Source organism: Gobio gobio (genome assembly GCF_949357685.1).
Source record: "Gobio gobio genome assembly, chromosome: 1".
NCBI lineage: Eukaryota > Metazoa > Chordata > Actinopteri > Cypriniformes > Gobionidae > Gobio > Gobio gobio.
In genome coordinates this window covers 1,821,710-1,965,888 of record NC_137097.1, presented here as the reverse complement: position 1 = coordinate 1,965,888, position 144,179 = coordinate 1,821,710, and the positions used below count along the sequence as shown (strand labels likewise).

General features: G+C 40.6%; 1 protein-coding gene across 1 annotated transcript; it reads left to right on the top strand.

Annotated features, from left to right (window-relative positions):
- The first annotated feature begins 38,237 nt into the window (after positions 1-38,237).
- On the top strand, positions 38,238-115,746 carry LOC307127968 (NACHT, LRR and PYD domains-containing protein 12-like). Its single transcript, XM_079819464.1, has 12 exons — positions 38,238-38,401; positions 57,863-58,135; positions 58,461-58,496; positions 59,117-59,248; positions 65,546-65,593; positions 66,184-67,981; positions 68,135-68,308; positions 71,856-72,023; positions 72,130-72,300; positions 78,658-78,819; positions 106,456-106,502; positions 113,374-115,746. The coding sequence occupies exons 2-12, from the start codon at positions 57,883-57,885 to the stop codon at positions 113,922-113,924; spliced, it is 3,540 nt and encodes a 1,179-aa protein (XP_079675590.1). The 5' UTR covers positions 38,238-38,401; positions 57,863-57,882; the 3' UTR covers positions 113,925-115,746.
- The last annotated feature ends 28,433 nt before the right edge of the window (positions 115,747-144,179 follow it).

Genomic DNA, 144,179 nt, shown 5'->3' with positions numbered 1-144,179 from the left:
ATCATTTTATTTCAATATTATGATTTTGGGACGTAAAATGTATTTGGTGTTGTTCATATTTCAAGGTGAATAGCAAAATGTCCTGCGGTGTGACTGTAACATTGATGACTCATCAAATGTAAATATTAGTAAAATAAAGCAGATATGTTTGGAGCAGCTAATAAATGCCTTGGCATTATTTTGTATGTATTTACTTAATTAACTTAAGTTTTCAAAATGCTAAAAAGTACTAAAATAATATTTAAAGTACATTTAGTTTTGAAACACAAATGCTGTCCTGCAGTGTGACATAGGATATTAGATTTTTGTACTGGCAGTTACATGACCATCCATAAGGGTCTTTTACTCAAGCCCCCTACCAGGAAATCCCCCAGATGTTTGGATGTGCTAAAGAGGTTGAAAGGAGAGTGTTAATCTCTTATTAATTTGATAAATTTCATCATTTCTGTCAGACCATGAACGTGTCCATTTTTGATAGTCCTGTGGTGTGACTGATCTAGTTCGAGAAAAAAGAAAAATATTTAAAAAAAATAATCATATTCAGGTTTAAAACAATGAACTTATTCAGTTACTGAAAGGCCCAAGGTCAGTCTTGTATAGCAAGGACTCAAAATGGCGGCAAAGGTGAAAGAGTCCTGTGGTGTGACAGCCCGTCCTGTAGTGTGACATAATTAAGTCAGATGTCTAGCTAGATTCTAGTCTGTTATGTTTGCAATATTAAACATACATATAAATATATATCTGTCTCTATATATATATTAAACAAATATTGTAAATATTATATATATTATACATATATTATACATATATTAAACATAAATATATATCTGTCTTCATTATACATAATATACCTATATTATACATTAAACATAAATATATATCTGTTTTCATTTGTTTGTTGTATGTGTATGTTAACAGTCACTGATCATTGTTTTTAAAGTGATTTTTGACAGTTTTTAGGCATAAGCAAAGAAAGGACAAGGAGGTACCGGGAAAGGTTAGCACAGGATGAAGCCAGGCATGAGGAGATCCTTAGGGAGAGAAGGAGAAAGTAAATAAGTTTATAATAGGGAAATTGAGTTGGTGAAACATTCTCTAAGACGTACACTTGTATAGAAAACATGTAACAGCTGTCTCTGTTACATCAACAGATATCAAGAAAAGAAAGCTAAAGGAGAAATTCAACCACGAAATATAGCCAGCCTCCCAAAACATAAGAGAGCAAAGCTTCGTGAGGAATGGAAGAAGACAAAGGCACAGAACAGAAAGAAGAAGGAGGATCTGGCAGCCATTTTGGATATTACTCCCCCATCACCCGAAGAAATTGATGTGTCCTTTAGTCCAGTTCATCTTTCTCCTGCTCATGGTTCTATTTCCCCAATTCCAAGTCCCCACCAAAAGGTTTGTCCACCCAAGTTGACAGCAAAAATTAAGAGGCTGGAAAGAGAAAACAAGGAGCTAAAAGCAATGCTCAATGGCATGAAAAAAGCCAATAGTAAAATGAGGGTTCAAAAGCATCGCTGGAATAAAGCTAAGAAAGCACGTCAACCTACCCTCAGATCTTCTACGAAAAGAGCTGCGACACAAAAAAAACAGCAAGTCACCAACTTTCTTTCCAGGGATGAAAACAGCAGGCTCTTGGCAGGGAAAAGGGATACTGTGGGCCGGAAAAACAACAAAATACAGCGGCGGGTTTTGACCAAAACCATGAGTGAGCTACACTCTGAATACAACCAAGAATCTAGCTTCACAATGCAAATGTCGTACCGGCAGTTTGCTCGCTACAGGCCCAAGCACATAACAGAGACCAGGCCAACAGATAGAAATACCTGTGCATGCTTCCAGCATGAAAACATGCGCCTACTGATTGACTCTTTGGTTTTTAAAGGCATGATTTCAACCAAAAGCCTGTCTAATCTACTTTCCTCCATTACTTGTAACACAGAGGAACAAAAATGTATGTACAGGCAGTGCACCAACTGCTGTTTTGATGAGGTGCGTCTCAACTCACACAATCCTGATGAATTCGCTAGGTGGGAGCAGTGGGAGCGGGTGAAGGTGACTGTAGGGGAAAAGGTGTTCACAAACTGGGTTAAAAAAGGGGTTGAGGAAACACTGGGAAAGATGGCAGAGACCTTCCAGCGTGACCTGGAGTCAATTGCATCCCATCAATTCAATTGGATGCACCAATCAGCCAAAATGAGGGAGTTAAAGGAGAACTTGCAAGAAAATGATTTGGTGTTGCACGTTGATTTCTCAGAAAATTATGGATGCAAACTGAACACAGAAATTCAATCTTTCCACTTTGGTGGAAATCGAAACCAAGTAACCATACATACAGTGGTTGCCTACACCAAAATGGCCATTCAGAGCTTTGCAACCATCTCAAAATCTCTGAGGCATGATGAGCGTGCTGTATGGGCTCACTTACAGCCAGTCATTGAAGACCTCCAAATGCAGCATGACACACAGTTTGAGTCACTCCACCTCATCAGTGATGGTCCTGTGACACAGTATCGCAACAAGGCAAATTGTTTCCTAATGAGTACGCTGCCATTTACCTGGGGGTTCCAGTGTCTCACATGGAATTACAGTGAACGGGGCCACGGAAAAGGAGCTCCTGATGGGGTTGGAGCTTGTGTGAAGCGGATGGCAGATCAGGCTGTCCAAAGGGGAGCTGATCTGCAAACTGCAGAGGCCCTCTTTGACTTCTTGTCCGGCAAAGAGGAGATGAAAATCCAAATGAAATGGATAGAGGAAAAGGACATAGAAGAATTTGACAAACTGCTCCCTCCTGTGCTCCCTGCTGTGAAAGGCATACTAGGTACACACCAGATTTTCTCTACAACACCAGGGGAGGTGTTTCATAGGGTAGTAAGTTGCTTCTGCAGCTACCCAAAAGTGTGTGGCTGCTTCAAGGTTACAAAAGTCACAATGGCTGGTGACAGTCCAGCTCAAGAGATTACCCCTATCCCTACCTTGTCCTTCTTGGATGAAGATGTTGAAAGCGACCAAGACCAAGTGTTTGAAGTGGGAAAGTTCATCATAGTAAAATATGATGAGAAGCGGTATGTGGGCCAAGTGTTGAATATTCAGGGAGAGGAAATACAGGTGAACTGTATGGTTCAACATGGAAACAAGAATGCCTTCCAGTGGCCTGGCAAAGAAGATACCATTTACTACTCGCGGAGTGACATAATTGGTAAGATTTCAGAGCCTGAGCCCCATGGTCGAGTTGCGAAGTTAACGAACATGGACTGGCTCATGTTCAACACATAAGTTTGCCATTTCTCCTATGAAATAATTTTGAATGCATCTTTTTTTGTTTAAAATATTGGTTCTAACAGCTTGTCATGGTTATGGTCTGATCTTTTGTTAGTGACAACTCCAGAATGTCAAATTTCTCTTGTTCACTGGAATCTTTGTTTAAAGAGCTGAATTGATGATTTTAACACGCTTTTAATTGTTTTAGCATGACTTTAATGACTTTCTCCTGAGAAACAAGATATTTGTTTAGTCTTTTAAGTTAAAATAGAAATGAATGGTCTTTATGACTGGGTCTGATTTGACGCCTCCAAAATGTTAAAAATTCAGTATGTCTTGTTCACTATGTTTTTAGTTCAAATTAATACACTAAGTAATAAGATTGTACTGATATGTTGTATTTTCATTCATGTTCAAATAGAGATGCAAATTAATTTGTTTGTTACAAAAGTATTCAATAAATTTCACCATAAATGTTCATACAGTGTCTCATTTCGTCCTGTGGTGTGACGGGATGTCCTGTGGTGTGACATCACTTCAAACACAATTAAACGACTTTTACAATGTTAACTAGCTTACATAATTATATGCATTTGAAAACATTGCATAATATAACTATATAAAAAAATAATAAACATTTTCAAATATTTTTTCTAATTTTACACAATATTTCCACTGGAGTGAGTGGTAAAAGATGGCACAAGCAAAGAATATAATCGAAAAACAGCTGTGAAAAAAAATATATGCAGAATTTTAATGATCATTCTTTAAGAATACTTGTTAAACTTAAAACATACCTGATTTGTATTTGAAATTAATAATATTTCAATATTTGAATTTTATAGTAATGTCATGTCACACCGCAGGACATATTTTGCCTGGAGCTGTGAGAAAAGCTTAATAAATGACATAATGAGAAAAAAAATCTGCTAACCTCTAACAGTTTCAAAAACAACAGTATTTGAACTTTATAAATTCATACAATTCTCAAGCAATTTAGAACTTTGTTTAAAAAAATGCTGTTTCACCCTTATTTGTCATCTACCCACTCCCTTGTCTATGTCTCTCTGCTCACCCATTCCTTTTGGTAACGAACCTGTGCGCCCCCTGTTCTGGGGCTGGTAGTTCCCGGTATCGACCGGGTGGCGTAGTCGAACGTTAGTATAAATTGTTGGTGCTTTATATAGTTCCCTCCAGTACCTGACGCCGCTCGCTACACAAGGTACACTGATTTTACATTTTGTCAGTTCTTGTTTACCCTGGGAATCGAACCCCTGACCTTGGTGTTGCTAGCACAATGCTCTGCAGTTTGAGCTACAGGAAAGCCTGTTCACTAACAGAGCATTCACACCAGGGTTTGTTTTAATCAAACCAAACATGCCAAGTGTGAACACCCTCAGTTGATAAACTTGCAAAAACTGCATCACATCTTTTTTTTTTGGCTTGTTACATACTAAGCTCATTTTCCATTTCAGTAGATGATGCTGAAGAAGTGGCCATACTTGTTAAGGAAACGAAAAGACACTGGAATCACATCTGCAGAACTGTCAAAGATGTCAACGATCAGACTGATGCCTTGTCAGATGGCCTAGCTACTGTTTTTGTCTTCTCTGAAGTCACTGATTATCACATTTGAACAATTGTGCTTCTCATTGGGGTTTAATAAAGAACTTTGTCAGGCTTGTATTATTTATTATAATGATATACATTGCTAGGTTGCCTTTTAAATCATGTTATTTATAACGTCTCACAATTTAACTGCCGGAGAATGCGTATTGTGGCTTCTTCGAAGGCAGCTGCATGAACTTAAGGAGGAAAAAGAAAGGGAGAAAGAAGCATATCACCGAATAGTAACTGGATGGGATAGTTTGGCTGTCCTTGAAGAGGATGACTGTGGTGACTATAATGAAAGCATGTCTACAGATTCATACGATTCAGCTGACGAAGACATGTAAATGTTTGCATTTCTGATTTTCTAGAGGTCTCTAGTTTAAAGGATTTTGACTTTATCTGTCACAATTTACAACACTGTATATTGCACTTCTGAAATAAACAATGGTAAAACAAACACTACTTGAAAGGATTGATTCACTCTTTTTGTGCAATTTTTTTTTGTGTGAGGCTTAAACACTCAAATGTACAGTTTTGGGGGATATGCTCCCTAATTGAGATTTATTTGTTTGCTTTTTATTTTATTTATTTTGTCAAAATGGTATTTTGTAGTATCATCCACATGCAACGTTGGTTGATGCATAACTACAATAAAGTAACAGCCTAGTTAACATTTACTTGTTTACATGGTAACACTTTATTTTGAGTTCATCAGTTATTATCATTATTCATCAGTTGACATTCAACAACATTATTTCAACAGACAAGTAACATACATTCAACTAACTGCCTATAGACTATAAGGTACGTTTCAACTGTTAATCTACAGATTTTACAAGGAATTTTTCCAGAAAGTGCATAATTCTCTCATCTCAGGGGGATATGAGGGGGAAAGTACCATAATTTGAATATACTACCAGGTTTCTACTGATATAAAGCCTAATGCTAAACCACTGAAGTGACCCTTTAACTTATCTAGTTAACATTTTCTTGCCCATATTCAGTCTTTTTTGACAGAAAAGGGGATGAGCTGTTTGTTGTTTTTCATTTCAATGATCTTTTCTGCCAGTTCACCAACAATTTTTTTCTGACAGAGTTGTGCTAGTTGCAAAATTGTGCATTTACCCTTGAACTGTCCTAGGACACTTTTGTCTACCATGTAAATCTCTGCAATTGCTGCAGTTGTCTTTCACAGCATTTCTAGAAACAGAAGCTTTCTTGAAAGCTGCGGTCATCCTGAAGCCTCTTTGCACAAGTTTGAGGACACGCCGATATCTTTTCACCACATCTGCGTTTGAGGCAATAATGTGAATAAATCCTCAAGGACTGTTGTGTTGTGTCTTGTGTGGTTTCTTTGGCACAGGGTGAGCCATAATGTTTCCTACATGTTTTCTCTTTAAAAGGGAGGCTACAACTTGGATAAAAGTGTGTGGCTTATTCTTTGATTTAGAACATTTAATAGTTGGTTGTGTGAAGGCAGTGTGCCAATAAAGACTATTTGATGATTCCCAGCAAACATTGGTCCGACAACAACGTCGTGTCCCTAGCCAAAAATAGTCGTGGTAGGACGGGATAAATCGGTAAAAGTATGTAACACAGAACATTTCTTAAAAATGCACTCAGATACATTTGTACATGTCTACAGTTCTCTCCGGTTGCATGTAAAATAGTTACTTTGACTTTTAGCAACGCGTAGTTCAATATATACCCTGTTGTGAATCCGTTGTGAGAGGACGTCACTATGGTGCAATAATTAATTTAAGTGCCCCAAGTAGTTTTTAAGAGGTTGTGCATAGACGTCCACTGACGTCCTTTACACGTCTAGTCAAGGTTGTGTGAATAGACGTCCACTGACGTCCCGTACACGTCTAGTCAAGACGCATTGTAAAAAATAAAAAAAAATCTTTGTGAAATACAAGATTTATATTTACTTTATCTTGTTTAAATAAATTCTAATCACAAAGTGCCCTGTGTGGTTAAGTGATTGTGAATCCACTGCATTTGAGTCATTATTTAAACCTGTTTTATATTCGTTGCTATTGTTTTTATGGAATGTATGCATATACATGTAAAACAGATATATATATCCGGTCACCATTTATGTCTGATTTGGATGTAGATTGCCAAAACTGTGCTACCAAAAGAGAGTAATACATCTCGCGATATTACAAAATCCCGCGATAGGATAGATTCTCGCGATATGGTGTTAACGCGTTCTCCCCACTCCGGCACATTGAACGACCACGAGTTGAGGAGGGGTTCTATCGAAATTTTGTATTAAAAAAATCTACTGTTGGGTAAGTACATTTTGTATTATTAGATTAACATGATTGAGTTTTACTTGTTTGACACGAAGTAACCGAAAAAAAATGATGCCCACATTGTCAACTGAAATTGTTTGGCCAATATTAGCTAGTAGGCTAAAAGTTACTTTGAACTTATACAACGGTATACCATAGTATAACGTATGTTTAATGATAAAGTTAAAGTTATTACTGAAACTTATTAATGTAGACTTTTGAGAGTTTCTTTCAGAAAGTAAATTATATGAAAGAGACTGAAATGTTTAGCTGGATTTGGACATGTATGTTTTCAGTAACTGCTTTAAAAATATTTTGTAATTTTAGAATTGCTAAACATGTCCTCTGAGTACCAAAAGAAGTGGAGACGACGAAGGGCAAGGGTTGATGCCTTAGTGGAACATGGTAGCAGCTCTGAATCTGAGGGGTCAGTGGAGCCAGTTTTGGCTGGGGAGGGCAGTCCACTCGCGGAGGGATCAACATTTGATGAATTACATCCTATGGAGGGCTGTAGTTCTTCCATCAGCACAGTTGCAGTGTCCATTAGGGATGATACTGATGAAGAACACAATTATGATGCAGATTCTACTGAAGCAGACACAGATTCTACTGAAACAGAGTCTGAGCAGTTGGATGAGACTTCACATTCAACAGATGAAACGCCTTCTCTCCTTGTAGACTTGGCTAGTTGGGCTACTGCTACAAACCAGACCCACAAGGCACTAAATGAGCTTCTTTGTGTGCTCAGACGCCATGGCCATAGACTTCCCAAAGATGCAAGAAGCCTTCTTGATACTCCACAAGGAGTGCCAGTGCAAAACAAATGCAATGGACAGAATATTTATTCCGGTATTGAGCGTTACATTCTTGAACACATTTCAAAAGAGACACTGCCAGGGCAAGTTGAACTGTGCTTTAATGTGGATGGCGTGCCATTGTTTAAATCAAGTAGAATGTGTTTCTGGCCCATTCTTGGTCAAATTGCTGTCAGCCATTTATTGTGGCTCTGTATTATGGGTCCAGCAAGCCTGACCCTGTTGAGGAGTTTTTACAAGACTTCTTAGAGGAGTTGCAACAGCTGGTTCACACCGTTACAGTGAAGGCGGTCCTCTGTGATGCACAAGCCAGGTCATTTCTAAAATGTATAAAAAGTCATAATAGTCTGCATGGATGTGAGCGTCGAGCGATGTGTTGCAGTAGCACAAATGATCGAAAGGAGGGTAGTTTACTTGACAAAGGGTCCTTCTGAATACCTTGATCATCAAAAACAAATATCACCTCTTGTTAGAGCTGGTATTTTGTGTGTGAAACAGTTCCCCCTCGACTACATGCACCTAGTATGTCTTGGAGCCACGAAAAGGCTGCTGACATACTTGTGGCGTGGGCCAGTTATCTGTCGACTGAGTAAGGCTCAGAGAGAGCAAGTACAAATGAACATTACTCAGTTGAAACGAGCTTTCCCCACAGAGTTTTCAAGGCAGCCAAGAAGCATGGAAGACTTGGATAGGTGGAAAGCTACTGAGCTACGTCAGTTCATGCTCTACACAGGACCATTAATCTTGAAGGATGTGCTTCCTAATGACCAGTACCACCACTTTCTTTGTCTGAGTGTTGGTATGAGCATTCTTTTGGATGAATCAGATGAGAAGAGAGAGTCCTATCTAGGATATGCACACAACATTCTGGAGCATTTTATGGATACCTCTGTGGATTTTTATGGACCCACCTTTCCAACATACAACATTCATTCCATCAAACACTTGTCAGATGATGCTGCAAACTTCCATTGCTCTTTGAACGATATTTCCTGTTTTCCGTTTGAGAACCACTTGCAGGTTATCAAAAAAATGGTGAGAAGTGGCAAACAACCGCTAGTGCAAGTCACAAAGAGACTTGCTGAAAGACAATGTCTTGATAGACATGCCAGACGATCCAAAAGTACAACCGAGCTAACAGCAAAGATACCTGACAACTGTGTGTTCCTAATGGATAATGCAGTGGGATTTATTCAGGAGAAACGAAGCGATGGAACACTAAGGATGGATGTGTTTAGGGAAACTGACTATGACTGTCTCTTCGAAAAAACATGCAACTCAAAGCTCTTCAACATTATGTTTGTCAGCGGTGACTTGACAATGGCAAAGCGAATACTGACAAACACAGAAAGCGTCTACAAAAAGGCTGTGTGTCTTCCTTACAAACAGGGTTTCGCTATATTCCCTCTGCTGCACAAACCAGAATGACTAGACTTGGTAATAATTAATTTTTTTAAAAATAATACTTTCACTGTTACTTCAATAAGGTTTGAAAAGGCACCTAACACTAATTAGCGATAACATTAAATCCACTTGATGGTTTTAATCTTGTTAACGGTGGTCAGCATGATCTGACTTGGGTGTAATTCATGCAACAATTAACATTCTTTTGTATACCATTACTAGCATGTATGATGCAAAATTATATCCAATTGTTAATATCATTAATTACAATTTCATTTCATTTACAGCTGAAGGTCATTCTTCAACCAATAAAAAAAAAAGAAGGTATGGTAAACTGTAGATATGACTTGTGTAGATATAGCTTAAATAGTATACACATTTGTTAATGTTCTAATTTGTCATATGTTCTTGTTTGTGCTAAAGATCAAGTTGTGTGTCCAACACACTTGGATGAGACGTGCCCGACCCCTGACTTTGTCTACCCTACGTTAAGTTGTAAGTTTTTGACTTCTTTGCTTAATACTATGAAAAAGAATCATGCTTTCAAATGGACTGTTATATTTTTTTATATGAAACTCCAAAATGTATATAAATTGTTCTGGTGTATTTTGTTTACACAGGTGATAGCAGACTTCATGACAGTGAACATAGTGTCAGGGTTCTGTCACTTCTGTCTAGTTTATTCATGGTTTTGTGACAGAGCCCTGACACTCCTGTATTGTTTGTCTTGTCCTGTGTGAGCGCGCAGCTTTGAGCATGCTCGAGCAGCGTGCTCTTCTCTCCTTGTGTTTTGTGTGCGGGGCGTGGTGTTCGGATCCCAGCACTTCGGTTTAGTTTGGGTTTCAGTTTTGTGTTGGGATTCGGACATTCATGCTACACGTGTTTGTGTTTTGTCACGAGCGCACGGAATGAGCATTCGCTCGTTCTCGTGCGCTCTGTCTTGTCATGTGAGCATGTGCTCTTCTGTCTGTGTGTTGTGTTCTGTGTAGCACACGGTTCATGTTTACATCGGCCGTGTGCTTTCATGTTATGTTTTGTCTTATGTTGTGTAGCACGTGGTTGGTGTTTTTCACTGGCTGCGTGCTTTTATGTTGTCGTGTTTTGTGTGAACATGCAGCTGATGAGTTCTCATTAGCTGCATGTTCATGTTATGTTTGGTGTGATCACATGTCTTGTCAAGTGTTTCTTTGTGCAATGTGCTCATGTCTATTGTCTAACCCCGCCCACCTTGTTTCCTGATTATTGGTTCATTTGCCCCACCTGTCTTCCCTCGTTACCCTCTTTTGTTTGTTCCCTATTTAATCTCCTTGTGTTTGTAGTCCAATGCGGAATCGTCGTCGAATGTACCTCATGTTTCCCCTGCTCAAGCCAAGCCAAGCCAAGCCAAGCCAAGCCAAGCCAAGCCAAGCCAAGCCAAGCCAAGCCAAGCCAAGCCAAGCCAAGCCAAGCCAAGCCAAGCCAAGCCAAGCCAAGCCAAGCCAAGCCAAGCCAAGCCAAGCCAAGCCAAGCCAAGCCAAGCCAAGCCAAGCCAAGCCACTCAACTCAACACAACTCAACAACTCAACAACTCAACTCAACTTCGGGGTAGTTTGTTTTGTCTTGTTTTATTTTGTTATCATTAAAAAGCTCATTATCCTCTGCTTCTCTGAGTCCTCGCTCCTTTCCCTACAACAACCCTGACACATAGTGTGATTGATCCATACTCTAGATTATGCAACAACACTATGAGACGTACGTGCTACTGATCCTTTTTGTTATTTTTTTTGGTGCATCCCCTGAATGCATTCCCACACTTTATTATGTCATTCTCATTTGGAGGTAAACATGTTTTCCATGAGTCAGGTATTTTGCCTGAATGTCAACATAATATACCAAAACTTTGATTTTAAAAAGCGATTTATTTTAATATTTTAACCTACTATAACAGTTCAATATGAATTATATTAAATTATGTACTATGTTTTTAAAATAAATTGCATGTGTATGTTTATTGTACTGAATGAATTAAATTACATCTAAGGTGGAATTTGTCTCCCAGGGTCACATAACGAACAGACATCTTCCAGAGAGAGAGTTCATGAATCGTTCTCTAGGCCATCTGGGAGAACCGAAAGAGGCATAGTATTGTTTTCTTGTTTAATGTTTTTGGTAATCGTACAGTTATGGTGTTCATTCTTTAATGTGTCCTTTCTTACCTTAAGTAACATATTATTTTTCACACCTTTTGTTTTTAATGCCTGTATAGTATTGTCTCCAGTCCCAAATTATGGATTGACGCCCCAGCAGCAGTACCAGAGGACGCCCCAGCACCAGTACCAGAGGACGCCCCAGCACCAGTACCAGAGGACGCCCCAGCACCAGTACCAGAGGACGCCCCAGCACCAGTACCAGAGGACGCCCCAGTACCAGAGGACGCCCCAGCAGCAGTATCAGAGGACGCCCCAGCACCAGTACCAGAGGACGCCCCAGTACCAGAGGACGCCCCAGCAGCAGTATCAGAGGACGCCCCAGCACCAGTACCAGAGGACTCCCCAGCAGCAGTATCAGAGGACGCCCCAGCACCAGTACCAGAGGACGCCCCAGCACCAGTACCAGAGGACGCCCCAGCACCAGTACCAGAGGACTCCCCAGCAGCAGTATCAGAGGACGCCCCAGCACCAGTACCAGAGGACGCCCCAGCACCAGTACCAGAGGACGCCCCAGCACCAGTACCAGAGGACGCACCAGTACCAGAGGACGCCCCAGCAGCAGTATCAGAGGACGCCCCAGCACCAGAACCAGAGGACGCCCCAGCACCAGTACCAGAGGACGCCCCAGCACCAGTACCAGAGGACGCCCCAGCACCAGAACCAGAGGACGCCCCAGCACCAGAACCAGAGGACGCCCCAGCACCAGTACCAGAGGACGCCCCAGCACCAGAACCAGAGGACGCCCCAGCACCAGTACCAGAGGACGCCCCAGCACCAGTACCAGAGGACGCCCCAGCACCAGAACCAGAGGACGCCCCAGCACCAGAACCAGAGGACGCCCCAGCACCAGTACCAGAGGACGCCCCAGCACCAGTACCAGAGGACGCCCCAGCACCAGTCGCCGAGGACGCCACAGCACCAGTACCAAAGGACGCCCCAGAACCAGAGGACGCCCCAGCAGCAGTACCAGAGGACGCCCCAGCACCAGAGGACGCCCCAGCACCAGTACCAGAGGACGCCCCAGCACCAGAACCAGAGGACGCCCCAGCACCAGTACCAGAGGACACCCCAGCACCAGAACCAGAGGACGCCCCAGCACCAGTACCAGAGGACGCCCCAGCACCAGAACCAGAGGACGCCCCAGCACCAGTACCAGAGGACACCCCAGCACCAGAACCAGAGGACGCCCCAGCACCAATACCAGAGGACGCCCCACTGTATGTGAGAACTTTAGTCGCATCTTATTTTAAACAGATTCTACCTTAGTGACAACACAGCTTAATATACACTACCAGTCAAAAGTTTGGAAAATGTACTAATTAGATTTTTGAAAGAAGTCTCTTCTGCTCACCAAGGCAGAATGTATTAAAAATAAAAAAGCTGTAATATTGTTAAATATTATTTTACAATTTAATAACTGTTTTATATTTTAATATATTTTTAAAATGTTGTCATTTATTCCTGTGATCAAAGCTGAATTTATCATCATTACTCCAGTCTTCAGTGTCACATGATCCTTCACAAATCATTCTCATATGATTTGATGCTCAACAAACATTTATGATTATTATCAATTTTGAAAGCAGTTGTGTAAAACATAAATTTTTCATTTCTTTGATGAATAGAAAGTTCAAAAGAGCAGTATTTATCTGAAATGGAAAGCTTTTGTAACATTCAAAACGTTCAGAAGTTTTGGATCGGTAAGAATTTTTTTTTGGGTGAGAGCTTAAAGAAATGTAATACATTTATTCAGCAAGGATGCATTAAATTGATCAAGTTGTAGCAATTATGGCCGCAGACATAGTTAATGAATCTTCCAATGATTCGATCAAATGAACATCACAAAGCCCAATTCACACAAAGCACAATTCAGCTCTAGACTCCAGGAAATCGACCATCGATCACGAGGGAGATGGGGGCTCGATTCTGCCCGGAACTACTAGTTGTGGACAACTGACTTCCTATGGACTCGAAACTCAATTATCGAGGAAGGACAGAGGACCCATTGTGGTCACACGACAAAGAAACAACCAGACCTCTGTCTTTTGCAGTGACCGGTAAAAGAACTCCACGTGACAGCTAAAACTCAGAGCAAGCTCACAGAAACTGTTAGCTTATGGAGTGCACCAAATAACTGATTATTGGACTTTCATTCAAATAGCCTTCGACATAGCTTGTTAGTGTGTTTACAACTGATACACGTGACTATTATGCATGTATATAACTCCCAATTCATGCAATTATGTAACTATTGAATGAGTGGATGAAAAAGCATCATGTTTGGTACCGGTGCGTTCGTATGGGTATAATCCAACAGATGAGCTGAATGAAATCTTTATAGAATTGATCATGTCCTTATAGTAAGAAATTAGGTCTAAATGTACTCTCTGCTTAAGAGCAGGAAACTAAATTCTATAGTTAACCCAATTTTGTGAGAGGGGTGGAGACACAGTCACCCCTAAAGCCTAATTGGCCAGAACCCATCCAGGGGATGGGCAAATATTTGAGTTTAATCTCAGAACACGAACGAAGAGTTCAGTTCTGTACAGTTCAGACCAGTTCAGTGCAGAGTTCAGTTTTCACGTCACAACCAGTTCGGGTCGAGCTGGTTCGCGGCCTGTTCGCAGTTCAGAGATGAGCTGAGTCCTAGCAGTTTGACCAGAGTGAGTTCTGAACGGAGAGCTCCCAGGAGACGGTCTGACGATCGTGACAGACCAACATCAGAGAAAATGGGTTAAACAACTATTTCATTCAGGCCATCTGTCTTTCTCTCACTTTCCTTTCTTTTACTTAAAGTTTATTTTATTTCCGCTAAGTCTCGGGTTCTGTTAAGTTTCGCCGCAAAAGTCTCTCAACAACGAGTTTCTAACAGCGCGCTCCAACTTCAAACAACGCCCACAAGACTTTCATCCACGCCACGTGATTGGCTTCCCAAGACGTCGACCAGACCTTCAGCGAATCAAAGACCCGGGAAAACTCTATTGAAGAAAAAAATATATGGGAGTGGTACAGGAGCGGGAGTCAGTTTAAACAGAAGCGGGATGGGAGTGGGAGTCAATTTACCAGGAGCGGGATGGGATGGGATTATTTTTTAAACTTTGGTCTGGGATTGGGACGGGACAAGATTTCTTTCTATGGGAGTGGGACAGGACAGGAGTGAAAATCCACTCCCGTGTCATCCTCTACTGCCAACACACTGGAAAGTGCATCTGATTCTGATAACACCATAAGCCAATGAAATGAAAGTGCGCCAATTTTTGGGTTGTATTAGGTTGACAAATTACTTTAGTAGCTCTAGCTCGATCTGCTGACTGATGGATTCACTGGAGAGAAAACTTTTGAACAAAGTTTATGTTGGAGAAAACAAAAAAAAAACGTCTTTAAAGTTAATAAAATGGTTGCAAATGATTGGCTTGTTGAAACACAAAATTAAATGCAAGAACTGCGGGCATAGAATGAACATGGTTGCCTCCCAGTCCAAGGACCATTACATCTGGAAAGAATAAATGCTTTGTTTTTATGATTTAAGATAGTAAACTCTTAAATATCTTAAATGTTAGCCTATAAAATAGTGTTAGCTGTTATTTTAAGAGGTGTTTAAGTAAAAGAAAGAATGACTTGTGTTTAATAAACTTCAAAAGGCTATTATAACATGGAAAAAAATGGTTAGATTTTCTTTCTTTTTTTAAATGAAAAGGATTTCTATATTTTAGCCACTCAATAGTCTACAATATAATAGCCACATAAAACGTAACGTTCACTATTACTGTGGGTCATTGAATACATCTATCATTGTCAAATATTAAATGTTTAGCGCACCCCAAAAATGAGTAGGTTTTTTTTTCTAAACATAAATAAATAAATAAATAAAAACATTAAGTCATATAGTGGCTGTAGGTAAAAAAATTTGTTATTTTAATTAGGGGCCAAGCACCGAAGGTGCTTAGGCACCTATTGTATCCGTTCCCGTATTTTCTTCTTCCGCCCTTGAAGTCTATAGAACCGTTTGCAGGAAAGTTGGAACACCAAAGCTACCTGCTCTCTGGAAGTGTTCCCAAATTACTCCAATTTATAAAGGAAATGCTTTTTCATCCAAAACCTTAATTTCTTTTCGACTGCAGAAAGAAAGACATGGACATCTTGGATGACATGGGGGTGAGTAAATTATCAGCAAAAGTTTATTTAAAAGTGAACTAATCCTTTAAGTATTATTGTTTAAGTATTCATTTTCCGCCATATTTTGTGGTCTCAGTTTTCATTTTAGGTTGACATAGGGTTGACAAAACTCGGTATGGGTCATCAGCACGATGCCCTGAGGTAGCCTGAGTAGTTTTGAAACAGCGCCACCTAGTGGAGAATTTCCCCCCCAAATGCTTATAACTTTGGGTGTGGTTGACTTGTTTTCATAGGAGTAACTTTTTTTTTGTCTCGTGAATCCTTGCCAAGTCCAACGATACCAGACTTGCCAGGTTTCGTGCATGGTTTGCGCAGCATGGTAACTTAACTTAATCCGCTAAAAAAACGTTAGCGGATATCTTCGAAACTGCTAGTCGTTATGTGTCTTCTGCACCATGCCCTGAAGGTACTCAAAAAGTTTCAGGGCAGTGCCACCTTGTGGTCAAAATGTATAACAAGATATACAAAAGGCTAATAACTTTTGAATAAATTTGTCTATAATAATGAAACTGGTCATAATACATTCCTTGGCTACTGCTGAGAACATATTTATCAATTTTATCAATAATCTTCTTAAACTGTTTAATTGTTCATTGTTGCAGTTGGTCTGACACTCTCAGACTACAATGCATTTTTCAGCCTTTTGCCTAAAATCATCTTAAAATGTGATTAATTGCTCATTGCTGCAGTTGATCTGACACTGCCAGCCATTTTGGCATGTCTTGTCTTCTTCTTTGCGCTTGGCCCCGGTATTGCTGCTTGCAGCTATATTTTTAAAAGGGTTTGTTTCCAGTAGATGGCAGCAATCCTCCACTCAACCAAAGCACGTGTTCACCTTATCATCATGAATACAAATGAGAAATGTAGATCTTTTTATAAAGTGGATTTTACATAAAATGTTGCCATTTTATATAAATGCATTTATTTAAATCATTACAAATTGAGGCAAATAAATAATTAAAAAAATATCATAAATCCCCCTTAAACTGCACAACTTTACAGTACTACATACTATATTATATTTGTTTAAAAATAGTGACATTACATATTGGGGCGGTACTTGTCCCCCTCAATGTGTGTGGAAGTTAAGGCCCTGCTTTGTCTTGTATTTTTAGAAGGCTTAGCTAATCAGGCCAATTAGAAAGAATTACTAATAATAATTTTTATTTATAACAAGGGGTTATCAATGATGCGTAGGCTATATTACTAACTAACCCGAGACAAACTGTAGAATTCAGAAAATAATGTAAAAAAAATCGAATTCTTTCAAAATAATATACTGTAACAAAGCCTTGTTTGTGTAACCTTTTCCCACACAAGTTTGAAATTTTCCAAATCACCCCCAGACATTTATTATAATGAGTTTGTGTGAAGATTGTTTCAAGTTCACTTTGAATTGATATAGCTTTTATTTATACTATAATGTTGAATGTTTATCATTAATGTTTAAAAAGAAAAAATATACTGTATTTAAGCTATTTCTACATTAATTTGGAGAATAACTGTGAAATTATTACAACATAAAAATATTAAAAACAGAGATGTTGAATGTGGGATTAATTGGTAAACTTTTTTTAATTGAGACCACTGATTATGACATACTGATTATGTATACTGTTTATATTGTAATTTAATGTAGATCATTGTAAGAGAGCCAATTTATCATGATTGTATTTGTATTTTATGTAATCAGTTTGAATAAGCAGCTGGAAGTAGTAAAAACAGATATTTCAAGTAAATATATTTTACTAGTATCAGCACAATAATAAGTCAATTTATTTAAAAAAAAATCAAATATTGCTCAACGTGTGTGTGTGTGTGTCCAAGACATGTTTAAAATTTCAATTTATCATACAATCTTATGTAGTGAAACTTCCAGGGAGTGTCGACGTAAAAGATGTGGACGGCCGAGAAGAAGCGTTCGGACAAACTCACTTTTCTCACAATCACACTGCAGTCTGTTCACATGGATGAAGTATATACATAGGTAAGCAATACATAACTACAGTATTTGACATATTAAACTATTTGTATGGTTTATTTTGAGTCCACGGAGCACAATTGCATTACAGCACGTTATCATAATTTATGGTGGCATAAAAAAAATATGATGGTCAATCTAATAGCATAGCACATCCTATCGCAAAAGCATTTCCTGTTATATATCCCACCATACTTTGCCAGATATCTTACAGTAATCCAAAAACTCAAAAACAAACTATTGTTACAATTGTATTAAGTTGACTAATGTTCTTATTGAATGATAATAATTTGTGTTAATCTTTGTAGATTTGCTCAGGGTTTACATTTACGGCAAGTAGACATGCTTCAAGATGGCATTGCAAAGAGCACAGCAACAGCTTTGAGTTCTGTCCACGTAAGTCCGGAGAGCACGGACGGGACAGTGAAAAGCTAGGGCTGGGTCTGCTTGCAGGCTCACCACTTGGTCCCGGAAGGGAGTAGTGGGAACCTTGGGCACATATCCAGGTCGGGGTCTCATGATCACATGAGAGTTACCAGGCCCGAACTCCAGGCACGATTCGTCGACCGAAAATGCCTGCAGGTCCCCTACCCTCTTGATGGAGGCCAATGCAGTCAGGAGTACTGTCTTTAACGACAAGATTTTCAACTCAGCTGACTGCAAAGGCTCAAAGGGCGCTCTCTGTAGTGCAGTCAGCACCAGAGACAAGTCCCAAGAGGGTATAGAGGGAGGGCGAGGCGGATTTAGTCTCCTCGCCCCCCTCAGGAACCTGGCGATCAGATCGTGCTTACCTAAGGACTTTCCATCTACTAGATCATGATTAGCTGCGATAGTGGTAACATAGACTTTGAGGGTGGAGGGAGAAAGCCTTCGCTCCAACCCATCTTGTAGGAAGGAAAGCACGGAACTGATCGGACACTTTCGGGGGTCTTCTCGGCGAGAAGAGCACCAATTGACGAACAGATTCCACTTCAACGCATGAGGCGCCTCGTAGAGGGGGCGGAAGTGATGGTGTCAACTACAGCTTGTGGTAGGTCACCTAGAACCTCCCCGTCCCGTCCAGGGACCAGACATGGAGTTTCCAGAGGTCTGGACGTGGGTGCCAAAGGGTGCCCCGTCTCTGAGTCAGGAGGTCCTTCCTCGGTCAGGGAATAGAACCACTGGCAATGGGTCATGTCTGGGGCGGCAAACAGGTCTACCTGTGCGGACTCGAAGCGACTCCAAATCAGCTGGACCGCCTGGGGATGGAGTCACCACTCTCCCGGAAGCACCGGCTGTCGTGAGAGCTCGTCGGCTACATGGTTGAGCAGGCCCGGAATATGAATGGCATGAAGCGACCTCAGATGCTTCTGACTCCATAAGAGACCGCAGTGTTGTCCGTCCGGACCAGAACGTGCTTGCCTCTGAGCGGCACTTTGAAGCGGCTGAGTGCAAGACGAACTGCTAACAACTCGAGGCAATTGATATGCCATTGCAGTTGAGGCCCCGTCCACAGACCCGAAACTGCAAGCCCGTTGTACGTGGCATCCCAGCTGGTGGATGAGGCATCCATGGAGACAACAGAATGCCTGGACACTTGTTCTAGGGGAATTCCCGCCCGCAGAAACGAAGGGTCCGACCACGGGCTGAAGGTTTGGCGGCACCTCGGAGTCACTTGGAAGCGGAGGGTTCCGCTGTGCCACGCCCATCTCGGGACTTGGACGTGTAGCCAGCATTGAAGCGGTCTCATATGAAGCAATCCCAACGGCGTTACTGCGGCTGCGGATGCCATATGCCCCAGGAGCCTCGGTGAGGCGCGCTGTCATGGCGACTGAGTCTATCTCCATACCGAGAAAAGAGATCCTCTGTGTGGGACAGAGTTTGCTCTTCTCCCAGTTGACCCAAAGCCCCAACTGGCTGAGGTGACTGAGCACCATATCCCTGTGTTGTGGCCAGCGGTGGAACAGAAATTAAATGAGAACAAAAGATTTTCCCCCGGCCCTCTGTAGATCAGAAATTTGTTATTTTAATATTATTTATATGTATAATTAAATCTATAATGTATTTGTGAAGTTTAAGTGCATGAGAAAGTTATATATACTGCATGAGCTAAAGTTTGCATGACATATTACTGTCATATGGATGGAGAAGGACAGGGAGATATTTTGGTCATACAAGAATGTGTGTCATGAACTGTATGAAGGACCTCACTGTATATGTAGCACCTGTTTCCGATGATGTAACAGTAGCTTATATTATCAACTGATGTAAGCATGAAGTATACATTCTATTTTAAATAGACCAACATGTTTCTTTACCTTGTAAGGAATTGCAAATCCTGTGGTCAGTGGTATATAATGCTCACTGTTAATGTACAACCTCAGAGAAACATACAGCTGGCACGATAACAACACGTTTCTCTCCTATGTCGAGACATATGACAATAAAGAGCTTTTTGACAAGGCAACTGGTGTTCCGGTCCTGTGATTCAATCATAACGGGGACAAAAGCTGAATTTTCAGATCTACAACTTGGCGTCACACGAACAGGATCTGCATTTCAGACATTGGTCTCAATCAATTCATCAGGTAAGACATTTTCTTTTTCTTAAAGATTCTAAGTCTGCCTGATGATCTATATTGTTGAGACAGTGACTGAAACTGCTAAAAAGATCTGTGTTATTTTGAAATACCAGTTGTGTTGCCAATGAATATGTGTCAGACATAGTTACATTTTAAGTAATTTAATTGGATGTGATTTACTTGAGTTGTTCTGATCAGTGTACCTCCAAAATATTGAATGAAGCTGGGTTAAAAGTGGATTCTTTTGTGCAAAAGACCATTTAGTCAAAGTTTCGGGAGATTAATCCGTAATGCGATTTAGCAATTAGTTCGTTGTGACTGTAAGGTGGTCGGAACACGGCGAGACTGCAGTTTTGTTTTATTTTTAAATTTTGTTATTTTTGGAGCAGAGAAAAATCTCTAATGTGTCCTTCGGGCCTTAGAACCGTGCTTAGAAGAAGTACGGGGAAGTGCAACGAACTGTGAGATTAAAGCGGTTTAAAGTGGCGGGTCTGCGCTAAAGGGTGCGCAGCTTTAGAAAACCCTAAAACGTTTAAACACGCTAAAGGTATAAAGGCGCCTTGATGAATAAAAGTGGCTAGAATCGTTGGCCTTCTGATTTTGACTGTAAAGCTGTTCAATATTTGGGGAAGAAACTGAGTTCAACTGTAAATTTGTAAGAATTATAAGAATATTTAGGATTTAACTTTTGTTTTCTTTCTCTTCTTTCTTTGTTTTCTGAGTTGTCAGCTAGGGAGAAAGAGGGAGAGGGAGAGAGTGGAGGGCAGGACCCCCAGCAGTCACACACACAGTCACGCACACACATAGACACACACTCATACACGCACACACAAAGCTATACATAGCCCTGCTGCTGAGAAGCACAGAGACACAGACCATCTGCAAAATGGCAGAGGGTGTTTATAATAGCAGAACAATATCTGCTTGGTACTTAGAAAAGAAGAACAAAAAACAAGCCAAGTTTTCAAAGAAAGGACTGGACATTGATGCCTCTTTGGATGAACAGTTTAGATGGTTCATGATCCAAAAAGACTTTTTAAACTGAAAGCCTTTCCGATCCTTGCAGCTAACTGGATTGTGAAACAAGGAGGGATTTGTTGCAGTGCGGATGGGAGTCCAGTTCCACTTGTTGAAGCAATGAAGCCACAGATTGAAGCATATAACAAGTTGAATAAAATCATGTCTATTACATGTTCAGAAAAAGATACAACAATCATTAATGATTCATTTGATCCAGATTGGACAAATATAATAGCTGAGGCTGAAAGTAAATTTTTGCAAGCACCAGTAAACTCAGCAAAAACTGTAATGCCTCCTCCATACAATCCAATTTATCCAACTTTGCCTGAACAATGTAAAACTTCTTGTAAGCCAAATGGAGGGCCAGTTGACAAAATATTTATTGCATCTGCACAGGCCGCTCCAGTAATAACCAGATCCAAATCAACCCAGCCAAACAGAGACATGCTGCGAGGTATACCAGCACCTGCCTCTGATTGGGGCAATGAGACAAGAGAGGACGACATGATAACAATTGATAAGGTTGGTCCTGAATTTTCTTCACCTGCTATTAAAAGGGAAGAAGTACAATCTGAAATGATGATGGAGGAAAGACCATTCACACCAGGAGAACGTCAAGCCATTCTCACAGCCTTGCCTCCTCTGAAGAGACAAGATCCAAACACAGAGTTTTGGCGAGAATTAGATTCCTTGGTTGAAGCACATCAAATGACACTGAGAGACATACACACCATTGTGAAAGCTAAAATCCCAAGAGACAGATGGGAACGCTTGCCAGCGTCAATAACAACAGCCCAATGGATAGACTTGTGGGTTGATGGCCAGGGACGACCCCTGGGTCTTTGGCAAGCCTTAGATGTGTTCCGAAAAGAAATCCAAGAGATCCTGGGCAGTGGTAAGATTCCTTTCACATCAGTAACATTGATTAAGCAAAAAGATGATGAATCTCCAGATGAATATGCCTTGCGTAAATGGAATGCTTATGAAAGATGGGCCCTCTGTGCTAAAAAAGAACCAGACAGAGATGATGTTCAGTTTACTGACACACTTGTGGATGGTTTTAGCACAAAATACCAACAAGCCTTATCACTTGGAGTCAATCCAGGAGAAACGTTTGACCAAATTATGCAATGGGCTGGTCGTCTAGAGATGGCTATTAGATCAAACAAGGATGAAGGAAACAAACCAAATCGAAGAGGAGTTGCATTCGCTCAATCCAACATCGACGCAGATAGGATGTTGAAGTTCTGCCACAATTGTGGAAAGACTGGCCACATCGTAAAAGACTGCTGGGCTAAAGGAGGTGGAGCAGAAGGTAAAGGCCCATCATTTAAACAGGTAAATGCCAAAAACAATGATAAAACCTCTCAAGGAAAGACGTGGACTGAAGCACAAGTTCGTCAGCTCATTGAGGGAATTATGCGTCCGCAATAGGAATTAGCGGCCCCCTGTAAGAGTAACAAAAGAGACAATCGACTTTTCATCCCTGCTTTGATAGGGGGCCATCAATGTGACTGTCTAATCGATACAGGAGCCTCACTCTCCATAACTGATTTGAACCTACCTACAACACATGAAACCATAGAAGTTGAAGGAGTTGGAGGAGATATCATGATATTTCACAAAAGTATACCAGTTCCTCTGCAAATACATGAAGATGAAGTTCTATGGACACCTTTCTGGGTGGGGCCGAATTCACAAGGAAGCCTTATAGGTATGGACATTTTACCATTGTTAAACATGATCATATTTACCGACAGTCGTCAAATTACTACAACAGCTGGAATAATACCACATGAAGATCGCACATGTAACATAAGTTCTGTTGGTATAGCAAAACCAATTACCAGAGACTGGGGAAAAGACGGTGTGTGGGGTCTTCTGTGTAGCGTATATCCAGATGTTTGGGCTAAACACAAATTGGATTGTGGTAAAGCCAACATTGACCCTGTTATTATTGAGGGACCAATACATACCCCTCATAAACAATACCCCATTCGACCAGAAGCAAGACAAGCTGTTTTTGAGATTGTGGCAGACTTGGAAGCTGAGGGAATTGTTCGACGAACTTCTTCTACTACCAATAGCCCTGTCTGGCCTGTCAAAAAGTCAGACAATTCATGGAGATTAACCATAGATTACACACGACTTAACAGTGTAACGCCGAAACCACACCCTATTTTGGCTAACCCTGCTACCATTTTGAATGATATTCCAGGGAATGCAAAAATCTTCACGGTCTTGGATGTGCTGTCAGCTTTCTGGTCTATACCTATTGATGAAAAATCTCAAGAGAAATTGGCCTTCACTGTGGGCGCAAACCAGTATGTTTGGAACAGACTTCCGCAAGGTCTTAATCTTTCTCCAGTTGTATTTCATAGAGCCCTGGACCAATTCTTAACTGAGCGAAAAGCTGAAATTGAGAGTTCAGGAAGTGTTTGCCTCCAATATGTTGATGACTTGTTGATTGCAAGCCCAGATGAAAAAAGCCATCTATCTGCTCTAAATATTACTCTGCAAGCTCTAAGAAAAGGTGGATTTAAAGTTAACCCCGACAAAGCACAGCTGGCCAAAGCTAAAGTTATTTATTTAGGCCAAGAAATATCTGCTGAGGGAAGAAGAATGACAACAGAGCGTGTAGAGGCCTTGCAGCAACTTCCAAAACCTCTGACAGTTACAGGGATGCGGAAGGTGATGGGACTTTTTAACTATTGTCGTCAATATATCCCTGATTTTGCCAGTATCACTATTCCTCTCATTGATCTGTATAAAGGGGGAAAGCCTGGAGTGGAACAGCTGGAATGGACACCAGAAGCTGAGGAAGCGTTTACTGCTATGAAAAAGAAACTGATTTCAGCCCCAGCCTTGGGTCTTCCTGATGGTCGTTTGCCATTTCATTTGTGGACCAGGGTGGGAGATGAGACCTACTCAGCAGTACTGTGTCAAAAACCAGGTGATCGATACAAACCAGTTGGATACTTTTCCACAAAGATTCCTGTCACCATGATAGGTCAACCACGATGTATACAAGCCCTTGATGGTGCCACGTGGGCAGTGAATGCTGTGGAAAATCTGATTGGTGCACAAACTGTCACACTGCACACTCCACACAGTATAGTAACGCTGTTGAACAACACAAACATCAAGACTATCACTGATGCGAGGAGAGCAAAATGGGAAGCAACCTTGCTGAACAAGGACTTGAGAGTGGAAATCATCAGAGACACTTCACTTAACCCAGCAACAATGATGCTGGAACCGCATGAGGGAATACCACATGAGTGTGAAAAACAGGTAGAAGAAGAAAGCCTTGGTCCAGTTAATCCAATCCCTCTTGAAAATCCAGATAATGAGTTATGGGTCGACGGATCCAGTTACTACATTGATGGAAAACGACATACTGGATGGGCTGTAGTAAAGGCTGATGGAACTGTTGTGAAGCAAGGAGCTCTTCCTGGGCAATTTTCAGCACAAGTAGCTGAGCTCATGGCGCTTACGGAAGCTCTTGAGCTATCGGAGGGAGGTCGAGTCAACATCTATACAGATAGTCGTTATGCTTTCGGAGTGGTCCATGACTACCTTGCCCTATGGAAAAGACGTGGACTCATCACCAGCAGTGGGAGCATAATACAACATGCTTCCATAATTCGTCGCTTAATTGCAGCATGTCAATTACCACGAGAAGCAGCTGTGGTCAAAGTAAAAGCACATCAATCTGACAAGTCCAAGGAAAGCAAAGGAAATTCTGCAGCTGATGCGGCAGCCAGAGAAGCGGCTTTACTTTCCCCTACTCCTGTTACCTTGGTTCAAGAAAACAGAAAAGATAATCCTGAGCTGCATCTTCTGTCATATCACACAGAGACAGAAGAAGAGAAAGAACAATGGAAAAAAGCAGGAGCAAAAGAAGATGATCAAGGTATCTGGAGAATTCCAACAGGACAAGTGGTAATGCCTATCGGAACAAGGAAAGAACTAATGCAGCTGTATCATGGAAAAGTGCATGCTGGAGCAAAAGCAATGAAAGCTCAGATCAGCGAGACTTGGTGGTGGCCGCGAATGATGAGAGACATTGATGACTATTGTAGGAGATGTTTGATCTGCATAAAAGCAAATGTGGGAAAATCTGTTAAGGTGAGAATGTCACATGCACCCAGACCCACAGGTCCATGGACAAATCTTCAAATTGATTTCACAGGACCATTGTCACCCAGTGGAGGATACCGATACATTCTAGTAATCATAGATCGATTTACTAGATGGGTGGAAGCATTTCCGACAAAAACTTGCACTGCTGAAGCTGCAGCGCGAGTAATGGTGGAGGAAGTTTTTCCACGCTGGGGCCTTCCATATGAAATTGATTCTGACAATGGAACTCACTTCACTGGGAAATTGATGAAGGAAGCAATGAAACTGATTGGGATCAAACAGAAGTTCCATATCCCCTACAGGCCAGAAAGTTCGGGTTTCGTAGAACGCATGAACCGCTCGTTAAAAACGGCACTTACCAAGGCTATTCTGCAGACTGGCCAAGGTTGGCACAAGTTATTGCCTGCTATTCTATGGAACTTAAGAGCAACTCCAAACAGAGTAACAGGACTAACCCCTTTTGAACTGATGACTGGAAGAGCAATGGTTCTACCTCCTGATGCTCCGCCCCCTGCGGGAACAGGAGGAGATTCCACTCTGTTCCAAGAAAAGTTAAAACGTTATCTCACTATGCTGGACAAAGCTACCAAAGGAAACAACCAGAGAGTGCGAGAAGCTCAGCAGCAGTGGGATGAAAAACACACCACTACTGATATTCCACACATTCCCGAGTTAGGCAGTTTTGTTATGGTCAAACGAATTGCTAGGAAAGGTTTAGAGGCTAGATGGGAAGGACCATATGAGATAATCTTAACTACAGATACGAGTGTTTGCCTTAAAGGGAAGGGTGTAGGGACAGATAGATGGTATCATTGGTCACAAGTTAAACCTTGTTTAGTGAATGAACAAAATGATAGCGATAGCTTATGGCCTGAAAATGAGCAATGTTCATCAGTTACTTTTAAAGACTGGGTAACAAGGAGTGGTGTTAATGATTTCTCTGCTTCCATTTCAGGAATCAATTCCATTGACATTGATTAGAGATGGTTGCAAGTTATTCTCGATACACAACGACGACGGTATGCTTGGTTTTAATTTTATTTGGTATTTACCAAGGAAGCGAAGCTTTATGGACTCCTCGAGTTCAAGGAATCACTCGGAATGCAACTCTGAAATCTGGTCAACATTTTACTCTACCCTTTATTTCCAAATGGGGATTATGGGATTGGGTGCCAAGTAATGACAAAGACCTGGCTAAATATCGAGAAGGCATCTATGGTGGATGTAACTATCACCATGAATGTTACAAAAGCAGAGTAATCTGGCCAGTTAAAGATGGGGGATATTCTAGTAGTGGTCAAAGACGAGAAATTTGTTCAAGAGAACAATGCGAAATTGTGGGATTGGACCTCATAACTTCTACTAATGTGGAAATTAACCTTATTTTGAATCGTACTCACATGCTTACAATATGGGATTCATTGACCCTAGGGTGTATTTATCCTATAGTGTTGCCATGTGAGGGATTCCTAAGGGATACTGCCTCAAGAACGACAAGATTCAAGGGAAATTATGTAAGAGTATGGCATTCAGAAGATGAAAATGAATATTGTGAAACTGAACTAGAAACTGGGGAAATTGGACGGTGTTTCTATCTTTCTGCCGAAAAGACAAACAAAGCTAAAACATGCCCGACTACAACTATTGCGCCAGTTCATGGTATTTTGTTAGCAAAAGAAACCAAAACCTTGATAAACGAAGCCCACATGGTGCGACAACGTATCAATTATAACTTGATGTCTCTGCTTACTGTTTTTGATCAGTCCTATTGTGGAAATTTCACACAAATAAGGAGTTGGTTGGAAAAGGAAGTAAAATATTATACCTCTAAAGATCCCCTGAGTAGTCGAAGTCGTAAACCTCGAAGTATATGGGGAGATATAGCGGGGGTATTTGGTTCTGTCAATTCAATTAGTAATACTGCTCAAATGAGTCAATTAAGTGAATACACTCAGTGGGTAGGGAAAATGACCGGGAAAGGACTTACTGAGGCTCTTCAAGGTTCTATACATATTATAGCAGCGGGTCAACATCTTAATAATGCTGCGAAGGAATTGGCAGACGCATTAGTAAAATCATCTAATTTTGAGACACACCGTGCGGCATGTTTATTTTTAGCTCAAAACTTAAAGGATCAATTGGTGGAGGATGTTCAAGTTATTCGGATGGGTCAAGTTCCTGAACGAATAGCTGAATCCTTGTTAGTGGTTTTTAGTAATCAACTTAATTTGACTTCTGCTAAACATATTCCATTAGTCAAAATCGCAATAGATGAGAAATCTTTGTCAGGTTCTGGAACATTACCTTTGATTATGGTATGGCCTCAGTATGGACAGCGCAATATAATGACAGTTAGGCAATTCCAATCAATGGGTATTAGACAAGGAAATTCAGTAATTAGATTAGGGAGAAATGGATATTGGGCTGAAGGGGAAACACCGATGATTTCTACCACAGACTGTTGTGTCGAGGAACATGAGTGGGTAATTTGCTCGTGTTCTACAATGTTTAGTCTATCCCTTAATGGATCTGCAGTTTGGGAGGTAGTTCCTTTAGATCAAGCCACAGGTGCATGGCAGGTGTCAGAAGCACAGTGGTGTATATTACATGATGGAATAAGTGAGAATATGATATATGGAGGGAAGTTGTGTTCAATTCCTCCTGATCCATTTTGCGTTGAAATTCTCTATCCTCTTCATTTAGGTGGAATCCATGTTCCACATGTGCAATTGCTGCAATTAGAACCACAGTGGTGGAATAATGATTTAGTGGAGGAAAGAAATTATGAACTCTTTGAGATGGTTAAAAGAGTTAAAGAAAGCGTAAAAGCAGCTCAAGAGGAGGGAATTCAAGCAATGGGACATGTTGTCGTTGCAAATGGAGTAGCCAAATTAATGTCTGAAAGGAAATTAACACAAATTCCAGGAAATTTATCATGGTCAGACTGGATAGTTCTAACTATGGTAGGAGTTCTTGTGTTTATGGTAGTAGTACACATCATCATATGTGTTACTAGAAAGAAAAGTACTAAACCTGTTAAATTGGTTATTTCTAACTATATGGATAAAGCCGAAAATGGAAAATACAGAGTAAAATAGGATATCTTATACATTGCACCACTTACAAAACACAACCCCACAAACAATCAACACCCGCTTACTGATTTACAACCCCAAGGGATAGGATTCTTTAATATCAACGTTTGTTTTAGTTTGTTATTTTGAACCAGGAACTGAAGGAATTCAGGTATTTTTACCGAAGGAGTTCAGGAACTGGCGAAGACTCATTAATGTTTCCTTTCTTAGATGTATGGGGTACATTTTAAATGCGTACACATAGACGTAAGTTACACACATAGTATGCGGGAACATATCATGGGTTGGGGTCATTTTATTTTTTATTTTTTTTGTTTTGTTTGTTCTATTCCCGATTCCTCATGTTTCTACTTTTCTGTCTTTCGTATGTCTTTTGTTTCTTGGTTTGCTTTTCTCTCCTTACTATCACTCCATTAGGTGGCGATGATGGTGTGGAACTGACGGCCGGTAGTTCCAATGGAGGGAGCTGTAGATCAGAAATTTGTTATTTTAATATTATTTATATGTATAATTAAATCTATAATGTATTTGTGAAGTTTAAGTGCATGAGAAAGTTATATATACTGCATGAGCTAAAGTTTGCATGACATATTACTGTCATATGGATGGAGAAGGACAGGGAGATATTTTGGTCATACAAGAATGTGTGTCATGAACTGTATGAAGGACCTCACTGTATATGTAGCACCTGTTTCCGATGATGTAACAGTAGCTTATATTATCAACTGATGTAAGCATGAAGTATACATTCTATTTTAAATAGACCAACATGTTTCTTTACCTTGTAAGGAATTGCAAATCCTGTGGTCAGTGGTATATAATGCTCACTGTTAATGTACAACCTCAGAGAAACATACAGCTGGCACGATAACAACACGTTTCTCTCCTATGTCGAGACATATGACAATAAAGAGCTTTTTGACAAGGCAACTGGTGTTCCGGTCCTGTGATTCAATCATAACGGGGACAAAAGCTGAATTTTCAGATCTACACCCTCCTCTGGGGGAAGGAGTGGTGCTGCAGCCAACTCTGGGAGAGCAGTTTCCTCCATCTCTGGGCGGCCCATCTCAGGGTCTCTTCCAACGGCGCTTGCCACCTGGCTTGGCAGTGGCCTGAGCGGGCTGGACGTCCTTCCCACGGCCGGCCCCATGCCATCGGCTGGGTGTAGGCTGCTGCGGTGCCTTGGCAGGGGCGGTGGCGGGCGGACGTCCTCAGCGACGAGCAGGCGGAGGTTGAGCCGTCGGCGGCGGGGTGGAGGCAGCAGCGGACCGCTGGGGCAAGATGTGCTTGATGGCCTCCATCTGCTTCTGGGCGGCCGAGAACTGCTGGGCAAAGCTCTCGACCGCGTCGCCGAACAACTTGTCGGTCTCCCTCATGTCGGCCAGGTTGAGCCAGAGATGGCGCTCCTGGACCATAAGCGTGGACACCGCCTGACCGATGGAATGGGCGGTGACTTTCATCGCCCGGAGGGCAAGGTCCGTCGCCGTCCTCTGGGTCAGGCCTACCCTCGTACATGTCCATGAGTGCCTGGGCCTGGTAGACCTGAAGCAACGCCATGGCATGCAAGGCGGACGCAGCCTGTCCACAGGCCTGGTAAGCCTTCCCAGTCAGACTGGAAGAGAACTTACAGGCCCGGGACGGGAGACGCGGGCCACCGCACCAGTTGGAGGTGGTTGCCGGACACAGTTGATCTTTGGGATGTGGTGGAACGGGAGCTTCGTGCCCTGGATGTGCATCCCACAAATCTCCATCAACTGCAAGATGCTATCCTATCAATATGGGCCAACATTTCTAAAGAATACTTTCAGCACCTTGTTGAATCAATGCCACGTAGAATTAAGGCAGTTCTGAAGGCGAATGGGTGTCAAACACAGTATTAGTATGGTGTTCCTAATAGTCCTTTAGGTGAGTGTATGTTCAATCCAATAGCAATTGACAGCTCCTGTCTGAAAAGTAGTGGATTCTCTTTAAAGAATAAGCCGTCACGAAAAGTTTTAAAATTACCAGATTGCGAGGCAAGAGATTCATCAGCTAGAACTTTGTCTAGAATCTCATTTCTATTAAGTAACTCTGTTATAACACTTAATATTGGGACATATACAAATGTCTTATTCCTGCTAGTATTATCTAAAATATATTCCACAGGCTCAATGACAGGAACATTATTTCTGAAAAAAGTGACCTCCTATGGTGCCAAATGGTCCAGTCTTTGAAAGTAGACAAAGAGGATCAGTTTCCTGCAGTGTTTTCTTTACCACAGTTAAAACAGTGCTGTCAGTGTTGCAATTATGTTCTCTTAGCACTTTCTCAATGGACCTATTAGTAAACTCTCCTGCTAAAACACCTATCTCATACAGTTCATCAACTATTTCTTGTGTTGCTGACTTGGACACATGCAAAATGGTTTCTCCATAATCTTCATGGTCATCGTCATCATTTGGGGGGTCATCAAAATCTACTGAAACTACATCTCCTATTTGTTTCTCACTGGTTTCTGCTAGACTGCGATCACAAATTAGTTAAGTTTTTATATTGTTTAAACCAGAATTACAGTGATATCTAGATTTGTGCCCAGTAAAGGTGGAATAAACACTAGACTTAAATTGACACTGCTCAAAAGGACAATTAACAGTTTCCTTACTCTTCAAATGAGTAAAGTACTGCTTAATGGTACATGGCTCAGAAAAATCACATAACTCACACGATGAGTAACTACACTGGACTGCGATTCACGTGCAACAGCTGGCTGAGATTGATGAACCACTGATGTTTCATGTTTTAACAAATGGTTTTTAAGAGCAACTTGTGTCTTAAAGGAGCACAAACAGTCATTGTAGATGCAAGTTAAGGGGCAAGATCTATTATAGTATATTATAATGATCTATTATAGCCTTATAATGCTGTGTTGATTGGCAGAAGAAATTGTGCAGAACTTGCAGATCCAGTTCATACGACTTACAAGACAGGTTGCTCCGTAGTACTCAGTACAGCCACCAACTCTGAAGAAAAAGAAAATCAAAGTCAGACTGATATCTTCATACTTTTGAGTTTATACATTACTGCTGGAGGTGTAATATTGTAGAAATGTGTAATATTGATTTATAAAACAGTTCAACATACAAAACATTAATGTGTACCTTGAATGCAATGCAAGTCGCTTTGGATAAAAGTGTCTGCCAAATGCATAAATGTAAATGTAACATTATTATGTTAGTTGCATGTGATCATGTGTTGGAGATTAAGATTTTGTAAATTAAGTGGTAACGTTTAAAAGTAAAAATTTTAATTAAGGCCCATTCACACAGAACTTGTTTTTCAGGTTTGAAAGAGGCGCCCGTTTTTTTAAACGTGAAAAACGCTTAACGTGGCTGAATGTTCGAATACAGTGTTATTAAAAGATCAAACTCAGGAAATATTAGAATAATGAAGTATACTATGTGCAAAAAATCAGATGAGCCCGGAATATGAACGCAGCGCATTTATCGTTTCGTTTCGGCGCCGAGTCTATTTTTGCTGCGCTGCTCACGCTGATTTAAAGCCACAGTGGATTGTTCTTGATCAAAACTGACCTGATTAACATGGAAAATAACAAATTTCACCATGAAATCATGTAGTGAAGTGTCCCGTGTGTTTCACGATCACCCTATGACATCCAGCGCTGTGAAAAAAATTATAAAATACACGAAAACACAACACTGCCAGAAGTTTATGCCCAAACTTGAAAGGTCCGTTTAAATGATTAAAACTAGAGGCTTATCTTAACTTTAAAGGTTACTTTTATCATGTAAACAACATATATATATATATATAAATAATATATTTATATGTATTTTATTTATATATATATATATATATATATATATATATATATATACTATTATTCTTGTGGTACATGAATGTGTACAACTGCCTAGTCCTGCCTTGTTTTGATAGGTCCAAGTTTACCTCAGTTTTTTCTCTTGGACTTGATTAGTCCAAGGAGCACTTTGAATACTTGTTGTTCTATTTTTGCTGTATACTTAATACATATATAATTGTGTACATTTTGGAAAACAAACAACTTTAATTTAATCTATATACATTTTGTGGAAAATAATTTATTTTTAGTGTAATTGAACACTTTTTATATTGACCCTCCAAAATAACACCTTGCCACCCCTTTGCCACCCCTGTTTTTAAAGTCTAGCTCCGCCACTGCGTGTAATTGAATGTGTTGCGTTCACACATAGTATGCTTCATTAATATTATATTTCCTGATTTTGGTCTTTTAATAACACTGTATTCGTACATTAAGCCACATTAAGCGTTTTAGAATGTCCCCACTGCACTGCCTTTTTTGGTTGACTTTTTTTTTTTCATTTAGAAAATAGTGTGCTGAGTTTTTGAAGGGTGAGTCTCAATCGTCGATATCAAAAATGACTGAAATGGCCAATCAAATCAAAGCAGGCAGAGTTTTCGTTCTCTTTTGACTCGTGCAGTCTTCCCATACGGAAATGTAATATATGTACATATATGAAATATACATATATTAAATATATCCACATAGAAAGTGAAAACATATATGTACATATATATCTGCCCATATATAAAACCTATTAGAAAATGGAACAATTTCATAAATTGACATATAAAACTAGCCCATATATTTTATGTATGTATAATACAGTATTTTATATATATGTCACATATATAATTATCAATATACATGACATATATTTCTATGTATATATGTTCAATATACAAACTACACATATATGCATAGCATATTGCTTGCATACATGTTACATATATGTCCCTAATATATGTTTTTATATAGTCTTATTATATATTTTACATTTAAAATGAAATATATAAAATATATTTTTGATAAATGTATATGGAATATATAAATGACATTATATATATATATATATATATATATATATATATATATATATATATATATATATATATATATATATATATAAACAGTGTGCACATATATTTTAAATATATGTTATGTTCTTATATTATGTATATCAATTGCTAAATATTTTGAATTAACAGTGTAAACTAAACACATGCTTTCATTAATTTCGTACATATTTTTTAAATATAGGTTATGGATGTGTACTTACACACTTGCAATGCAATACATATGACATGCCTAAGCCTTAAATGTTGAACGGTGCAGTTAGCAAAAAATAAGTAATACAGTAAAACATTTAAACTTTATTAAAACAGTTTTAATATAAAAAGAAAAATTAAGCTGTGCAAAGTTAGAGTCTTTTTGGATGTCCTCAGCTCAGTGATCTTTTGATTTATAGCTACCCCTAGTTGGGCCCTGGTGGTTCCAGGAAATTTCTGGATCACCGATCACGGTTGTTCAGCTTAGGCTTGACCCCTTGTCCTTTACGCACTGAAATTCCTCCAGATTCCTTGAATCTTTTAATTATGTTATGCACTGTTGAATGTGAAATATCCAAATCTCTTCCTATCTTTCTTTGAGGAACATTGTTTTTAAACATTTCAATAATTTTCTCACGTATTTGTTGGCAAACTGGCGATCCTCGGCCCATCTTTGCTCCTAAAGGATTAGACCTTTCTTGGATGCTGCTTTTGTACCAAATCATAATTACAATCACCTGTTGACATCACCTGTTTCAAATCACATTATTATTTAACCATTTTACCTCATTACTAGCCCTAAATTGCTCCTGTCCCAACTTTTTTTTAAATGTGTTGCAGGTCTGAATGACATGAAGTTGACCAGACAAAACATGAAATATTTTGTGTTCATATTGTCTGCAATGAAATACAAGTCAAAGTAAATTTAGAAATCACTTCTTTTTTCCATACTGTCCCAACTTTTTCTGATTTGGGGTTGTATATATGTATATAAAAAAACTTTTTTAATGAAATGTGGATTGTGTAGACTTGTTAAAAGTTCAAGCTGTTCAAATAAGGAAAAGAAGGAATTAATTAATAAGGAAACCATAGGCATATAAAATATGTATGTTGTTTAAATAAATGGGCATATATAAATTAAACATATCGGTGACATATATGGTCATAACATACAATATTATATAAACAATAGTCATATATATCGTATTAATATATGCCAATATACTCATTTAATATGGAAAATGTATATATGTTATAAACTTATATTAACATATATCTAGAGATATGTATATATGTGATAGCAATATATTGTCTTATATTTAGCATATATGACGGCGTCATTTGCGATATAGGGACATATATGTCATATATTACATTTCCGTATGGGAATTCACACAGACAAGCACTTAAATATATCACTTAATGCCATGATGGGGACTCTATTCTTTCCGGTGAAATCACAAAACAAAATGCCCACAAACGTGTCCATGCTCTTAATTTACATTCATTGAACATCTTTGATTTTAATGAAGAAATTTTTTTTTAGGGCGGATTAGAACCTGGCACCTTCGACACTATATCTATACCACAAGACCACTAAGAAATTCAAATGTTAAAAGCGGATCTATGCATTTATTCACTAACAGGAAGAACCCCGAGACGAGACTAATGATATATCTGACGCAAACTACAAGTTATTTGCAAATAGTCCGAAAATTATTATTCCCAAATAGAATTAGAGGTAGAATTTAGTTTCTTTATGCTTTATAAAAATAAGACATAGTTGCATAAGACATTTGTATTGCATACAATATAGGTTATGGTCATTTCATGGCTTTCTGAGGTAAATGTAACATTTTGTGACTGTTTACAAGCTGTTTTAATAATATCCAAGGGTTTAAACAGTGCTTACATGAGACATGCAACATTATTCTACATTCAATCCTACGACATTAATTCGTTGCCCAGTAATTCAATTGTGGTCACACATTATAAATGAATTTCCTCCTTTTAGTAAAATAGTGGCCGCATTGTTCATTAACTTGTTTTAATTATAAATGAGGGAACAAATTATAATGCAGCCACAATTTTTATAAAATGAGAATATAATAAGTTATGTTTTATATTTAAGAAAAGTGAAAGATGTCCGCTAATGCGACCATGCCCACGGATCGCGCGCTCTTTCAGATTCAAATACTGACGATCCCCGCATCAACGCCCACACATCAACTCATTTTTTAACAATTTGCCAAGAGTAAAATGTATATATGTGGTTTAAACAACCAGATGCATTTACACTTGTCCAGTTTCATCTGAAACCACTGTCTGATCCAGACCACATTCTGAATTGGTTTGTGTGAGTGATAGGATTTAAATCCGCCTCGAAAGAATTTTGGAAGACATTTTCCTCCTATTGATCTTTTCACAATATGATAGATATCTGATTGGAGAAAATGCACGTTAAAACTGAATTAGCAGCACGCTTACTGTATGACTTCATTGGCACTGGCTACAAAGCTACAAAGAAGATGCATGTGCCCTGTGTTTACCAGTATCCAATTATGTTCGTTGGGTAAAAAGGAAAAATTAAATAAACAAAGTACAAATTAATTTGACAACTTTTCCCCCCAAGGTTTTCCCCCCAAGGTTATATCAAGGTTATATTTTTTCAAGGTTTTCCCCCCAAGGTTATATCGCGATATATCGATATTGTGAATTCTTTTGGCCACAATAACCGTGGTGTGAAAAATCTAATATCATGACAGCCCTAGTACTGACTATAACACTGTTTCTTGTTTCTCCTTCAATGAAGCCTCCCTCATTGAAGAACTGGAGCATATCCTTAATGACGATTGTGTTCAGCCTGGCAAAAATGGCAATCCCTAAGCCATGAAAGATGGCACATTGCAGGGGAGGCCATGGTTAAGAATCTTTTGGCAGCTGAATATGTTCAGGAATGCATCTGCCAACACTAACTACTGAGGCCATTGTACGGTGCAGGGACTGTCTACCTAGGCTACCTATGCACCATGTGTGATCCAACCCAGTTGAAAAGTTGAAGTTGAAAGGGACGGCTATTTTAAAAAAAGTTAATGACGCACAGTTCCATCTCCCATATTTGTTCCTGTTTTAATTACTGTATATGCATGTCTGTATGTCCACCAGGAGATTGATATCTACAACAACATCCTGGCAGGAGAATAAGAAGTTGTTCTTAAGTGACTTGCCAGGTTAAAGGTAGACTATGTAACTTTTACATATTTTACCTTTAAATAAAGGTCAAAGGAGAAAATTACACGAATAAGCCATTTTTTATTCAATATACTTTATTCTTACACATTATACTGTAGGCTATTAAGCAATTACTTGTTCAAAACCAGGGCCGTTGCTAGTGGGGTGAAAGGTTGTGACAATTACAGGGGCCGCCCAGGGAGCCCACTAAATCCAGTAGTTATGCTATATATTCCCCCACTCTTATGAATCATTATAATATGTACATTTGTATGCCTGAGAGTTATATGAAAACCACAAAAACAATCCAATTTAGTTAAAGCTGCAGTCCGTAGTTTGCACGGGGTCATGAAATATGATTTATAGCCTATGTAAAGATGTGTAGCAGCCAATAATTTAATTAAGTGATACTTATAATTCATATAATTTAAATATAATAAATAATTAGCACCAAAAAGAGGAGCTTTTTTCACTATAAACTGCTTTAATTTGGAACAGGGGGTGTGGCTTTATTGCATCTTTACTTGCAGCTGATTGGTCATGTTTGGGTTTGTGATCTCTAACCCAGAATAAAACCTGCTCCAGAGCAGGTTAGCCGTGTAGTGTAAGTTACTATGGTGATGAACGCTGCTAAAAACCAATCCACCTTCTTGAGCCCGAAAAAACAGAGTTTTTGTATGTATTCAGCTCCCACATCTATTGAATCTTTTGTGTTTTATAAAGGAATGTTTTGCCCTGCATAAAACACAAAAACTTTTTACCTCTTACCTGTTAGAATTAGTTTTCTGGCAGATGCAAAGAACCTTGATAGTGTCTAGAAATGAGCATGAAAAGTAAATATACAAAAAAAACTTGTTCTCTATCCACGCAATGTTCTCGCCTTTTTTTACCCCTCACCCGTTTGCATCCCTGTCATATGTATTGAATGTTTTGTAGGTATGTTCTCATTTGTTTCCTTGAACACATTCCTTGAATTTAATTTTTGATCGCTCTAAGCATATAATGCAGATTACTGCTAAAGTAACATACCACTGAACAAAAAGCACTGAAGCTGATCTCAGGGTAAACAAGGAAACCAGTTTTTCAAGAGAAACAGTTTTTCTTGGTTTGTGAGCTGTGAGCAGTAAGATTATACAAGTTAAGTTTGTAGCTAATTTCAGCTCGTGGACATGAAATAACATTCTGTAGGTCAAAACAGACTGTTAAAGTGTCTTTATCCTTGTCTTTTGGCGCTCTTGACACAATGCCGTGTTGTCAGCCATATGCTTTGTTTCGGTCGGTCAATGGCGAGGAAGCATATTCTCACAAGTGACGGAAAATGGTGGGGAAAGAGTCAAATATACATGTATCTGTAATACTGCCCATCCCTGCTATTTATGAACTTGTATTTATTTTCTGACAATACAAATAAACAGCAGTTTTCTTTTTTACTGCTCATTTCAAATTGAAAAGCAAAATAAGACAACATACTCTGGCCTACCTGATACACTGATAAACTTGTAAAACTACTTCTACAACTGTTCAGCACAGAGAACGAGCCTTTCTGAATAACCAATCAGATCAGAGAGATCACTTGTACTGATGGCTGAGTGACATTCTTCTCATTCTCACATCTCTAACCTGAAAACATGTCCTTGATCTGTAGAAGCGACAGACATTTCAGAGAATTCAACACAACAGTTCAGAGCAACAAGAAGAAACCTCTCCAAACATGATTTGAGGTGAGTGTTTTGTGCTTTTTGTGTGCTTGTGAGACTATAATGCTGTGCTGAAGACATTGTGATGATTTTATTTAAATCTCTTTATGTCATGATCTGACAGATGATCAAGTGTGTTTGTAAGTGAATCACTGAAGGCTTAAATTTTTTTTTTTTTTTTACTGTTTGTCACGTTATGGTTAAATGAATAAAACACATGATGAAGAACTCGAACTCAGGCTGAGGTTAAATGTGAGATTGGACAATAATTGAATAATAATGATTTATGAGGAGTCTATGTGCTTTCACACATTTCACACTGAAAAAACTCTGAAGCTTAGAGACATTTATCTGAAGTAAACTAACCCTGAAAAATCTTCTCTGGGACATAAACCTGCTTTCTGGGAACCCGTCCAACTGTAAACGTGTGTGTGTGTGTGTGTGTGTGTGTGTGTGTGTGTGTGTGTGTGTGTGTGTGTGTGTGTGTGTGTGTGTGTGTGTGTGTGTGTGTGTGTGTGTGTGTTTGTTTGTTTTTAATGGTCCTGGTTAAACTGGTTTTGAAGTGAATTTTTGCAGTGGTTTCACTGTAATAAAGTCATATCAGAAAAAGTTGTTTCAGTAAGAACATGTTCATGCATTAATTCTACACATTCTTTCCATTTTACTATGTCCATCATGTTTCACATAGAATGAAAAACTGCAAAACAGTAGTCAACTGACGTCACATACTTCATTCAGCCTATGAAATCTGTTCGATTACACTTGGCAGTGCATTGGACCATCCTCAGTGCACTACAGTAGAGAACAGACGAGCCCTTGTAAACGACACTTGTAGTTTTCAACAACAATTATTCCTTGTGAAATAACTTTCTGAATAGTGTTTTGAATAGTGTTGGCATCACTGTTCTCTGAATTCTTGAAGTACTGATAGCACAATGGTGTTTGACGCTGCACTGCCATCTACTGATGTGTCCAACAAAAACAAAGTAACTCTGTCACCGCATCGCTCAACCTTGTGTTTGGCATTCCAGTGTTTAGGCTTGTCTTTTGTCAAGCTTTATTTTTTTTTTATAGAGCGCTTTATTCAATAGAGATTGTCAAAGCAGCTTTACAGTGACAATTATACAAACAGAGTTCATCTTGGATGTAGAGAATCTCTGAGAGAAAATAGTGTCATTGTCCAACTCAGTTCAGTTCACATACAATAGTGTCAGTGTAGTCAGATCAAGAATATTGTTGAACATTAAGTGTCCCCAACTAAGCCAGCCAGAGGCGACAGAATGGAGAAAGAAAACATAACCTTAAAACTAACCCTAGTGAAAAATAATATACTAAAATGTATTGGAAATGCATTTATTTTATGCTAAATATACTACAAATACATGTATATTTATGTACTTAATATAAATAGCTGCAATTGTACTTGAAGTATACTAAATAGGTATACTTAAATTGTGCTAAAGTATTAATGTACTTAAGTTATCTGGGAATTGTGCTGAGGTCCAACTAAATATATACTCAAGTCTATTTGATTATGCAACTATTGCAAGTATACTTTAGATACACTTTAAATATCTTGCTTTTAAATTATACAGTGATCATACTATCCTTAGTAATAGTGATATTAAACACATTGTAGGCTTAATATTAAGAAATATGCATTGTGCAATAAAGAAAATTAATGGTTAAATGAATGAAACTTCCGGGGCCGCGGCCTGCTGCTGACCCTGTGTCTTGCTGTCTCGTGTCGTTTGTTGGTGGATCTAAGTTGTTATTTTATTCTTTTTAATTCTGTTCTTTTAAATTGGGAGCAGTATGAATGTGTTTATGATCAGCATGGCCTTGGCGCTGGTTGGAGTGGTGCTGGCGGGCAAGGCTTTTGAAGATCAACTGGCTTCTTTGGTGTCGAGCCGGACTTATTCAAGAGACTTCTTGCTATCGTTACGATATGATAATCACGTTATTGAAGTAAAGATTCCAACAAGTATGTTTGCGCAAAAGAAGGAGATCAAGAATCACAGTCATCACAGTTTACTATAATTGAACAGACTTGTACCCCAGACTATGAGACTTTGGTTGTATCATTTAGACCTTTTTATCTGCCGCGGGAATTTGGTCAAATAACCATATTCCTAGTATATGTACCAGGTCCTAATAATAACGAGGCAGCAGAGCATATTGCAGAGTGCTTTACTAGGATCCTAACAAAGTCGGCAGACCAACCAGTCTTCATACTGGGGGATTTTAATACACTTTCACTAACAGAGACTCTTCCACACTTGCAACAATATATTGATTGTCCAACCTGTTTCTCACGCACACTGGATTTATGTTATGGCAACATTGACGGCGCATACAAGGCAGTATGTCGAGCACTGATTGGTAGATCAGATCACAATGTTATCCATCTACTGCCAAAATACAGACAACTTGTCAGAAGGGATAAACCAGTGGAAAAGAGAATTCAGGTAAGGACAAAGAAGACATATTAAAGGACTGTTTTTGCACTACAAACTGGGATGTTTTTTTTTTTTATTCATGCAGAGACCCTCACAAACTAACTGACTGTATTACCTCTTATATTCAATTTTGTGAAGAAACAGTTATTGATACTAAGATGGTTACAATCTTCTCAAATAATAAGCCATGGCTCTCTAAAGATTTAAAAAAAACTCCTCATTGAAAATAATTGGGCATTTCGTGAAAATAATCATGAGGGGTTTAAAATTAAAAGGAAGAAACTGAGAGCTATGATACAGAAAGCAAAGATTGATTTTAAACATAAGGTAGAGGATCAGTTAGTGAATCAAGATGCAAGGAGTGCTTGGCAAGGCTTGAATAAGATGATGGGGCATGACTCAAGAAATGTAAATAATGATATCATTATAGGGACGGATGGTTTTAAATGGGTTAACGATTTGAATTTGTTTTATGGAAGATATGATGCAGCCGATAACTGGAATAAGATTGAAGAAATAAGTAATAATATTCCAGTGGCGCCACCGATTTGGTTGACAGGGGACCAAATCAGAAGGTCCCTTAAATGCATTAAGCCCTATAAAGCACCGGGTCCAGATGGCCTTAAGGGCAGAATTTTAAAGATATGTGCAAATGAACTAACTGACCCCCTAACAAAATTATTTCAGTTTTTATTAGACTTACAGATCGTACCAAATCTATGGAAGTTATCATTTATAAGACCCCTTCCGAAAAAAGTGAAAGCAAAAAATCTAGATGACTTTCGTCCTGTGGCGTTAACATCAATACTTGCTAAATGCATGGAAAGAGTAGTTAGTGATTATCTAAAACCATACATATCAGAACAATTAGACGTACTGCAATTTGCATATAAAGCACAAAGAGTAACAGAGGATGCAACGCTCACTATGGTCGATACAATTACAAACCATTTACAACAATCAAAGGCTTATGTGCGTGTTCTTTTTATTGATTACACGTCTGCCTTTAATACCATGCAGATACATTTGCTATTGGAACGTCTCCTGGTTCTAGATGTAAATTGAGGAATAGTTCATTGGATAAAGAATTTCTTAACAAATCGACCACAGCGAGTTTGTGCTCGGGGGTTCGAATCTGATATTATATTTCTAAACACGGGGGCACCCCAAGGATGCGTCCTGTCACCTCTTTTATTTTCTGTTTATACAAGTGGTATAAGATTGCAGCATGAGAATTACAAACTATATAAATATGCAGATGATATGGCACTTGCGGCACTTTTATGGAAAGACTGTGTACATTTTGAGTACGAGGAACAGGTTTTGACACTAGAAAAATGGTGTGAAGAAAGTTCCTTATTGATAAATGTACGTAAAACAAAAGTTTGATTTTAAATCATTCAGAGCCTTTAACAGAAATAATGCAATGTGATCAAACTGTTGAAATTGTTAAGACTTTTAAGTATTTAGGAATCATGATTGGCTGTAAATTGAACTTTCGGACGAGTTACTTAAATAAAGTTAAATTAGACAGAATTACATGAGTAGCAGGAAAAATTATAGGATTAAAGCAAAAATCAGTCGCTCAGTTATACCAAATTGCTGTTCAGAGAAAAGCTTTGATTATAATGAGACACAACACACCCCTTGAATCATGTTTTTAAAATTATTAACATCACGTCGTTGTTATAGAATGCCAAAAGCAATTAAAGCAATATATAAACAAACTTTCGTACCAAATGCAATAAGTCTTTTGAATAAGAGGTAGGAAATGTGAATCTTTAAATTTTGTCATTGTTGATGTATTGTATTGTTAGATGTATTTATTGGGTGTTGTGTACTGTTAACTGTTCTGTGATTGTGTGGCGAGACCAAAGATACATTTTCAGCTTAGGCTGAACAATAAAGTACCACTAACTAACTAAGAAGAACTCCAAATAAAGTTTAATTATAATATTTATATCAGTATCAGTCTCTAGCTATATGTCAGTGGGTTTGTAGTATAGTTAAAATAAATGTAGGCCTATTATAAATACGGGGGGGGGGGATTCTCCAGAGTTCTCCTCTGGCCAATTAACAAACAGCGTATGATTATTATTCTGGCAACTTTACAGGTCAGAGGTCATATTAGATCGGAATATTCAAAAGATCAGAGTCATCACGCCGGAGACGGGTTTATTGAGGATGCCGTGTCGATGAGGCAATTTCAGGGGGAGTCTAATTGACGCGGTCTCTCAGACACTTCAGAGTCATGTGTTGGTCTTCTCTGAGCGCAGGTCCACCATCTGATCTGGATACAGCCCGGATCCGGCTGACTGCAGTAAACCTCGGGATAAACAGAGAGACTATCATTAGGGTAGATGCCATTCTTCTGATGATGTCACGAGTACATCACGTGTTATGGGAAGTGTTCCCGGTTCCGGCTGACCTAGTTAATGCAGCCTAATAATCTTTTAATTGAAGAAAAAAAAAGTTTTTATGTGTATGCCATAGTAAAGAGATGTGTTTTTAGTCTAGATTTAAACTTACAGAGTGTGTCTGCTTCCCGAACAATGCTAGGAAGTCTGTACCAGAGTTTAGGTGCTAAATAGGAAAAGGATCGACCGCCTGCAGTTGATTTGGATATTCTCGGTATTATCAACTGGCCAGAGTTTTGAGACTGCAGTAGACGTGATGGAGTATAATATGTTAAGAGCTCGCTCAAGTACTGGAGCGAAACCATTTAGGGTTTTGTAAGTAATAAGCAAGATTTTAAAATGTATGCAATGTTTACCTGAAAGTGTTAGTATTAATGGGTCATGTGTTGACAATAAAGAACTGTCTTTAGCTGTTTTTTAATACACATCTTCTAGGGTTGAGTTAGGCAGGTCATTCCACCAGCAGGGAACAGTCCAGGAAAAGGTCAGTGAAAGTGATTTTGTGCCTCTTTGGGATGGCACTACAAGGCACTGTTCACTTGCAGAGCGCAATGACATGCGCTCTCTTTGGCTCATTAAAGACCACTCTTGCTGCAGCATTCTGGATCAGTTGCAAAGGCTTGACAGTACATGCTGGACAAGGATTTGTTTAGGGTCTAATCTTCCTAATGATGTATAAGGTGTTACTACTCGGCTCCGGCCTGGACTCTGGCTGATTGTGCTTATGCTTACTGCACCCGGCAGTGGCTCAGTGGTTCATGTAGGTTGTCTACAAACTGGAAGGTTGGTGGTTCAATCCCCGGTTTCACCTGATCAACTCAACTCAACTCAGCTTTATTTATATAGCACCATTAAAAACAACAATTGTTGACCAAGGTGCTGTACATTATATCAAATATCAGCAAAATATAGCACCATTTAAGACATAAATTGTTCCATAAATTAGAATATTAAATTCCAGAGCATGCGTTGTCTGAACAACCCATAATAGCTCACTTCCTGTTGGGCTGACGCATAAATTAGAGCACGAAAGTTGTTTGGCCCAATGAGTTCTATATGTGCACAGAGTTTCATACATGTACGTGCAAGTGTGTTTGATATATGGACCAAGTTTTCAGACCCCCCCCCCCCCCCCCCCGCGTAGGTACCAGTTTCAGGTCGGCTCTGATGGCCGCGCATTCCGACGCTAGTTTCAAGAGTTTTCGAGCACGTTAAGTGCCCCAAAAGTGCCAGAGAAGTAAAAAAAAAAGAAGGAAAAAAAAAGATTAATCCTTAGGGGAACATTAGGGCTCTTCGCCCTTTCAGGGCTTGGGCCCTAATAAACTGCTTTAAATTTTAAAGTGATTGAAATATAAATAAAGTAGTGTAAGTTGTGAACAAAAATTTTGAAGAGATTTGCCAGAAGAAGCAGCCATGATGAACAGCCGATTTGTACGGAGGCATCTGATGACCAAAACTACATTGGAATTCGGGAACAGAAAAATCAAGTAAGCCCAGAGCGGTTTGTGTTCAGATTGCATGTTTTTAGTGAACCGTACCATAAGATGAGATTGAACCATACCCAGACCACCTCCTGAGATGGTCTCAGCTCGGTTCGCTTTAAAGAGGTCTGAAAACGTTTGGGTAGTTCACATATGGGCCAACAATCACACAAACCACGCTCAGACCCCTGATAAGGACCACGTGTGAAAACACCCTAAGAAAGCGAAAGATCTGAATGACTTTTTATACGGTTTGATAATAATGATCCTGTTTTTACAAACTCTTAAATGTGTAACAGTAGCTAGATTACTTGTGGATCCTTAAGAGGTTACTTAAGTTTTTCATAAAATTTGCACTAAGAAATCTACTGTGCCAGACGGTATTTCAGTTAACCCCAGCATGGTGTCCAATTTTCCAGCAATCGGTGAATAATCATATGATCCACTTATGGAAAAAGACTATTATTACACCTGTTCCTAAAAAATCTTGTGCTGTTTATAACAACGATTTTAGACCAATTGCTATATCATCTATAATAATGAAATGCCTGGAGAAGTATGTGGTGTCCAGACTGAAATGTAATGTAAATCCACCATTAGATACATTTCAGTTTGCTTATAAGAAGGGGAGGGGACTGTTGATACTGGTAACACTGTTACTCATTTGACTCACAGTTAATCCTGGGTAAACGTGTAAAGATTAATGCTAACTCTTTTATTAATAAGTGGCTCTTTTCTTTCTTAAAGGGATAGTTCACCCAAAAATGAAAATTAGCCCATATTTTACTCACCATCAACCATCCTAGGTGTATATGACATTCTTCTTTCAGACGTTATATTTTAAGTTATATTAATAAATATCATGGCTAATCCAAGGATTATAATTGCAGTAAATGGCTACCCAAAATTTGAAGCCCAAAAAAGCACAACAGGCATAACGATGACGTCGGACATAGGGTAAGTGTTTTAAACTGCGAGAGGCATCACATTTTCTCCGTAAATTGCATGAGGCAGGCGGTCCGTTGGAAGCTAGATATTTTAAAGTCAAGTCAAGTGAAGTCATCTTCATTTATATGGAGCTTTTTACCACACAGATTGCTTCAAAGCTTAACAGTGATAACGGGGAAAAAATTGCTTTTGAAGAAAAGTTTTTGATTGATTAATTTCTGTCGTAAAAACTGATTAGTTATTTAATTTGGTGCCATTTCAACAACACCATCTTCAACTAAAATAAAAACCCAAATGCATTCCGGACCTCACCCGCACGGCAACAGTGTCTGATGGCCCGAGAACGCAAACCATGAAATAGGTTTGAAACTATACCATCATCATCATGTGGGTCAGGCTCCTCATGCTGTTGGTAAGGGAGGAGAGGGACACCATTCCTCTGTGCCATGTTGTGTAGGATGGCGCATGCCATGATGATCTGGCGGACTTTTTTCAGTTGATATAAAAGCCTACCCCCTGAAACATCAAGGCAACGCCTTCTACACTTGAGGACACCAATGGCTCTCTCAACTACTGAGCGTCCACGAGCGTGGGCATCATTGTAGTGCATTAGCTCTGCACTCTGAGGGTTTGGAAATGGGGTGAGGAGCCAGCATCTCAGGGGGTAACCACTGTCACCTGGCACAGTATAACAGATCAATTGTACTGTAGGCTTGAATGTCAAAAAACATACCATTATATGTAGTTTTTCACTTACCAAGAAGCCACCCATCGCACACGGCACCTGCCTCAAGTCTATTCCTGCTGTGCGCTACAATAAATGAGTCATGTGTTGAACCAGGCCATCGTGCCACAATGTTTGTCAGAATCATGTTGGCTTCACAAATAACTTGTGCATGTTTTCGATTCACATAAATTAACTCATTCTCATGTGGAGCCCAATATGAGTGCAGTCAATTGCGCTAATTACATTTGGGAATGCGGACATTGCTGCAAATTGCCTTTTGATATTGGCCTGTTCCAAAACAGTGTAACAGTGTATGTATTGCTTTGACATTTTAATAATGAGAATTATACGTTTTCAAAACAAGCTTTGTGCAGAAACAAATCGCATTATGATAGTTGTAAACCAACTCCAGCTGGTAACTCCCGTTTGCCAAAAATCCTAAAACTGAAAGGACTTGAGTTGTTACCAGGATGGAGCGTTTATTTTTTATTTTTTTATTTTTTTTAAATAAAATAATTATAATGAAGGAAAATAATTTGATATACTTTTATTTGATCATTTATTGCCATTTATTTATTTAAATTGGTATTGTGAACATGCATTATGATTAGGATGCTTAATGAGGATTGAAAGTGATTTGTATGTTTATGGTATGAGCAACGTCTCAAGTTCATTTCCTTCATCTGCCGTCAGTCCCTCAGCTCCCCATCAGTGTCGCCAAACTGCTTTGTCTCCAAAATGTTTGTATGCATGGGTCAGAGTTTGGGTGCAGATGCGCAAATTTTCCCGTCAAGTTTGTTTTTATAAATCACAACTTATGCGCCACAACTTATGGCTGTTAACCATACTTGTCCTTCTTGACTTGAGCGCTACCTTTGCTACTGTTTCACATAAGATTGTTCTCGACAGGTTAGCTTCTATTGGGATTACTGGCACTGCTCTGTCTTGGTTTAGGTCGTATCTATCTGGACGCACTCAGCATATTCAATTAAAAAGTTTTAAATCAAGAACATCTACAGTCACCACTGGTGTTCCCCAGGGTTCTGTTTTGGGCCCACTTCTTGTCATTATTTATATGCTTCCTATTTTGATAAAACATGGTATTAATTTTCATTGTTATCCGGATGACACCCAACTTTACCTGTCTGCCAAACCGACTGGTTCTTTTCCTCCACCATCTTTGTTCAGCGGTTTAGCTGAAATTAAAGATTGCCTTTCAGCGAACTTCTTGAAGCTAAATGGCAACAAAACTGAGGCTTACTTGTTGGCACTAGATCCGTTGAATCTAAATCTAATTGTTTTTCTTTGTACATTGACAATAATGCAATCTGTCCTTCCTCACAGGTTAAAAGTTTGGGTGTTATCATGGATGGGACACTATCCTTTGAAACTCACATTAATAATATCACGCGGACTCCTTACTTCCACTTGCGTCATATTAAAGGGTTAGTTCACCCAAAAATGAAAATTATGACATTAATTACTCACCCTCATGTCGTTCAACACCCGTAAGACCGCCGTTCATCTTCGGAACACAAATTAAGATATTTTTGTTCAAAGCTGATGGCTGAGAAAGGCCTCAGATAGGCCTCCATTGGCATTCAGTACATTCATACAAGTTATTAGATAATGATAAACAAATAATTTACAAATCATGGTCAACAAATGATGATCAAACCATTAGTAAATGATTAGTATATAATTTATTGATGCATCGTTAAAGTTGTAAGCTGGTCTGTTAAAATCAACACGGTCTCACTCCTAATTGTCACATATTGACGCTTGGTCAGTTCATATTTCTCATTCAAATGATACACAAGACTCTTTAGCATGACGCAATCGGTCACAAGACACACAAGAGCCAATGGCATTTTACAATCAAAGCTGATGTAATGACGCAGTTGGTCACGAGACATATGACAGCCAATGCTGTCAAAGCTGACGTAACGTTTCTTCTGGCGGGAAATTTTGAAATGTGTTCATGATATTCGGCGGATGGACTCGACGCTGCTGATCGCTTTTGGGGATTTACTTCACACAAACCAATCGTTTGGCCTCGGGACACTTGGAATATTTGTACTTTTTGAATAAATTGTGCCTGCAGTTGTATCTGCCTGTTATATCTGTGTTTTATAATACACACACAGGTAGGTTTAGTGAAGGGGATGGGTTAAATGTTCAAAACTTGTATGAATTCCGTAAATAAAAAAAGAAAATAAATTTAAAATTATGCTGGGAACTGACCAGGCGTCAATATGAGACGAATAGGAGTGAAATGCTTACAGTAATCAGATGATTTACCTATTTACACATTTCTATTGCAACAGGTGAGGAATAGCAGAATTAAATTTTTACTTGTAACTTACATTTATTGTAGCAATCAGGGGATGCAGAAAGTGTTGTAAATGCCTTTTATACACGTACAGATCATTTGTTACTGGTAAGCAAGATCTACGAATGATGCGCAAGACATTTACAAATGATGAATAGTCTACACTTTAGATTAGGGGTCGCAGAAAGGGTTGTAAATGCCTTCTATACACGTACAGATCCTTTGTAACGGGTAAGAAAGATCTATGAATGATGTGTAAGACCTTCACAAGTGATGAATAGTCTACACCAGTGGTCACCAACCTTTTCAAGCCAAAGATCCCTGACCTCAGCCTTGAAGAAAGGCAAGATCTACTTTTTTTCATGGCCGATTCAGAGGTTTTTTTTATTTATTTCGAGAACATCTGTCGTTTTTTTTCTTTTTCTTTGCTTAAGCAAATTGTTTTGTTGTTTATTTGCTCTATAACAGCCCAAACTAGCCTTAAGAAAATTAGCCATTTGAAATGTGAGGCAACCACTGCATTTTAATCACTACCCAAACAAAGGTACACACATGTAGCATGAGCAGTGTTTTTTTATTTAAATTAGATTGCATAATTTCAAGACTTTATTCAGCTTTAGCTTTGTGAAATTGATACATAAGACACACCTGCACAAAACAAAAACAGATGGACTGAATTAAAATGCTAATTCACTTTTTGGTAGTAGATGGTGCTTATGGAAAAGAAGCGTTTCTTTGGGTACTGCTGTAAAATTCCATCAAAACTATTCTGGAGACAGTTTCGTTCAGAGATACATTCATTTAACCCCCCTCCCCTCCCCACCCCACCCCACCCCAATTCAATATTTATATTTTTCTTCCTATATTCCTATATTTCAAGCATCCCGAACAGTTATCTTGCTGGGACTATTTATACCTGGTCCACTTCGTGTTTTTACAGATCAGATATCTGATTTATCAGAACGATTCCATTTACACTTGGTCACATAAATGTGGTGTCTTCAATTCCCACGTTATATGCATTTTTAATGGAGTTCACGTCACCTGCATTGTATTGATCAACAGCTAATTTCAAATCAAGGACTGCAATAGGAGAGAGAGTGGCATAAGCACTGATCATTTAGTTACTTTACTTTTAATGATAATCTGCAATCATCTGCAACTTTTACTGGCAGTTTGCTGAAGAGATATTCAGCTGCAGCAGCGCTGTCAAAACTATAGCATCGGTCGATTTGTGCTGTGTGAATTGAGGTTGCAGAGAATACATTTTGGGAGCATAAGGAGCGATTTCGTGCCTTTATAATGTGTTTGTACGGCTTTACACAGAGAGGCCGGATAGCTGGCCTGAATGGTTGTAACGTTAGTCAAGTGAAAGCAAAACTCACGTATCTGATATTTCACAGGGGTTTATTATCAGCGTCGTCGATCCCACGCGCACATGGGGCAGTTTGCAAAACACTTCACTAACAACCGTGTTACTGAACAGAAAATAAACAGTGAGAGCAACAGAAATATTACACGCATACATGCGACGTTCACAGCACGCGCTCCGTCCACGGCACGGACTGCCTTCTGCATTAAAGGAGCGGTACATAATTCTTCTTGTTACATGTTGTTAATTATTTTTCGGTTACTTATCGGGAGCTACCGGGACAGGGATAAAGATCGACCAGTCGATCGCGATCGACGGGTTGGCGACCACTGGTCTACACTTTAGATTAGGGGTCGCAGAAAGGGTTGTAAATGCGTTGTATACACACACAGATCATTTGTAACGGGTAAGAAAGATCTACGAATGATGTGTAAGACCTTCACAAGTGATGAATAGTCTACACTTTAGATTAGGGGTCGCAGAAAGGGTTGTAAATGCCTTGTATACACACACAGATAATTTGTAACGGGTAAGAAAGCTTTGTAATTTTTTTATTCATGCGTTTACAACATCATCTATAACAGGTGTTGAACACTTTGTAGTGTGTACTTTAATGTAAATGCTGACAGCTGTCTTCTCTGACTCACATGGAGTCTTCGTGCACCTGATGTGAGCTTCAGTGGAGGGTAAAACCAGTTCACATTAGCACTATATCCCACACAACACAAGTCTGCACTGTTGAGTTAAAGGATTTAACTTGACGCACTGCAATCCCCTGACTTTAAGTCATTTTAAAATGTTTATTTATTTGACAACTAGTAATTTATTCTTTAAAAAAATAGCTTTAGCATAATTGCATTTTTGTGGGTTTTAACAGACCAGCTTACAACTTTAACGATGCATCGATAAATTATATACTCATCATTTACTAATGGTTTGATCATCTGTTACAAACAGAGGTGACACGGATAACAGAGGCAGGTGAAAGCGGAGTTTATTTGCTGAACCAGGAAGTGAGCAGGGGCGGTGAGAGTCAGAGAGAGTGTTTCAGGTGAATGCTGGATATGCTGGTGATACGATACGTTTCTTGATAGTTGAACACAGGGACAATGGATCGAAGGAGACGAGGACCAGGAGACAGGACGAGATGAGGAGACACTCAGGGTTCGTTGGAGATCAGGTAGGTAGTCAGGTGAGTCCGAGGAAGCAAGCATGTAGAGTAGCATGTGCAAACGTTACTGGACAGTGACTGAGTGTGAGCGTGGGGCTTAAGTGCAGGTAGTGATTGCTGTGGTGATGACGTGCAGGTGTGTGTGCTCAGTATTCAGGTGATTGGGATCGTTGTGGTTGTGAGAGGGTGGTGCCTGGCGTGCTTGTAACATTACCCCCCTCTCCACGGCCATCTCCTGAGGGCCGAGGACCCTGACGCCGTGGTGGTCGACCTCTACCCCGAGGTGCCGGTCGATCAGGGCGGGTAGTGTGGAACGTCTCCAGCAGATTCAGGTCAAGGATGTCATGCCTGGCTACCCAAGATCGTTCTTCAGGACCGTACCCCTCCCAGTCCACTAGGTACTGGAGTTGACCACCACGACGCCGGGAGTCCAAGATGTCCTGGACCTAGTATGCTGCGCCGTCGTCAACGAGGAGTGGAGGGGGAGGCTCCAGAGTAACGCCATGCTCTGGGGAAACAGAAACAGAAGGGTAGTGAGGTTTCAGGAGAGACACATAGAAAGAGGGGTGAATCTGGTATTGAGGGGGTAGATGGAGTTTGTACGTCACCGGATTGATCTGCTGCAGGATGTTGAAGGGGGCCAATGAACCTGGGACTCAACTTCTTACACTGCAGACGCAGTCTGATGTCCCTGAATCTCCTGGATCTTTCTTTCCGTCTGCCCATTCGTCTGAGGATGGTATCTGGACGTGAGGCTTACGGTCACACCTAGGAGTGCGAAGAAGGCTTTCCATACTTTGGAGATGAATTGAGGACCTCTGTCTGATACGATGTCTTCGGGGATGCCATAATACCGGATGACGTGGTTAAACATGGCTTCCGCGGTCTCCAGGGCTGTGGGGAGTCCTCGTAGTGGGAGCAGTCAGCAGGACTTCGAGAAGCGATCCACCACTACGAGGACACAGGTACAGTTCTCAGAATTGGGCAGGTCTGAAAAGAAGTCTACCCCTAGGTGTGACCACGGACGGTTGGGAACGGGCAGAGGCAGGAGTTTCCCGGCTGGCAGGTGTCGAGGGCTTTTAGCCATGGCGCATTCCCAGCATCCCCGCACGTACCTTCTGACATCAGCTGGCATGTGTGGCCACCAGAAGCGCTGGCGTAGCAGCGAGAGGATTTCATGGACCCCAGGGTGACCAGTGCCCAGTGATGTGTGCGAGGAGTGAATGAGAGGGATGCGTTGTGCTCGTGTGATGTACTGCAAGCCTGGAGGACAGCCCGGCGGCACGTCGGTGGAGGTATGGGTAGAGGGCAAGGTCTCTTCCGACCATGTGATGGGACTGAGGAAGAGCTTCGTGGGGAGAATGGGTTCCTCTTCTTCTTCGGATCGTTCCTCAGGCTGTGGATGCAGGAAAGGGCATCCGCCTTGATGTTCTTGGCCCCTGTGGAAATGTGAAAGTCGAACCTTGTGAAGAAGAGTGCCCAGCGAGCCTGTCGGGGGTTGATTCGTCTTGCCTCGCGGAGATACCCCAGGTTCTTATGCTCAGTAAGGACCAGGAACGGATGTTTGGCGCCCTCTAACCAGTGCCTCCACTCCTCCAGTGCGAGCTTAATGGCGAGGAGCTCTCGGTTGCCGATGTCGTAGTTAATCTCCGCCGGGCAGAGCTTGCGGGAGAAGAAGGCACATTGATTGAGACGGCTGGGGTTCACCTGCTGCTGAGATAGGACCCCACCCACCCCGGTGGTGGAGGCGTCCACTTCCACGACGAATGGAATCTCGGGATCGGGATGGACCAAGAGGGGAGCTGTCGTGAAGGCATCCTTCAGGGTCTGGAAGACTTGGGTGGCGGATGGGGTCCAGGACAGAGACTTGGGCTTGTTGCGGAGAAGGCTGGTGAGGGGACTGGTGATGGAGCTGTAGTTCTGGATGAAGCGTCGGTAGAAATTGGAGAAACCTAGGAATCGTTGCACTTCTTTCACAGTAGATGGGGTTGGCCAGGACCGGATGGCTTCCACCTCCCTCTCATCCATCCGGATGCCACTGTGATCGATGATGTAACCGAGGAACTGCACTGAGGGCTGATGGAAGGAGCATTTCTCGGCCTTGAGGTAGAGCTGGTAGTTCCTGAGGCGTTGAAGGACCTCCGCAACGTGACGGCGATGGTCGGCCATGCTCCAGGAGTAGATCAAGATGTCATCAATGTAGACCAGCACGTACCTGTGGAGACACTCCCGGAGCACCTCATGTATGAAGTCCTGGAATACGGAGGGGGCGTTGGCGAGTCCATATGGCATCACGAGATACTCGTAGTGACCTGTGGACGTGACAAAGGCGGTCTTCCACTCGTCCCCCTCACATATCCGGATGAGGTTATATGCGCTGCGGAGGTCCAACTTCGTGAACACAGCGGCACCACGGAGATGTTCCAGGGCAGCTGGGACGAGAGGAAGGGGATACCTGAATTTAACAGTGATGTTATTCAGGGAGCGATAGTACAAGGCCGCAAGCCTCCGTCCTTCTTGGCCACGAAGAAGAAACTCGAAGCAGCAGGGGAGGTGGATGGATGGATGTAGCCTTGCTCCAGCGCCTCCTTGATGTAATCCTCCATGGCCTTCTCCTCCGGAAGGGAAAGGGGATAGATTTTCCCCCTGGGCACTGGTTCACCCGGCAGCAGATCGATGGCGCAGTCCCATGGCCGATGGGGAGGCAGCTTGGAAGCCCGTTGGGGACAGAAGACGTCTCTGAAGGGGGCGTAACAGGCGGGGACATCCACCGATCGTCTCTCTACCGGACTCTCGATGGACGTGGCACAGACAGGGAGATCTTGGGGACGCGGAGAGGGACGAATCGGTGGAGATGGGAAGCAGTCCGGGAAGCAGTTGTCGTCCCACTTCAGGGCTTCTCCCGTCTTCCAGGAGATGACTGGGTTGTGCTGCTCTAACCACGGGCGCCCTAGGTGATGTCAGCGGTGGATTCCTCCAGAACCAGCAGGTGTAGTCGCTCCATGTGGAGGATTCCGACTTGCACTCCGATGGGGCCCACGGAGCGACTAACCTGCCTCCGACTGAGTGGTCTACCCGTTATCGACTGGACTTGGTAGGTCGTCGAAGTTGCAGACGTGCGGAGCTTGAGCTGGCGGCAGAGGGTTCCCGAGATGAAGTTCCCGGCTGACCCAGAATCGAGGAGGACAGTAACTGAAAGGGAAATTCCAGCAGCAGTAAGGTTCACAGTTGTGGTGAGTGGCTTCATCTTATTTAGAGAAGGGATGATTGCACTCACCATGGGTTGAGGAGGACGGACTGGACATTCGGAGATGTAATGCCCAGGTAGACCGCAGTATAGGCAGAGATTCTGGGTCAGCCGTCTCTGCCACTCAGCCTATGTCAGTCGGGTGTTCTCCAGTTGCATGGGCTCGGGGTTGGGTTCTGGAGTGCTGACATCACAAGGTCGGCGGAGGAACAATGATGACTGGCCCTGGTGTTCTTCAATGCACGACTGCATATGAGTGGCGAAGCGTATAGAGTTGGATGAAGCGTTCTAGCCCGATGGTATCCTCGTATGCAGCGAGATGCACCCGCACCCGAGGATCCAGACCCTGTCGGTAGGTCGTAATCAAGGACTGCTCGTTCCATCCACTAGCAGCAGCGAGGATTCGAAACTGTAGAGCATACTCATTAACAGTGGACACCTTGTTTCAGATGATATAACTGTTCTCCGATCGACAAATCCCATGATGATTTCCCAAAGATCTCCTTGGAAGTGAGACATGAACCCCGACAGGGTCTGGATCACTGGACTGTCCGTGGACCACATGGATTCCGCCCAACGGAGCGCTTTACCAGAAAGTTGAGATGTGATGAACGCTACCTTAGCGCGGTCATTGGGGTACAGGCGCAGCTGCATCTCCAAGACCAGCGAACATTGTAGAAGGAATCCGTTGCAATTCTCCGCCGAACCAGAGAAGGGCGCCGGTCTGGCCATGGGACTGGAGTACTCAGGGGGCGAAGAAGCAGTGGTGTGGATTCCGGAAGTGCTCGCCGGTGAAGGTGCATGTGCGCTGGTGGGGAGAGCTCGCCGAACGGCGTCGACAAGCTCTTGGAAGGGATCCGGGGTGCTCATCCTGGTGCGCTGTGTTGGTCCGGTAATCTGTTACAAACAGAGGTGACACGGATAACAGAGGCAGGTGAAAGCAGAGTTTATTTGCTGAACCAGGAAGTGAGCAGGGGCGGTGAGAGTCAGAGAGAGTGTTTCAGGTGAATGCTGGTGATACGATACGTTTCTTGATAGTTGAACACAGGGACAATGGATCGAAGGAGACGAGGACCAGGAGACAGGACGAGATGAGGAGACACTCAGGGTTCGTTGGAGATCAGGTAGGTAGTCAGGTGAGTCCGAGGAAGCAAGCATGTAGAGTAGCATGTGCAAACGTTACTGGACAGTGACTGAGTGTGAGCGTGGGGCTTAAGTGCAGGTGGTGATTGCTGTGGTGATGACGTGCAGGTGTGTGTGCTCAGTATTCAGGTGATTGGGATCGTTGTGGTTGTGAGAGGGTGGAGCCTGGCATGCTTGTAACATCATCATTTGTTCATGATTAACAATTGTTTATTGAGATAATGGTACATTGACATTTCAGTGATTAATAATATACTAACTAGTAATTTAATAACCATTTACTAAGGATCTGTTTGATTATTATATGATTATTGATATATTCATGATTTGTAAATGATTAATTTATCATTATCTAATAACTTGTAAATAGTTTATAACTGAATCTACAAAACATACCAAAAATGTAACAATTTATTAAACATTTATGAAATGCATAGTCATGTTTTGTAAATTATTAGTTCATCATTAACTAATCAATTGTAAGTTACTTATAACTGAATCTACAAAACATTCGTAAAATAATTAACATTTCTCTTATTAATCATTTATGAACGCATAGTCATGTTTCGTAAATGATTAGTTAATCATTTACTAATCACTTGTAAATGACTTGTAACAGAATTTACATAACATACATAAAATGTTACCATATCACTTGATAATCATTTATGAATGTTTTGTGAATGATTAGTTCATCATTAACGAACCACTTATAAATGACTTACAACTGAACATTATTATAAAGTTTACCCATCAGGTGCAACCCGCAATTCCTGACCCCCTCCCTAAGTAGTGCCCCTTCAAAAATACTAAGTGCATGATGACCTTGGCCACCATCTGTCAACTGTGCCAAGCAGCTTTCATGCTAGCACCATCAGGTAGTCCTCATTCTTGAGCCCTGTATTGCCATAATGGTTGTTTGTAAAGGGTTAGTTTGTAACACTCAATGTCAAGTCACATAAATAAATGAGGAGGGATCAATCACCACTTAATACCATAATATATTTCCTTTATCAAAAGAATACACCATTTGAGTATAGTACAAGAGTTGTGATAACATTCCTTGAAGCAGAATGAATCTTTCACCACCTGAAACGAGATCTTATAAATGTCCACCCAAAATTCCCCCCAAGGTCTCTGGTTCAGCACACCATTGGTGATGTTAGAAGCATGTAGTCCAAGTATATCCAATAAAGGTTGATCCAGAGAAAAAGTGTAAAGTGTCCAGTTCATAAGAGTTCAAACATCATCCCAAGTATACTTGAAGAAAATAAATTACAAGCTTGATCCGGTTGAGATGTCCTCAAAATCAAGCAGATATCAAACCCCTCTGTTCAAAACAAACAATACAACATGAGGTTCATCAAGTAAAATACATTTCCCCCTTCAAAACCTCAAGTGATAAAGAAACAGTCAAATCAACTCACATTGAGAAGTAGAACCCAAAGGTTCCTCAACAAGGGTTTTCCACAAAGCAACATGGTAAGAGCAAACACTCCCAGCTAACAGGTATATCCTACACATACTTCCTGCTTCCTTTTACCTTCTGGCTCAGAGAAATCTCCCCATAATAACTCATTAGCGCCCTCTAAAAGCCAGGAGTAAAATTACACCTTACATTCAACATGGAACACAGGTAACAGTTTACTGGAACTGTTACAAGTTAAAGGGGTAAACAGACCAGCAAAGGCTATTTCACATTTAGGATATCTTAGTTTCGGTTAGAATGTCCAGTAACTCAGAGTGTTGTTTAATGAGCTATTATTGATTTGATACACGTTCACCTCATCTCTATATACCTGTATCTTGTAATAAACAAGTTGGGACTAAAATGAATCAGTCCTTCCTCTTATTTCAGATATTATTTGCACCTCAGTTTAAATACTAACATACATTACAGTATTGGGAAGGTGTGTCCAAACTGGTATACCACTGATAGTAATTGTTCTATGATCAACTTAAGATCAAATAGCCCTGCAAATTTTAGCTCCAACTTGCCTCAACACACCTGCCTAGAGGTTTCTAGTTTGCCTAATAAGACCTTGATTAGCTGGTTCAGGTTAGAGCTAAACTTTGCTGGACTGAAGGATTGGACACCCCTGGTATCAGGCCATCATGTTTGTAGAACTGCTGTTTTCAGTGTTATAGTACTAGTGTGGTAAAATTACACTTTTTTATTGTCCTGCAGAAGTGAGTCAGTGACAGAAGATGGTGACTGCTTCACAACTGCTTCTGGAGACATTGGAGGATCTAAGCAGTGAAAAACTGAAGAAGTTTAAATGGCACTTAAAGAATGGAGGTCTTGCTTCAACTGCTGTTCCGGAGAAGCCAAATGTCAATGACACAGTGGCTCAGATGGTGGCGCATCATGGACCTGAAGGAGCTGTGAAGATCACACAGGACATCCTGAGAAAGTTGAAAGAAAACCATCTGGCTGAACAGTTAGAGCACAAACATAAAGGTAACTACAGCTGCAAGCCAAAGCCGACAATACACTAATTACAATGGCAAACAGTCAGAGTACAATTTCTGGATTATAACATGCAGGACGTTAAAACACAACCTCTGAATTATCATCCCAGAATGACTGTCACTTACAGAGTTAGCCTGTTTCACAAGAGTTTAGAGTAATTTTATCGATATTGTACCTGTTACAGAGGGAACACTTTCAAAACATCTAGTTGACACATGTTTATAATGCAATGAAGCAATATCTCACTTAATATTTATCTTTAACTTCCGTATATTTCTATCATTCTATATTCATATTTTCTTTCTCCTCACAGATCAACAAAAATGCTTGGAGACAGCAGTAAAACCAGGTGAACCAGCATTAGCGTAACAGTAACAGTTAGGCCAGTGCTTCACAAACTGTGGGCCGTAGCAATATTGCGGCTGTCAATATTTCAAAATGTTGGACAGTGGACAGTCATTTTTGCCCAACATCATGAGAACAGTAGATCTCTATTTCACAGTCCTGTTCCCCTTGCACAAACTATGTACTTATAGTAATTACAATAACTAGGTAATAACTAAGTACTAACCCTGAACCTACCCTTAAACCTAACCTTAACCCATGTAGTTACCTTATATTCAGGGCCGTACTCATCATTGAGGTTCCAGAGGTCCGGACCTCTGTATTTTTCCCAGGTGTATTATGCAAAGTAATACATATTTGTCTAATTTCGCTATTTTTAATTGACAATCTAGGCTATAAGTTATGTGATTTATTGCAATTTGTAACTGTCAATGTAACATGGCAAGAGACATTAAAAAAGGTGTTTTCATCCGGCATAAGATTAATAATGAATAATGGTCAGCATCGTGACACACTAGATGAGCTGGATGAAGACAAGCTGAAACACAAGAAATTAAGAAAAGAATATCAGTAATGTTAAAGTTGTAATTTAGGAAATGTATTTAATCTCTGTCTCTGTTTCAGTCGAGATGAGCAGCAGTGCTCACACTGGAGTCTGTGTTGATATTAATGCTCAGACGGGAGCAACTATAAATGCTCCAGTACTCACTGGAAACATCACATCAGTGATCTTCAACTACAACACTGCAGGAAACGGTACTGTCACTATAGCTGTGCTTCAGTGGTGTAATGTAACAAAGTAATAATACTCCGTTACAGTTCTGGAGTATTTTTTTAGGAGAATCTGTACTTTACTTGAGTTTTTATATTTCCGTCAACTTTGAATCTACTACATTTCCTGAATAAAACGTATAATTTTAATCCGATACATTTCCCCAAAGCATATTCGTTACTTACTACAAAATAAATTCAGAAGAACACAGACTGCAAGCAAGCATGTGTAAACAAGTGCTCACAAAAGCATGGTTGATTTATTTTTCTGGGTTGCATCCATTGCTATAGCAGCTGGCATGTGTATTTATACTCTCTGTTCTATTCAGTCCTTGTTGGTTATTGTTTGTGTGAATGTGGTCGTGAACCTTGTAAAGCACAGTTGAGATGTTGATGCCCATTTTTCTTAATTTCAGTACCCAAGGCAGAAACTGTGTGTTTGAAGAGGTCATTAATAAAAGCAGAACCTCTTGTCTGATATCAAGTACTTTGGGGCATCATGCTGAGAAAAAACTTCACTGAGCAGCTTACTGGCAGCGACAAGAGCTATAGCTTCCCTCATAGCACAAACTTCGATCCACTTCAAAAAGTAATCTACGAACACAAGGATGTACGCATTACCACTCGGCGTCCAAGGTAGAGGACCCACAAAGTCCACCCCTGGGCCCTGTGTACTCCCAGGGAATCTGGGGACGGATTGGAACCATGAAACCACCAGGCTTTCTCTGGGATGGCTTAGTAAATAGCAGATAGCGCACAAAACCACATATTTTTTCACATCTGTCAGCATGTTAGGCCAGAAAAATCTCTGTTTAAGCCTTTCCACCGGTTTAGTCACACCCAAATTACCTGCAGTGGGATGATCATGAAAATACTCCAACAGAGACTTCCTGATAGTCTGAGAAGCATAAAGCTTAACACTGTTTCATGAGGTGCAATGTACAAGAAGATTTTGAGTCCTTGTGATACAGGAGACCATCAAGAACAGCATACAGTGGATCTTCTTCTGGGGACACACTCTTACCATTACCTTCATACATTACTCTTACCTTCTCCAATACCCTGAACAGCTTTCCAACATCCGGATCGTTCAGCTTTAAACTTCTCAAGAACAACACGATCAGGAAGAATGTTGAGTGGCTGACCACAGGGAGGTAAGGGGTTCCTGGACAAACTATCTGTGACGCTGTTGGACACGCCAGGTTTATGGATAATCTCAAAATCAAAGTCCTGCAACCGAAGTGACCACCGAGCCAACCTCCCAGTGGTGTTTGGTCATGACATCAACCACTTCAGACTGCTGTGGTCAGAAAAAACTGACATGCAGTCCCTCAATGTATGGTCTGAAATACTCAAGCGCCCAAATTACCACCAGGTACTCCTTCTCGGGGGTAGAGTAAGGGCGTTCAGACTTGTGCAAAGCACGACTGGCATAGGCAACTGCACAGTCTCTACCTTCTTCATCATTCTGCATTAAAGCAGCTCCCAAACTGACATCACATGCGTCAACGTGAATGAAGAATTGAAGTGAAAACTGTGGAAATCGCAAGATAGGGGTAGACGTCAATTTACTTTTGATGGTATCCATAGTATTTTGGCAGTCTTGAGTCTACACAAAAGGAATGTTGGCTCTTGTAAGAGTGAAAAGAAGTTCAGGGTGTCGTGCCTATTTGTGAATGAATCGCCAGTAGTAACTAGTCAGGCTCACGAACTGTCTTACCTGCCTAGCGTTTTCTAGAGTAACAAAATCAACAACAGCCTTCACCTTCTCCTCGTTTAGTAGGATACCATCTTTGGTGATTCGATACCCCAAGAAGGTAAGTTCTTTCCTGCAGAACTGGCACTTCTCCGACTTGATTGACAGGCCAGCAGACTTGAGCCTTGCCAGGACTTCCTCTAGGTCTATCAGGTGTTGCTCAAATGTGGGCAAGGCGACCACAAAATCGTCCAGATACACTGTTCATGAGCCTCTGAAAAGTGGCAGGAGCATTACACAGGCCAAAAGGTAGTGTACAGAACTGGTATAACCCACAGTGAGAAATTAAAGCGGTCTTTGGCCTTGATGGTTCCTCCACAGTCACCTGTCAATAGCCCCTGGCTAAATCAATTGTGGACACAAAATTTTCTCTTGCGAGAAAACTCGTCTATTCAGGCTCCCGATAATCCACGCAAAACCTTTATTTGCTGGAAGGGTAGCGCAGCCCATGGCTCCTACGCTGGTTCCACAATGCCTTCCGTCATGTCGATTATTTTTTCAGCAACAGCGCTCCTTGTTGCACCCTTTCGAGCCACGTGAAGTGACTTCAGAATGCGTCCAATCCAGCAGAAATGCAAAATAAAAGTTTTTTCTTTTTATCCAACAAACATTTTATGTAACTCTTCCAAGTGTCTTTTCCTTATATATCTCTTCTGTCAACGTTTTGAAGTTATAGAACAATAAACTTTACATCCAGTAGAGAGAGAAAAAAAATCCAAACTATACGAAACAAAACACTGTAAATGTCACCTGCACATTGTACTTGCAAATCCAATCAATCTCGAACAAGTCTTTAGAAAACAGCAGGAAATCCACAAAATGCAATCACTGATCCATCCCCTGGACTCCACGTGGCCACCACTGTTAGCATGCTAGATGAATTGCCTGTCACACCATTTAAGCACGAACGAACACGTCCAACGATAATCTGTAACCAGCAGCACAGTTGCATATTTATGTCACAGTTTTGGGTTTGTCATGTGTTCCTGTTTATCATGTGATCCTGCCATGTGCTCCATTGTAGTGATGATACATTCTATACCGAGGCTTCGGAGCAAGTGTCGAGAAATCCCGGAAGCTTTCAGTGAAGTGTGTATCGAGGCTTGTATCACTTTAGACCAATGACGTCATTGATGACGTCTGAAGCCTCACTTCAGCCTGACTGGTTCAAGAAGAGGATTATGTGAAGGATTTTTTGTTTCTCATGGAATATTTGCCATGGGATGAGATTCAATTTAAAAGGTGTTTTTGTTTTGGATTGGACCATGATCTTGCTGAACTCATACCCTCAGTAGAACATCCTTGTACACTATGGAAGCATATTGACTTTAATTTGTTTCTATGTGGTTCAAGTTTCACGGTGGGGGAGACAGAGAACTATTATTTTTCTGACCCTGTCCACGTCCAGAGCCCAGTGACTTATCCTGCCCTTGACCAGAGTCCAGAGAGGGCTCTAGCCCGTGACCAGCATCCTGAGATGGCTGAGATTGAGGGGGGGGGGGGGGGGGCAGTAGGTACCTGGATAAGGCCACGGAGGCCGCGCCTCTGTGGTCCCTTGAACTTCCTGCACGCCCATGGTTCCTTGAACTTCCTGCACTGCAATGGTCCCTTGAACTTCCTGCACCACCATGGTCTCCTGAACTGCCTGCGCCACCATGGCTTCCAAAAGCCAGCAGCCATATCACCCTGTAGCCCAAGACTGGTTTCCCTCCGAAGATAAGCAGGGCTGAGCCTGGTTAGTACCTGGATGGGAGACCAACTGGGAAAACTAGGTAGCTACTGGTAGAGGTGTTAGTGAGGCCAGCAGGGGGCACTCACCCTGTGTTCTGTGTGGGTCCTAACACCCCAGTATAGTGATGGGGACACTGATGAGACGTTAAACTGAGGTCTTAACTCTCTGTGGTCATTAAAAATCCCAGGATGTCCTTCGATAAAGAGTAGGAGTGTAACCCTGGCATCCTGGCCAAATTGGCCCATTGGCCTCTGTCCATCATGGCCTCCTAATCATCTCCATACATATATATATATATATATATATATATATATATATATATATATATATATATATATATATATATATATATATATATATATATATATATACGATTGACTTTATCACTCTGTCTCCTCTCCACCAATATACTGGTGTGTGGTGGGCGTTCAGGCGAAATATGGCTGCACATTGGTGGTGGTTGAGGAGATTCCCCCCTTCCATGTAAAGCGCTTTGAGTGCCTAGAAAAGCGCTATATAAATGTAACAAATTATTATTATTATTATTAAACTGCCTGCACCTCCATGGCTTCCAGGCCTGCCTGCATTGCCGGTGCTCCACGGCCCAGGTCCGCCCATGCTCCCAGGCCCATCTCTGCCTTGCCAGGGTCCATGTCCTGTCCCCGGCCCACCATTCCTCCCCAAGACCACCTCTGCTCCACCACCCTCCTGAACTGTTTTGTATAGTTTTGGTTTTGTTGTTTGTTTTGTTTTGTTGCAGCCACCCATAAAGGGGGCTGTGGGGGGGGGGGGGGGGTGTCATGTTTTGTCATGTGTTCCTGTTTGTCATGTGATCCTGCCATGTGCTCCATTGTCATGTGATTCCCTTGTCCTCATGTGTTATGTTCTCATTGGTTGTTTTAGTCTTGTAGGTTCTCAGTTCAGTTTTGTCATCACTTCATTGTCTTGATTGTTCACAGGTGTGTCTTATTTAGTCATTAGTCCTTGTGTATTTAAGCCCTCATGTTTGCCTTGTTCCCTTGTCTAATATTGTCCGTGTAACCACTGTTGTGAGTTTGCTCATGTCCTTGTTTTAGCCAAGTTAAGCCAGACCTTGTTTGTTTTGCATTTTGTTTATGTTTGGATTTATGTTAGGATTTATGTTAATAAAACTGCACTTGTGTCCTGCAACTTGTCTCCAGTGGACTTCGTTACAATCTAAAGCTAGTGACTTGAGAAAACAAACTGTATCGTCATGCAGCCAACAGTAACATAAATCAGAAACCCATTCGATCAAAGTCCTTTTATATAAAGTCTTTGATATGATTTCAGTTTTATTGTCACTGTTAGATAAGATGTCCATCTTTAAGCATGACGATATAAAATGGTAATACTTTACAATAAGAGTCCATTTGTAACATTAAAGGGTTAGTTCACCCAAAAATGAAAATTCTGTCATTAATTACTTACCCTCATGTCGTTCGACACCCGTAAGACCTTTGTTCATCTTCGGAACACAAATCAAGATATTTTTGTTGAAATCCAATGGCTTTTCATTTTTGGGTGAACTAACCCTTTAACAGGTTAATAAAATTATTCTTCATTTCAACATTTACTAATACATTTTAACATTTTAAAAATGTCTCTTACATTAGTTAATGCACTAATGTAAAAGTACTTAAGTACGTTTAATATGAAACAAATACTTTTCATACTTAAGTACAATAAATGTCACATACTTTAACACTTTTACTTAAGTAATATTCTAAACAGTGACTTTAACTTCTAACAAAGTCATTTTCTGGTAAGATATCTATACTTTTACTCAAGTGTGTCTTTCGAGTACTTTATCCACCACTGCTGTGCTTACTGAGACACACTGCTTATTAGCAGGTAGTTAATAGCTTGATAAGTGAAATAAATCTCTGCGATCGTGAGATTCGTTTTCTTTTTAAAGTTCATGTAAGAATTAGATTTCTCTGTAACACTTTACAATAAGGTTATATTAGTTAACATTAGTTAACGCATTAGTTAACGCATTAGTTAACATGAACTAACCATGAACAACACCTCTGTTCAGCATTAGTTCATCTTTTTTAACGTTAGTTTAAATCCAGCTGTTCATGGTTTGTTCATGTTAGTTCACAGTGCATTAACTAATGTTAGCAAGATTTTAATAATTCATTAGTAAATGTTGAAATTAACATTAACAAAGATAAATAAATGGTTTATGAGTGCAGTTCATTGTTAGTTCATGTTAACTAATGTAGTTAACTAATGAACCATATTGTAAAGTGTTACCGATTTCTCTTACTCTTCAATCAAGTAAGATTGATCAATTGTAAGTTAGAAGAATCGCCACATGAACAGTCCCACATCTTAAATTTTTATTGAGCAGATTACACAATTTATACTTCCCATAGAAAAAAATTACACCCCCATCCCAGATGTTGCCCTTCAGAGGATGCGCAAATATAAAACCATAGAATGAATCAATTCATAGTCGGAAATAACAAATATGGAATATAACCTTGAACAAAGAAAACAGGAACAAGCTGGCTAGAAATAAGAGTAAAAGAAACATATAAGGAGTTGTTTACAATAGACACTATGTGACATTTCTTCCCTCATACATATTCTCTATGGTGACTGAATATAATGAAGTGAATGGTGACTTATATAAGGGCTGTATGAGGCCGCTAAATCTCACAGTTCGTTTTATGGTCAAATTGTTCATAGGCAGACATGCTTTAGCGTCAGTATTTTCTTTTGTGTATCTGTATATTTTTATAATTTCTTCTCTCTCTCCTCACAGAGCCACAAAAAATCCCAGAGACAGCAGAGAAACTCACAGAAGAGCAAGGTACAGTCTCAACAGTGTCGACCAACACCAATAGACATGAGCACCAGGATTTGTTCTGATAGTCATCTGTTAGTGTTGGTCTGTTTATTTTTACCTACTGAACATGTCAATTAATATTAGAACGGAGGTTAATTGTGAGGGGTGATGTACTGTATCACCAGAACTAACCAGACAGACCAACTGACCTTTTCAACAGCCACATACTCAAGTCAACCACCGGATGTGACTGGCAATGACCAGTAATCCTTACAAACAAGAACTAGAGCATTCACTGCCAGTTGTTTCTCGAACCCTGTCCTCTGTACTGAGTTTACGAATTAGGCATTAAAACATATGGATGCCTGGATGACAATTCTGATTTAAATGCTTACGGGTGTTCCCTTCCATGAGTGTAATATATTTATCAAGATGTAATTAATTAAATGCAAGATCTAAGGCCATGGGGCTGTAATAATTTAAACAGTAATTTAATTACAATATGTTGTACAATATGAATTTTCAGATCAGATGATGTGGATGTGAAAGCATTGTCATGTTTCTTACAATGAAATATTTTATTTTTATTTACTTACACTAATCTTTTATAACAGAGGATTTGATTCTGAAAAAATTCTTGGGAACTCACAAAAACAACATGAAGAAGAAAGCAGAACGTATTTTTGAGTGCAAGAAAGAAAATGAAGCACATCTCAAGGCTGTTTACACAGAATTGTTCATCACAGAGGGAGATATGAAAGATGTCAATCAGGAACATGAGATTCTGAAGATTGATGATGCTTTCCAGAACAAACTGACACAGAACAAACCAATCAAATGCAATGATATATTTAAATTATTAAGGGGAAAAAATGAAGAGAAGATTGTGCTGACCAAGGGAGTCGCTGGCATCGGAAAAACTGTCTCTGTGCACAAATTCATCCTGGACTGGGCAGAAGAAACTGCCAATCAGGATATAGACTGTGTGTTCCTGCTTCCATTCAGAGAGATTAACAGCATTAAAGACAGAGAGTTCAATCTCCATGAATTTCTGCTGAAAGTTTATCCTCAAATTAAGGACCTGGAAAAATCTGGAAAACCTGGAGAACAGTTATATAAGGAATGTAAACTTGCATTTATATTTGATGGACTTGATGAGAGTCGCCTGTCTTTGAATTTTGAAAGCGGAATATTGGACAATGTTGAGGAAAGATCATCTGTAGATGTGCTGTTCACAAGTCTGGTCAAGGGGAAGCTGCTTCCATCAGCTCTCGTCTGGGTGACCTCACGACCAGCAGCAGCCAATCAGATCCCTCCTCAGTATGTGGGTTTGTTCACAGAGGTGCGAGGATTCACTGATGAACAAAAGGAGGAGTATTTCAGAAAGACAATCACAGATGAGACTCAGGCCTCCAGAATCATTGCACACATTAAGTTGTCTCGTAGTCTCTACATCATGTGCCACATTCCCGTGTTCTGCTGGATCACGGCCACAGTACTTCAGAATATTCTCATCAAGAACACTACAGAGAACATCAGCACAACACTCACTGAAATGTACATCCACTTCCTGCTGATACAGATGAACATGAAGAACCAGAAGTATGATAGAAAAACAGAAAGACAACGTACAAAGCTCTTACATTCAAATAGTGAAATGATTTTGAAGTTAGCCAAGCTAGCGTTTGAGCAGCTGAAGAAGGAAAACATTGTGTTCGATGAGAAAGATCTGAAAGCATGTGGTATTGATGTGAGTAAAGACACTGAGTTCACTGGAATGATTGCTGAGATATTCAAGAAGGAATATGGACTTCATGAAGAAAAGTTCTTCTGCTTTGTGCATCTGAGTGCTCAAGAGTTCCTCGCTGCAGTGCATGTGTTCCTCTGTTACCTGAAGAAGAACATGCAGGAGCTTCAGTTTTTCTTTGATGAGCCCAAAGAAAATATCAGATTGCATGAGCTACTAGAGAAGGCAGTTGATAAAGCCATGAAGAGTAAGAGAGGACATCTGGACCTGTTCCTGCGGTTTCTGATGGGACTTTCACTGGAATCCAGTCAAAACCTGCTCAAAGGCTTCTTCACACACACTGAAGACACCACAGAGTGCATCGCAAAAACAACTGAATATATAAAACAAGTACAAGACATGAATATCTCAGATGAAGCTTCAGTCAACCTATTCTACTGCTTACTTGAGCTCAAGGATCATTCATTATATGAGGAAGTCCAGAGATATCTCAGTTCAGATGCACATCCAGGAAGGAAACTCTCATCTTCAATGTGTTCAGTGCTGACCTATGTACTGCTGATGTCAGAGAAGGTGCTGGACGAGTTCAGCCCAAAGAGGTTCACATCATTACAAGCCGGCTACACGAAACTTGTTCCAGCTGTGAGATGCTGCAGAAAAGCCCTGTGAGTAATTTCCCTGATCGCTGCTTAATCAAAGGTTTAACTCTACAAAATACTTTGTGAAATATCTGGTGTCCTGATTATGATGGGTATAATGTGTTATTGCAAAACACTGAACATCAGAAAACAATCTGGGTATATGCTCTATTTTGGCAGATTTGACGGCTGTGGTCTTGATGAAACATGCTGTGAAACTGTCTCTTCAGCTCTACAATCATCAGACTCCCATCTGAGAGAGCTGGATCTGAGTAGCAATCACCTGAAGGATTCAGGAGTGAGGCTGCTCTATGATGGACTGAAGAGTTCACACTGTCAACTGAACATACTGGGGTTTGACATTCATTCATTTACTACGTTCAAATATGTGGATGAATAGCTGTTTCATAACTTACTAGCAGATATTTTCCCCAGTCTATAATGTAGTAAGGATGTATCAGTGGCGTTTTCAGTGGCATTTGATACTATCGACCACAACATTCTTTTGAATAGACTCGAAAATTATGTTGGCAATAGTTGAATTGCATTGGCATGGCTTAAATCCTACTTATCTGACCGTTATCAGTTTGTAGCAGTAAATTAAGAGATGTCACACCAATCACAAGTTTGGTATGGAGTACCGCAAGGCTCAGTGCTAGGACCGTTGCTTTTCATCCTGTACATGCTACCACTGGGAGATATCATTAGGAAGCATGGCGTTAGTTTTCATTGTTATGCTGACGATACTCAGCTCTATATTTCTTCACACCCTGATGATACTTACCAATTCACAAGATTAACGGAATGCATAGCGGATTTAAAAAAATTGGATGACCAGTAATTTCCTGCAACTTAATTCAGAAAAAAAATTAATTTTTAATTATTGGACAAAAAAGCTCCACAAGTAGTACCCTAGAATACTGTCTAACACTTGATGGCTGCTCTGTCAAGTCCTCGTCGTCAGTGAGGAACCTTGGTGTGCTCTTTGATACCAATCTTTTATTTGAAAGCCACGTTTCTAACATCTGTAAAACTGCATTCTACCATCTTAAAAATATATCTAAATTACGGCACATGCTCTCATTGCAAAATGCTGAACAGTTAGTTGATGCGTTCATGAGCTCAAGGCTAGATTATTGTAATGCTCTACTGGGTGGTTGCCCTGCTCGCTTAATAAATAAACTCCAGCTGGTCCAAAACGCAGCAGCTCGAGTTCTTACTAGAACCAGGAAGTATGACCATATTAGCCCAGTTCTGTCAACACTGCACTGGCTCCCTATTAAACATTGCATACATTTTAAAATCTTGCTCATTACTTACAATGCACTAAATGGTTTAGCTCCAGTACTTGAGCGAGCTCTTTACACATTATACTCCATCACGTCTACTGCAGTCTCAAAACTCTGGCCAGTTGATAATACCGAGAACATCGAAATCAACTGCAGGCGGTCGATCCTTATTCTATTTAGCACCTAAACTCTGGAACAGTTTTCCTAGCATTGTTCGGGAAGCAGACACACTCTGTCAGTTTAAATCTAAACTAAAAACACATCTCTTTACTATGGCATACAAATAAAACACTTTTTCAATTAAATTATTGTTATTTATTGCATTAAGTAGGTCAGCCGGAACCGGGAACACTTCCCATAACACCTGATGTACTTGTTACATCATCAGAAGAATGGCATCTACGCTTATGTTAGTCTCTCTGTTTATCCCGAGGTTTACTGCAGTCAGCTGGATCCGGGCCGTATCCAGATCAGATGGTGGACCTGCGCCCAGACATGACCAACGCATGACCCTGAAGTGTCTGCAGAGACCGTGTCAATTAGACTCCCCCTGAAACTGCCTCATCGACACGGCATCCTCAATAAACCCGTCTCCGGTGTGATGACTGATCATTCGAATATTGCAATTTAATAATTGATGACTCCGATCCTTCAAATATTTCGATCTAATATGACACCTGACCTGTAAAGTTGCCAGAGTAATAATCATACACTGCTTGTTAATTGGCCAGAGGAGAACTGGCACCCCGACTGAGCCTGGTTTCTCCCAAGGTTTATTTTTCTCCATTATGCCACCTGATGGAGTTTTGGTTTCCTTGCCACTGTCGCCTTTGGCTTGGCTTGCTCAGTTACTCTGACTTGAAGCAGTGCAAGCCGGTTAGACATTTTGTGCGATTGGGACAGCACTAACGCCACGTGACTATGACGTATACGATCAAAGTACTGCGAGAGCGATTCGAGAGCAGTCGGCTAATACAGCTGGTGCATTTTCTCTAGAGCGGCTGCACCAGACTGCTCAGACTCTGATGACGACACAGCTGTTCCACGATTGGCCAGATTCACCGCATGACAGTGATCACGTGTGTTTCGTGTTTATTCTAAAACCTTCAGTTTCACTAAAGCTCACAAATCTGTTTTTTATAACAGTGAAACCTCCTTTCATGTAGCCGTTATATTGTCATGTTTATCAAAATAAAACTGATAAAAAAATAGACCCCACTTCATTGATAGTGTAGGCTTATATGTTGAACTTTATTCTTGTAGAAACACACGCTGTATTAAGCAGTACATAAAGTATTACATGACAATAATGTCTCTGAAACATCTGTGTATTGCCAAATATTGCATTTATTTCACTTCAGCTGATAAAGTATGCAAACACAGCGCGAGCATCACTGCGGGAAGCAGAAAGTGTCCGACTTCACATCTCCGTTTACAGGTCCTGCCCGCCTGCATGTGGCTACTCTCGCCGATCGGTTGCATCCAATGCCAACAGCCGATGTCGAACACACCTTTTGATCGGCACTGCAGCTGCCTTATGATCATGTGTGCCATCAAAGTACCGCAAGGGCAAAACGAGATCAGCCGTCAGGTGCTGTAGTTGCTCAAAATCGGCTGCGAAAGCCTTGATGATGACACACTTTATTCTCATTGGTCAGATTCTGTGATGACAAGGACGACATGTTTTTTCTTAGACAAGTTCCTGTATTTATTTATGCAAAAATTGCATGGTCTGTCATGAATTATGTTGTTTCAGCACACTATGGAAAGCACGAAGTGTCCGACCTGATAGCTATCTCCCCCGCCTGCAACCGGCAAATCGTGGCAGGCTAGTGTAGTTCATATCGAACAAGCCTATTTGAGAGCATAACACAAGGGAAGCACATGACAAGATCACATGAGGGCAAGGGAAATCACTTGACAAACAGAAAACATGACTGTGAATAAACTTAAAAATAAAACACATGAAACAAACATGACACAAAACCAAAACCAACCGTGCTAAACCCAACTATGTGCTTGTCTTGTCTTGTTTTAGAATAAATAAATAAAAAATTATAAAATACATTTCAGAGAAACTTTTCTGAGAAAAAGTAAAGTGCGCATCACTGATCATTATTTGCATGAAAATATTTTCTCAGAACACAAGTTCTGCTATTTAGAACAAAATTTAAAGCAGAATTATTATGCACCAATCAATCATCTCTAGTTAAAACATTGAACACTTTTCCTGTGGCATGTTGTGTTTTAAAGGTAGCGAATCCACTACAAATATTTCATTTAAATTAATATAAAAAATGTTGCAACTGGAAAATGATTTCATGTAATTTCAGTAAACTCCATGAATGAGTGTGACATATCTAAATGTGTATATAAGATGTAAAACAGAGTTTAAATCATTTAGTTTACTTCATTACTTCATTGCTCAATCCAATAAAAGAGTGTTTACACACAGTCTAGAGTGTCTGTACGGTGCGCACAGATTTACACCTAGTTTATTTTTTTATAAATCCTGATACATTTTGTGTGTACGCAATGTTTATACATCAGGCCCCAGATTATAAACCCTACCAAATAAACACATTGATATCACTGTTTTGTTTTCTACACAGGCTATGTGGATGTTATCTCACTGCTCAGTCCTGTGAAAGTTTGTCTTTAGCTCTACAATCATCAAAATGTGTTCTGACAGAACTGGACCTGAGTAACAATGACCTACAGGATTCAGGAGTGAAGCTTCTTTCTGATGGTCTGAAAATCTGTAAACTGGAGATACTGAGGTTTGAGTTTCAAATGCTTTCAATGTTTTTTTCCATTAAGTTGATTACTTAAAATCACACAGCTGAATTTATTCTGTATGCAATTAAAAAAGTTTTTCTTTTTCAGATTTTCAGTATGTAATCTCACTGCTCAGTCTTGTGAGACTTTGTCATCAGTTTTACAATCCTCAAACTCTGTCCTGAGAGAACTGGACCTGAGTAACAATGACTTACAGGATTCTGGAGTGAAGATTCTTTCTGATGGACTGAAGAGAAACTGTAAGCTGGAGATTCTGAGGTAAATGGTTTTCTTTAAAATAATTAACAAAATGCTACCACAGTATAGTTTTTCTCAATCTATTTGACATTTCTCCAAACTCAGGTCACTGTTCTCCAAACAGTTCACACAGTGATCTGAAAACTTTGTAATTGTCCTAAACAGATTGTTTTCATAATAGTTCATACAGCCAACTAAAACTTTAATATATCAGGAAAAACAATCACAGCTCTTTAACTATATAAGGGAGTGTATACAAATGTATGCAATAAAATAATATGAATATGCAAGAGAATTGGAAAAGATAGAGGTGTAATTGTAAAAGTAGTGAAGTGGGTAGAGGAAAGGGTGTAATGAGAGGTAGAAGAACAGTGGAATGGGTAGAAAGAGATGAGGTGAGAGAAGGGTGTAAGAAAAGAGGAGAAGGAGAGGGAGAAGAGATGAATAGAGTAGAAGAGGAGATGTAGAAGGTACAGATGAATTTCAAATGAAGTCAGAGTTACCCTAATTGATCATATAAGAAACCACAGCCTCTCCTTTAGAGAAGCTGGGAAACAGATCTAAAGAGTTACTATGTTTGTTGGTGGTGCACATTTGTAGTCCTCTTGAACAACTTCTGTTCTGTAAATGTTCAAACATTTTTCAGAATTAAAGTTTATTCAGTTTATTTACAATTATTTCCATTCAGTTTATTTTCAATGGAACATTGTTAATGCTCATGGTGGTCCAGAACACCACCACCAGCCTCAAAGAAAGAGGCCTGTGGAGATGTTGAGACAAGCTTATAAAACATGGATTCAACATCCACAGTTCTTTCCCATTTTTCCCACGATGTATGGACAGCAAAAATATATTCTGCAATGTAGATGAAATTCTTTTTCAGATGTAATTGAAATGTGTGATCAATAATTCAGTGATTGCTTTACATGGGGTGTATATATATATATATATATATATATATATATATATATATATATATATATATATATATATATATATATATATATATATATATATATATATATATATATATATATATATATATATATATATATATATATATATATATACAGGGCCGGACTGGGACACAATTTCAGGACACAAATCCTAAACACATCCAGGCCATCCTATGCACCCAAATAAAATTTAGGAACACAGACAACCCTATTTTTTTCCCTAAATTGCGTTTATTTCACAGTATGACCATAACATAAAAACATCAACAACCAACCTAGAAGTAAAGCAGTCCTAATATCAAATGGTTCTGCACATAATGTTATACAAGCATTTACTCTAGAAGTCAAGTCAAGTCAAGTCAAGTCAACTTTATTTATATAGCGCTTTTAACAATGTAGATTGTTTCAAAGCAGCTTTACAGTGTTAAACAGGAAAATAATGCAGCATAATTTTATTCAGCTGTATAGCCATTCTGGAAAAATTTCAAGTATCATACAGTGACAGTGTGGGCTTTAGATCAATAATTTGATTAGTAATTTAGTTTAAATGGTTAATTTTGTTTATTATTTAGATGTATTTCGATGTTTAGTTGAAAAATGTAGTGTCCCCAACTGAGCACGCCAAGCCAGAGGCAACAGTCCAAAGTCCAAAAAGTCCAAAGCTGTTACTACCTCTCTACTTCTCACTCATAAATGCATAAAAACTGCAGAAGAGAGGTTAAATAAAAATGTTAGCTTAGAACAGTGGTCGCCAACCCGTCGATCGTGATCGACTGGTCGATCTTTATCACCGTCCCGGTAGCTCCCGATAAATAACCGAAAAATAATTAACAACATGTAAGAAGTAGAATTAGGTACTGCTCCTTTAAGGCAGACCGCATGCACTCACTCACTCGCTGATGAGTGGGCAGTTCGTGGATGGAGCGCAAGCTGTGAACATCGCATGTATGCGTCTATTTCTGTTGCTCTTTGCACTGTTTATTTTCTGTTCAGTAACGCTGTTGTTAGTGGAGTGTTTTGCAAACTGCCTCATGTGTGCGTGGGATAGACAACGCTGATAATAAACCCCTGTGAAATATCAGATACGTGAGTTTTGCTTACACTTGGCTACAACCATTCAGGCCAGCTATCCGGCCTCTCTGTGTACCAGCGTTACAAACACATTATCAAGGCACGAAATCCCTACATATGCTCCCAAAATGTATTCTCTGCAACCTCAAAATTCGCACAGCACAAATCGACCGATGTTATAGTTTCAAGTTGTCAAGTTGTCTTTCAAGTTCCCATTACCATGCGTTGAGCAGTTAGCATGCCACTCGTCTGAGGTACTTTGACAGTGGTATATATTTGAAGGAAAATCTGCGCTGTGAGTATGGTTTCATATCTGAGTAATGCCTCCATGTAACCTCTGGCTTTCACTCTCACAGTCGGCTGCATTGTATTGTCTTTCTCCATCTTTGCCATGGTGGTAACAAGGTCAATGAAAAGGGCCACCTCAGGATTTCCAAAATGTCCAAAAACCTTGCGTAGTGCTTGGTCTTTGGACCACCACCTTTGGACCACCACCATGTTTCTCCTATTTGAGTAATATGTCTGTGTCTCCTGTCCTCACTGACCTCCTCCCACACTTTCATGCGTTTGTAGGACTCACGTATGAATGTGGAGATGTCATTTAGCAGGGAGAAAAGTGATGCACTTGACACTACAATTCCAGTTGTGTCTGCCAACACAAGGTTAAGAATATGTGCATTACACCAACATGGACTTGTGCTGGTGCCTCTTGTTTGAGAAGTGCAGAAAATCCCTTGTACTGCCCTTGCATGTTTGCAGCCCCATCAGTTGAGTTGCCAATGCATTTCTTGATGTCAGTGCCAATTTTTTCCAAAACTTTTTTCAGCAAAACAACCAGATTTTCTCCAGTAGAGGACTGACAGTCGATTACTGCAATTACTTTCTCATTGATGACATCGGTCAAATATCTGAGTACAATGGCACATTGATTCTTCAATGTCAAATCTTGTGTTGTGTCCAATTGCACTGAATACATTCCAGCTTCTTTAACTTCTTCAGCAATGCTTTGTTGGATTAAGAGACTGATAACACTAATGACTTTGTTTACTGTTGTCTTTGACAGCAAAGTCACAAGGGATCCTCTTCCTTTACGTCCACCTTCATGCAGCTTTTTACTCTTTTCAATGCATTCACTGACATGTCCTTGCAGACAGGCATCATATTTGCTCAGCAGCAGAATTCATTCTAAAAAATGTCCATGATCTAAAGTCAAGTCTTCTAAGGAATAGGCACTCTCGTGTTCATCACCACGATAACTAAGGCCACGCTTACCAATGACCTTGATGACATTAATCACACGTTCCATGACCTGTCGCTTCTTCCTAACTTGATCTCGATGTGCTGATATCTGTTTTTCTGTAAGTAGACTACCTATATCTCTCTTGTTTGCCCTGAGAAAATAGGCCTCTGCACTCTCTTTGTGGATTTTGCTCCCTTCATGCTCAGCAATTCTTTGATGAACATGCTTCCATCCACTCATTCCACCTTTGAGGAATGAACTATCACTAGCTGAGGGTTTGGCAAATGCTAGACAAACTGAACAGTATAAAGAGTGTGACTCTTCACAGTATGTTAACCACTTCCTGTTTATTTTCTCTTTGCTGTAGAAGATGTTAGGAATGGCCTGTTTTGGACTTTGCTGTGGATGGTAGCAGAAATCCTTGGTGTTGGTGGTAGCATAAATCCTTAGGCTGGGGCCGTGCAAAATAATTAAAGGCTTTCTCTTGATCAGTATCCTCGCTTCCCTTTTCCTTTTCTTCATTTTCCCTAACATCTCCCTGTCTCTTCCTTCCAGCAGGATCATCAGCCTCATACACTAAGTAAAGAGGAGTACTAGTGTTATTGGAAATTTAAACTAAAACATTACTTTGTGTGTGTGTGTGTGTGTGTGCGCGTGCGCGTGCGTGCGTGTGTGTGTGTGTGTGTGTGTGTGTGATAGTATTTTTCTTGTACCTGTCTCTTCTTCTGGCCTCATGTTACAAACCAAACTGTCTTCAACTTGGTGCAAAACAACCACTTTATTGTAATTTGTTTGCCCAGAATCTACATATTTTAGTAAAAATGAAAGTATTATATTTATCAAAAAATGTTGTTGATTTTATCTTAAAATTACTTAAATATCCAACATTTAGCAACACTATATTTCATATATCTTGTTTTTTTTACCTGTCATCTCACTCCCAACTAATTAATTGCATCTTTTTCTGTAATTAATCGCATCTTTTTCCGTAATTAATCGCAAGTTTTTAATATTTTGATATTGTATTAATTTCAGTTACTCTCAAAATTAATGTAGAAACAATTTAAAGACAGTATATTTTAAATATGTGTTGTAATGGCATCTTTTTATGAATGAAGGCCAGTATCACTGATACTAATGTCTCTATGAAACATTAATGACGTTACATTACAGTATAACTGAAATCTACCCGTTTCAACATTTACAAGGCTTTAAAAAAACTACTTTTAATTTAAGGGAACTTAAAACAATTTTTACATAAACCTATTATAATTAATGTTATATTTGCCCATGGCCTTCCCTGTTAGACATTTCCAGAAATATAATAGTTATCAAACACCGTTCTTAACTGCATAAATAATACATTGAATATAGATTAATCATCATTAAAGCTACACTTTCCTCTGTTCCCGTTGTTCTTTGATGAACATTAACAACAGACATCATCAGTGCTCCTGTCACTTTAAGAACGGCCACTGCCGAACTTCTGTCCCGCACGCATCTCATTTCCTCACAACTCTTTAAGTTCATTTAAGACTCCTAATGTGAGAATACTCAACAAAACTGGCGTTTTGGCCAAATTCTCTGTGTTGTTGTTATTGTTTGTTGAAGAGCAAAAGAGAACTCGATGTGTGCACGTGCCACGAGACTGGCGCGAGTCTGTCTGTGCGGCGAATGTGTGTGTGTGTGTGTGTGTGTGTGTGTCCCAGCTGACATGAGACACACACACACAGACAGGACATTGACATGCAGCATGTTCTCTTGTGTCTTGTCATGCTTAGATGGTTTAAAAGCATTTGCATGAAGAAGAGCGTGATCATATAATGTAACGCTGGGCAAAAATGGATATAAAAACGGACGCTGTGTTAATTGCTTTAAATATTTTTAATGCGTTAAGCTGAAAAAAATTAATCGCCTGCGTTAACGCATTAATATGCCCAGCCCTAAACTTTACCCTAAACTTTACACTAAATAATATTAATCTCCAAACAGTATTTGGAGTGACGATAGTAATAGGGGCGCTACCACTAACATTTGCTAGCAGTTCAATACTAAGTTAACAAAGAAAAAAGTTCAATTTTTATAGATGAAACTGACCTTCACTTGAAGCCCTGAACAGGTCAGTGATTTTGCATCTTCTTGCAGGGCTTTCTTTTTCTTCACCCTTTCCCTCTCTGCTCCACCTGGCCGCTTTCTCTCCAACGCCAGATTCATGATTTTATTTATTTATTATTATTATTATTATTAATTTTATTGAATGACAAATTCGAAATTGATCACTTTGGTAAAGGTAGTAATATAAAATAATAATAATTATATATAAAAAAAAAACGCTGGCTGGCAGCAGGCCAAACTAGTCGCCAGGCCACCGGGAATTCTCCCGGTGCTCCCGATGGCCAGTCCGGGCCTGTATATATACTTATATTAGATTTATTAGATTTGTGTAAAATGTTTTGAACATAACTTTTTAATAAACAAAAAAAAATTCTGGCACAAATTCCTTGTATGGGTGGGGCAAGCAGCCAATGATTTTCATTAGCTAGTGAATTTTGATTGACAGCTTCTGGACCTGGAAGTGAAGATTTGACAGTGTAGCGTTGACAACTGTGATTGTTACTCAAATAAAATAGGAAGCAGATTCTCACAAAGTTAGACATTTTGTTTTTAAATTGTTATTTTTATATTCTTTCTTTCACTAATATTTCAGGAGCAGTATTGTGCCACTGTTGTCTGTGTGAGATCAAATGCCTTATTTACTTTTAATTTAAATGCAGGATATAATGTCCAATGTTTTGGGGGATTATTTGTTTCTTCCTGATAATGCTAATTGAGCACAACATTATCTTTTATAAATTGACAGTGAGATCAATTAAAAAATGGCACTTCACATTTCAACCCCTGGTGTCTAATGACAATGTAGAAATACTTTGTTCCTGTTCTTAAGTATATTTCTAATTTACTGGAGTATACATTTTTCTGTTGGCTTCACTTTTGTTACTTTTGTGACTGAAACTACAGAAAAATAATAGCTACCACCCAAATGACTGTGTTACTGAAGTTTGACTGCCAAACTAATGTGATGTGGACTGTGTGTTTGTTGTGTGTTTGTAGGTTGTCTGGCTGTATGGTGACAGAGGAAGGCTGCCGTTATGTGTCTTCAGCTCTAAGGTCAAACCCATCACACCTGAGAGAACTGAATCTGAGCTACAATCACCCAGGAGATTCAGGAGTGAAGCTACTCAACCATCCAAACTGCAGGCTGGACAAACTCAAGTATGTTACGCAGGAAGAGTGTTTAACCTGTTAAACTGCAACCCCACTTTGGGGCTCACAGCTGAAAACGACCTACCTGAATTAAAACAATTATAGCTCCTGAGAACAGTGTGCTACAGGCACAATTAAGGTATCTTTGGAAAGAAGACACTTGGGACTCTACTAAAAAGCAATCAGAGTTGATAATTCTCAAACAGATAAAAAATTATAATAGTTGAAATGCCTCAAAAATTATTTGCACTACACAGAATGTTGTATTATTTCATGTAAAAATATATGAAAATAGACCTGGAGGAATCCAGTTCAGTTATGGATTGAAAGCCACACGACTTATCAGTTTATATTTCAAGTTTGAGGAAGATATAATGAAAAATGTGGTTCCTGCAAGCTTTTTTCCAAGACTATGTCTGTTCCATTTCTCCCTCCGCCTGCTTGAGGCACATCCCCAGAAATGACATCTCCCAACTAAAACAATTGCAGTTGCTAAACAATTTGCACTACATGCACAATTTAGACATCTTTAAAAAGAAGACACTTTAGAGTTTATTACCCAAACATTAAAGTAGAAAAAAACTTAGAAAGACAAACAGTTATAGAAGTTGAAGTGTCTTGAAGATGATTTGTGCTACAATGAACACTTTATTATTTGATGTAAAAATATATGAAAATAAGCCTGGAGGAATCCAGTTAGTTAATGAATTGAAAGGCAAAAGTCTCATCAGTTTATATTTAAAATTTGACGAAGATATCATGAAAAATGGGGTTCCTGCATGCTTTTTTCTAAGAATATGTCCAGGTGCCAAGAAACCTACAGGAGACTTGATAACCTAATGTTATGAAGTGTACTGCAAGCTGTTTTAGCCATCATATATGATGCTTGAATGCTTTTTCAACTATAAAATAATAGGCAGAACCATAAGACTTTGTATTAGTGATTTATTTGTACAACAGAACTTATAAAAATATAATAAAAATGAAATATTAATAAAAAAGAGCTAAACTTCTTTGCAACTGAAAATACAACAAGTAATATAAGTATAATAACTATAAATATAACTAGTAATATAAATAACAATATAATATAAATATATAGCTATAAAAACACACACAATTTGCAAATGTAAAAAAAAAAAACATTTACTGGCCTTTTACTGGCGGATTCAGGTCTACAACAGCAAGTGCAGATCTTGAAGAATCTGAAAGCGTTCTTCTCTTTTCTGCTGGTTGGCTGGTGCTTGGATGCCATAGCTCATCTGAAGACTCAACCTGATGCCTGTAGAATGGCAAGGAAAGGAATGAGAATTAGCACTGCATGTCCTATTTCTGTATAGTTTGCCCATTCAATCAACAATCACACTGTCATCATTCACTCTAATTACAGGCCATCCCATGAACAATGAAACTGATGGGCAGTCGGTTAGACAGCATTCATATTGACGGCGGCCCATACATTCTCACACAGCCCAAGCATCAATCTAACGGCCGGCTATACAGTGAGCATTCATATTGACGGCGGCCCATACATTCTCACACAGCCCAAGCATCAATCTAACGGCCGGCTATACAGTGAGCATTCATATTGACGGCGACCCATACATTCTCACACAGTCCTACAATCAATATAATGGCCGGTGAAACAGTGAGCATTCAACAATCACACAGATGGTCGGCCGTCCAGAACTTTTCTTTTTTCGTCAATTTGTTTTTGTAGCACAGGGGAAAAAAATGCATTTTATATATTATATATATATATATTTTTTTTTTCTGTGTGTGCTAGAAAAAATGCTAAATATCAGTATATGTATAATCTATACTGGTATATTGTAATTTTTCTAGCACACAGGAAAAACATAAAATAAATACAGTCTCAATATATATATATATATATATATATATATATATATATATATAAACAATTACATGTGTTATATATATATATATGTTTTATTTACACACACATGGGGAAAAATTATATATACTTTTTCCCCATGTGTGCTAGGAAAAATGCAAAATATCAGCATATGTATAATGCATACTGGTATATTGTAATTTTTCTAGCACACAGGAAAAACATAAAATAAATACAGTCTCAATATATATATATATATATATATATATATATATATATATATATATATATATATATATATATATATATATATATATATATATATATATATATAAACAATTACATGTGTTATATATATATATATATATATATATGTTTTATTTACACACACATGGGGAAAAATTATATACTTTTTCCCCATGTGTGCTAGGAAAAATGCAAAATATCAGCATATGTATAATGCATACTGGTATATTGCATTTTTTCTAGCACACAGAAACAATAAAATACATACATTCTCACACACATTCTCAATATACATAAACAACTACACATAGCAACTCACCGGTATATTATTGGATCAACTTCTCTGTCAACAAGCACCGTCACCGCTGTGTTCACTCTCCTTTTTCACATCGCTGCTTCGAGTGAGCTCAAATAAAGCATTTCAGCACAATAAAAACTTCTTTTGACGATCCATTGGATAATACATTCCGTCCAGTTAGTAAGATTAGCAAACAGTTACTACAAAGAGACCTCTGTTTGTTTACTAGCGCGTTAGCTTTTAGCTGTCAGATGGGGGGTGTCAGGCTCGCTGCATCTCGTCGGAGATAGCGCCACATTGGCACATTCAGATGAATAAATATTCACGCCCATGTGACAAACATACACATGCAAGGTCTCGTTGGAATCGTGTGCTCATTGGCTACATTTTCTGTCAGTCATGACGATTCAATGCTTTTATTGGCTCCAGATAAACAGACATTATCATTGGATGAGCACGTCATGACATCAGATAAAACGATCGCTATGGTTGGATATTTTTGACTATATCGCGGCTATCTTTGCATGTTTTTGAGTGGGGTTAGTTGGATTTTGTTCGTAACATTCTAAGCTTTAAACCCATGCCACTTTATTCTACCGGGAGACTGTTTTTGGTGCATTATTTTATTGCATAACAGTCTAGTATGATACTTCGCTCCGCAGAAATGCAATGTAAACAAAGGATTAACCATCAATATTACACCGTTATTGTTTCGTTGGATTAAAATGCTCTATGGGATGTTATTCAGTGGACCCTCACCTTTCCATTCGTTCTGGAATTGTTTGCAATGGATGCGTGTTTGGCTCGTAATTAGGACACTAAAGGTATGTACTCTGTTTTTATTTATAAAATCGTTGATGTGTATTGCTTACATTGATGCAAAAATACAGCCGTTATAAGCTTTTCAATGAAAAACAGTGGTCTGTCCTCGATGCTTGAGGTTTAGACCTTTAGAATGATATATAGTTTGTCAAGATTAATGATGTTTTTTTACGTTAAATCTATTAACAAACATTACACTCGTGCTAAAAATAGCGCTTCAACCCGTGCACGTGCTCATGAAGCTTATCAGGATAAGTGAATAAGATCTACTTTGCACTTCCATAACTTAAAATCTAATTAACATTTATGCAGTATATAATAATAATAATAATAATACTAATACTATAAATAAATAAGAAAAAAAGCTGTAAAAGAGCACGGTAAAATTCTCAGAGTTCAATTAACACTTGCTCTGTGTCTATATGAGTCCAATCTACAGAGACTACAACAGTGTTGAAGCTAATAAGATAATTCAATGATTAAGTGATGATTAAGCATTAGGGATGAACTCCTGCTGTTTAATGTAGAATTCAATGTAGAATTTGTTTTCCATGGCATCATGGATCCAACATCTTTTTGCTCATCAAAGGCTTCATTTAGATATTTGAATCCGATATTTGTGCATATCCTTGAAATCTGATCAGACTTAGCGAGTGTGAACGTCAAAAATCACATGAAACGCAAATCAGTTTCAAGCTACATTCATATGAGGTTTGAAATCCTATTCAAACACCTTTCTGGAAATCGTTTTCAGGCTAACTGCTCTTATTGGATTTTGCGTGGTTTATGTGACTTTCTCACAGCACGACAAATGTAAACATCAGACGTTGTTATAGGAAACATGCTGAAACAAGGTTGAGTTGTTGCAAAGTGCCGGATGAGCAGAAAATGACAATATAATGGAGACATGTTTTGAGACCGGCAGAGACAACAGCACGGAATAAAGCTGCTAATACCAGCCTCCTACATTTCTGCTGCTGCCTCAGAAGATGCAGTAATCCAGCGCGACGGCTACACATTGTAATGTAGTAAATAAGACAACAGTATGTAAATAAGATTACAGTATGTAATAAAATATACTGATATGTGAGATCACAGTGTAAGACACAAATTGATATGTAATTTGAATATGTAATTAATGCACAAAGTCATGTGAGCACTGAGCGTTTGTGCTCAAAAATAGGTCCCAAATTTGTGTAGTTGGAAAACTACAAATAGAAAATGGATCACATTTAAATGTGCATAAAATTACTAATGTTACATTCTGCCGTTTACAGTGTGTGCTGTGTCGGTGGCACTTGTCATATTCATAGTCTTTGACATGGGGATTTAAAAGAGAACATAATTTTTTTACTTTGTACTGAATTCAATTTACTTCTGATAGAAATATTGCAACTGTTTATTTTATTCCTCCTCCTCCTTCCTTTATTTAATGACCACACAGCCAAGCTGGTGGAATTTGTTTTCAGTACAGCTCTTTGTACAGGTTCCAGCATTACATTAAACAATAAACATATAAACAGTAACAAAACAAAACAGTTTTGACAACTAATAGAATGTTAAACATTTTATGATCCAAGCTGACTGAGCAAGTTGAACTTTAGCTGCAGTGTGAGCTTCTTTTCTATGAATATGCCTGGAGGTGAGGAATAAGAGATTACTATATATATTCCACCACTATCTCAATTACAAATAAGTACAGTTATGTGTTTTGTAGGCACTAAAACAGTCCTGGGCTGGGTTTCACGAAAACTTCTTAACTCTATGTCATTCTTAATGCCGAGTTCACATTGTATGATTGTAGGCCCAAGTCGCTAGGTTTTGGGAAATCACAGACAAATGCCCGAAATCATAGGCAAATCGTTATTCATTCACCCGAGTGACAATCACGCAGTGTGAATTAACAAAGACGCGATCTGAGAGAAATCGCTGAGTCACCGATGCCTATGAAAGATTTGGCATGCTAAATATCTGGACCCGTCAGCGATTCAAAATCCGGCTGTGCGAAATGTGTTTTGACTGAAAATCACATCGCCGATGACCTACAACCAATGAGAGAGCAAGATACAGGATGCCGGGAGATTCGGGGGGGAGTTATAGACCAGAATATCAGTATTTTAATAAATATATGTACAGTTATACCAAACAGAAACAAAGCACAAACATTTGCTTGACCAGCCGCAACAGCAGCACATTGCAAAATTATTTATTTACCTTCAACTCCAACCAAATTTTTTTTTTCTCTGCTGCAAATCAGCACACAGATAATTTGGATCACAAGCTTTCTGCAGGCTATCATTTTTAATAACAATTGCGCAAGAACTCCGGTGTGACACAGGTGTGATCTTGCGTTGTTTCCTTGTCACATCTCATGTGTTTGGTTGTGAAACGTAGTTTGTGGACCGGACAGAGTTGTTGCCGATTCTTCCTATTGTAAAGTCATGCCGTGAGAGAAGAACTATGATCTGACGAGTTTGAAAATTGTGCAGTGTGAACTTGGCATAAGTTATACCTTAAGCTGTACCTTAACGTTAATGTGTGTTTCCCAAAACGTTCTGTTAAGTAGGCCTTCTGTAAGTCATTCGTTCGTACGGTTGATCTGGAGCACCTTATCACTGCTGACAGTTCACTCCGATAGTCACCACCACTGATCCCTATGAAGTGATGTGTCAGATTCCATATTTACCATACTGTTATAGTATATTGTGTGTGTATGAGGATGTGTGTGTGTGTGTGTGTGTGTGTGTGTGTGTGAGAGAGTGTGTGTGTTAGTTTGTGTGTGTGTTTGTGCGTGTATGAGTGTGTTGTCGTGGCAAAATTATCTATTAACTAATTAACTATCGCCGCCTTACTGAATAAGAGACACAACCTTGCCCAATTGTCTTTATAAAGATTTAATTTCTTGCAAGAAATGAGTCACAGTCATACAGTCATCTTCAATGTCTGCAGAGTGCACTTACTAGACATAACAGCACTCAGCTTTTATCAGTTTCCCAAACAAAGTCACTCCTCCTGTAAATTTCCACACCTGACAAGAAAAAGCAGCACTTGCTCAAATCCCAAGTGTGCTGTTCATTTTAACTCTGATCCCTACGTTTAGGCCACCCTGACCCCTGAGTGTCAAATCCCAGCCTTCATGTCTCCTGTACAAAACATGTACATACATAGAACGTGTTCTCTATATTCTGTATATTACCTTTTACCTAGTAAGCTGGTTCCCTTTCGAAAGGGAACTCTCGCTGCGTCTAGCTGACGCTATGGGGAACGCCCTCGGCGTGACTGGTGTCTGAAGCTACTATCGAATCACGGCAAAGTCTTTGACCGACGTCAGCCCATGACGTCATCAACGTGCGACCCGGAAGTATAAAAGGGCGCCGTGCCAACACATACACATCTTTCTCGTCTTCAGGGACTGTCTGTTTGAACTGCTATACGAGTTAAGGTAAAACAAATTCAATTGTTAATACACACGAGTGTGTATTTACTGCCTGGGATCAAGAGCATGCACAGTCAAGTTCATTTGAAGTTGTTTGTGTGTGAGTGTGAGCGGTTTTCAATCTGAGATCGCTCCACTCTAGTCTGGCTTTTTTTCCTGAGGGAAGAAAGTTTGGCATCTGGGACTGGATGATGCTGTCCCGCTCAAGCTGAGGCTGAGCGTTGGCATACATCATGGGTTCTCAGATGCAGCTCGCCGATCGTCGCGACGATCTGGCGGTTAACGAGACTAAACAGCAAGTGCTCTTAGGGATGGCTGGTGAGAGTGGTATGAATCCTCTCAGCCACCCTGACCGTGTATGCTGAGCTGATGAATGTTATGGAACGTACTGCAGGCAGGCTGCGGCTGCCATGTTGGCGCGTTAGAGGAGAGATCGCTCGTGGTAGATTGCACGATCGTTTTCTCCTTGGCCATAAACCATCAGCTCAGATGAGCCTTCCATTCCTTCTTGATCTTCTTACAGAGATCGAGAGGGCATGGAAGAATCCATATTCGACCCAATATTCATCAGCATCAGCGTTTAACTTCGCTGATGTCGAGGGGATAGGGGAATATGGATATGTGTTGAGGCTACCGACTGGCGAGGAAAGTTTGCGGACTTTTCTCGCGTTTCGTGGGCATCAACACTGAGAGCTCAAACTGTGCTTTAACGGCAGGGGCATACACGGCAGCGGGTCAGGCTGGTGCTGCTTTTCACACCATGGCGGTGTTTCAGGCGTACCAGGCGGACCTGCTGGAGGATCTCGACCAGGGGGCTGGGCTGTCCCCTGAGGCGGTTGCTGAGCTGCGCCGCACCACAGATCTTGCTCTCCGGGCCACCAAGCAGACTGCTGATGCCATCGGCCGCTCTATGGCGGCTATGGTGGTCACGGAGAGGCATCTGTGGCTGAGCCTGGCTGATATCGGGGAGAAAGAGAAAGGCTTTCTCCTCGATTCGCCGGTTTCGCCGACTGAATTTTTCGGCACCTCCGTTGAGGCGGGGGTTGGAAAGTTCAGGGAGGCGAAGGCGCGTTCAGCGGCATTTAAGACATGCATACCGCTGAGATCCGCGCCCCCACCCAGGCAGGCGGGACCTGGTCCTTCACGGTCTGAGGACCGTAGGCAGGACCAGAGGGCTAGCGTCTCCTCTCGTGCCCCCCCCTCCGTGGAGGAGCAGGGCACAGAGGAGATGGGATTCCCGGGGGGAAAAAGGATCTGAGGGAGGTGATCCAGGACCAACGCTCTCGGCGTTGGTGATGGATCACTTCCCTTGAGGGCGGTTACATCCTAGCCCTCTCCTTTTTCCTTTTTAATGTCTTTTAATGATTTTTTTACCCAGGCACTTCTTACATCAGGCCTGAGGCGGGCCCATGATGAGTAGAACTATGTTCTGACGGCCCGCCCGGACCTGCTCAGTGAGAACGCCCCTTTCAGGCATTCAAGGGCGGTAGAACATGGTGGTGAGAACCGCACAATGAGTCTTCGCTCAGCATGCCGCAGGTGAGAGTGGTCATTTTTGTGTATTACACTAAAAATATGTATTTCTTACAGACCCCAGGTTTCCTGTATAGAGTTGGGTATTCATCAACGACTGAACGCTGAGGCGTCAGTTGGGATGTGGATGAAGGAGGCGCGTTGCTGAGGCACCGCCACCGTTTGTAATATGTACCACTTAGATCGGAGGCTCTAGTAAGGCAGGTGCCAATGCTGAGGCATCAAGGTACTGCTAGCCTAGCTGGCTATCAGGTTAAAAAGGGGCAAATACGCTCTCCTGAAGGTCGGCTGTCAATTGTAGGCCTCAGTAGGCCTCTTGAACAAGGCGCGTTTTCAGTTGGAAGGCCTCAACCAGGCCTCACTGGAGGTATGTACCGATGTGCGCATCGGGACAGCTAGCCTGGCGGCTATCAGGTTGTAGGCCTCATCAGGCCTCCCTGAAGGCCCGCTGTTAGTTGTAAGGCCTTATTAGGCCTCCCTGAGGGTGAGCTCTCAGGTTGTGATCACTACCAGAGGCAGGTTGTAGGCCTCATCAGGCCTCCCTGAAGGCCTGCTGTTAACTCTAAGACCTTACTAGGCCTTTCTGAGGGTGAGCTCCCAGATTGTGGTCACTCCCAGAGGCAGGTTGTAGGCCTCATCAGGCCTCCCTGAAGACCTGCTGTTAAATTCTAAGGTAGTAGGCCCCATCAGGCCTCCCTAAGGTGTTCCTGGGATCCAGTCATCTAAAACAGTTAAGCACGAATTGCAAACAGGTAGCAGGCCTCCCTAAAGGCTGATTATCTGGTAGTAGGCCTCAATAGGCCTCCCTTGAGAGCGAGTTCCTTAATCAGGATGCTCGGATAGCCTGCGTAGCTTGACTGTCGACTAGTAGGCCTCAATAGGCCTCCCTGAGGGTGAGCTCCCAGGTTGTGGTCACTCGAACGAGGTAGTAGGCCCCATCAGGCCTCCCTAAGGCGTTCCTGGGATCCAGTCATTTGATACAGTTAGCACGCATTGCAAACAGGTAGCAGGCCTCTCCAGGCCTCCCTAAAGGCTGGTTATCAGGTAGTAGGCCTTAATAGGCCTCCCTTGAGGGCGAGTTCCTTAATCAGGATGCTCGAAAAGCCTGTGTAGCTTGACTGTCGGGTAGTAGGCCTCAATAGGCCTCCCGGAGGGTGAGCTCCCAGATTGTGGTCACTCGAACAAGGTAGTAGGCCCCATCAGGCCTCCCTAATGTGTTCTTGGGACCCAGTCATTTGAAACAGTTAGCACGTATTGCAAACAGGTAGTAGGCCTCTCCAGGCCTCCCTGAAGGCTGCTTATCAGGTAGTAGGCCTTAATAGGCCTCCCTTGAGGGCGAGTTCCTTAATCAGGATGCTCGAAAAGCCTGCGTAGCTTGACTGTCGAGTCCCAGATGGTGGTCACTCGAACGAGGTAGTAGGCCCCATCAGGCCTCCCTGAGGTGTTCCTGGGACCCAGTCATTTAGCACGTATTGCAATCAGGTAGTAGGCCTCTCCAGGCCTCCCTAAAGGCTGGTTATCAGGTAATAGGCCTTAAATAGGCCTCCCTTGAGGACGGGTTCCTTAAACAGGATGCCCGACTAGCCTGCGTAGCTTGACTGTCAAGTAGTAGGCCTCCATAGGCCTCCTTGAGAAAACAAGGGTAACCTCAGCAGGCGGTATTGCTGTCAGGTAGTAGGCCTCACTAAGGCCTCCCTGAGGACGGAGTCCCGAGCCTGGATGCTTGGGTTTCCAGCATGGCTTGCGGTTAGGTAGTAGGCCTCTATAGGCCTCCCTGGAATACCCGCTATCAAGTAGTAGGCCCACAGGGCCTCCTTGAAGTTGAAGTTCCTGAGCTAGGCACTTTGATTACCAGTTCTCTGTGAGAAATTGTGGTAGTTGGGCCTACAGCTGGAGGTTACTCGCCAGGCAGGCTCAGCTGCTCCCCTCAATGAGGGTCGTCTATGAGTGCTCAGCCGCCTGAGCCTGGTCAGACGGTCGTAGGCCTCTCATGAGGCCTCCCTGTTAGATCAGTCATTAAGGCCCTTTCGGCCTCCCTACTGCTTTGAAACACAAGCACCTGGTAGATCCTTGATTTGAGCAGGCAGACTCCCCTCGATAGCAAGGGTTAAAAAAGCACTACGCTGAGTGTTGCTCTCTTGGATAACCCGTCTCTGAGTTCCGGGCTAAGTAAGACTGCCTGTGTTTCAGTCCCTTAGCTTGGACGCCCCTTGGGCACCATCCAGAGGCTCTGTTTGAACAGACAGGGTTGGCTAAACCGAAGTGTCCATAACACTTAGGGCACCAGGTCAGGCCTCCCTGGTGGCACTCGGGAGAACATTTCCCGAGTAGTGACTGGCTGGGGTTCCTTCGGGTCCCCTAGCCACATTCCCTTGAAGGGACCCCTTCTTTGGAAGTAGTGGTCCCGGGCCTTCGAGCTGTCTAGATGGAACTCCACGCAGTGCGTTAGGGTTCCGTTTAGTTGTATAGCTTGGGCTATGACCGTAGGGAGTGCTGTCACTGTCAGCCCAGGACCTGAGGGGGAATCGCTCAGGTTTTTCTATGAATTACTTGAGTTGACAGTTGTCACTGCCAATGGGCAGACACTCCCCTCAGCTTGGCGGCGTTGGTATATCGTTCCCCATAGCGTCAGCTAGACGCAGCGAGAGTTCCCTTTCGAAAGGGAACGTCTAAGGTTACGTATGTAACCTCTGTTCCCTGAGAACAGGGAACGAGCGCTGCGTCGCGTTGCCATGCTTCAGGGCCTATCTGCCATACAGTCCCTTCAGACGAGAAGATGTGTATGTGTTGGCACGGCGCCCTTTTATACTTCCGGGTCGCACGTTGATGACGTCATGGGCTGACGTCGGTCAAAGACTTTGCCGTGATTCGATAGTAGCTTCAGACACCAGTCACGCCGAGGGCGTTCCCCATAGCGTCAGCTAGACGCAGCGCTCGTTCCCTGTTCTCAGGGAACAGAGGTTACATACGTAACCTTAGACGTTTTGTATGAATATATGCAAATCAATAAACATTTCATGCGCAATGTTTAATGTATAGCTATGATTAAATGTTCCCATAACAGTGTGTGTGTGTGTGTGTGTGTGTGTGTGTGTGTGTGTGTGTGTGTGTGTGTGTGTGTGTGTGTGTGTGTGTGTGTGTGTGTGTGTGTGTGTGTGTGTGAGTGAGTGAGTGAGAGAGAGACAGGGAGTGTGTGTGTGTGTGTGTGTGTGTGTGTGTGTGTGTGTGTGTGTGTGTGTGTGTGTGTGTGTGTGTGTTTGTCTGAGTAAGTGTGTGTGGCAAGGCAAGTTTATTTATATAGCACATTTCATGCACAATGGTAATTCAAAGTGCATAACAGAAGGAATCAAAATAATTACAACAGATGCATAGGAATTAAAAATAGCATGCATAAGAAATATAAATAACAATAAGAGTTGAGAATAAAATGTGATATAACATATATTAAAATGGTTTTGAATACAAAAGGAGGATACTGAGGGCTAAAATACTCTTCCTGATGACCTGAATTCTCCCCTATCTGGAGTGGAAGAGATTGAGGGTGTTTTCACACCTGAGCGTTTGTTTCTGAACCGAAGACATTTTCTCCCTTGGGTCGGTTCTTTTAGGCATATGTGAACACAGCAATCATGCTCGGAAACAATCGCTCTGAGACTGCCTGAACAAGGTGTTCTCGGCCCGATTGCAAACAAACTCGGTTTTGCGGTTCGCTTGAGATGTGAAAGCAATCCAACCCAATGGACCAAATGGTATTATAATTCATAACGGAAAATGTGCTATATAAATAGTCTGATTGTCTGTGAGTGAACACATTAGTTAATCACAGTTGAAAACCAAAAGAGCACCTCTTCATCTTAAAGTCCTCATGAAATCAAAATTGACCTTATTTAGTTTGTTACCACAGACTACAGGTTTTAGGGTGTTTTACAATTAATCTGTGTAAGTTAATACACAAAAAAAAGGTTTGTTGTGGTAATTTTTAATCAAAATCTGAAAAGTAACTTCCGGTCTGGAATGGCATTCCTTCTCAGATGATGTCAGTTTAACGGCTTGGTTTTGTATATCCTTAACCAATTCCCTCCAACCGTTAGTCTGCTATGAGCGAGAGATGGAGAGGAGGAGCACTGAAGTAAAACCCTGCCCTCTATTCAATATTTCGTTTCATTTGGAAATACATCACAGCACTGAAAAAAACTTCTTTTAAAAAAAAGTTGCTTCTTCCGGTTCATTGGGACTTTAAAATGTGTAATTGCGCTTCTCAGTGTGAGAATGCTGCCCGATGAATTATAACATCCGTATAGTGTTTGCGTGTGTCTTGACACAGTTAACCTCTAGACAGCGCTGGGAGATCCAGAGAATTTGCTGCAGTATTATTACGAATGTAGTATATAATTTAACAGCGGGAATAATGGCTACAGTATAGTGTTTGCTCGACAATTACAAATAAAGCCACAAGAAGCTCATGGAGCGAACTTGTCAATAATCTTGATGGATGACGCAGAGGAAACTCTGACCAATAGGAGGACAGTTGTACTCCCATTTGACTTGCATGGACACATTTTGCTACACTTCGAAAGGTTACCTTGTGAAAGCGAACCGAAACAAGAAGAAAATTCAACATTGTAACAAATTAACCCTCTCGAGTCGGCGGTCACGCCGCGCACGATCAGCTCTCTTTTTGTCTTATCAGTGCCAAAAAGACTCAAATAACTAGTTTTTTATCATTCAGGCAAGTATTATACATCATTTTAATCTGTTAAGTTTCTATTTTTTTTGTGTACAGTCACAATAAAAACAAAATGTTTTGCTTTTTGCAAAACAAAGAAAACACACATGATGCACGATCTGCAGCCTCTCTGTCAAAGACGTTCATTCAGAAAGTGACCTCTAGCTTAGTGAATACTTGTCTCACAATCATGAGACATATGTCTAAAGAAACGCTGAAATGTCAGGTTTTAAACAATGTAAACCAAATCGAAAACAAATATTCTGAGTTTATGTAATCTGTTTGAAAATCGATACATGTCGGTCACCTGCGATCCACTTCATTATCCGCTAATGGGGCCACGCCCACGGATCGCGCACTCTATTGAAATTCAAATACTGACGATCCCCGCATCAACGGCCACATCAACTCATACAAACATATCTAGTGAAGCGCTGTAACGTTACTTCAGATACATCGTTTTGAGACGCGTTTGAGCAATAAACCTGGATTTATTCTCCTCATGAAAAGCTGTTCATTTCTAAGAGCAAAGGACTCCGCCGCTGATTGTAAGGACAGTACAGACTGTCATACAGTACATGCGACAGGCAAAAACATCTGTGTACATGTTTTTGCCAGTCGCGTGTACTGTATGACAGTCTGTGAAAACAAATTTCCTGTTAAGGGACAATAAACATCTATCTATCTACACATCAATAAAGCTTTTACTCACAAATCTCTGCTCATATGCTATAAATATTGTACCAGTCAAACGTATTTTGCTTCATATTGATGTTTAAATATTATAGCCTAATGGTATTTTTTTAATTTAATATCAAAGTTTGTCAGAAATGATTCTGGAGTTTTGTTTTGTAGAAAGAGAATTGTTTTCTTTAAAGTAAATTTTGTTTTGTATAAATTGTATCTTAATTTTAATTATTTATTATTTATTTTTTAGCATGAGACTACTTTCAAAAACATAAAACATTTTTACAAAAGAATTTGAAAAAATTCTCTTATTAGTCATTTTGGTGTTGTTTCTAGTCTAAATATTTAAACATTCTTAAATCAAGAAGCATTTACTAGATAAGTACAGTTTTCAACTAAATAAGAAGAGCATTTTTTTGCTCTCTCAGTCACACACCTGAAGCTCATTCATTATGCAGGTCATTATGCAGCTCATTAATGCGGGTGATACTCATCATTATTCATCATTATTCATTAGATATTACGCCTCCTCGCATACGGGCTTTGTGAAGAAAAACTTTCTTACAAATTTTAAATCAGTGTATTGTTTTATGTGAATGAGTAGGCTCAATGATTCTCACATCAGTTTGAAGCAAAAACTCAATGAAAATACACCATGGAGTCAAAAGTCTTGTGAACACATATCTAGTGTTTGTTTTGAGGCCTTCATTTTAAAACAAATTTTTGAGTTTTTTCAAAAATCATGCATAAACATTTTTCTCTCAAAGATACAAGCATGTACATACATGTTGCTCTCATATTATGGTAGCCCAGTTTGTGCTGAATACAGTGTAATTACACTTTTGCCATTAATATGTTTATAAGCAACTGAAAAAAATAAATGTAAGAGCATGTCAACATTTCTAAAGGGCCCCAAAACAGCTCAGACTCCTAGGGTTAAGTCCCTGTTATGACGGACGAAAGTTTCGAAGGCAGTGTGTAAACGTGATTGACACAATGTGAGGTCGTATTTATTTTTTAATGCATGGAAATTTCGGACGAGAATTTCTAGTGTGCAAGGACCTTCAGGGTCGTCATTTTACACCAGAACTCACCGGTGTCTAGTGTCAGTTCACTCTCAGAGGTGCTAAACCTTAAGCATGACACGCACCTCATAGTGCCCTGCACGGGCCTCAAATCTAGGCCCTAGTGATCGGATATAAATCCGCCTTGAAAGAATTTCGGAAGGTCTTTTCACAATCGGATAGATATCTGATCAGAAAAAAAAGAATTAAGTGACCAGTTATAAAAAGGCCATAACTCATGAAGCTGGGTTGAAGGAACGCTCGCTGCTGCTGCTGCTGCTGCTGCTGCTGGTGCTGGCGTGAACTCTAACACTGTGCGAGCCAGCCTTGACAATGGCGGTATGGTCTTGTGTTTGTTTCCAACAGCGTAGCACATCTCATAGTTTATTTTAATTAATGAATGTCTAAAATATAAAATGATGGAGAAGCCTAAAACAGGCCCGAAGCCCGGCCCACGTGTGAGATATGACGTGAAAATTGGCTCGAAGCCCAGCCCTAGACACGTAAAAAAGTCGGGGCCTGTCGGGCTCGAGCTGTACCATCAGGGCATGGTGTCGAAAAACATACAGAGTAATGATACGCCAACGTTTTGTAGCTTTTTGTTTTTGGACAAAATTCTAAATGGCTGATGTCCACAATGGCTGTTATGGGAAAATTGGCTATCATTCGACTCTGCATGCTGCACCAAATCTAAAAAGAGCCTTTTGTGATTTACGTTAAGAAGTTATAAGCAAAAAAAAAAAAAACACTATTTGGCACTGTGCTGAAACTGTGCAGATAGCCTCAGGTCATGGTTGGCATAACGCACCAAGGGCCAGATTTACTAAACAGGGCAAATTAGCGTGAGCGTAATCCATAAAATCACAGATGGGAGTAGACAGTTCTGCGCATGATCTATTGACGACACACAAATTAAAGGGGCACTTCAGCGCTGGGAAAATGAATGTGTATTTAAACTGTCATTTATGTAGTAGAAATGTGAAATTATTTTTGATTTTGGTGCCTTCTAGACTGAGAAAAGACAGTTGCTTCACTGCCCTACGAGGCAACTCCCTACAATGCCCCCAGCGTTGTTTTGATCTTCCTAATAATACAATCATTTCGTTCAGTTAGAGAATAAATAATACAATTAAAAACTGAACGTGTCTTTTCAATAAAGTGTGAGTGAACTGAACGACAGTCACGAGAGCTGACAAACGCAGCAGGAGTCCGATTTCATTTAGCACGAGAGGACGTAAGAGCTGAGGTAAGCGCGGCTGTCATTCTCAGTGCGTGTCCAGTCTGTCGTGTTTTCTGATCGCATATGGAAGCTAAACTTTCATAGGAATTCATTGAAAAGTTGAAACACTCACTTTCTCTGCACTGCTCCGTTATTAATGCCGAGGCCGAGCGCATTTACATTCTGTGAGTGAGATCTCTCCCCTGTGGGCGGGTTGATAACATGCGGAACTGCTCCTTCTACTGGCTGTGGTTTTTAGCCTCTGGCCAAAAATATCCTCTGATGAAGCAAAATGACGATATTTAAGTAATCTGAGGATTTTTTCCAGAAATAAAATGCATAATTTTCTCATCTCAGGGGGATATGAGGGGGGAAAGTACCATAATTCAAATATACTATGGGGTTTCTACTGATACAAAGCCTAATGCTAAATCACTGAAGTTACTCTTTAATGAAAACCAATGCAGACGGAACATTTCCATATTGACCAGTGCAATCTACCCTTTACCGTCTGGTTTAAGACGTGCTTCTTTTGGGCGGTAAATAATTGCGCAAACACCAGTAAACTGACGAGCGCAAACCTTTGTAAATCACCTCATGTGATTAATTTAAATACTACCCTCCCATGAATGTTGTGCCTGAAAGGGAAACTCCTACAAATGCATATGTAATAAGGTCAGCCGCGAAAATAACCCTGTCCCCGCCTTTTCAGTGATAATTTATCACTGCGTGTCTTTAGTAAATCCTGACTGTAGTTCCCTTTCAGTCAGTTACGTTCGACGTACGTCGGAACTGACCGACGAATAGGGGATCATTTTCAGAACCAATCTACTTTGAGTGTTGGACATGGACAAAACAAAACCAAAAAGATGTTTCCTACGAAGAGTTGTTTCTACGAGTCTGCTTGAGAGAGGATCGTTCTGTCTAAGTGTTGGCGAAAAGGCACAGTGCAGCAGCGGTCGCGAGTGGAGAAGACAATAAACAGCTCGCTGGGCATTTCCTTCATTGAGTGCTCACAGCAGGCTTGCACTATTCAAACTGCAATGAGCTGTGGCCATCTCCCCTGTGTGCTTCAGCACTACCAGAGTGGTTTTTCCTTTTTCTAAAAGAGCTACACGGTTTGACCCTGTGTCTTTTTCAAGATGTCATTCAAACCGTGTGTTTCTGGATGCAGTTATTATCTGTCCCCAGTTGACGGTCGTGATCGTTTTTCTCATGTGTTTGGGCGTTCAGCACACTGAGGCAGCTTTCGTGAATGACTCATGTTCCTACTGCGGGGACATGATCATCGTGGTGCTTAGGTCAAGGCTAGAATATCTCAGACGGGGTGGAGTCCCTTTGCGTTTCCCCAATCTATTGGCCCTCCCTCTGCAAAGCAGAGGTCTGATAGCCTTGGTGGTGACCTGAGGATAACAGTGAGGGCTTCCCCGATGGGTAAACCCCCTCGGGCACCTCCATCCTCCACATCTATACCGGTGGACGGCCCTTGCTCGTTCTCAGCACCCTGCCCCGGTTCCTTTCTTTCCGGAATTGCATCAGGAGATCACTAAATTGTGGACAGCGCCTTACAACACTCGAAACCGGTCTACTTACTCCTCTGTCCTCACTACCCTCGAAGGTGGCGCGGATAAGGCGGCAAGCTATTCACTTTATAGCTCTATGTCTATAAAGTGAAATGAGGGAGAGGCAGTCCTCCTATGTTTGATTCCGTGCAATTACTCCTTCAACATCTCAGGATTTTGGTAAGAATTTTAGTACCAGTTCTGATGTATCATGGTTGGAGTACAACTGATCCAGATGAGTTACTTACTATTTTTAACTCTGTGTGCTCTGATGTCCTGGAGTCTATTGCTCCTTATAAAGTGTCGTAAGGTAAATAACCAGCCCTGGCTTAATGAACATACTCGTCTTGCTAGACAGTAGTGTAGGAAGGCAGAACGGACTTGGAAGAAAAATGAATTACTGGTCTCTCATCAGATTTTACAGGCTTCACTTCTCAGGTTTCAGGAAGCTATAAAGGATGTTAAAGCGGCCTGTTTTTCAAATATTATATCGTGGCACTCAAATTCGCCAACATTTTTATTTCAAACCATTAATAGGTTTCTTAATTCCACTGCTGTCCTTATACCACCATCCATGGAATGTTGTGAGAAGTTTTTAAGTGTCTTCACTGGGAAAACCAAAGACATTAGGTTAAAGTTTCGTGTGTTAGATGGAAAGCTAGGTGATGTTCATTTTAGATGTTAACACTTTTGAGGAGTTTGATTTGGTTTCGTCTACCGATATTAGTTATATTATTGCTCGACTGAAACATTCAGCTTCCAGTTGGGATGTTTTGCCTTCAGGTTTGCTTGGGGAAACAGCTGACTTTATTGGACAGAGTATTGCATCAATTGTGAACAGTAGTTTATCTACAGGTATTTTTCCATCATGTCTTAACACTAGAAGTCCCAGGGAGCAGCCATTTGGCTTTTCTACCTATAAAACCCGCAGGACAGCCGATGGGCTGGAAGGCTTTAGGCTAATAGCCTTAATCAGCTGTGAACAGTTGCTTTTGTTATGTAAACAAGGTGGGGCCATGCTGAGCCACTTCAAGGAAACTTGTGTTTCACTTTGCCATCTTAGGGAGAAATCAACACACGTTTTTTTTCCCTTTGTTGCTCAGATTTATTGATAAAAACAGTACAAAATAAAATTAATAAAAAAACCAACCATTTGTACACATATTTACAAATAATATTAAAAAGTGAGTGAGTACATTCCAGTAATCACTCATAATCCTGGCACTGCCATGGTATCTCCCGTCTGCATTTACCACATGTGTATCTGTAGCAGTGAACACATCGCACAGTGGCATGATTGTTCTTGCATTGGCGTTTGGTGTTCCGGCTAAGAAGTTTATGCGCAAGTGACAGCGATGTGAAGAAATTGTCCGTGGGAACATTTCTGCCCTTGTCTAGGAATGGTTCCATCAGTCTCATCACTACATTTTCAGACAGTCTCTCTCCACTGGGACGACTAGGGTCCTTGCCAAGATATGGGAGGACATTACAAATGTACTTGGATTTTAGGTCGCAAGCCACCCAAAACTTGATCCCAAACTTGTCAGGTTTAGTTGCAATATACTGCAGGAAACAGCAGCGAGTCTTTGACGGGAAAAGCTGTTCATCAACGGTGATATGTAGACCAGGGTTGTAGGACGTGATGCAATTGGTGACAAATGATCCCCACACACACAAAATTGCAGCAAACTTATCAGTCTTCGCTCGATCACTCCGGGTGGACCGGTCATCAAAGCGTAGGTGTCGCATGATGTCTTGGAAGCGGTTTCGCGGCATTGTTCCAATGATATGTGGGTTTCCCAGGTTTGCTGACCAGCAGTCACGTAGTGATGGAACCTTGGTAAGCCCCCGGAAGATGACAATTGCAATAAATGCCATTAGTTCAGGGAGGGCCATGAACCAATGAACATGCTCCGTTTCCTGTGCATGTTGAATAGTCCATTCTTGAATGCTATGAAGCATATCAAGAGTGATGAAACACAGGAAGCTCTGAAAGCGACTCAAGATACTTTTCCTGGCCTTAGCCGTTGGCTCTCCATCTGCAGCGTACGCTTTGATTGGGGTGAAAGGGAGCTGGTTAGAGGTGAGGTGAGGTGAAGTGCTGGTTAGAGCAAAACCGTCTCCCGCTAAATGCGACCAGATCTGAAGTCATAATTTTCGGGCCAAATGACTGACTTAAAAGTTGTTTTGGGTCAGTGGTCAACGAATGTCCGGCACCAGATAAGGAATCTGGGCGTAATATTTGACTCATCTTTATCATGATGCACAGATTGTGTTTTTTTTCAGCTGAGGACTATTGCTAAAAGGAAATCTTTTTTGACTGCTGCTGATCTTGAGATTGTGATTCACGCATTTATTTCGTCCCGTTTTGGACTATTGTAATTAGGGTTGGGAACCGAGAACCGGTTCTTATGCAGAACCGAAACTGATTTTTGAAAACTACCAGAACCGCGCGAAATTCCGAAGTTTCGGTTCCGAAAACGGTTCTGGTGCAATGTGTGTGCGAAGCGCTGGAAGCGTATCCTTTAATAGCGAGTGACAGCCAGTGTTGCCAAGTCCGTGGTTTTCCCGCGGAATTGGGCTACTTAAACAATTTTGACGCGGGCTGTGTTTCATGTCCGCGGGTTGAAGCAACCCCAATTATGTGATATTTAGCCCCGGAAATGCGAAATTTACCGGAGAAGCCCCCCTGAAACGCGACTGGGCTTGTTTTGGGCTAGTTTTGAGTAGCAATTGTGCAGGTTTTGTTGTGAAAACCTGGCAACCCTGGCTCACCTCATCATGAATATTAATTACGTTGCCTGCCGCTTATATATATATATATATATATATATATATTTGTCAACCGTTGACTCACCATGGTTTAGGTAAGCGTTTAGGCACAATTACCTTTGTAATGCTGAATTGCAATTTATTATATACAAGTTCACTGAATAACTGAATTACTATTAAATTAATATACAACTAATTATTATTCTAATAATTATTCAGAGACAGAGAGATAAAATGTAATAAGACAATTTCAAGTCAAGTCAAGTCAAGTCAACTTTATTTATATAGCGCTTTTCACAAAGTAGATTGTTTCAAAGCAGCTTTACAGTGTTAAACAGGAAAATAATGCAGCATAATTTTATTCAGCCGCATAGCCACTCCGGAAAAAATGCTGATGTCATCAGCCCATCTCAACCATCACACAGCGACAGTGTGGGCTTTAGATCAATAATTCGATCAGTAATTTAGTTTAAATGGTTAATTTAGTTTATTATTTAGATTTATTTCGATGTTTATTTGAAAAATTTAGTGCCCCCAACTGAGCACGCCAAGCCAGAGGCAACAGTGGCAAGGAAACCAAAACCCCATCAGGTGACCTAATGGAGAAAAATAAACCTTGGGAGAAACCAGGCTCAGTCGGGGTGCCAGTTCTCCTCTGGCCAATTAACAAACAGCGTATGATTATTATTATTATTCTGGCAGCTTTACAGCTCAGAGGTCATAATAGATCAGAATATTCGAGGGACCGGGGGCAACATGCTGGAGACAGGTTTATTGAGGATGATGTTGATTAAATAATTATTAAAGTGCAATATTCGAATGATCGGAGGCAACACGCCGGAGACGGGTTTATTGAGGATGACATATCGATTTAAGTATTATTTAATTGTAATATTCGAACAATCTCAGTCAACACGCCGGAGACGGGTTTATTGAGATGCCGTGTTGATGAGGCAGTTGCAGGGGGAGGCTAATTGACACGGTCTCTGCAGACACTTCAGGGTCCTGTGTTGGTCTTCTCTGGGCGCAGGTCCACCATCTGATCTGGATCCAGATGACTGCAGTAAACCTCGGGATAAAACAGAGACTATCATTAGCGTAGATGCCATTCTTCTGATGATGTAACGAGTACATCAGGTGTTATGGGAAGTGTTCCCGGTTCCGGCTGACCTAGTTAATGCAGCCTAACAATCATTTCATTGAAAAAGTGTTTTATGTGTATGCCACAGTAAAGAGATGTGTTTTTAGTCTAGATTTAAACTGACAGAGTGTGTCTGCTTCCCGAACAATGTTAGGAAATCTGTTCCAGAGTTTTGGAGCTAAGTAGGAAAAGGATCGACCGCCTGCAGTTGATTTGGATATTCTCGGTATTATCAACTGCCAGAATTTTGAGACCGCGGTAGACGTGATGGAGTATAATATGTTAAGAGCTCGCTCAAGTATTGGGGAGCTAAACCATTTAGTGCTTTGTAAGTAATAAGTAAGATTTTAAAATGTATGAGATGTTTAATAGGCAGCCAGTGCAGTGTTGACAGAACTGGGCTAATATGGTCATACTTCCTGGTTCTAGTAAGAACTCGAGCTGCTGCGTTTTGGACCAGCTGGAGTTTATTTATTAAGCGAGCAGGGCAACCACCCAGTAGAGCATTACAATAATCTAGCATTGAGGTCATGAACGCATGAACTAACTGTTCAGCATTTTGCATTGAGAGCATGTGCCGTAATTTAGATATATTTTTAAGATGGTAGAAAGCAGTTTTACAGATGCTAGAGACGTGGCTTTCTAACGAAAGATTGGTATCAAAGAGCACACCCAGGGTCCTCAATGACGACGAGGACTTGACAGAACAGCCCTCAAGTGTTAAACAGTATTCTAGGCTACTACTTGTGGAGCTTTTTTGTCCAATAATTAAAAATTCTGTTTTTTTCTGAATTGAGTTGCAGGAAATTACCGGTCATCCAATGTTTTATATCAGCTATGCATTCCGTTAATCTTGTGAATTGGTAAGTTTCTTCAGGGCGTGAAGAAATATAGAGCTGAGTATCGTCAGCATAACAATGAAAACTAACGCCATGCTTCCTAATGATATCTCCCAGTGGTAGCATGTACAGGGTGAAGAGTAGCGGTCCTAGCACTGAGCCTTGTGGTACTCCATACTGAACTTGCGATCGGTGTGACATCTCTTCATTTACTACTACAAACTGATAGCGGTCGCATAGGTATGATTTAAACCATGATAATGCAATTCCACTAATACCTACATAATTTTCGAGTCTATTCAAAAGAATGTTGTGGTCGATAGTATCGAATGCAGCGCTAAGATCGAGTAACACTAATAGAGAGATACAGCCACGATCAGATGTGAGAGTAAATCATTTGTAACTCTGATGAGAGCAGTCTCAGTGCTATGATACGGTCTAAATCCTGACTGGAAATCCTCACAGATACCATTTCTTTCTAAAAAGGAACATAATTGTGAAGACACTGCCTTTTCAAGTATTTTTGACAGAAAGGGTAGATTTGAGATTGGTCTATAATTGACTAAATCTGTAGGATCAAGTTGCGGTTTTTTAATAAGTGGTTTAATAATAGCCAACTTAAAAGTTTTCGGAACATATCCTAACGACAAAGATGAATTAATGATATTAAGAAGAGGATCTATGACCTCTGGTAGCATCTCTTTTAATAGCCTAGTCGGTATAGGGTCGAGCATACATGTTGTCGATTTTGATGATTTAACGAGTTTAGCCAATTCTTCTTCTCCTATAGCAGTGAATGAGTGTAATTTTCCTCAGTGACACTACAATGCTCTGTCTGATGTGATGCTGTAGTAGACGGCTGCATGGTTAAAAAATTGTTCCTAATATTATCAATCTTACATGTGAAGAAGTTCATAAAGTCATTACTGCTGTGCTGTTTACAATCATCAGAAGTTGAAGCTTTATTTTTGGTTAATTTAGCCACTGTATCGAATAAATACCTTGGGTTGTGTTTGTTTTCTTCCAAGAGAGTTGAGAAATAAGCAGATCTAGCAGTTTTTACGGCCTTTCTGTATGTGATCATGTGCTCTTTCCACGAATTACGAAATACCTCTAATTTTGTTTTCTTCCAGCTGCGCTCCATTTTTCTGGCTGCTGTTTTAAGGGCCCGGGTGTGCTCGTTGTACCACGGCGTTGGACTATTTTCTTTAATCTTCTTTAAGCGCAGAGGAGCAACTTTGTCTAAAGTACTGGAAAAGAGAGAGTCGATAGTTTCTGTTGCAACATCGAGTTCTTCTATACTATCTGGGATGCTGAGCAGATGATACTGATGAGGGAGATTATTTAAAAAGCAATCTTTAGTAGCGGCAGTGATTGTCCTGCCATTTTTGAAGCGAGGGGGCGGCTTTGCAACCTTAGCTAAATTAAGTATACATGATACTAAGTAATGATCTGAGATGTCATCGCTCTGCTGCAGAATTTCAACGGTATCAACATTTATTCCATGTGACAATATTAGGTCTAAAGTATGATTATGGCGATGAGTGGCTCCTGACACGTGTTGCCTAACTCCAATAGAGTTTAGTGTGTCTTTAAATGCTAATCCCAATACGTCTTTTCCGTTGTCTACATGGATATTAAAATCACCAACAATTAGTACTTTATCTACGGCCAGTACTAACTCTGATAGAAAATCAGCAAATTCTTTGATAAAGTCTGTATTATGCCCTGGTGGCCTATATACAGTAGCTAACACAAATGTTGAACGGGTTTTATCATGTACACTACATAGCGTTACATAAAGCACCAAAACTTCGAAGGAATTATATTTGAAACTAGACTTCTGAGTAATACTGAAGATATTATTATAAATTACAGCAACCCCTCCCCCTTTACCTTTCAGACGCGGCTCATGTTTATAACAATAATCTTGTTATCAATAGTCAGGTTTTAGCCAGGTTTCTGTCAAACAGAGCACATCTAGATTATTATCTGTAATAATATCATTAACAATAAGCGCTTTTGGGGAAAGGGATCTAATATTCAGCAACCCAAGCTTTATCAATTGTTCATCTGTATTATATCTTTTGTTTATTTGTTGGACGTCAATTAAATTTTTACTGTTGAATGGTTTTGATGTTTTTTTGTATTTACTAATTCGGGGAACAGACACAGTCTCTATATGATAATATCTAGGTGAAAGAGTCTCTATGTGCTGGGATTTATCTGACTCCGGTAACGTGAGACAGCTAGCAGACGGTCGGTTTAGCCAGTTTGTCTGCTTTTCAGAGGTGTTCATTTGAAAAAAAAAAATGTGTTGCAAGAATGGCTTAATTAATACTGTAATATATGTACAGTACAGGACTTTTTTGACATTTCCAACCTGTAAATTAATTTTAGAGCAAGTAATACACACAAAATGGATTGTTTGAGTTGCGTATTGTGCCTTTTTCCTTTACCACTAGTTGTTTAATAATTTTAATGGAACCGGAATCGTTAGGCGGAACCGGAACCGGAAAATTTCTCACGATTCCCAACCCTAATTGTAATACAATTTATTTTGGAGCTAATCAATCTCTCATTTCGAGTCCCCCTGCATCCGCCTCTGCCCCTGCTAAGCCCAAGCAGCAGCCTCTACCCGTGCAGCAGGTGGCCGGGCGTAAGGGAGTCACCCAACCTGTCAAGGGTCCCGTGAAGTTCCTCTCGGGGAGATGGTGTCCGCACCCCTCCCTTTGTAGGAGTTTCCCTTTCAGGCACAAAATTCATGGGAGGGTAGTATTTAAATCAATCACATGAGGTGATTTACAAAGGTTAGAATATTTTTTGTTTGATTTCTGTTCTGCCGCTGGCTCCCTGGAGTACCAGTGCCTCGTCCACCGGCTGGGGAGTCCACGTAAAACAGGCATGTGGTTTACGTATGTCTTGCGCTGGGCCGCCTCAAAAAGCCGCTACCTGGCAATCGACCCATTGCCGGTTGTACTATTCCCCTTACCGGGGGAACCCTCAGCACGGATGCACTGGCACACAGCTGGCCCCGGGACCTTCCCCTCCCCAGTGAGCCTTCTTGCACAGACTATTGGACCAACCGGACCTGGTTCCCCGAACTCACACTCCTCGCGACAGCCCCTCCCTGGCCCATTCCTCTGAGGAAGGACCTACTTTCTATGGCACCCGAGTCTAGACCTCTGGAAACTCCATGTCTGGTCCCTGGACAGGACGTGGAGGTTCTAGAATCTAGGTGACCTGCCACAGGCTGTGGTAGACACCATCACTTCTGCTAGAGCTCCCTCTACAAGGTGCCTCTATGCGTTCAAGTGGAAAGTGTTCGTTGGATGGTGTTCTTCCTGCCAGGAAGACCACCGAAAGTGTTCGGTTAGAGTCATGCTTTAGTTCCTGCAAGATGGGCTGGAGCGAAGGCTGCCTCCCTCCACCCTCAAAGTGTACGTCGCTGCAATTGCGCCATATCACGACGCAGTTGAAGGTAAGTCCTTAGGGAAGCACGACCTAATCGTCAGGTTCCTCAGAGGTGCGAGGAGACTAAATTCTCCTCGTCCTAACTCGTTACCCTCTTGGGACCTAGCTCTGGTGCTCGGGGCACTTTAGAGTCCTCCCTTTGAGCCTTTGCAGTCTGTAGAGCTAAAAATTATGTCCATGAAGACATTGCTCTTGACCGCATTGGCCTCTATCAAGAGGGTAGGGGACCTGCACGCATTTTCAGTCAGCGAATCGTGCCTAGAATTCGGGCCGGACAACTCTCACGTCATCCTGAGACCCCGGCCTGGATATGTGCCCAAGGTTCCCACCACTCCCTTCAGGGACCAGGTGGTGAACCTGCAAGCACTGCCTTAGGAGGCAGACCCAGCCCTAGCTTTGCTCTGTCCCGTCCGCGCTCTTCGTGCCTACGTGGATCGAACTCAAAGCTTTAGGACCTCAGAGCAGCTCTTCGTCTGTTATGGAGGCCAGCAGAATGGAAAGGAGAGGTTAGCCCACTGGATAGTGGATACTATTGTCTTGGCTTACCAATCCCAAGACGTGCCTTGCCCATTCGGGTTGTGAGCACACTCAACTAGAAGTGTAGCTTCTAACACATTCGCTAGAGTCTATAGACTCCGTGTAGAGCCGGTGTCTTCCCATATACTCGCCCCCAGTGGCCAGTAGCGCGAAGGATCCGTTCTAGTTATGGCTTGCAACGGCACTCCCGCCCGTTGGGCCGGATACGTCTATTGTCTCCAGTTGTGTTCCCCAGAAGTGGCTAACCCTGTCGAGCTCCTCCGTCACCCTCTGCAATCAGACGTTGAAGTCGTCTGACGTCAGGCCTACACCTGTATGCATGTGGGACGTGCGTGTGTAGGCTGGGTTTCCATATGTAGAGGTCTCTATGGCGACCACATATGGGTATTCTTCCATGGTACAAGCTACCCTACTCGACTAGCCCTGTGTCTTTTCAAGCTCTGTCATCTCTGGTGGTGTTCTTTCCCCCTTAGAACTAGGTTGGAACCACCCAGAGACTGTCATATGTTGTACTACCCTGCTTGGTTAGTCCTTATGTGTAACTGCCACCTCTCCTTCCTTAGAAGGATGTGGCTCCGCAGCATTCCATCTCCCAAGACGGGCACGCTTTCCCAGCATTATCCAATAGTCACACTGAGTGGGTCTTGCAGAGTGGCAGTGACTGACCTTCTCCACTTAGAGCCCTGACTTGCCGCTCCAACATAGGGGCGGGCCAGGGAGCTCGGGCAGAGCGCTGGATGGACCAGCACTGTGGCGTTTTGGTAGGATCCCCGATTCGTTGGTCAGTTCCGACATACGTCGAACATGACCGACTGAAAGGGAACGTATCGGTTACGTATGTAACCTACGTTCCCTGAAAGAAGGAACGAAGACGTACATCCCATCACCACAGGTGCTGTGTGCTTCCACTGAAGGCCGAGTCAGTAGTTCGGCTCCTCAGCAGAAAAAGCAAGGATGCGGTATTCCATTTCTTTATTTATACCCACGCTGCGGGGCGAGGCGTGGTATGCGTGAACCGCATGCCAATGTCCATTGGCTCGATTTTAAACGAGGAACGAGGGTTACATACGTAACAGAGACGTTTTTTAACTCAAAAAGAGAGAGTGTTTGCGCTGGCGCAAGCTGTGTGGCTAGGAGGAGTTACAAAAAAAAGTGGCGAACATTTTTCATGACAGAAATCGAAACATCTTGAGCCAAGGAATCAGAGGAATTACAAGAGGTGCCTACACAAACCACCATTCACTGGGTTTTTGTGGGGTTTTTTTTATTTACACCGGTAGGTGTGTATATGAGTGTGTGTAGACAGGTGTACTTGTGTGTGTTAGTGTGAGCATGTGAGTGTGTGTGAGCATGTGTTGTGTGTACGTGAATGTGTGTTTGTTTACTGATTAAATGTGTATTTACTGACACTTGTCTATGTTTTTTTTAAAGTGTGGATCATGGAGGAGAGTTCAGGATTGCAGCAGGACTGCACAAATGTATGTCTACACACACACACACACACACACACACACACTCACACATATATGTATACTAGGGCTGTCAAAATTGCTCAAAAATAACGTTTGAATATTCCCTCTAAAAAAAGAACGAATATTAGAACTATTCGAACATCTGGTTGAGCATTTTATCAATGACGCGCATTACGTCAATAACAGGACAAATGAATACAAAGAGACATAACTACTTATATAGGTAGTCTATTTAAGTTTAAACATATTTGACAACGTATTAACTACACAAAAACAAGTAAATCAAAATGGCCAAGACCGCAGACCTCACTCTCTCTGCGCATAACGGTTTAAATGAACACACACATTTTGAGTGCTGATCAAGAGTTTTGTGCAAGCAATTTAAGGTTGCTACTCTTATCCCAAATATAGCAGGCTTCATTCAGTGATTGAAACAAATATTAATATAAGTTTTACAGCATATTATTGAACGCTCCGTGCGAGCTGTGCTGTGGTAAACATGGAACTTTTCCTTGACATGAAACGGTAAATAAGCAAACCAGTGGAAGCAGTGCATTTATCCTTTATTCAAGCAATATCTATTCAGTCAGTACAGTAGCCTACACTTTAGTAATGTTAGGGATATGGTACCTCGGTTCCATTGCTTGATAGAACTCCATGAAGCCTGCCCCATCCACGACGCTGATCGCTCTCATGTCCTTACAAATGAACAAAATAAATTTCTCCGTTATGGCCTCTTGTCGTGTTGAAGACAAAGAGCTTGTGGCGGGCGATGCAAAGTAAGGGTGGTCCAGTTTGCACATACAAATTAGTTGCTTATATTTACAAAACGTGCCTACAAAAGCATAAAAAAGCCCGTTTAATGAAGAAAATTTCATGAAACTAAGTGAAAACTCACTAAAGTGTTTAGTGAAATTAGGAAACATTTAGAGATCATAAATTGAGTTAACGTTACATTTCTACATACATTTTGTTCTCATGTCACAAGTTATATCAAGGTTTATTTTTATCTGTTTTACATGATTCTTTTGTAGTGTGGTTTTTGGTGAAGTGTACTAAAATAAATATTGTCACCTGTGTACATTAGCCCACTTCTTCTCGACGCTTTTTCCTGATGGTTTATAGAACAATTACTCCGAGTCGCCCTCTGTCGTTTCAAAGAAAAGCACAACGGCGAGCGCGTCAAGTATAAACACCTCGTCCGTTTGGGGAGGAGCGCGCGCAGTCAGCGGAGGCTCGCGCTGCGGAGCCAGGCCAAAGTACACAAAGCATGCTCACAGATATATATATATATATATATTTTTTAATGTTAATTCAGACCATAGACTCTGTGACTCCCACACATCCAAAACGACATGCACACAGAAATCCGATGATAAATGATAAATAAATATACACGTATGACATGAGGATGTGTTTATGCTCTATAATATTAAACTCAGCATGATATAAAAGTAGTATGCGTGTTTACACTAACATGATATTATAATGTTTAGACCAGTGTTTACTGTGAAATACTGTTCGTGCTTAACCGTTTATAATGTGTTTCACAAGTTCACACTTACAAATAAGTCAGATAGAATACATTATATGCGTACTGTATTTTCCCGGACTATAAGTCACACTTTTTTTTCATAGTTTGGCTGGTCCTGCGACTTATTGTCAGGTGCAGTGTTGGGGAAGCTACTCTGAAACAGTAGTATGACAAGCTACAAGCTACTTATAAATTAAAGTAGTTAAACTACAGTCAAGCTACCCTTCTGAAAAAGTAGTTAGATACACTACAAGTTACTACCAAAATGTAGCTAGCTACATCGAAACTACTTCTTTTTTTTTTTTTTTTTTTTTTACAATTAAATTGCATATTTACAAATAACTGAATAATCATTAATAAAGAATGTTTTAAGTTTAATGTTTGGGGTTTAAAACAACACAATGCAATACAATAATGATAAGAGTAAAGTTTTATTTAGTAAACAATCCAAATATACAATACATAGTCTATAACTCAAACTGACTGTCAAAGTGCAAAATCGCTACAAATGTCATGTCACATCAATGTGACAAAGAACAAAATATAAGCAATTTGGATACACAGGAGTAGACAAAAATGCAGGTAAATAATAATAATAATAAAAAAATATATATAAATCATATAATAAAAAAAAAATATATATATATATATTTATATATATATATATATATATATATATATGATTACATCTGCACATTTTGGGGAAAGATTGAATAAATAATACTTCTCTGTATAGAAATTTGACATAGACATATGAGAATCTATCAATATTTCTCCTCATCTGCACACTTTTGAACTAAAAGCCCTGAGGGATGTTGATTTGTCGTGAGTCTTCATGACGAGCATAGAGAAGTTTATGAATGAGAGCAGCTGAGGCTCATATTACAATCAAAAGGTAACGACGCCAATGTTCATATTCATAACTCCTGACACATATGTGACCCATTACGGCAACCAGGGACACAAGTCGGCAGCACAAGTTGAGCAAAATGAGAATGAAGCGGGTTTTTTTCAAAATTGGTGATTTTCGTTTTTTTGCCGAATCTGTAAGTTGAGATCATGAAGAAGCCTCTCCATGTTTGAGATAGCAGTATTGGTATATTTAAAAGCATACACTTTGAGGTTGAAATCGCCTTGTTTTTCGGAGATTCTAGCATGCAGCAGAGGCGTGTTTCTCTTTTGTTATTGTCCCGCCCTCTAAGGGAAGCGTGGCTCAGTGTTGCCAAGTCCGCTGTTTTTCATTTCCGCGGGTTGAAGCGACCCCAATTATGTGATATTTAGCCCCGGGAATGTGAATTTTAGTAGGCAACCATGCCAAAAAAAACCCACATTTTTGCCGGAGAAGCCCCCCTGAAACGCGATTGGGCTTGTTTTGGGCTAGTTTTGAGTAGCAATTGTGCGGGTTTTGTTGTGAAAACCTGGCAACCCTGGTGGCTGATACACAAGCAGTGAGCAACGAGCAGCTGATACGAAGTGCAAACCTCCCAGATAACACAATGTCTGAAGCAGTAAAGAACCAACACGATCATCTTTCCCTTGTGCAGAAAGAGAGGGCTGAGTACAATGACATGACTGAAAATAAACATACATACAGGTCCTTGAAAGTGCTTGCATTTATGCATTACATTAATTGTTTCCCGCGTGAGGTACTTTGTGTTGTACATTGCCATGATGTTCACGCGCGCACAAAACCACTACGGTACCTCAGCGTTTCACAGACACACCGTGAAATATTGCAAAAATAGACTGGTTACATGAGCCTAAGCTCTTTTCAATAAAATCCATGCAAAAGTTAATATCAGATCATTTTAGAATACAGTATAGGATGTACCGAATATTCTTCAGTTTTATGCAAAACAGAAATATGACAAATAGAATATCAGACCTCTGTCATATGGCCAAAAGTAAAGTCCCTGAAAGGTTCTTGAATTTGAAGTTAACCAAGCTGTGGGAACGCTGTATTAACAACTATCCAAACTGTTTTAGACCTAAAAGAGCCTTTGTAGGCCTATGTTACTCTTAAATGTCAGAGAAAAGAACAGAATCAGAGATTTTTTTTTCTTATAGAAAATTGTACTTTGCATATTATACTATAAAAACACATAATTATAGTTGATTTTAGTTTATCATAGTTGATCATGACGGTTATCACAGAATCCTGTTAAAAAGTCCCAATCCTACACAATGAAATCAATTCACCAAGTTATGTAGAAAACCAGCAAATAACAAATAAAAAGGTTTTATAAAAAGATAAAACTCACATATTTCAGCCTCTAAATCATTTTTAGTCAAAAAAGATAAATTACTGACATTTACAATGCACATTATCCTTTATTATTAATAGTATGCGGTCCGATTGTAACCATGCAGCTTTACAGGGGGTTAAGCTCTTGGCAGAGGGTTCTGGAATGGCGGCGGCCATCTTGGCAGAGGGTTTTGGTATGGTGAATACAGGACAAGGAGGCACAGAAAACCTAGGACTAGCGATCCTCAGCACCGGACATGGCGAACACGGTGTTGGGTTTTGTTCACACTTCCTCTCTGGAGCTTGATACATGGTACCCCCTCCCAAAAACCTTTTAGGGGAAACGTCCTCCTCTATTTCTCCAACAGTGTAGGAGGAACCCCTTAATGACAGTGCATAGTCCAGAAACTGAGTGAGTGATCCACGAGGACCATCATGGATCAACTTTGATTGATATTGTTCATTAAGACCATAACAAAAGAAATCAATGAGTGCACAGTCCGGGAGATCAGAGAAATTAGCAATAGCTAAAAAGTCCTGAATGTGTTTCTCGAGTGACTGGTTACCTTGACGTAGACGGATTATTTGAAGTGCTGGATCCATGATGGCTAAGTCTTCTGTAACGTACTGCTCTGAGTCAGAAGGTTGAGGATCCAAACGCAGTTTTTAATAAAAGGGTAATCCACAATCGTAGTCAAAAGTACAGGCAAAAAGGAGGAAAGCAGGAAAGCAGTCCAAACAGGCAAACAAGGCAGGAGAGACAGGCAAAAGGGTAATCCACGGAACGGGCAAGTAATCAAAGACCAAGATACATGAAACCAGGGAAACGCTCAGAATTGCAGTTGTAACACTAAACAAGACTTAGCAATGATTGACAAAATGAACAGGCTTATATAGGTGAGCTAACTAGGTAATGGGGTGCAGGTGGATGTAATCAATAGGTGTTGAAGAGTCTGGGCAAAGGATTATGGGAGATGTAGTCCTTGATGGAGTGACAGTCTGGAGTGGAGTGCCCTCAGGTGGTTCTCATGGGCACTCACACTGGTGAATTGTGACAGGGCTAAAGAAAACATTGTCGAACCATATCGCCTAAAACTAAATCCTAATGCAAAGACGAGATCTGATGAGAAAATAAAGGGAAACAAAGGACTGGATCCTTACGAGCTACATACAACTACATAATATTAAGTGTTGTTAGTGCGTACACACACACACACACAAAGTTTTCAGATTTCAAGTCGCTGCAGTCTTTTACAGATGGAGGATGGGTCCAGGGCCTGGAGATTGTAAAAGTGGGGCAGAAAAGTTCTAAGTTATGCTACTGTTTTAAGCACCACACTCTTCGCTCTCTCTCATCTATCTGCATGCAGTCAGAATTCGACAAACCTGTGTGCGTGTGTGTGAGGCCGGCTACACACTGCAAGTGTGGCGTGTCCGTTTTTATTTCGGCTCCCAACAGGTTAGAGCGTGCACACTGCCTGCGTGAGATACGTGCATGCTAGAAACAGAACCGAAGCCTATCTTTCACGCAACACGCAAGCGTGTTGGAAGCGTTTAACATGAAGTATAGGCTTCCACTACATCCCCTAGCAGCAGCATCGCCGCGTCAGACACACTTCTGGTGTGCAAAGACACAGAAAACGCCATGCTTGCAGTGTGTAGCCAGCCAAAGAGAGGGGCGCGCGGACGCAATCGAACAGTGGACACATAAAAATATACTCCGTCATTTTGTTCATACAGGACATCATTCAAACTGCAAAGTGTTTACTTATATTTGTATATCCCGTTCTTAAGCTTTATGCCACTTCTATCGTGAGAACGACTATTGCAGTTTATAACACAGCAGGTAGACGGCATCTTGAACACTGCGTTCTTCCCTCCATGCAAAGAAGTCTGGCGACTGGCGCCCGTTTGTGCCGCGGACTCCCAAAATCTTTGCGTTTACCACTGGGAATACGTCATGATGACAACACATTAGCAATCACTATATTGCGCATCTGATGTGTCCTTTATTACTCTGGCTGTTCACTTTTCACAATCAACATATACTAAATTTAAAAATAACATTAGGTTATAATATTTAAACATCAATATGAAACAAAATATGTTTTAATGGCTACTGAACACAACAGGTTTGACTGGTACTATATTTATAGCATCTGAACAGACATTTGCGAATAAAAGCTTTATTGATGCGACACTATAGGCTCTTTTACCAGACTGATCTCATGAAATGGTGTATGTATGACACGCCAATTGGCGTGCTATCAAGACGCATAATTGGTTTTTAGCGTGTTTATCAACGCTGTTTCATTCTATCCCCCTACACTGCCCCTACCCCTAAACCTACCCATCACGCACACACACACACACACACACACACACACACACACACACACACACACACACACACACACACACACACACACACACACACACACTGCCCCTAAACCTACCCATCACGAGAAACATTCTGCATTTTTACATTTTCAAAAAAAAAAAAATCATTTAATAGGCCTATGTTTATAAATCCATGTACATTGTGGGGACACACACACACACACACATAATGGTTCGTTTCGGCATAGACATACACGCGGAATCACACAGCGTAGACATACACGCAGAGATGATGGTTCGTTTCGGCGTACACATACACGCAGAATCACACGGCGTAGACATACACACGGATAGCTCAAAATGCGTACAGATAACACGCCATTTGGCTTTAGAAAGTGCCGTGTATGTTTACGCAAAGTCATGATGTCATGTTGGTTTTACAATAAACGGGTCATAATCTGTCCAAAACAGGCCAAATAAATCTTGTCTAAACAGTCTTGCGTGTATGACATTTAATGTTGCAGCAGGATTCATATTAAAACGGTCTTTTTGCGTTTAATAATCACAGATGCTAACAGAATAAACTTACCTCACAATCAGCGGCTGAATCCGTTGCTCTTAGAAATAGAGCAAAAACAGCTTTTCATGAGGTAAATTACTCCACAACACGTCTAAAAACGATGAAGCTAAAGTACAGCACTACACTTTATGTGTTTATTTGAGTTGATGTGGGTGTTGACTCTGTTTTCTTTCATCAGATTCCCATCGCCTTACTCTCAATCTAAACACAGTGAATAAACTCCTCCGTCTATCTGAGAGGAACAGAGAGATTACTAACACTTCCACAGAGCCTCAACCATATCCTGATCATCCAGACAGATTTGATTATTATGCTCAGGTGTTGTGTAGAGAGAGTGTGTGTGGACGCTGTTACTGGGAGATTGAGTGGAGTGGTGAATTTGTGTCTATCTCAGTGTCATATGAGAGCATCAGCAGGAAGGGAAATGGTAAAGAGTGTTTGTTTGGATATAATGATCAGTCCTGGAGTTTGTTCTGCTCTTCCTCCAGTTGCTCATTCAGACACAATGACATTTGGACTAAACTCCCTGTAAAGCCCACCTGTAGAATAGGTCACAAAAGAATAGATCGCTGTAGAATACGAGTGTATGTGGATCACGGTGCAGGAACTCTGTCCTTCTACAGCGTCTCTGACACAGTGACCCTCATCCACATAGTCCAGACCACATTCACTCAGCCGCTCTATCCTGGGTTTGGCTTTGGTTCTGGATCATCAGTGAAACTGTGTTGATGAATCAGAATAGACTGTAGAGAGATTCTACCCATAATGCTTTTAGCTGCATGATAAACCAGTAACAGTGAGATGTTATAGGGTCTTATTTTCTCTTCATGACATCCTCATATAGACCGTCAGATCAGTGTGTGTGTGTGTGTGTGTGTGTGTGTGTGTGTGAGAGAGAGAGAGTCACAATGAGTGACGGTTTTTTATCTGTGCTTTTCTCAAACTCATTCATTCAGTTCTTATTGTAGTGTCACATAAATCATTTTATTATTACTATCAAACTTACCTTTCATTAAAATGTATCATTCAATAAAAAGTCATTTGTTGTAAAATTGATAAATGTAAATGTATTAATAAATGTAAAAATATATAAACTCGAATCATCTGATCATATTGTAAACTCTTGATCAGTGAAAGTAAGTAAGTAAGTCTCCAGACCTGATAAAACCATGCTTTTCTTCATGAACTGTGGTAATACCATGGTCTGAATTCATCATGTAGTGTTTTGTGAGATAGTTGTGGTAAATAATGTCAGTGTTTTCTTTCTATATCTGTCATGTGATCAGCCCGCTGCTGTTCTCAGTGCTGTAATCAACACAAATAATTCAATATATTAATAAACTTGAAAAACGTCTTGGTTACGTATGTAACCCTCGTTCCCTGAAGGAGGGAACGGCGAAGTACGTCGGACGCCACCGACGATTTGGGATCACCTCTGGGAGCCCCTATCAGCTTCGAGTGTATAGAGAACAGGCCAATGGCCATTGCCGTAACAGATGAAGAGCTGTTCTGAGGTCCTGAAGCTTTGCGTTCTGTCCACATATACCCCCAGAGTGTGGACGGGACAGAGAAAAGCCAGGGCTGGGTCTTCCTCCTCCAAAGGCAGTGCTTGCAGGTTCACCACCTGGTCCCGGAAGGGCTCTAGGCACGATTCGTCAACGGTTCGCTCCAACCCATCTTGCAGGAAGAAAAGCACAGAACTGATCGGACATCAGTTCAATAACATTCGGGGATCTTCTCGTCGAGAAGAGCACTACTCGAGGAACAGGTTCCACTTAAAAGCATAGAGGCGCCTCATAGAGGACTGCTCCACGTCCTGCTTGACTTTGCACAGAGTCTGTGCTAGAAGGCTCACTGGGGGAAACGCATACTTGCATAGGCCCCAGGGCCAGCTGTGTACCAGCGCATCCGTGCCGAGAGTCCCCTCGGTCAGGGAGTAAATCAACTGCCGGTGTGAAGTGTCCAGGGCGGCATGCCTGGACACTTGTTCAAGGGGAACACCTGCCCATAGAAACGAAGGGTCTGCCTACGGGCTGAAAGTTTGGCGGCAATTCTGTGTTATTGTTACACGGAATAAACCCTCTGCCAGGAGCCTCTGAGAATGCTTCAGTGTCCAATGTTAACGCCGAGATAGTCATGTTCCCGCAGTGGGCACATGAACTATCCACAAACACTGCCTCAGCGTGCTGAATACCCAGACACGTGAGACAACGATTGTGACCCTCAGCTGGTGACAGGGAACGGCCGGATCCAGAAACGCACTGGTGGAATGACATCTTGAAAAAGACGCAGTGTCATGCGTGGCCATTGGCCTGGTCTCTATACACTCGAAGCAGATAGGGGCTCCTAAAGGTGATCCCCAATTCGTCTGTGACGTCCGACGTACGTGACCGACTGAAAGGGAACTTTAATTTCTGTCTTTGATCTGTATTTGTCCTATTGTGTGTAATTTGCTTCTTTGTTGTTATTTTTAATAACAATAAATAAAATAAGGGAACAAAAATAACTATATGTATTGTATTGTTATCATTATTAAATTGAAATGTCTTACAATGAAATGTCTTACAATGTCTTACAATATCTTGCAATGAGATTTGGGTCATATTGCCCACCCCAAAATGACACAATATGAACTCTGCTTTACTAATTCATACACTGTTTTACGTGTATTTTTTACTTGTAAACCACATTTGTAGCTATTTGCATATTAATACTGTAATATCTGGTATAAATGTTTCTGGTTTTGCTCATCGGAGTACTGTTGAACCAACTTTAGACGTTGACGTTTAGATGTTGATTTTAGTTGGTTGAAACGACGCTATAGAATTAACACATATTCAACATAGAATCAATCGAATTGGCTTGCTTAACTAACATTGAAACAATGTTGATTTCCGTTGGGTGAAATGATGTTATACCTACAATAAACACATTTTCTACTTGTTTTAAATCTTACATAGTTAATTATAATAGATAAATTAGTCTGTGTGGGTAATAATTTTTTATTTTTAATAAAACATTTTTTATTGTTTTTACATGTATTTTTTTTACTTGTAAACCACATTTGTAGCTATTTTTGATTGCCTTTTGTCTGCTGTCTGTTAGTCATTACGTCACCTCAACTCTAGCCACGTCCTGCCTCTGCCCATTTTCTCTTATCCGGGAGAACTCTATGGGTGACGTCATGGACACTACGTCCATATTTTTTTTACAGTCTATGGTTGCTGCCAGCTGTTAGAACCATAGATATATATACCTAGATGCATAATTCGAAAAAAACACTACGCAGCCTCTGTAAAACCAGGTGTTATAACATTTCACAGGTTAGAATGTGTTGGTTTGTGTTTTTATAGCCTATATGTTTTAACTCAATATTACAGGTTTTTAACTATGGTTACTTTTTATTGTCATGTTAGCTAACGCGTTCTATTGTGTTAGTTTAGCAATTATAATGTTTGGATCTACACAAAAACATGTAACATTTGTTAGTTAATAACAGGCTTCATGGTTCTTGAATTTCAGACAGTTTTCAAGGACTGGAAAGTATGTGAAAACAAATATTGGTCTTTGAAAGTGATTAAATTAAACAAAATTTAAGAGTAGTTGAAGAAGAGAAACCGACATATTTTTGCTGTTCCATAAGCGCTCCCTACTGTCAGAGAGTGAAATTGCATTTTCATTCAGTGAGTCTGCTGTCGTTGTTGTTCAGGCGAATGCAAAAGAAATTACACAGCTTACATGCAGTGTTGTAAATGTTAACTGTTGGATCTATAAGCTATGTGCATTCAAATAATGAAGCAGTGGTGGCTGGTCAATAGAAGGCGCTGGGGTGCCGCCCCCATCAAAATTCCAGAAATATACATGTATACAAAAATGATATAAAAGTGAAATAAAAATAAAATAGTTTACTCATATGATGTGCTGGCTGTTAGTAAGTAAGCCTCAGCATTTAATAAAAACCGGCTTTGATGGGTTAACTATTTTATATGTTCTTCAATATGTTTCATGCGGTTTCATGCGCGAGGGACGCTGGACAGATGGATGTCTATCTGAGTCTAAAAATATACGGGTAGCATGTGACCTGAAGCTGGTCTCTAATTGGTCCTTAAAGATCCTCCTCCGGATGCAGGTCGTTGCGTCCTGGCGAATCAGAATTGGATGCGTGTTATTTTATCCAATCTGATTGGTTCTCGTCACCTGTCATTCAACTTTACACTCTTGGCCACTAAAGCGAAAGTGTGCGGGCGACACAGTCACTCCGACTCCGCCAAAACCTTATTAGGATGATCACTTTCGTAGAGATGGCAGCAGTTAAACCAATTTCTTTCACAAGGCGTTCGTTGGAAGAAAAAAAATGATAAAGGATCCTGAACCGGACCAACGCGATTCACAAATCCAGCAGCCGGCCAGTGACAGAGGATGAAGCTGCACTCGCGTCACGCACTTGTTATGAGAAACGTAGGTGGCTGGGTGGATGTGTTGTTAGCAATGCCCTTTATTACTTTCCCTGTCTTTTATTTCTAAGTGTCGGTACTGAAGTTTTGTGGACAACAACGGGGGTAAGAGACCTCAAATATCTGACTGAACAATGCAAACGTCATGACACTACTGAGATGACTGACTTTAATCAGAGAGTCATTGAGAAATTTGCTGGCCAGAAAGAAAGGAGAGCAAAATGTATGTTCAAGTAGTCAACATGCTTTTTTATTCTTTTGTTTTTCCTTTCCTCATTCAATTATATGTGGGAAATGAATGTGTAAAAAGATAAAAGTGAAGACACGGTTTTCTCTTTAATGCTTGAATTTAGTCAACATGCATCTTGATACTGCCCCCCCTCACGCAAAAAAACGCCACTGTAATGAAGAATAATAAGGTATCTAAAATATTATGTATATAGTCATATTTTAAATAAATGTATAATAATTAATAATTTTGACTCCTAATTTATCATTCTTAAAATGGTTTAAATTCAGTTATGTGATGTTCATAATTTGATAAAGCTTTTTTATAAAACAACTGCAAAGCAGGATGATTTTTTAGAATTTAACACTGAAGGTGAGAATGACTATTCAGGTGAAGTTTTGATCATTTTCTTAACTCCTGAATCAGGCACCTGATTGGGCAGGATGTGAAGTAGAAACACATAGTGACACAGAACAGCCAGCCAGACATTATATGAAAACAGAAGAGGCTAAGTCAGATGAAAAGGAATTACTGGACAGTCAGGTGGAGTCAGAGGATAAGGATGTAGATGTACCAGGCAGCATCAAAGGAGTGACATCTGACAGGGATTCTGACACACAAAAGGACATAAGTGGAGAAGCAGAAAGTGAATCTGAAGGGACGAGATCAGAATCTTCCACTTCCACTCTGAAGAGATCAGAATCTTCAGAAACTTTCCAATGGTTTAGGAGAGTCAGTGATCAAGAAAAAAGGAAGTATAGAAATATATTATGAGCCTCAGCTGCTTTCATTCATAAAAAATCTCCTCTATTCTCCTCACGAAGACTCGTGGCAAATCAACATCCCTCAGGGCTTTTAGTTCAAAAGTGTGCAGATGAGGAGAAATATTGATATATTCTCATATGTCTGTGTCAAATTTCTAAACAGAGGAGTATTTTTTATTCAATACTTCCTCAAAATGTAGCCTATTCATGAGCGATTGAGTCTCTTATGTGTTGTTTTCAATTCATCCTGGCAGCCGGAGGGTATATATGTAGTCCATATATGGTACAGACAGACGAAGAAGATACCATGTGCCATAATAGAAGTCCATAATAAAAGCTTCCTGAAATCGCTAAAGATGCCAATAGAGACATTTGAAGATAATAAACATACAATCGCGATCATGTATGGTTGTCTTTATATCATGTTGGGTGTATTCATAATAGATTATATTTATAATACAATGCTATTCAAATGACACCATACTTATGATTTTAGTGCAAAGGAATCATTAGCTGTAACGGTTTTAGTCTGATTATGCCATTTCTTAGGATTTTTTCAAAAGCGGGGGTGAAGGCTAACAGGTTAAGGATATTGCCGCTGAAGTGAAGAAGAGCATGCAAGTACATGAGAATGTCCTTATGGAGATGCATCTCACTAGCCTGGGAAAACCCAGACAACTTCAGGCAAATTTAGATTTGCTCTGCAAGTAGTCTGGCAAAGAGACCATTCAAACCCATTTCTAATCTGTCTAAATCGCGGCACCAATCAGAAACATTGGGGCGGGCTTTACACGATGACGACAGCGCAGCGACAGTGAAGCAGATTTTGTACATTACAAAGATGGATGCAGGCGTGGAACATCACTCATTTGAATCAGCTATCGCGTCTGTTTTAAGCGATATAAACTTTTCCTTTTCATTAAAACCAGAGCAAAGAACAACACTCAAAGCCTTCATATCTAAAAAAGATGTTATCTCTGTCTTACCGACTGGATTCGGCAAATGTCTGATATACCAGCTTGCCCCTTCGTAGGCTAAACGAATGGGTCTTAGCGAGAGCCCTCTGGTAGTGGTTATTTCTCCATTGGTAGCCCTCATGGAGGATCAGGTCAAGGAAGCGAACCAAGCTTGGACTCTCAGCTCTATAACGTGGCACTGACAACGAAGAATGAATTCGAAGCGGTCGATGCCAGCTGATAATCGGCAGTCCTGAATCCTGGCTCCTCAACACAAAATGGCGAGAAATGTTGTGCAGCCAAGTGTTTCAAGACAACCTCGTGGGGATTGTTGTGGATGAGGTCCACCTGACCTATAAATGGTAAGAAGTTGCAAGTAAATGTACTGTAATGTAGTCTAGAGTTACGATAAGGCATCTGAACTTGATTGTAAATGGGCTACATACACCTGACAAACACTGCTAGTTGTGAAGGCTATATGCTCTCACATTTGTTGAATACACTGTCAAATTAACTTTTCCACGACATTCTAATTTATTGAGAAGCACCTGTATATCTCTTACAGGGGGAAAGCTGCAAAAGGAGAGAAGGCCTTCAGAGACAGCTTTTCCAAGCTGGGGGAACTCAGGTCTATTGTCAAACCAGGTGAGTTAATCACTATCTGCCTGTTTCTCCAGCATGGCTTGCAGCTTTGAAACTAAAACACCCTCCAAAGAAAGTGTATGTTTGCTCTTTCCATTTCTTAAAAAAAAAGCCAACTGAACTGTATCCTGATCCGGAGCTTTATCTGGGCTACGACCGTCCACCTCCGAAGACGAGGAGAAAACTAGTCTGGCTAACTGTGTTGGAAACAGCTAGCAGCAGCAATGACGACATCGAAGGCAGACCTCGTAAGTTAAACTGTAACCTTACAGTTATTCCATGTTTTATGCAGCTATATATATATATATATATATATATATATATATATATATATATATATATATATATATATATATATATATATATATATATATATATAACCAGTATTTTATAATATATAACCAGTATTATAACGTTGGGCTGGAAACTGAAATGACGTAACGTAAGCCAAACCTTACTTTACTAGTATTTCTTTTTCGTGGTAAGTTATGGGAGAACCGGGACGGCTGAAAAACTTTTCAGATAAACACCATTTTAAAAAGAAAACATTACAGACGTTAGGGTTCTGCTTAAGTACTTCATACTGTAAATGCTGATGTAATGTTAGTTTGACATATCAATGTTGTATGAGCTCATTTCACTCATTATCAGTTCATCCCTATAATTGTTTCTACTCCACTACATTTCAAAAGGCAAATATTATAGCCTACTTGTACACCACTACAATTATTTGAGGGCTTTAGTTGCTAGTTTCCTTTTCAGTTTTAGATAATTAATACAAAATGTACATTTACTGGTCAGTTATGACATGTTGTACTTCTAGTGTTTACTTTCCTACTGTGTAACTTTGGCAATACTTTTGTTTTGGTCAGACTGCTCAGCGGGCCTGTCCTCAACTGCTTCAGACCAGATCTACAACTCAAGTTCTGCAACTCCCATTCACCAACAGTTACACTCAGTCCATACACAGTGGGAGGACCCTGCCTGGCAAGATCATGATTACTGCAAGGCAGCCAGCAGAAAAGATGTGCAGGATAAGATGACTGAAGTGTGATGACATTGCCTACTTTTTGCTTCAATGTAACGCGGATGCTTTGCTCTACACTGGTCTAGATCTAGAAACATTTGACATTTTTACATCAACACTGGAAGGACATGCCAGTAATTCATTTACAATGCCTGTTCGAGATCAAGTTCTCAAGACACTTATGAAATTAAAAACTAACCGTGTAATAGGTGATCTAAGCAGACAGTTTCATGTGCCACTGAGCATGGCTAGCAAGATAATCTCATTTTGGATCGGCAAACTAGAGGAAGTTTTACGACCTCTAATTCCATGGCTTCCAAGAGAAACTATTCGGGCAACCATGCCTGCAGCCTTCAAGAGGAATTTTCCCAGTACACCATGTATTATAGACTGCAGTGAGAGCCTTTTACAGAAACCCAAAAACCCAGGGGCGTAGCCATCTTTACAGAAGTGAGGGGGACAGAAATATAAGGTAGGCTATAATACCTGTTTTTTTCTGACCTTTGTCTAATTGACAGATTTAATTGATCTCTTGCTTTTAAGATATCTTTTAAGATATCAAATACACTGCTGAACAATAACCACTAATATGTATAATATGTTCCCCTATATTTTATGCCAATTTTATGATTGGTTTATGCACTACAAACACTTGTGCATTAAGTACCCATTAATTTTATGCAGTGTTAAAAAAATATCACTGAACAAGGCAGTTTAGAAAAGTTTAAAAATTACAATTGTTCAATGTTTTTGAAAGAGGACTTCTGCTCACCAAGGCTGCATTTATTTAATAAAAAATGCAGTAAAAAAGTAATACAGTGAAATATTATGCCAGTGTAAAGCAGCTGTTCTCTATATGAATATAGAGTAAAAAGAAAATAAGTAATTTATTCCTGTGATCAAAGCTGAATTTATCATCATTACTCCAGTCTTCAGTGTCACATGCCCCTTCAGAAATCATTCTAATATGATGAGTTGCTGCTCAAGAATAATGTATGATTATTATCAATGATGAAAACAGTTGTGCTACTTCATTTTTGTGGAAACCATGATACTATTCAAACTTTTGTGTTAAGATTTAAAAAAGAGAAATTAATACTTTTATTCATTAAACATGCATTCAATTGATCACAAGTGACATTTATAATATAAATAAAGATTTAGTGCTTTATTTAATGCAAATAAATGCTGTTCATTTAACTTTCTATTCATCAAAGAATCCTGAAAAATAAAATGCATCATGGTTTCCACAACATTTTTAAGCAGCAACTGTTTTCAACATTGATAATAATCATAAATGTTTCTTGAGCAGCAAATCCTCATATTATAATGATTTCTGAAGGATCATGTGACACCGAAGACTGGAGTAATGATAATAAATTCAGCTTTGATCACAGGAATAAATTACACTTTACTATATATTCACATAGTAAACAGCTGTTTTATATAATAAATGCAGCCTTGGTGAGCAGAAGATACTAAACATTAAAAAGGATGTCAGTTAGCACTGCATTATTCATATACTTTATTGTCAATAAATACCTTGAGATGGCTTGAAAAACACATGAACCATATTGTCGAAATCATGTGTTTGTCGTCGCGTTTCATCAGTCATAATTATTTGTATTCAGCTGCCTGTTCAGCGCTGTGAATGCCTTTGGAACGTGATTACTTCTACGAATCCGTTTTGGACTTTCTGTGAGAGGGCGCTCTCCGGCTTCGAGTATGAATTGGAGTGTTGCACGAGAGTGTTAGCACTCCATGGTGTTCAGATCGCCTTGTTTTTGGACACGAATAAAATGACAGGTCTTGTATTTTATTTTGTGTCTTTGAATTTAAATCTAGATTTATTCACATTGGCTGAAGTTCTACACAAACTTGCCCGTGTAACAGACGTAGGCCAGTAAGAGCGGTGCGACTAGACGCCGGTTCAAATCCCCCACGGAGCGGGTCGACTTGGACCGGTGAGACTCGGTAAAGTGTGGGGGACGAATGTACGTTTTATTAAAAGTGCGGGGGACACGTCCCCCCCGTCCCCCGCGTAATCTACGCCCATGCAAAAACCTTGATTCCAGAGGAGAAACATACAGTCATTATTATTCACATAACACTGTGAAATACCTGGTAGCTGTTGCCCCATGTGGACTAATTATGTTCATTTCTGCAGGAGGGTTAGGGTTAGGGTTAGGGTTAGGGTAAGGGTAAGGGTGGGTGATGCAGTGACAAATTTATCACTATGGACTCAGGCATATTGGACTACTTAATGCCTGGAGGTGAGGTCATGGAAGATAGAGGCTTTACCATAAAAGACTTGCTGTTTGAGAGAAAGGTGAAGTTGGTAATGCCTTCTTTCACAAAAAAGCGTGGACAGCTAACAGAAGAACAGGTGACAAGTACTAGACGAATTGCACATGTGAGAATTCATGATGAAAGAGCAATTCGGCGTTTGAAAGTTTACAAAATACTGTCCCAGGTTGTTCCGATCACTATGGCTCCTAAAATTGACAAGATTCTAAAAGTGTGCGCTGCTCTTGTTAATCTGAGGGAGGATCTTGTGCGAAATTGAAGAGCTAGTTTAATTAGCGGAAATAGCAACATTTTCATTGCCTACATTGCTTACAATATTGCTCAAAAACAGAACATTGAAACAGTGAATTTAAGTGCCATATTACATTGTTTTTAAAGAAAACATTTTCTGAAATGCAATAACCTCAAACTAAGGCATACATTAAACATACATAAACATTACCTTATGTTGTGCAACTTAACTTTCAGAACTACAAGTGTCAACCTAAGACTGATCTGTATATAGGCCTAACGAAGCTTAATCATTTTAAATGTGATCCATGTGTATACAATATTATATACAGTATATAATGAACTGATGAAAATGAAATGATGCCACAATGGCTAAAATACTACAAAACGTGTAGAGTGTATGTGAACATTTGTTGTTGTACAGCATGTGAATATGTATTTTTTTCAACTAAACTGGTATTATACTGTATATTAAACTACGTTCAAAATTATCAACTTTTCAAATATTACGTGTGAATGTTTTCCTTTTTATATGCCACATGTGCAGATGTTCACTGAACCTTGTCCATTACCTCCATGTATCTTTTACTTAGCTTAAACCGTCCTGCAGCATATTCATCTACAAGCTGAGGTAGCATACGTGAGAAATAAAAACCTCTCAATCACTTGACTTGCTCCCTCACAAATGCCTCATCATACTGCACTGTAAGGGAAACATGCTCTTTGGGTGTCCAGATCAAAAGGGGAGCAGATTTTAGACCTGTACAAAACATTGTAAGCTGTATTTGCATGTAATATCCCCTACTGCCAGTTTTTTGCAATTGCAGCTCTCCATCTACTAGTTTGACATCACTGCATTTCTGAGTAAGTTGTACAGTGAGTGAGGGCTGGGTTGGCACTAGACATTTTACTTCCAGTAGCACACATGAGTCAATGACCCCATCAGGACTGGCAGAGAGCCATGGTTCTTGGACACTCACAACAGTGCCCCTATGAGTAATGCTCATGCCCTCTTCTTTTAGCTCTTGGCAAGCTCTACATTCATTTGCTTTTCCATAGTTAGTTGCATATACACTCACCTAAAAGATTATTATGAACACCTTACTAATACTGTGTTTGACCCACTTTCGCCTTCAGAACTGCCTTAATTCTACGTGGCATTGATTCAACAAGGTGCAAGGAGCATTCCTTAGAAATGTTTGCCCATATTGATAGCAGAGCATCTTGCAGTTGATGGATTTGTGGGATGCACATCCAGGGCACGAAGCTCCCGTTCCACCACATCACAAAGATGCTCTATTGGGTTGAGATCTGGTGACTGTGGGGGCCATTTTAGTTCAGTGAACTCATTGTCATGTTCAAGAAACCAATTTGAAATGATTCGAGCTTAGTGACATGGTGCATTATCCTGCTGGAAGGAGCCATCAGAGGATGGGTACATGGTGCTCATAAAGGGATGGACATGGGCAGAAACAATGCTCAGGTAGGCCGTGGCATTTAAACCATGCCCAATTGGCACTAAGGGGCCTAAAGTGTGCCAAGAAAACATCCCCCACACCATTACACCACCACCAGCAGCCTGAACAGTGGTAACAAGGCATGATGGATCCATGTTCTCATTCTGTTTACGCCAAATTCTGACTCTACCATCTGAATGTCTCAACAGAAATCGAGACTCATCAGACCAGGCAACATTTTTCCAGTCTTCAACTGTCCAATTTTGGTGAGCTTGTGCAAATTGTAGCCTCTTTTTCCTATTTGTAGTGGAGATGAGTGGTACCCGGTGGGGTCTTCTGCTGTTGTAGCCCATCCGCCTCAAGGTTGTGTGTGTTGTGGCTTCACAAATGCTTTGCTGCATACCTCGGTTGTAACGAGTGGTTATTTCAGTCAAAGTTGCTCTTCTATCAGCTTGAATCAGTCGGCCCATTCTCCTCTGACCTCTAGCATCAACAAGGCATTTTCGCCCACAAGACTGCCGCACACTGGATGTTTTACCCTTTTCACACCATTCTTTGTAAACCCTAGAAATGGTTGTGCGTGAAAATCCCAGTAACTGAGCAGATTGTGAAATACTCAGACCAGCCCGTCTGGCACCAACAACCATGCCACGCTCAAAATTGCTTAAATCACCTTTCTTTCCCATTCTGACATTCAGTGTGGAGTTCAGGAGATTGTCTTGACCAGGACCACACCCCTAAATGCATTGAAGCAATATCCATGTGATTGGTTGATTAGATAATTGCATTAATGAGAAATTGAACAGGTGTTCCTAATAATCCTTTAGGTGAGTGTATATACATATATAAAAACATCGAATCATGTTGACAAATGTTCTGTCTAATTACAATTTGTGACTTATTTTGTGATTATATATTCCATTGCAGGCCAGAATTTGAGGACTGAGCCTGGAACAAGCACATAAAGTCCTGGAGCTCTGCGTAACGCGTGATCCAAGTCTTATGTTTGACGTTCTTGAAAGGATCTCAGAAAATGCTCCTACACCAGGCACTCTTGTGCCAGGGCAACCCCCTTGGTGTGTCTGCAAGCGGTGCAGAGGAATGGCCACATTTGTGGAACAAAAGTGCTGTGGACAACATCCAGATTATTGTATTTCCATACTGCCACACATGGAAGCCTACATTTTGGAAGAGGGTGTTCTGCGCCTTGCCAGACGCATCTGAAATGATATTCGTGCATTGACTGATAATCCTGAACCAGGACAGAGTAATAAACAGTTCCGTCATGCAGCACACAGGCAATTTGTTGTGTGGCAGTATGGAGCATTGGGACAGGGTCACAGAGTCGTGATACCAAGTTGCTGCGTCTGGAAGATACGCGACCGTTATCCTGATCCACTGCAACAGTACAGAGGTTTCATCCCTAGTAGAGTCTAAGTGTAATGTCACCGAGTGCTTTACAAAACTTTACATCCATTGTGTGGATGAATACATGTACATAGTTTTTGTGTTTTACATTCGACAATATAAAAATCTATTTTATTTGTGTTGTGTACACTTTTTTTTTCAAATAAACAATTCTACTAAAAAAGGATCAAAGAATTTTCTTTACACTTGCATTAGAAACCACATTTGATTAAAAAACTACATATATGTATTATTTCTGCAATAACGACATGTAGTATTTCTGCAATAACGACATGTAGTATGTCACTTGTTTATTTTTGTATTCCTAAAACTAGAAACTATATTACAAATATAAAAAACATCAGCACAATTAAAAAATAACTATATACATGAAAAAAACATGGTGTCTCCAGAGGTTTCTTGAGTGTTGAAGGGTCCGAATTGGAACGTAGCATCACATCAGCTACCGAGATTATTCATTGTTTCGGCAGCAATTGACCTATACAAAGAATATTAGAATTATCTCTCTGACATGATTACCACATTTCAAAAACAAACACATTACTGTTTAATATTATAACAATATACATCTCATCTATTATGGGAGTACAGTTTTATTTGAGTGCGTGTTTATCTTGGCCAGAAATGGTTTTCTTTCCTTAGTTTGCCTAAATCATATATACTACTACATTTGTCTTTGATGAGAAATTCAACCACGTGATATTGTGATTGTATCATGACTTTTATATAACCACTTTAGATTTCAATATCAGTTTCTAAGTTTGATGTTACAGTTAAAAATGTGTTATATGTAGTGTTGAAATTTAAATTCTCATTTGAAGTGTTTTCAACAAATCCATGTAGCTCATAAAATAGCTGATACTACTACAGGTACCAGTATTTAAAAACTCACCTAACCCTCTGCTGACTTGAATTTGCAATAGCTCCTGTGTTGATGGGGCAGGTGCACCAGACAGAACGCCATGTTGACGGGGATCATCTGGGGCCTCATTTATAAACGTTGCGTACGCACAAAAGAAGGCGTACGCCGCTCTCTACATAATAATTGGTATTTATAAAAAGCGAACTTGACGGGAAAATGTGCGGTCCTTCACGCAAGCTCTGACCCAGGCGTACGCACAAAAACGGGTGAAATGAGAAATGGCGACACCGTCGGCAGATGAAGAAACACGTGAAAGTGTGTGAAACTGTAGACCATTGTGTAAAAGAAATGGCAATACTGCCTCTCATAAATAACTTGAAGACTTCACAAAGCAAGTTTTACAATTAACAGCCTACACGAACACCCGCTTGATCGATCTGCAGTGTAAAACAAACAAAATCAAACGAAAATTACAACAGAAATGCAAATTAACACATATTTGCAAAAAGAAAAGTGAAATATGTTCTGCAATAATATTGGCATGTTATGCAATTCATCCTCATAAATAATATGGTAGCCTAAATAGAACGAAATAATGTACAAAACTGATATTCTCGTCGATGTGTCCGTCTGGCGGAGCAGATATAGATGCAATTAGATTGACTGATAGATAGATAATTAGGGAGAAATATAGATAGATAGATAGATAGATAGATAGATAGATAGATAGATAGATAGATAGATAGATAGATAGATAGATAGATAGATAGATAGATTGATAGAATGATAGAATGACTTCATCAGCTACGGAATCATGGTATTCATGCATATGCCTTTAGTTTTATTTTTGATAAAATAACGTATGACGTATGTCTCAACCATTCAGAAAGCAGCAAGAAATTACATTTGCACTGAACTATTTCCCATTTCCACGTAGATTATAACCAACATCTAGCTTGTCAGATGCAATTAAATGGATGGAAATAAAATGCCCATCTCAATGCGTAATGACGCACAATGGCTGATCTTGCACTCTTAGAAGATGTGGCAAATGGAAGGAGTCGGAGTGAACGCATCTTCAGACAAGAATACTTGCTGGCAAACGAGGACACACTCTGGCGATGGAGCGCTAGACGCTTTTTTGTCTCGACTTTGATGTTCGACCATTTCTTTTTTATTTCGGCCACGGTCTGAGGTTGTGAGGCTACAGCATTTACGGAGTCTGCAACCTTTTGCCATTCAAGTGCCTTTTTGGCATTAGTAATGCCCACACTGTGCCCTCCAAAACAACATTTTTCTCCTCTTTTCCACCTCGCCAACAATAACTTCTACTTCAAATTGAGTGAAGTTACGTTTTTTTTTTATTTCCTCTCTGTGTTTGCAATGATTTCGCAATCGATGAATATTAACTTGTGGGCGTTTCATGGACTATTTATGGGCAACTATGGGCGTGACATGAAGCCGCAAAAGCTGCACTAAATTTAGAATTGATTGTGATTTATTAAAGGAAAACTGCGTAGGATGTGCGTGCGCACGGTTTTATAAATCCGAATATTTCTGTGCGTACACACGTACTATGTTTCATCCGTACGCCACTTCTGACGCAAATCCTACGCAAAGTTTTGTAAATGAGGCCCCAGGTCTCCTGGTTCTGCTTCTAGCCATCCCCTTATTAGCTGACAACCTTTGAAGGAGGATGTCACGCTGCAGGTCTGAGATGTAGCTGTAGTCCTTCTCTACCTTTAATGTGTACAACCTCCACTTCCTGGACTTTTTATTGTACAGCTTGCCATACCTGACAATATAGAAAGGTGTATCAGCTTATTGAAAAGTCTACAATACAATATTCTTTTATACAGCATTCCCACAGAACATGCAATTTTGATAATAAATCAGCACCGATTATATGTATTTTGTAAAAAAAAAAAAAAAAAAAAAAAAAAGATATTTGTATTTTCACACTGTTTATCGTTTTTGAGCCATCACTTAGACATATATAGAATAAAATGCATAGGAGTAGTAACAATACAACTTACTGAATTGTGCCATCAGCTTTTCTCCTGGCTGGTCTATGGACATGATGGTTGTAGTCTAGACCAGCCAGCATGGTTCGAGCAGCGTAAACTGGTGGTGAAAAGCTGAAGCGCTTGCTGGCATACATCAGTAAGTGGTTGTGAAACGACTCCAAATCTGCAGTTGACCTGAGTGCACATTAGATAAAAAAACATACTAGATATTTTCTTTCTAATAATGTCATTCATGTAATATAAACGACAATTACAGTAAATATAATTATAAAGTAGCTTATGTACCTGAAATTCAGATACTTTGGGATGACCTTCAGCCAGCGTTCATTGAGAATAATTTCAGCCAGCCTCTCATGTGCCACTGAACCGCTCTCAATTAATTCTTTATCTCTGTTGTCCAGCAAGGGGCCATGTTTACACTCACCAAGGGCCCACGTGTGTTCTCCTGTGACATGGTGCAGGATTCCCATCCACATGTCCAGTGGAAAAAAAATTACAAAGTTTTTTTTTTAATTTTAGATTTTAAAAGTGATGGACTAAAGCATCATATATGTAATTGAATTACATAACTAATAACAAAAACACATAATATGTCACAACAAGTGTACGCTAAATAACCAGTATATCAGTTATTGCATTTGTAAACCTATAAACCAAAATGGGTGATTACATAATTTAGTTTAGTTTATGTAAAGAAATGTTGAAATGTCTTCTGTTTCTAAATATTGAAAAAGAAAAAATTTAACAAAAAATAAAATACTTACAATGAACTCTTCATAGGTATCTGCCGTCTTACAGCAGTACCAGAAGTGGTTGCAGATGTCTTTATTCCACATTCAATTCAATTCAATTCAATTCAATTCAAATTTATTTGTATAGTGCTTTTCACAATACACATTGTTTCAAAGCAGCTTTACAGAAAGTGCATTTCATAAATGTACATTGAAAAATGTTAGAAAGAGAATGTTAAAGAAAAATGTTAGAATAAGTTAATCAATCATGTATTAATTTAGGCCATAACAACGCTGGCGTTGAGTCGTCTCTTCACAGGCGTCGAGTCGTCTCATCACAGGGGCATCTGAAGTCTCCATGAGAGGCTGGATACAAACTGGAGCTGACGAACTAGTTACCTCAGGACTAGTGTCCCGAGATAACAACAGAAAAGCAGATGGGAAATAATTAGCATAGCTGCTGTTCAGAATATTAATGCTTTTGATCCGATTTAACTGTAGTATAAAACGTATTTATAATGTGAATAGTTTTAAACTGGGACAGCGAGTCTGAACCTCGAACAATATCAGGAAGACTATTCCAGAGTTTAGGAGCTAAATGTGAAAATGCCCTCCCTCCTTTAGTGGACTTAGATATCCTAGGAATGACCAGAAGCCTCGAGTTTAGTGATCTTAAAGAGCGCGATGGATTGTAGGGCGATAGAAGATCCGTTAAATACACTGGAGCTAAACCATTTAGGGCTTTATAGGTCAGTAGCAATACTTTGTAATTGATACGGAACTTAATAGGTAACCAGTGTAGAGATGATAAAATTGGTGTTATATGATCATATTTTCTTGACCTAGTAAGAACTCTAGCAGCTGCGTTTTGGACTAACTGTAGCTTGTTTATTGATGATGCAGGACAACCAGCTAATAAAGCACTACAGTAATCTAGTCTCGAGGTCATGAATGCATCAAAGATATTTGAAATCGAACAAAATCATCTGCTTTGCTGCTTTGCTTTGCATCGTCGTGATCAGGATATTGAAATTGACTCAACCCCTTCCCTATGGAGTCAAAATAGGGCCACATATATCTGCAAAATAACACAATGTTTTGCAAACAAAAAATATGTTTTGCAAAAAAAAATAAAAAAAATTGCAAATAAAATAGAATATTGAGAAAAAAATGCTTTTTTGCAAGTAAAAAAATAATAATTGCAAAAGAAAAGTTACCACTGAGAGAAAAAATAAAGTTTAGCAAAGTAAAACTTCAGCAGCATTGACTGCAACACCTTTGCGCCGCTCCTTTAAATCCGCGTTTCCGTCATCCGTGCCTCTGCGGCGCAAGCTTTCCTTTGCGCTTCATTTTTCTTTGCGCCTCGCTTTGTGCCCCTGATTTGACGTGGGGGAGGGGTCAAGAGGTTGGGGTGTGTACATGGGTGTGTACAAGGGACGAAGGCGCGTCCTTCTCGTTACGTCATCAGCGCGAGCCCCAGACCGTATGGATCGATCGAAATGGCGGAGCAGAGGCATGCGGGTGATGGATCACAGGTATGTATTATTGATCGCTTTCTTATTATTAGACTCCTAACGTTATATTATTAATAACAGATACTTAAGACTGGCCAGAGGGTGGTATTTAGGGGGGTTTTGAAGTAAAATTATTTGAGTAACACTGTAAGTTAGTCTATTACGTGTGGAGAGCTTTCACTGAACATCATAATCTCAGTTTTTGATGGAGATGGGCCTGTAGAGGCTTTTTGCATCTGAGTTCTTTAAATGTAATCCGCAAAAAAGGCACAATATAGTGTGGTGGAAATAGCATTCAGACATGCATTACTGCATCCGCCATGTTCTGTTGTCATGTGACCCGTATGTTCTTTGACCGAGTAACTGTAACCTTTACCTAGGCGTCAGCACAAATAAGGCTGTCACGATTAACAGACATTATATTGTACATGATTTATGAACTGCTTGTGGGTGAAATAGGTAAAATACTGTTGCACCCGAAACCTAGAGGTCGCTCTCGTGCAAAAACCCAAAATAAACGCAGTAGAGGAAGACAATAACACACATATGTGTCAGGGTTGCTGAATGACACAAACAGGTAAGTAGAAATGATATTTATTAGCACAACATAAAATGGTCACGGCAGACAGGAAGAAGTGATGAGATAACTGGAGCGGTAACTGATGAAGTGTTCTGAATGAGTCTCTTATCTGATGCAGGATGGAAGTCGGGATGATGAATGTTCTAGGCAGGTGATCTGAAGAAGGCAGGCTGGTTGAGGAAGGATCGTCGGATGATGGAACACAGGTAAGTCATCAGAAGGTAAGGATCGAGTGAGTGAGTCAGTATGGCGATGTAGTATCGACGAGACCTGACAATGACTGAAGGAACTGAAGGTGCTTATAACAGGAAGTGCAGTAATAGGGAATTAGGAACAGGTGATGAACACAGGTGCGATGAATTAGAACTCGGGTGAAGCGGAGCGGATGGGCGGAGTGTAGAGGTCTGGCACTGACGCTGATGTATCTGTGACAGAACCCCCTCCTCCACGGCCAGCTCCTGAGGGCCGAAAGACCCGACGACGGGGCCGACCTCGACCTCTCGGCGCCGGACGATTGGGATGAGATGAGTGAAAGTCCTGTAGAAGCATGGGGTCTAGTATGTCATCACGATGAACCCAGCATCTCTCCTCAGGTCCAAAACCCTCCCAGTCCACGAGGTACTCCAGTTGATTGCCCCGTCGTCGGGAATCGAGAATGCCCTGGACCCGGTAGATGTTCTCGTCAGCGGGGTCCACGGGAGGAGGAGGTACCTCATCAGTGCCAGACTCTGAGGAGGGAGGAAACAAAGGATCAGTATAGGGTTTGAGCAGGGAGACATGAAATGAAGGTGAGATGCGGTAGTGTGCAGGGAGTGATAACCGGTAGGTGACGTCGTTAATCTGCCTCTGTATTGCGAATGGACCTATATATCGGGGACTCAGCTTACGACAGGTCTGACGGAGACGGATGTCCCGGGTGGAGAGCCAGACCTTTTGCCCCGGTTGATACCTCGGAGTCGCAGATCTTCTAGCGTCGGCCTGACTCTTGGGTCTCCGAACAGCCCTTTGGAGATGAACATGAGCTGAGTCCCAGACCCTCTCGCTCTCCTGGAACCAATGATGGACTGCTGGAACATCTGAAGGCTCACCTGACCAGGGAAACAGGGGCGGCTGGAAGCCGAGTATGCACTGAAACGGCGTGAGACCTGTAGTAGACTGTTGAAGGGAATTCTGTGCATACTCGGCCCAGGGTAGATACCTGCTCCAGCAGTCTTGATGGTCATGGCAGTAGGATCGAAGATACCGTCCGACCTCTTGTATCTTCCGCTCAGTCTGGCCATTGGACTGGGGATGGTATCCTGACGTCAAGCTGACTGTGACTCCCAGAAGGTTGAAGAAGGCTCTCCATACCCTGGATATAAACTGAGGTCCGCGATCGGAGACGATATCTTCTGGTAACCCAAAGTGACGAAAGACTTGGTTAAATAATGCTTCTGCCGTTTCGAAGGCGGTGGGTAGACCTGGCATAGGGATGAGTTTACAGGCCTTCGAGAAACGGTCAACAACCACCAATATGCATGTTTGAGATTGAGAAGAAGGGAGATCGGTAACAAAGGCTATCCCCAGATGGGACCACGGCCTGGTTGGAATAGGCAAGGGTACTAATTTACCTTCTGGGAGCCGACGAGGGACCTTGGCCATGGCACAGACTGAGCAGCCCTTAACGTACTGGGACACTTCCTGGCTCATCCTGGGCCACCAGTACCGACGTTGAAGGAGCGAGAGGGTCTGTTGACTGCCTGGGTGTCCAGAGCCCAGCGAAGTATGGACCGAGTCCATGAGGGACGGACGTAGACGCGTGGGAACATAAGTCCGTCCCACTGGCCCTCCCGGCGGAGCAGGTTCGGTTCGGGTGGCGTCGGCTATATGGTCATCTATACCCCACTGGATGGGACTAACAATCAAGGCTGGAGGGAGGACAGGTTCTGGTTCTGGAGTGAAGGTATCGGGTTGATGTATACGAGATAGTGAATCAGCCTTGACATTTTTGTCCCCTGGACGGTATGTTACCTTGAAGTTGAATCTTGTAAAGAAAAGGGACCAGCGAGCTTGACGAGTGTTGAGTCTTTTGGCCTCTCGAAGGTATTCCAGATTTCGGTGGTCGGTGATGACTATAAAGGGATGTTTCGCTCCCTCCAGCCAGTGTCTCCATTCCTCCAGAGCTAGCTTGATAGCCAGCAGTTCCCGGTTGCCGATATCATAATTCTGCTCCGCCGGGGACATCTTCTTGGAGAAGAAGGCACATGGATGGAGTCGAGGAGGCTTCCCCTGCTGTTGAGAGAGGATCGCTCCTACCCCAGTGTTGGACGCATCCACTTCGACGGTGAAAGGAAGATCTGGATTGGGATGCACAAGGGTAGGAGCGGAACTGAATGATTGCTTCAACACATCAAACGCTTGGGTGGCTTCAGAGGTCCAGGACAGAGACTTGGCCCCCTTTTTCAGGAGTGAGGTGATAGGAGCACTGATTTGACTGTAACCTTGAATGAATCTACGGTAGAAGTTTGCGAAGCCCAGGAATCGTTGCAGCTCTTTGATGGTGATGGGTAATGGCCAGTTGGCAACGGCATCCACCTTCCTCTGGTCCATGGTGACTCCCTGAGGAGTGATCACATACCCTAGGAAGTGGAGGGTTTCTTGATGGAACTCACACTTCTCGAGTTTTAAATACAGCTGATGATCCCGAAGACGTTGGAGAACTGACTTGACATGATGGCGGTGCTCAGACAGGCTGGTAGAATATATAAGGACATCATCGATGTAGATTATAACGAACTTGTTCAGATAATCTTTAAATATCTCATTCATAAACCCCTGGAAGACCGCTGGAGCATTGGACAGCCCGAAGGGCATGACGCGGTACTCATAGTGGCCTGCAGGAGTGATGAATCCGGTCTTCCACTCATCTCCCTTTCTAATTCTAATTAAATTATAAGCACTACGGAGATCAAGTTTAGTGAATACCTTTGCACCACGAAGCTGTTCCAAGGCGGCTGGACCAGAGGAAGAGGATACCTATACTTGACGGTGGAGTTATTGAGGGTCCGGTAATCTATACAGGGGCGCAAGCCTCCGTCCTTCTTACCGACGAAAAAGAAGCTTGAAGCAGCAGGGGAAGTAGAAGGTCGAATGTATCCTTGGTGAAGTGCCTCCTCGATGTACTCCTCCATGGCCTTCTGTTCTGGGATGGACAGTGGGTAGATTTTACCACGCGGTAGGACCGCCCCAGGCAGTAGGTCAATCGCACAGTCCCATGGCCGATGTGGTGGAAGTTTCGTGGCCAGCTGCTTATCGAAGACATCCTGGAACGCCCGGTAACTGTGAGGAATCTCATGATGGTCGTTAATAGCTGGACTTTCAACGGAGGTGGTACACATGGAAATCTTTTGGACGGGTAATGAGTGAAGGTGAGACACCCTTTTAACCTGAGATAAACAGCGTGAAAAGCAGTTACTTCCCCATTGACGAACCTCTCCCGTAGACCAGTTGATATCTGGAGAATGAAGTTCCAACCACGGGCGTCCCAGGATGATATCTGCCGTAGAACCCTCCAACACCAGAAAAGACAATTCCTCTTGATGAAGACAACCAACTTTCATTGTTACAGAGGGGCTGCGGTGACATATCCTCCCACGACCGAGCGGTCTGCCGAGGATGGAATGCACTTGAAGAGACTGCGGGATGGACTCATGGCGGACTTGTAGCTTTTGAAGAGTGGAACGGGAGATAAAGTTACCAGCAGACCCAGAGTCGATTAGCGCTTGTGCTGGAAGAGAGTGCTGGCGATGTGAGATCTGAACAGTAGTGTATTTCAGTTGAGATATGGGTGATGGAAGATTTACTGTACTCACCACCGGTCGTGGGGGACGAACTGGACAAGAGGCTAGCAGGTGGCCAGCGGATCCACAGTATAGACACAGGTTGTTAGAGATACGTTTCTGGCGTTCAACTGCTGATAAATGTGCAGAACTGAGATCCATGGGTTCTGGTGTTAGAGGGTTGACTGTGGTGGAAGGACGAGGAGGAGGCAGTGCAGGTTGAGCGAGCAGACAGGCAGTGCGGCTTTGGTCCACTCTGATGGAACGCTGAATGAGACTTTCCAAACCAATGGCATCATCATGAATGGTGAGTTGTAACCGGATCTCATGATCTAACCCTTGCCGGTAGGCGGTGATTAAAGCCGGCTCATTCCATCCACTAGAGGCTGCTAGGGTTCGAAACTGAAGGGCATATGAAGAAACAGATGACTTGCCTTGTCGTAGATGAAATAATTGATCATGAACTGATAAAGCATTAGCGACTGGAGAAAATACAACCCGGAAGTGACTAATAAAGTTGTTCAGTGTCTCAGTCACAGCTCCTTTCGCTTCCCAAAGCGATTGTGCCCAAAGCAATGCTCTTCCAGTGAGAAGGGAAATGAAGAAAGCTACCTTGGATCTCTCGGAGGCGAATTGTGATGCGTTCATCTCCATGAACAGCTCGCACTGCAGGAGGAATCCGCTGCACTCCCCCTCCTCGCCAGAGAAGGGCGCTGGCCGGGCCATGGGACTGACAGAGGCAGACGAAGAAGAATTGATGGTGGGTGATGAAGTGACAGGTGAGGATCCAGTGGTGAAGATCGGCGTGGAAGCTTCTCCGTCGCCGTGACCAGATGGTTCGTGCATGTTTGGTCAGGTCTTCTGTCAGGGTTGCTGAATGACACAAACAGGTAAGTAGAAATGATATTTATTAGCACAACATAAAATGGTCACGGCAGACAGGAAGAAGTGATGAGATAACTGGAGCGGTAACTGATGAAGTGTTCTGAATGAGTCTCTTATCTGATGCAGGATGGAAGTCGGGATGATGAATGTTCAAGGCAGGTGATCTGAAGAAGGCAGGCTGGTAGAGGAAGGATCGTCGGATGAAGGAACACAGGTAAGTCTTCTGAAGGTAAGGATCGAGTGAGTGAGTCAATATGGCGATGTAGTATCGACGAGACCTGACAATGACTGAAGGAACTGAAGGTGCTTATAACAGGAAGTGCAGTAATAGGGAATTAGGAACAGGTGATGAACACAGGTGCGATGAATTAGAACTCGGGTGAAGCGGAGCGGATGGGCGGAGTGTAGAGGTCTGGCACTGACGCTGATGTATCTGTGACAATATGGACATCATTTTATCAATATTCCTAAAACCTTCTCGAGTATTTTCATGAAAATAAAGTATATTAATAATAATGATGATGATGATGTTCGACTGGTGTTGCTTTTTCAAATGCACGTTATAAGTGACTCAAACTCGAACTGCTTTTACATAGAGCAGCATTTCCTACTGATCAGAATCGTGAAAACACTCAAATAAGAAACAATCGTGCACAAAACACACACGGATGCATGCACAGAACTCAACACGCACACACCAGCCAAACTCTTAAGGGTGTTTTAACTTTAGCTGACTCGCATATTAATTTGTAAATCATTTTTTATACATTTAATCAAGTAATTCTTATCTTTAGGTCCATGGACCTAATGATGCCACAAGTCACCAACTGGGAAGGATGATCATGGAAAGACTGCTATCCAAACTGCAGGATACAATGAGTCGCCTACCCCTAGATTTAGATTATTTGCAGTTTTTATGCGGTCATGAGCTTCTCTTCATTTCATCAGTCTATAATCAAATTTCAGTCCCAGAGGAACTCCTTGGTGAACTGTCAACCTTGAAATACACAGTGGATAGGCATATTGACAATAACAATGAACCTGTTACTGCCCTTGGAATGTAATTTGGAGTTAAGGGGCCCCCAAAGTTTATTTTTTCCAGAGAACATCTTCAGAACCTAGTTAATATGCAGCTATCTGTTCCATGTATTGCCGAGCTTCTTGGTGTGTCAACAAGGACAATCAAACGGCGCCTCGCTGAGTATGGCATTTCTCTAAAGGAAACCTACAGTAAAATCCCAGATGAAGAACTTGACAACCTAGTGAGGTCAATCAAAGCTAAAAGTCCACACCTAGGCCATAGAATGGTGAAGGGACACTTACAAGCCTTGGGTCATCGTGTGCCATGGACAAGAGTGTGGGATTCCATGCATCGAGTGGACTCTGCTGGAATACTAGCAAGAATTACACAATTGAGATGTGTAGTCAGAAGGACTTATTCCGTCAAGGGCCCTCTTCATGTTGTTCACGTAGACACAAACCATAAGCTGATAAGGTATGTCATGCGTGTCAAGCCATTGATGTAATGCTACTGATAAAAGTATATGTGACCCTTTCTGTGAAAATTATGTTGACTTTGACTTTCACATTACATTATGTGAAGTCATTATTTGTGAGTTTCTGTGTTTTCTAATTCTATTTAAATTCTTTGAAAATGTATGAAGCAATATAAGTAATGCCCAAGATTTTTTTGATATTTTTAATCCTTAAAAATGACTTATGCATGTGAGTTTCTCTCTACAGTTTACACACGCATTTCAACTGGTAATAACAGATTATCTTTTATCAGATATGGCCTTGTGATATTCGGTGCCATTGATGGGTACTCCAGAAAGGTATTTTTCTTTCTTTAATGCATTGTTGGCCTATAAATTTTGGACAAATCAAATTCCTGATGGAATGCATGAGTCTAACTTTACTTTGTCTCTCAGATAATGTACCTTGGAGCTGCTACACATAACAAGGCATCCACTGGCCTTGGTTTTTTCCTTCAGTCAGTGGAGAGACATGGGTTTCCATTGAGGTAAGACAACTTACATCATGAGTGTGTATGAATGCTTTATTACCTCCAGTAATGATTGCTGCTTTTGTGAACGTCACTTTGGATAAAAGTGTAAGCTAAATGTAAATTAATCCCTGCTTGTTTAAACATGGTTAACATAAATTTTTTAAATACTGTTAGGTTTCTTTTCTAAAATACCTTGTCATATTTCATTTTTTGCATTTAGAGTTCGAGGAGACCAAGGAGTTGAAAACTTAGAGATTGCCAGATGTATGTTTTCTGTGCGAGGTTGTGGCAGGGGAAGCTACATCTCAGGAAAAAGCGTGCATAACCAGCGGTAGGCAGCAAAATACATTAGTTAAAGCTTGATATGAATTTTAAAGTGTTCTGTTTTTAAGAATGATGATTTGTGTTCAACATCACACACTGTTTTCTCTTCCATTTTTAGCATTGAGCGCCTTTGGCGTGACATATGGATGGCAGTTACAAACATCTATTATGATGTTTTGCACAGCCTTGAAGAGGAAGGATTACTAGAGCCAACCAACAGCCTTCACCTCTTTTGCTGTCAGTTTGTGTTCCTGCCTCGTCTCCAGGCCAGCCTTGACTCCTTTACTAGTGGGTGGAATAGCCATCCTCTCCGTACAGAGAGTAATCGAAGCCCAGACCAGTTGTGGGAAATTGGACTCCTGCAAAACCCTGTCACTCCTCCAGTCCAATCTGAGGTATTTTAAGAATTTGTGTCTTAATATATGTAATGTTTTCGTGCAAGATATTGCCCCAATGTCCATAAACTATAACCAACTTTTAACAGATTGCACAAGATGACGACTCTGACTGGCACACAGACAGAATCTCTGACCAGCCGTGGACAGGAATTGTAGTTCCTCCAGTCGAATGCCCCTTAACTGAAGAACTTAAGGCCCAAATGCAAACTTCTTTTAACCCAACCTCACACTCTCAAAACTTCGGAAGAGACAAGTATTTAGAAGTTTAAAATTTTGTGCTGCTTCATTCTTAATTGACACTAAATCAATCATTGAAATGACTAGGGACCAAATGATCCATTTAAAAGCAAATTAACATCCAATTCAATAAAAAACAAACTTAAGTTGACATTGCATGCTTGTTTTATTTTCTGTATTGGCTATATTTAAAGCAGAAAACACTTGCATAACAACTTGTTCTCTTAAAAATTGCATTAAGATATAAAACTTTACAATATTTAACATTTTGTGTTCTCTACACATACACAGTAAATTTCAAATCCATATAACAACTTGTGATCTTTTAACACATGCATAAGATATAAAACTTTACAATATGTAACACGTTGTGTTCTCTACACATACACAGTAAATTTCAAATCCATAAGAACATTTACCAATGTACAAAAGTTTTTTTCCCTGAACATGTACAATTCCATACATTTAGTAGCATTTTAAATTCTGTTAAAACCGTCGTCAAACTGAATGGCTTGCAACATTACAGATTTAAAAGAACTGTAGTCACCCATGTGTACTGTGGGAAATGTAATTTTTCTGGCACAGGCACTTACAACTGGGAAGCTTATTTTATGTTCTGGCATCCTCTGCATACGCTCATGGTCAAAATGAAGAGAAATTTTGAACTCTTTAAGTTCTGACATTAGAAGAGGTTTGTGTCCCTGGCCAGTGAGCCATTGCATAACACCGGGGACAGTTAAGGGCAGGCTGTCTCCGTCAGGGTTATCCTCTACAAGCAAAATAACTTGTTATCTCTAGGGTTGGTATTGTCTGAATTAGATCAATTACATTTTAACATTAATTTGTGTAATCAGTAGTTTTTTTAACAATATTTATACTAAATCAACTGTCAGTTCATACATACCACAGCTTTCAATTTCTTGGAGAAAGTCTTGCAGAAAGTTGATTATAGCTGTTTCATAAGTCTCCCGTACTGATCCCTTCTCCGACATTTTCGGAAGAATGTTCTGCATGATGAAGTCTGCATCAGCCTGTGGGGAAAAAAAACAACCATCCATTTTCAGGTACATATACATTTGGCTTTTATCCAAAGCTACACTTATAAAACGCAATTCAATGTGGAAGTAATCCAAGTTTTCAGAATACGTTACTCAGATTGGCGCATGTAAACTGTTTTCCCTTATTCATCGTGTCAGGCTGTCTGTTGCGATGTGTTCATCGCGCGAGTTCATATCGCGATGACGATGAAAATTCGATGTATCGTTCAGCCCTACTGGGAATGCACTGAATTCCCTCCCTGTTTGTTCCTTAAACAGTTTGGCCTGCCTAAAAATCGCGACTATCGCTACAGCATCCATACTCGGTTTGTGCTCTTGATGGGTGCCTTTACGCCTTGTGACCTTCAGTTCTAAATCAGTGTTTTCCATCAGCTCCCTCATCACTCCAATTGATTGACCTATTCTGGCTGCCGACTGCTCATTCAGGTTGGGTCCAAGACCTTTCAGGAATGATTTTAGAAAGTTGTTTAGATGTTCCAGGTGTAGATCAAGGGGGATGTTTCTAACCTTACCGCCTCGACCATTCCAAAAACGGTTCAATGTGACACTGTGAGGCATGCGGAGGGATAGTGTAGCATTTACCTGCAAGGTGAGGAGGAATGTGCTGTAGGCATAGTGTGTGCGTCCATAAGCTTTGTAAAAAAGCAATGCAACTTTATAAAGCCTCATTAATCTACCACCATCACCCTCCTTAATGGCATCCAGTACGTTAAGTAGGAGAAAGTCAAAACCAAGTCATGCCATTTTTTATGTGGTCGCGATGGGTGGGAGTGCTGGTTTTGGGCATTGACTCTGAAGGCAACAAAGGGTTATGTTTCTTCTTTTCATGTGTATTCCTAGCCTTAAAGTATGTGTAAACCTGCCTGCATCCCTCCATTCGGCAAGGAAACTGTTGTTTGGGGAAATGTGTTGCAGATGCTTTGCTGACACCTCTAGCAGCCTCCGGAATATCACTGAGCATCACAAATTGGTCAATAACCTTTGCTGTTGCTTCATGCAGCCAGGTCCTCTTTACGTCTGGTGATTCATCACGATGTTCTCTGGAATAAAAGACTCTGGGTGTTCTGTTGAAACAACCAGCATTACAGTAAATGATCAGGTACTTTCCTCACATACTAAGTTTAAGTTTCTGGATACATATTACAGCTGTAGTCATGTTCAATATTACCACATGTTAAAGAATGATTAGTGTATTGACACATCTAAATGCAATTGTACAGAATATCTCATCATCAACTTGTTTATGTGAAACTAAGCCACCATTAACCTGTGAGATCCTGAAGATCCCAAAGTGCTCCATTGCTGCTGCCAGGAACAGTGCAGTTGTGTCTTTAATGACAAATTCTTTGTATGCGTTATATGCAGTATGGGGACCTTGCATTGCATTGCTGCACCTGTGAAACATACATATATAAGTTTATGTCCGCCTGACATGTCTTTGGTGTGACTCACTGTTAAACAGTCACCTTAGGATGTTAGTAACACGCCTCTGAGTTTTTGGTCAATAATAAAATATCTTGATTGAAAATTTACTGAACATACCATACCAAATTGCCCAAAGCGTGCCAAGCTGGCATATGTACTGACACACCTCCCCAGGAAAAGCCATGCTGAATTCATGATGGCACAAGTGTGTTTCCCCATCCCAAAACAAAGAACAATAATTCATTAAGTATACAGACATGTCCATGTTGTCTGGATTTGGAAAGTCATAAAACACTGTGAAAAACATTGGTTGACAATTTAAATGATGGTTGTCATCACATACACAATACTGTAATGGCAGAGCAGCCAATATTTTTGAAATACATAACCGAAGTTTAGATATTATTCATAAAAAAAAATTTTTTTTAAGAGCTGTACCTTAACTTGGACTTATTCGCATAGAGTGTTCCATGGTCTTTTGCAGACGCAGCATTGTAGAATATCCGATAGTCTATCTAAGAGAAGTCCCAATGGGTACTGTAATTAGGGATGCACCGGCTGACCGGCCAAAAACCGGAACTGGCCAGTTATTGCTTCTAGCGCGGTTTTCTTTGTATTTTTCTGCCGATTTTTCCGGAAGTGCGCCTGCGTGCACATACGCCTATATTGCAATAATTCGCGAACATGTCACTTGTTACAAACAGAAACTGGAGAAGTGAGGGAAGAGACGAGATGCTGAAGGGAATGAAGAGCTGCTTTCCTGTGCGAGCTGAAGTTGCGCGAGCTTACCTCTCCGCCCTGCACAAGTGTAGATAGTGAGCGTTTGTTCAGCTCAGCTTCTCACGTGTTGGATCGGATGAGAACGAAACAGACTAACTTGTGACAAAGCCGAAATACTTCTTTTTGTAGCCTAAAGAAGAACATGCATGCACTTTTGAAATTAAATACTATCAGTTCTGTAGCCTATAGGATGATCATTTTTATTTGGTAACACTTTAGAATAATGGTCATTAGTTAATATTAGTTAACTACATTAGTTAACATTAACTAATAATGAACTGCACTTATAAAGCGTTTATTAATCTTTGTTAATGTTAATTTCAACATTTACAAATGCATTATTAAAATCTTGTTAACATTAGTTAATGCACTGTGAACTATGAACAAACCATGAACAGCTGTATTTATATTAACTAACGTTAACAAAGATGAACAAATACAGTAACAAATGTACTGCTCATGGTTAGCTCATGTTAGTTAATACATTAACTAATGTTAACTAATGACCATTATTCAAAAGTGTTACCTTTTTATTTTAGCTTAAAATTACATTGACTGATTTAAAAAGCACCTGCTGTAGCATCTTAGTTTTTTTCGTTGCACTAAACATTATTTGATTTAACATTTTGGAACAATTATATACTTTGGTTTTATTTAATTTCACTGGTAAATACTTTTTTTCTTTACACTGAATTTAAAAACAAATGCTGATTTAAGTAACGTCTTTGTTTGGATTGCAGAATATGCAGTTGTTGCCTTTAATTTCACTTTTCAGCCTTTTAATTTCCAATTCAATTTCCTATTATTTTAGATTGCGGACTTGTTTTCATTAGCCAAAAGCC

What these genes read in the sequence shown, in the direction of transcription:
- LOC307127968 (XM_079819464.1), top strand. Translation starts at nt 57,883, where the DNA reads ATGGTGACTGCTTCACAACTGCTTCTGGAGACATTGGAGGATCTAAGC. An exon ending in AGATGCTGCAGAAAAGCCCT is followed by an intron (nt 67,982 to 68,134) that starts GTGAGTAATTTC and finishes CTATTTTGGCAG; the next exon opens with ATTTGACGGCTGTGGTCTTG. An exon ending in TGTCAACTGAACATACTGGG is followed by an intron (nt 68,309 to 71,855) that starts GTTTGACATTCA and finishes TTTTCTACACAG; the next exon opens with GCTATGTGGATGTTATCTCA.